Source organism: Urocitellus parryii, chromosome 7 (assembly GCF_045843805.1).
Source record: "Urocitellus parryii isolate mUroPar1 chromosome 7, mUroPar1.hap1, whole genome shotgun sequence".
NCBI lineage: Eukaryota > Metazoa > Chordata > Mammalia > Rodentia > Sciuridae > Urocitellus > Urocitellus parryii.
Genome location: NC_135537.1, coordinates 89,721,269 through 89,865,447, shown reverse-complemented (window position 1 = coordinate 89,865,447; position 144,179 = coordinate 89,721,269). Strand labels below are relative to the sequence as shown.

General features: G+C 40.4%; 1 pseudogene; it reads right to left on the bottom strand.

Annotated features, from left to right (window-relative positions):
- Window positions 1-54,541: 54,541 nt before the first annotated feature.
- On the bottom strand, window positions 54,542-122,310 carry LOC144256029 (catenin delta-2-like; annotated as a pseudogene).
- Window positions 122,311-144,179: the final 21,869 nt, after the last annotated feature.

Below are 144,179 nucleotides of genomic sequence, written 5' to 3'. Positions count from 1 at the left end.
CTTTTCCCCAATGTATAAATGAGCTCCCCTCCTTTCTGGACATTTCTGGACTCTCAGAACTGAACTCAGAAGAGAGGATGGGCAGGGAGAACCTCCATTTTTCAAATCAGAGTAGCACCTCTCTAAAGGGCAAGAGAACTCTCTTATAGAAAGCTCTGCTTCCTGGGAAGAACATGGAGGCTGAGCAGAGACACAGTTCTGGGTAAGCAGAGGGCAGGTATTAAAGCCATTCCTTTTCTATAAATTTCCCAAGCAAAGGAGGAGCAATCCAAAAGGATTGTTTGGTGACTGTTCCTTCTTCTCAGAAGTGCATGGAAACCTCAGGCCAGCGAAAGAAAGTTACTGTCCACTGACCAGGGCTCCTTTTCTTACTGAAAGAAAAACTAGGCTTTAAGCAAGCTAACAAGTTTTCTATGCTATAAGCACAAGTATACAGTTAGATTAATCATAAACTATTAGCCTGTCTAAAGAGTAGACAGGCCAACAAAACTAATTGCTAAAAACATTTACTAGCTGGTAACCTAGGAGAGTTATTTAATCTCTGATTCAACCTCCCCATCTCAAAGTGAAGATGAGTAACACTACCTACTTGGTAAAGCTATTGTGAACCCTAAATGAGTAATTAATTACAAGGAAATGGTGTAAGAGAAGGTCTGGGACAAAGGAAGGATTATAATGGTGACTATAATATAATTAAATAGTTATGGGTAGCCAGGTATGTCATAATCCCAGGGACTCAGGAGGCTGACAGGAGGATCAAAAGTTCAAGGTCAACATGGGCATTTTAGTAAGACCCTGTCTCAAAATAAAATTTAAAAAGGGCTGCAGATAGAACTCAGAGGCAGAATTCTCCTAGATTCAATCCCCTCCACCATGAAACAAAGATACAAAAACACCAGTTTGGGATAGATAGAAACTGACAGAGTAGACCTGAATAAGCTGTACTGAATTTGTCTCTGACTTCTCGTTGTAAACAAAGAGTTCACCTCATACAATAATAAGCCCTCTCATGCTCACACAGCTCCTTCTCTTCAGTGTGAGGGTTTCGAGGATTCTCGGTGGCTTCCTTTCCCCATGAAACCAAGGGCTCCTCAGTGCCTCCTAGCAGTGGTCTGTGCTCATTTGTCCTCCCCATGGTCTCTCCTGCATGTCCCCTTCTGTCCTTGAAACGCATGCACACCCTCTTCCCCCATCCTCCTCTCCTGGTCTCCCTGCTCCAATGTCACAGTTGTGGGGTGCTCTGAAGTCGTCTTTCTGTGGGTATCACTGACCTTTCAAAAGACATGAATATGAAGTAGAGTGTTAAATGGAATTTTTCCTATTGTCAGAGGAGGTCCAAACAGCTAAGAAAAACAATTGTGGGATTATGTACACTAGTCAGCTTTTTACCACAGTAAAAAAAAAGGCTGTCAGGCACAGTGGTGTGATCCTGTGATGCCAGCTACTCAGAAGGCTGAGGCAGGAGGACCAGCAAGTGCAAGGTCAGCCTCAGCAACTTAGTAAGACTCTACCCCAAAATAACATAAAAAGTACTAAGGATGTAACTAAGTGGTAGAGCACTTGTGTAGCAAGTGCAAGGGCTTAGGTTCAATTTGCAGCATCACAAAAATAGAGAGGGTGGTAGGAAGAGGACAAGGAGGTGGGGAAGGAGGAGAAGGAGAAGGAGAAAATACATATTTAAAGACTTATTTTCCTTAAGGTTTTAGAGGTTTCAGTCCATGAATGATTGGCCCAATGCTTGGGCCAATGGAAACACAACATATGATGGTGGGATGCATGGTGGAGAAAAACCACTCACCTCATGGTCATGAAGCCAAACACAGAGGGAGGAAGGGGCTGGAGCCCCACAACCCTTAAAGGGCATACCCCCACATACCCTCCCATAAGTCCCCACCTCTTGAAGGTCTCACCACCTCCCTAGGGCATCACCCTGGAATCAAACCTATTAACACACGGGCCTCGGGGGCAAGACAAACCTAACAACATGCTGAGACAGTGGGCCCAGGGGGCAGGTTACCCACCTTCATGCTGGATGAGTAAAAGCTGAAACTTCACTGGGTTCTTGAAATGGCCCCACTGAGGAGTCATTATTAGATAACTATCTTTCCCTCCCTTCTCGCTGCCCCATCAAACAAGTGGGTGTCTATGGAGCCATCTAGAGAACTTGGCATGGGTCTCCGTGGATTGTAGAGACTGCTCCTTATCCACACTTAAAAAATTCTAACGGCCCACAATGCAATGGAAAAGTCAGTCACAGCAGGGCTGAAAAAGAGTTTACACTGCCTAACAGGAGTCTTGTTCATTTGTTGTAGCCCAGATGGGCACCTGCATAGAAAGTAGCTGTGTGAGTTGACACAAAAAATGTCCTATCCAAAAGGTGTCCTTCAGTGGATGAGCTGAGCCCAGCCCAAAGAGCCTACAGGAAGACCTCTGTACAGAGACCCTGTGTGGGACAAATCACCAGCCATACTGGACACCACATTCCTGGGCCTTGAAAAGTTACCACTGGGCAATCTCCAAGGAATCCACAAAACCACCCCCAGAGGAAAAAAATGACAAAAGAAAGCAATGGTATCTGGATATCAGTCATACCTAGAAGTCACTATGCCAGATTCCAAATTTACTTTGTGCCCCTTGCCTCACTTCTCTTCTACCCAATGAACACTCTTAAACCCTGGCTCCCGCTCCACCTGACTGCACTTCCAGCTTCCACACCTGGGCCCAGTTCTGAGTCAAAGGAGGCAAAGAAGCTTTAAATCGAATGGAAGAGGGAGGCTTTGCCATTACACTGGACTGTATCTGAAAATGGCCAGGGAAGCCCCAGGATCCCTTGAGTTGTGGATGAGGAAGACTTTGACAGAACTTGTTGAAGACAATGGTGTGAAAAATAAAATTATTCTACCTCCACTGGGTCCAGTTCACTGAGTGCAATGGTTATCAATGTGCTTCACTTTAATCTTCCCTTCCCCAGGCCTCATCCCAAATGGCCGCAATCAGTTCTTTCTTCTGTTCTGCCTCCTCTGCCCCCCAGTCTTGCCTCTCGGCCCACTCCATGCCACTTGGCAACAAATAAAGGCTTGGAATATTTAAATATTTTTCTGATGGCCCAAATTAGAAGCACATGGTAAACTGAGTAGAAATGATGAGGGGAGGAAAAGGAAATGAAGAGTGGGTGTTAAATGGGTCCCATTTCTCTGTTATTACCCCTTTTTTTCTAATGTTAAATCTTGCCAAAAATTCATCCATTTACTCAAGAAAATAGTTCACAAGTCCATGGATATGGAATATAAGAGGGAAAGCAGATGGAGGGGGGATTTCAAAGGACATTTGAATGGAGTTAGATAAAAATAAGTTATCAGTTGGCAAAGCCAAAAACACATTTCCGCCAGTCTGAATACATGAAACTTCTGAAACAAAATGTGTTAATCAGGCCAACCAAATTGGTGGAGTTTAATCTGTGGAACAATGATGCATATCATTCCTTTTCATCAACAAACTTTGTCAAATCATACTTATGCCAGTAATAATAATCTACTATGTGAAAACCAGACCCTGCTTCATTCTCCCCTTCCTGAGACAAAGGCAGCTGTATGTCCCAACTGCTCTTGCAAGCAGCCTCAGGCCATGTCACTGTTGTCTTATTATCAGGATCTAAGCAGACAGGGTGTGAGCCTCTCTCAGACCTGTCCCTTGGAGACCCTCTTTATCTCCTTTCTCTTACTTTGGGGACCTGGAGGCCAAATGCTTCAGATGTTGTGAGCATGGGTGGAGAATACCACACAGGTCATCCTCTTTCAATGAATTAAGTCACTTCAATTTCAAGGTGAGTATCTGCTAGCACAGGAACAGCCTAACCTATCCTGACTATTAATCAGCCATTTCATTGTGGTACATTAGAACCTTGGATCATGAAGAATTGCATAAGATCTGAATGGTACCAAGCTCTTAAGATCAATGCCACTTTATCTTGTCTTATGCAAATAATTTTTGCTAACTTACTGTGAACTGTTTAAACTGTTGTGGAGATTTGAGAGACTCAACCACTTATAATAGTTATTAAAAAGATGTCTCTCAACTGTGAAATGGTTCAATACGCAAGAATTAGGACAAAACAAAAGAAATCCCTCAATGACTAAAACTGTGCTCTGAAACAGATTATCCAGGGAGGTTGTGCAATCATGAGTTTGGAAAGGATCTATAATCAAGGCTGATAATCACCCACCCTTGTCTGGATCACAATTTTAGTTGTGATCAAGTGACAGGTCACTTAGTTCTTTGCCTAATCAGGGCTCTTGGGTCTTGGTCAGAATACCCAAAGAGCTTTACTAGGTTTATAAGTCTTTGTTAAAGCTGTGGTTTTCTGTTACAGGAAGAAAATAACGGGGATTCTGGTATGCATTCATCTGTGACAGCTACTTAGTGTACTATGTATGGCAACATTGCCCAAGACATAAGGATACAACAGAGAATAAAGAGACCTCACCTTTCCATTCATAAATTCATGGTCAAGTAGCTTCAGCATTATCCCCACATTTACTTTTTCTGGTAGGCAAGGCCAATATCATATATTGAACATTGCTTCTCAACTTCATGTCAACTGCCAACTGTTACTCTGAATACCAAATGTTACCAAATGTCAATGCACAGACAACTTCCCACTGCCGGTTAGCACAAAACCAAAGTCTTACACAACAGCCCCAAAGAAATCATCTGGATCTTCTTCAAGCCTCTATGTCTCAGTCGTTTCAGAAATTAGTATCTTAAAAGTTAAAAAAGAGAAAAAAGCAAATAAAAAACCAAAACTAATTTAAAAGGGAAAGTAAGGATATCTGAAAATGCCTACAAATATGTGAGCAAGCTTCTAAGATCCAGAGCTTATTTTTAGCAAGATTTTATCAGAAAAGAGACAGGTTCAGGATCATTACTCTTATTGTTAAATAACACCTGTCAAAAGAAGCCTACCCTGGTTCCTGTGGAGGTAGCAGCCAAATCCATTATTGGGTGACCAATCAAATACCAACAGGATGTTCAAACTATTCTGACTCACTAACATACATTCAGACATGTTGATATTCTCTTATCTTCAATTTTAATAAATTTATTGTGAACCTGAATCAACCTTATTTCCTTTGGGGGCTCTATTTCTTAACCTCCACATGATATCTATTCTTAAAAACTCCAAGGGCAATTTGAAAAGTATGGCTCCATCATTTTTCACTCATCCGATTAGCAAATGTTTCAGTTTGACAGTGAAAAATATTGGCAAGAAGGTAGCCTTTCATAAATTGCCACCAGGGGCAAGAACGGATGCATGGCAGGCGGCAGCAGTATTGGCACCTTCTTTTGGAAAGCTGTGAACTAGGTATCTACTATAATATGCCCTATACTTTTGTGGAATGCCTTGACACTTTTTAAAATGAGCCCTACAAAGGCAGGGGTGACAGGTCACTTACTTCACATGCTGCCAAATACAAATAACTAACTATGTAAGTTCAGTCTAAGAAAGCAAGACCTGTTAGAACTTTGCCAGGGCTAATGCCCAGTCACTGGCAGCTTTGAACAGCATGTGACTATTTCCAGCCAGAGTCAAAATCAAAACAGCAAGAATGACACCAGCTGTAACTAATCTCTTTTTAAACCTACAAGTAATAACATTAATATACATATATTTTTTTCTTCTTTTATTTTTTGGGGGTACAGGGATTGAATCCCCCTGGGTCTCTCTACCATTGAGCTAAACACCCAGCTACCCCTCATGTCACTTCCCTTCTAAACAATCTTCTTGAAAGAGCAGCCTATGCGCAGTGTTGCACATTCTCAGCTTCTATTCACTCCTCAGTACAAATAAATTTAATTACAATCTGGCTTCTACCATACCATTCTATTGAAATATTGTTAAAATCCCCTAGCCAAAACAAAGTTGCCTCTAAGAGCTCATCTCATAGCTACTTTGTTGCTTCTGATAACTGACAGCTCTACTCCTTTGGTTTGGCATAGACAAGCTATAGCTCATGTAGAAATGCTAACTAATTTCTTTTTTTATTCAAGGATAGAACCAACTAACTATCTATTCGTGGCTTTGGAAAAATTGTCCCCTCATGATTTTTGGATACGGAATTCTGGTTATTAATGCACCATATCAAATATTATATTTTAGACATAAAATTTGATGTTTCTCAGGCAATCATTTTAATTTTATGTTTCTTACACAATGTTCTCTCTGAGTAATCATGTAGAATCCCATTGTTCTCACCACTACCTGACCACTTCCAAATATATTTATCTAGCTCTGACCTCTTTCCAGAGATTCAGATTCATCTCCCCTAATTCTCTTGAATGTGCCATACCAACATTCCCAAAGGGGAGCTCAGTTTTCTTCCCCAGTGCATAACCTGCTTCTCCAGAACTCACATCTGTATACCAGTCACCCAATGGTCACCTTTAACTCTTTTTTCTCCAGAGTCCAACTCCACATCACCATGGTGCCACTGCTGTTCTGAAACCCTTCATATTTGTTCCCTGGATACTGTATTAGCTTTCAGACCAATATATCTCAGCCTCCATTCCAGGACCTCAAACACCATCATCCATACAGCCCAGAGCTAACTAAAATGCAAATCTGACCCCACCACTCTGAGACCAACCTGCTTGGAGGACAACCCCCCCCAAACTGTCCTGATTTCTGCCACCCTCTGTACCATCAGCTCCTACGATACCTTCCCTTACAAGTTACATTCTCGCATGGCCCAGCCAAGCAAAAATAGAATGCGAGTCATACATATATTTTAAATTTCTACTAAAAATGGGTGAAATTGAATTTTTTTCTTTTTTTGCCATTTATATTACTCATTTTATTTAAGTACATACTTTGTGCATATTGAAATTAATTCTTAATAAATCTTATTAGCCCTAATCTAAAATATTAATTTCACTATTAAATCAATATGAAAATTACAAATGAGATAGCTTACATTCCTTTTTTAAACTAATTTGAAATACGTTGTGTATTTTTATTTTAAAAGTATCAATTTAAACAAGCCCTATTTCAAGTGCTCAACAGGCACTGTGGCTGGTGGCTTCAGGGCTGGCAGTAAGCTCTAACAACAGTGCTAGATGCATCTCCCTGTATACTGTACTCTTTTATGCCTTTGTTCTTTTTTTTCAAACTTGTTCAATTTCATCCTTGGAGATTCAGATTCAGATTCAGCTTAGTCAGTGCTTCTGACCTCCAAGATGTGTCAAGCCCAGAGACTCAATATTCCAACCATGCTTGTGCATACTGCCACCATCTTACCTCCCAGAGCACAAAGAATTTGTCCATCTAGATATATCTCCAATGCTAGAATTCTAATTTATCCAGAACAAAATCACATCAGAATTACTCATATTTGTACCAAAAGCATCTTGCAAACCCCTGTGCACAGCAGCAAATAAACCTTTGCTCAAAAGAATCAGGGTAGCACATGCACCACTGAAATCAGAGTTCTATGTTTAATTTTTGAATTCCTAAGTGAAATTTGATATCCTTAGTTAATCAAAGAATGTAAAGTTCTATATAAACATACACGGTCCTTTTATAGGTTCTGTTTCAAGGCAGAGCCTACATACACATACATTTTGTACCTATGGTTACAGCCTGAGTAAAATAAAGAGATGCAAATTTTGGAGTTATAAGGCATCTTAGACATGATCTAGTTACACACATGAGGAGAAAACAGGGGAAACAGTTTAAGTGATGAATAACTGATTTACAAAATTAGTGAACATGGAATAGCATCATAACGAGGTGCCCAAGTTCCCACAGCTTTCATCACACTGTTCTGTTTCGATGGTTGTGTCAACTATATATGTTAATTAAATAACAAAATGAATCCATTTTAAAATTAGAGAAAACATTTTTTCTTGTTATTTTTGCTGTCAATCCCTTCCAAAATAGCATGGCAGAGAAAGTATTGCCCACAAATATTCCCAGAGCTACACTCTGTGATTCTCCTAGAGTTACATGGGGCCAAATGACTAGTTCTAGCCAATGAAATATATGTGAAAGTGATATGTGTCACTTCTGGGATGAGGCACAAAGCTCATGTGACACTTCCATGCTTCTCCTCTTTGGTCCCAGTACCAGGACTCTGATTTCACTGTCACAGACTACAAGAGACATGCTAAGCTGACTTGCCAAATGGAGGTCTTGTCCCTTGCTTACTTATCTACCATTTACAAGAATAAGACAAACTTTTGTTGTGCTACATATCTGAGATCTTGAAGGTGTTATTTTTTTCCTATTGAAGCAGCTCATGCTTAATTACCCATACTAACATAGACAGCAAACTAAATTATATACATAAGGCTGTGCATCTCCAAATGGAGTACTGTGCCAAATGTAATTATTATGACTCAAGTTATGAAATACAAACCCTCTTTAAAATATTGTCTACACTACTTTTAAGTTAAAATTGCATGCTGACCTATACATTAAATTTAAGCTGTCCCAGGTAAAAAATCTGGTTAAAGACTTAAACTTTAAATGTAGAAAACACGGATAAAATCATATGCTGAGTCAGGTTTTGAAAATTGGTAATACCCCCAGGACATGAATATACCTTGCCACTGTCTCAATGTAGGACTTAAGAGTTTCTTTCCACATGAAGGTCTCACTCTATGAGAAATTCCTATTGACAAGAGCATCAAGGAATTTTAAATAGGCTCCATTTATCATCTATGAGTAGCACTGCTACAGTACCCTATTTCTGAAACTACAAAAGTTTCTGTTATTGTTGTCAGATGTACCTCTGTAAGTTTTGCTAATTACAAATTATTTCCCTACCTATACATACATCACAATACATGTAATATATTAACTAAAAACCATAGATGCCATTTTGGGGAGGATCAAGGATGTACACTTTTAATCCCATGACCAAAGAAACAGAGATGTCACTATAAAATGGCATTGGGACATTTGGAAAGAATTAGAATTGGTGTCAATTTTAGTGAAAATATTCTTCACCAGATAGAGCTGCTCACAGCAACAGGGATTTTGCAAACTGACTGCATGATTACTTTGTGTTTCAGTAAGAATACTTTTAGGCAACTATGGGATGAATTCTCTGAGCCCAAAATGTCCAAAATTAAAATGCACATTGAAAAACTTTCAGCCATTTAGAATAGATTTTTTAATAGATATTTAGACTTTTAAGTGTGGCCAACCCTCCCTAAATAATGGAATAAACTATGCAATTCCTGATTACTATTACAGAATGTGCAAGACAAGGCTCCCCACATTGCTGAGACAATCAAGAATTTTGTTTTTTTAATGTTCCTCTAAAGTACATCTCCTTCCATTAAAAATGTGTACTTGGTTGGAAAGAACTTCACTATAACTTATACAACTCATTTTAACTAGATGACTGGCAGACAGCTTGTGCTTCCTTTAAGGGTTCAAATAATTGTGAATTTGCCGCACACAGAATTGTTTTAAAAAGCACAACATACCTGGGACATCCCATGATTTATTTTATCTTATATTTATTCCTGTCCTGATTTTTACATTAATTTTCTTTATTGAAAATTCCTGCAAGTACTCTCATATTCTGTGTACCACAGAAAAACACTAACAATCAATGAAGGGGATAAAACAACACTTTAAACAAAGTCTAAATATTTTTTTTTCCAAAAAATCTAAAAGGTGTCCCATAAATGATTTTTTTTCAGTATCTCTTAGAATTTGCAATGTGTATAAGCCTTCTGTATGCTGGAAACCTGATAAGACCCTTCCCGGAGGCTAAGTTCTGCCTTAGACAGCAGCAAACCCCAAGGATCTAGTGTTCATTTTTTAAGGCTGGAGGCTGCTAAAGAGACCGGCAAGCAAAACTGCTTAATAAACAGTAGTTACTATAACAATCTCAACCCACTGCCTCCCTAGATACACAGAAGAGATTCTGGAACAAAAGTCCAAGAGGCAAAGCCAGAGTGGAGAGGAGGTGGATGTGGCTAGCACCCACAGTGGAAAAACAGGGCCCCTGGGTAGAATTTCATTTGTATACGAACATACTGCAAGTTTCTACCCCATCTTGCCTCGCTAACTTCAACCTTGGCTGAAGATCACCTCCTGGGGGAGGCCCTCTATGACCTTCTGGATTAGAAGGAATTCCCTCACCAGTGCTTCCTCGAACTTTTTACCACTCTTTTTGTAAAATTCAAGTACTTACTCAACAACATCTCCTCTGTGTCAGGTGCTGTTCCAGGGAAGTAATGTGAACACAACACAAACAAAAGTCAAATCCTTTCCTCAGACGTCTCCAGTCTAAGCTGAGGATCTCACTGTTCACCCAGATGCCCGGAATCTCTCACCCCTCACTTTAAATGAGAATTAAGTCTTACTCATTTTGAACTCAGAATTCCCTAACCAGTGCTTAGTACTGTCTCCCTCCCCATCCAGGAAAATTCCCCAAAACCTCTTATATTCTCCAGTCTCCACCCAGCCTATGTACCTACAACTAGACCTCCAGGAATGAAAATGGTATCATGGTGGCTACTTGTATAAAACCAGCCTATGATCCCTTACCAGCATGTCTAATGATGGCACATGGGCCTATGTTTTCTACCTGGTGCCCATATGTACCCTACACTTCTGTCATACTGAATTATTTGCAGTTCCTCACATAATTCTACTTTTTATGCCCACCACTGATACCTACCATGGTTCCTAACACCTACTATGTGCCTAATACATATGTGTTGCTTTAAAAAATGAACAAATGAAGGTATTTCTTTTTCTATTTTCTATGCCTTCTACTTCAATTTATCGTTAACTACAATTGTCAACGTCCTCATTACATTTGCATCCCAAATGCCTGCCTACCACATTATATGTAACCCAGGAAATACCAAATAATGTTTCAGAATAAATGGATGGACAAATAACTGAAAAACAAATTATCTACCTTACCTGAGGACACAAAAATATAATATAAGTAGGTAGAAAGCAACCATTTGCTTCTTCATGAAGAAGCCCAACAGCATTTTTTTAGTTTTCTTAAGAATATAAACTGCACAGGTACTAAGGGGTAAAAATCAGAATAAATTACCACAGTGAACCATGGAGGGGACATGCCCTTCTTGTTTCATTTTGCTTTTTAATTTGGCTGATATTGATTGAGGTAGCATAAAGCTAGCACCACGTAATAGAAAAAGAATTGTCCTGGGAGTCAGAGGACCCAGAGTACATTCTAGTACTAGTTTTTGCCCTAATTAGCTGTGTGACCCGGATCCAACTGTATCAGAAACCAACATACTTCATGGACCTCCTCCTACTTACATGAGCAATTGAGGACCACCCCCCACCCCTCACCTTGGATTTTTTTTTTTTTGCTTTAGTTGGGTTTCACCTCTTAAAACTCAAAAGAATCCTGACTTACATCCCATTCTTTTGGTCTCAGAGTGCTGACTAACATTCTTATGGTCTCCTATGTGTGCATGATGTGTGGAGAAACCTCAAATGCCGTAGATGTGTATATTTTGATTATAGCAAAGAACTTGGCTGAAGTCTCTATAATACACTCACAAAAGGAAAAGAGCACTGAGTTTTTCACTAAGATGGATCTGAAACCTGTGGAAACTTTATGGAGCTAAAACTTATGTCATCCTATAAGCACCTACCTAAACCTGCCCCTGTTCTATTCAGGTCCCAGCCAGCACTTGGAGAAATAAAGATGTGCTTATCAGACTTCTAGATCTCTAAACAAAAAGATGGGAAAATAGTTAATAGATGCATGAGTGAAGACTTAATGCCCTGACCAAAGAGGATGAGTTTAATAACAAAGACAGACAAAAGGTCCATTTAGAAGCACAGGCCTCAAAAATGATCCTTACCCTATTTCCCCCCGAAATACACTTAAGAAAATTAGGTAGCTCGAGAAATGGCAATCTTTCTGTTTTTATTTTTGGTTTTTATGGCTTATAATGAAGTTTCTTGTCTATGTGTGTATTTTTATTCTGCTTTGTGGGTAGGGTATTATTTCTGAATTGTAACTGTTCCTACAGTTCTTTGGGAAAATTGCCCATTTGTGATTATTAGCTTTTTGACTATTTTGTGTTTAAGAGCCTTGAGGCCTTTAGGCATGTGCACCTGAAAATTAAAATTTATTAACGTTACCATAATGAAATAAAAATGATTTTATGTAACTATGATTTATATTTATTTGGGAAGTTATTTAAATATAGTATACTTTATAGGTAATTTCTCATCAACACACCCTGCTCTCTGCTCATTTTCACCTACAGAGAAATTTCAATATTTCTCAAATCCCTTCTCATGTACAAAATCTTTATCTTGGTGTCTATTATTCCTTCTGCTTATTGCTTCTGTCTCTCTACCTTCCTTCTTATTTGCTGGTTAGACTGAAAGTCTAGTCAATTTGAGACAGGACTACATGTCACTTGCACTGCCTGGCTTCTCATTTGCCTGCTGTGTCCTCAGTGATGGGACCCTCAGTCCCCTCAGTGCCCAGGGAGCAGCTGTGGCTCTGACTCTCATGCCCTCTGTAGCCCTGATGAGTGAGAGGGAGGAGGAGAGCTCATCTTGGATTCTAGCCCCAATGGCGAGCTCCAGCTCTGTGTATCACAAAGCCCTGCAGACAGAGGGGTCACTGGACATGGGCCCAGCCAAATGAAAAGCAGCTCATCTCTCATCTGCCTTTTGTGAGTTGAGCTCCCCAGCAGTGAATCCCCCAAAGGAAAAGAGGGTTGTGGTGGAGCTTAGGGACAATATTTGGAACCCATTCTTCTGTGCAGTGAAACTACACGCTTTGTTTCCTCATTCACACGTTCATTTGCTCAGTCGGGAAACACTGATTAGTGTGGTAGGCCCTCTACTTGGCACAGGGATTATGAAGACAAAGGTTCTGTATGAAGCTCAATGTCCCTTCAGGCATGTAAGAGCATATATGTGTCCATGATGTGCAAGGCCCCTGGACACACTGCATTGGGGCCTTTGGGAGCATAAAGACTAAGAGGAAAGGTAGATCATACTTGGCAAAATGAAGGGGGAGAAATTGCTGCACTCTACACCTGGGACAGAATTTGCTGGAAGGAAGCTGGACAAGATGATGTCCTGCAGGGAGAAGGTAAAGAAACCTAGTGGAGGTCACTCAGTGACCACCACCATCAGCAAAGCCAGAATGATAATGTTTTACTCTATAGAAAGTCACTGGATCACCAAAAACAAAGTATGATTATCACCAGAAAATGTGTCAGATATGAGGCCAAATCTTTCCAAAAGAAAAGGGAGCAGTAGGCACTGCAGCAGTCAAAGACATGACCTTATCCAGCTGGCCTGGTAGCTTGGCTGCTGCCCGGCCACCTCTCTTCCATGTCATTCATTAAGGAAAGAAGATGAGTTCCACTCAAGAAGGAAAGTCCAAACCCATCAAACAATCCCTTAAGCCAACATTACCAGAAAGTCACCTTAATACACCAAAGGATTTCCATTCAGACCAAGACCCACTGAGGAAATTTCCAGATGCTGTTAGTTCTGTTACCAAAGATAAAGAAACCATCTGATATGGAGAGTGGGAAGCAAAAGAACTCTGTACTGATGTTAAAGTCACATGTTCTTTAACTTCAGTATCATTTCTGCATGTATACATCTGAATTACTTATTTCTAATCATCTTCTTTATCTCTGCTAATTAATCAGATTTCTATAACATGATATAGCTTTGCAAGGAGAAAACCCAGAAAACAACAAACCAAGCCAAAGAAAGAAAACCCCAATGCTAGTCTTTTTTCATAAAAATCTTTTGATTATTGCCCCTTCTTCTTGTCATGTGTCTGGATGAAGATCTCTTTAATCTCCAGGCCAACACTAACAGGCCTCACCAAATATAAAGCTGAAATTACACTTACTAACACAGCACAGGGCTCCACATTAAATTAGAAAACAAAATTGGGGGAGACATAATGTATTCTGAGTAAAGGAAAAACAAACCAGAAACCATGTGTATATATAAAAGCATAAAGGGATATACATATGTTAAGTGTTGGGACATACAGATGCTGTGTAGTGGGAGAGCTCCCCAGTAACCTGTTTTTTAAAATGGTTAACACACTCCAGCAGTTACTCACAGAAAGAAACTGCCCACGTTCTGAGCAGACCACAGTCCTGATGTTCTATCTGGCCTCCCACGGCTCTCCCATCCACCCTCAAGCTTGACTTATCCTGACATCCTTTTGTCACTCACTATTTACACCCTGAAAAAGTGATTTGCTCAGAAGAGACTGGGACTTCACGCCTTCCCTAGTAAGGTCCCATTTCCCCTGCACCAGCATCCTCCAAGTCTGTCCCTCATTCTCTGAGCTGCAGGGAGATTGTAAAACCCTGGGCCCATTCTGTTCTACCATGATCAGCTCATTTCCCCATTGTGCTTGTGGGGGGTTCTGGGTGACATTTCGTCAGCTGCATAATATAAGTGAGGAGTCATTTATCAGACAGAGGCCCAGCTGAAGGCCCCAGTCGGGCACTGTGGAGTCCCACACTGGTGACAGCTCAAGCAGCTGGAACTGAGCAATGCCTGATGCTTACCAGCTCCAGAAGAAAGTGGGCATAGTGATTTGGGTTGGGGATAAAATAAAAGTTTGGTTATGCAATTACCAGTCTCTACCTAATGTCCAATTCTATTCCTCAGGGTCAAAGTATTTTTCTATCCCTGCGATCGGGGTTGGCACACCATGCCCATTCCTGTATGTGTCGTCCACAGCTTTCACACACACTGCCATGGCAGAGATGAGTAGCAACAAGGACCAGCTGAAGACTGTCCCACAAAGCTGAAAATATTTATTGTCTGTCCCTTTACAGAAACTGTTAGCTGGCCCCGGCCTTACATTTATCACTGAACAAGTGTCATATCTTTTCCCACAAAGTCACAGATTCTCAATGCCCCTCGTTTCCAATGACAGTACTACTGTAGAAAGTTCTCCACCGCCTTGCAGGGGCACACATCCTGCTCAATCCACCCTGTGTCTGCCTGCCTTCACTTAGAGCCTTCTCAAACTCATGCCTGAGAATTTACATGCTCTCACTAGCAACCAAAGCCAATTTCTTATTTCTAGGGTGCTTCATTCTGACTCTGTCTCTCTCTGCCTTTGGCCCCATCTGGCTGGTGCCCTCACCTCTGCTCACACCTCAAGTTCCCTCCGCTGCTGCCCTGCTTTTCCTGCTCCCCTGCCCTGCCCCAGCCCAGCTGGGCTCCACATCCACAGATCCCCTACATTACTCTCCACATTCTGCCAAGCACTCATCCTACATCAACCATTTCTTACTAGATTATCTGTTCACCTTACAGATTCCAATGGTGACAAAAATAAATTAGGAAGCAATTCTGCTGAGGGGAATTCATTTTCAAGCTGATCCCTTCTTAGATGCAGTATCCAAAACTATATTAGATCTCCACATGTGGACCACCTTCTCTCCAGGCAAAGACTATGTCGCGGTAGACACTGCGTTTTGGCTTTATATCACAGACTCAACAGTGTTCAAGATACTTCACATTTCAAAGAGTTAATTAGTCTCTACTGGAACATGTAATGTATATTACAGTGCCAGGTAATTAGAGAAACTACAAAAGTAACTAATTGTGGGGTATAAACACATACAGTACTTTAGTAAAACCTAATGACTTGTTTAATTTCCAAATCTGTGTATGGAAACCCAGAGATCCTAATCACTTTGGTAGCCAAAGTCACTGCGCTGGGGAAGAAAGATAATTATTCTTTACAGTGGGGCATAGGCTCTGGACCCAGACACCCATCTGGACGGTGAGGTCTTAACAGACTGCACATTTGTAGATGAACTTCTGTACGTGGGACAAAATAACAAAACCTTGCTGTAAAATGCCTAAGAAACTAGGGGTTGGAGAGGAATTCTGCCCCCCTACTTTCCACTTTGCCTTTGCTGTCTCTTTGGTCTTCTCGCCAGGCACCATCATGGTCTGCCAGCCTCCCCCTGCAGTCTGACCTGTCACCCAGGAGGCACTGGCTGCTGTACTGGACCACTGAAAATGAGCCTCAAAAGCTCTTGTTACAGTCTCTACCTCTCCTGAAAGCTTTTATCATTGACAATTAATATCTCTGCCCTCCCCTTTTCTATTAAACCACTGTGAGTCCCAGCCTTCTACCCCAGCCTGTCAATTACTCACATCTGGAAACTTTCACTTTTAAAGCTTTTGCAAGCATGAAGGACTAAAAATTAATAGGTGAAAGGAGATGGAAAAATGCCGCAGTCTGACTGGGCACAAATCAAGAGCCACTGAAGCAGGAACAAACTTTATTTTTTTTTTTACTGCAAGAAAAAACCTCACACACGCTCCTGGGGAAATCCTCCTGAAAGCCACGAGGCTCCTGCAGGAACCCCCAGCCGGAAATATCTCCCCCGGGAAAATCCCTCTTCCTGCACTTCGCCAACCAATGGGAACTCCCGGGGAATCCCGTGAGAACTAAAAATAGCGCGAGAACTCAAAAATAGTGCTAGAACTCAAAAATAGCGGCAGAGGCGGATATTAACGCTTTGCCTGTCAATCAATACTGTTGGCAAAATGCCAGGGGCCATACAGACTTGGCTGTGGCTCTCAGCAGAAAAATAAGCTATCAACTCATTCTCAACCATTATAAGTCAAAAGGCGCTAAATGTCAGACTTTGGAAGAAAAAAAAAAGAGCTTTCATTTTAGGGACAGGCACAACCTATATAGGAATGATTCCTCAAACCCCAAATGGTTTGTGAGCATAAAAAATTAACTTGTGTATCCAAGTCCTGGTAAATGTTAGCCAACAGGAACACATGGAACAATGGGAAAGCTAGTCAGACAAGGCAGAGTTAAGTAACTGCAATTGTCCACTGAGGTGTTAATGTGTTAGGAGCCATCTATTTTATGCTGCCAAATTATGAAACCTCTGTCTTTGAAAGGCTGTGAACACTGTATTCACAGAGAAGGCAGGTGGCAGGAAGGGGTTGGAGAGGTTAGGTGTTCCTGTGAATCAGTTTTTAGAAAGATCTGAAACCCCAGACAGCAGTATGTATGCACTCAAATGTGCAAGACTGGAAAAAAGTCATCCTGTGTTGGAAAATCAAAGCCCTTTACAGTACACACACATATAAGAAAGGGGACAGTCTTTAAATATATAGTTAGCCTTTTAGCCTCTCTCTGTGGAAAACTCTGGATCGCCAAGAACAACATTGAAGATTTATTGTCATAGTCAGATATCCCCTGTAAACTTATTGTTCATGAACTTTCAGAGTGACTTTCCATCTAGCTGTTTTCAGAAATGCCTAAATGATCAACCACTGTAGCACAAGACTTTTCTTGACAATAACCATGTCTGTTAGCTAAATCTGCTTCGTTCTCCCAAAGCAGATCCTTATCAGGCCCAAAGCATCATAAATATTGGTATAAACATTTTAAACACTAGTCTTGAGGAGAGTAATAAACACTGGGAATCCCAGGCAGTGGAGGGAGATGCTAGCAATCAACCAGGGAAGCTTATTTGCTGATCCCAATAAAACATAAAGATAGAAGTAGCAGAACAGAAAACAGAAAACAGCAGTTGTTAAGATTGTTCCCACGCCAGGGCTTGGCTGGACTGTTTGCCCCCAGATCCCCCACATGCTAGCTGTCCATCTGAATGTTGCATGGATTGGACCAACAGCAGGACATTTTCCAAGTTTGAGGGTCTAAAATAAGGTGAGTTTAAGGTTGGACTTGTGGTGGGGTGAACTGCTTTGTGCTGGCCTGTGTTTCCATTTGTAGAAAAAGGTCAAGGAGAATGACTTGTTTCATCTTTTACTTTGCCCCACTGGGAGGAGTCAGTTACTGTATGGGTCCATATTTCTGCATGAGGTGGAAGATGCCCTATTAAAAAAATAATTCAACAGAAAGCCTGTTTTTATCCCCATGCTGTCTACCTTGGACAAATGAGGGACTATGTCTTTTATGCAGAACCATCTTTCCCTTAGGTGGTCAGAAGAGGAGAGGACAGGGTTATGGAAAGTGACAGCAGACCCCTTGGTTGGAGATGTAAATCCACAAGGTCCAATCAGTTTAGGAGAAATAAAATTCACATTCTCTTTCCTTCACTTACTTCCATGGGTCTGTCTTAATAGAAAACACTCCTCTGGTTGTAAAGGACAGCAAGTAGAATCAAATTTTCAATAGAAAAATGTTAAATTATTATAAAGCTGTTTAGGTGACTGGTGGAACTGAAGGGAAACTTCATGAAAAATTCCATCCAGGAAATCAAACACATGTTGCCTCTCACTCCAGAATCCTTTTCTTCTCCCTGCCTGCAGACTGGCTATTTCTGCTTCCAAGTCCAAAGATGAGATACAAATGACATCAACTGCTCTCAGTTATATCTAATTGCTTTAGACACTGAAGAAAAACAGCACTATTTCATGACTTAAATCCAAAACTCCTGGGCAAAAATTATGATTGCCCCAGCCTGGATCAGGGTCCCAATCCTAGAGAGTCAATCAATGGTCTAGGATGGAGTGGAGACAATCAATTAAGGAATGGGGGTCATGATGCAGAGAAATAGTGAAGGTATTACCAGACTTTGAATACAAGCCTGGGATGATGGGAGAGTGAACTCCCAGGGAATGAGTTTCCAGGCTACCAAACTCTCTATGGTCTGATCTCAATGCTTTTAATTGTGACTTATTATGATGCTAAAGACTCACTAAAACTATCAATGAATAAAATACCCACATAATTTATTGTTCAAACTCAGAAAATTTTGAGTGTGAATGTGCTACAAATAACTAACATTATATTACTTTTTAAAATATTTTCTTACCAACTAGCAAACTGGTTCTCCTATCTTGACTCTGAAGAATCATGTTATTCAGAAACTATTTTTTAAAACCCATGCTAAAAAAAGTCTACATAAATTAAAGCAAAATAGAGTTTCTTTGACTACATTAATTTTATAAACATTTAAAAGTAATGTAGAAAATAATTGGTCTTGGCATATACTTATTTATATTGATCAGCTTTATAACTCTGTCTTTAATTTAGTCCCTAGTATTTTGCTAAAAGTATATGTTTATAAAATAATCTTGTTGGTTTTAACTTCTGTCATGACATTGCTTATAATCTTTGTTAAAATTACATTTGGAGCAATTTGAAATTATTGATACTTTTGAAAGGATTTTCTGTTAAGACCACATTATTTTCATTTTTTGAAAACACCTGAGAGTTTGATATGCTGAAGAACAGTCCAGCCATATGGAAAAAATTCATGATTCTATTTTTTACTGAAATGCATAAGTATTTCAGCCCCGATATTTTTTAAAGAAACATCTTTTTTGCTTCCATTCAGAATACAGGTCTTAAACAAATGCTTTAACAAGAATAAGCTCTTTTTTTTAAATTTTTTTTAAATTTTTTTTTAAAGAGAGAGTGAGAGAGGAGAGAGAGGAGAGAGAGAGAGAGAGAATTTTTAATATTTATTTTTTAGTTCTCGGCGGACACAACATCTTTGTTGGTATGTGGTGCTGAGGATCGAACCCGGGCCGCACGCATGCCAGGTGAGCGCGCTACCGCTTGAGCCACATCCCCAGCCCCAAGAATAAGCTCTTCATATAAATTGTCTCTATGATTCTTCTCAATGTCTTACCAAATTTGGATGGTGTAATATATAACTTTCTCAATTTTAATCCACTATGTTTCAGAATAAAATCTATCCAATTAAATAGAGGTGTTACAATTAAAAAAAATCTTTCTATACTGTGGTTATTCTAAAGCAGAATTATGGAATTTTGGAATTAAACTTGGTATACCTATCACTGGATCCTTGTCATGTTATTGGCTGCTTCTGTGATGATATATCACCATTCATTCAGGTTTGAAGCTTTTGTTTTTAATTATTGCAATTCTCTAAAAAGCTATCTTTGCTAAAGTTTTGGGTACATCAGTAATGGAATATGCTGGCTTAAGATCTCCAACTGATTTTTTTGGGGGGAAAAAAGCCAAAATTTACTCATACACTCGATAACATTGCAGGAGAGCTAGAGTGAGATGAAAAGTAGTTTTTCAGTTTGACACATTTCTGAACTTCACTGATGTCAGGCAGCAGGGAAAGCAAGCATGTTCTTGCATACTGAGGCACTTCTCTGTATTCAGCTTCAGCCCTGTCACAACAATTGTGTAATTAAATTACTCTATGTAAATATGTAAATATTTTTCAGTTCTTACAACTAATGATCCTAATTCTAGTGGTACAACATTATAGCTTATTTGATGTAATTATGAGTTATATATATGGTACATGTTACAAAATATATCTTCATAAATTTATTTTATATTAAATTCACATCTTATATAACATTTAATATTTTACTCAACTACTATATTTTTTAAATATTAATTATATGTCTTAATCATAAAAAGTATATCCCACGAGATATTTTTTCTTAATTTAGTAAGAAGTTTGTCTTCAACAAAACATTTGCTTCCACAAAAAAATTTTGTATATTGTTGAAAAACAGTTCAATCATAAATGTTTACCTTTTTTTACTATTTTTACAATCATGGGTACAATAATGTTGATTGTGTTATGTCTGACAGAATGAACTTCCAAAAGTTTTCCTTTGATCCTATGAATTAAATGGAAAAAATGAAAAAATATTAAAATTAATTTAAATATTTTTTTAATTGAAAGCAACTAAGATGATCAGGATAGAAAATTTGTACTATTGCTTAACTGTGTGCATAGTTCTTTTGCTTATGGAGCTGAAATAGGGACTTAGTCTAAAGAGAGAGAAATACTGTATCTGAAAGGAAATGCCCACAAGTCACTGAGATGCAGAAAGCACAACTGTAAATCTTGAGCAACATGCCCTTGGCCGGTGCCCTTGTAAAATGTGGGTAATATGCAAATGCATGGAAAACTGACACAAAATTGTGCAACACCACCCTGGCTCCACCTCTAGTCCAGTCCATAACACAACCCTTCTGTAAACATTGGACCCTTAGCCCAAGTCAAGTGGGCTTCTCACTCTTGAGATGGCCTACAATTTCCCTTCTCCAAAAAGAAAAAGTAAACTTGGAATGCAATTATTTCATCTATATGAAAAGCAATTATTAAAAAACAATACTTAGTTTACAGCACCACAATTCACAATAGCCAAATTATGGAACCAGTACAGATGCTTGTCAATAGTTGAATGGACAGAGAAAACAAGTATACATATACATATAGACAATGGAGTTTTACTCAGCCATAAAGAAGAATGAAATTATGGTATCTGCTGAGAAATAGATGGAACTAGAGAACATCATGCCTAGTGAAATAAGTCAGACTCAGAAAGGTCAAAGTTGAATGTTTTATCTGGTATGTGGAAGTTACAGCAAAATTAGAGGAAAAGTGGGAAGGAGTGAATATCATAAAGATATAGGGAAGATCAGTATAGTAGGAGACTGAGTGGGAGGGAGGGAGGATATGATAGGCGAGAAAACGTGGAATAAATTTAACAAAATCATGCTGTGTGTGCATAAAAATATACCAAAGCAAATTCCACCTTTATGTATACCTATAAAGCAACAATCATAAATAAATAAGTGGATAAATAGATAAATAAATAAATGAAAGGATATCAATGGAGGAAGGAGAATAGAAGAAGAGAGAAGGGGAGAAAAACTGGGGCCACTGGGTGTGAAATGGAGTAAATAAAATTCGGTGCATACATGATTTTGTGAAAACAAACCCCACATACTGTACTAACAAAAGACAAAAATAAAGAGTATTTTATGGGGGAAAACAACACTTAGAAATGTTGCAATATGAAAAAAAAACCTTCATATTTGGGAATGTTGAGATAGGTGCTAATTATTCTTCAACTGATTTATTTTCTTTGGAAACATGGTCAGTGGTACTACTCTGGCGGTTGTGTGAACAGGAAATGTTGAAAGGTTACATATTTAATATCAACTTTCTTAAAATAAACAATAATTCATTTTTCTTTAGAAAGGTACTCTTGGGGAAGGATAATTGATACCAAGAGGGTTTATTAAAAATAAAAAAAAAATTACCCAAAAGTAAAACAAATGAATAGCTTTAGATGTATACCCTACAAAATGTGACAAACCCCCATGGCAAGAGCAGGTCAACTGTGTGTGGAATCTACAGCCTCTCCTGCAGAGCTGCTTGCCCTTTCTCATACGTATTTCAACCTGTTATTTGTTATAATTCTCAGGTTCACAGCCTATTGAAGGCCAGTGGCTAGGATACCCTGGAAGGTCAGGAAGGGCTCATGGCACAGCTGGCTGATGGCTGGAAGGGGTGGCTATATCAAACACTTCTCCCACACCGACTGGATGAAGGATGTTAACTGCCCCAGCTCTGGTGTTCCACCATACTCTGCTTTATTTGGGGGCACCTGCATGCTACCACTCAAGGAGGCAGTGGTTCAACAGCACCCCAAAAGCTTTGGGGATAGAGGAAAGTTATTGCTGTGCAGATTTAGATTTCACTGCACATACATCTGTAGTGAAGGTCTATCAAGCCCACTTGACTTATTTATAATAATGAAATTAGTAACAATGATACTTTACTTTATGGGAGGGGAGGGGAGGGGATATGGGGATAGGAAAGACAGTAGAATGAAACAGACATTTTTACTGTATGTATATATGTGACTGTATGAGCAATATGATTCTGCAACATGTACACTTAGAAAAATGAGAAATTATATTCCATCTATGTATGATATTTCAAAGTGCATAAATGCATTCTACTGCATTAAAACAAATTATAAATAAATAAATATATATGAGAAATCCAAGAAACCAAGGCAGTGCTAACTTTGAAGGAATAAAGTCATTAACTGGGATTTGGCAGTGTGGTCACTCACTCTATCAGTTAATAACACTGCTAGGAGAACATACTGAACATAGTTAAAGATCACCCTGGGCTCACCAGCTACTAGGCATATGCCAAGAGCTTTACAAGCTCTATCTTTTTCAATGCCTCCAGTGAGCACATCTATAAAATAGGTAGGTATTATTTCCTCAGTAGACTTACTTAGTCCTTTGGTGTTCTCCAGTACAAACGTGAGATTCTGAATGCTATTACTCAAACTCCTTAAGGTTTAGCTGGGCGTGGTGGTGCACACCTGTAATTCCAGTGACTCAGAAGGCTGAGGGAGGAGGACCTTGGATACTAGGCCAGCCTCTGCAATTTAGTGAGGACCTAAGGAATTTAACAAGATCCTGTCTCAAATTAAAAAATTTAAAAGGTGATAATTTAAGTTCTTCTTTTCCTATTTTTATGCCTTTAATTTCTTTTGTCTGTCTAATTGCTCTGGCCAGTGTTTCGAGGACTATGTTGAACAGAAGTGGTGAGAGAGGGCATCCCTGTCTTGTACCAGATCTTAGAGGGAATGCCTTCAATTTTTCTCCATTCAGAATGATGCTGGCCTGTGGCTTATCATAGATTGCTTTTACAATGTTGAGGTATGATCCTGTTATCCCTAATTTTTCTAGCGTTTTGAACATAAAGGGATGCTGTACTTTGTCGAATGCTTTTTCTGCATCTATTGAGATGATCATATGGTTCTTATTTTTAAGTCTATTGATGTGGTGAATAACATTTATTGATTTCCGTATATTAAACCAGCCTTGCATCCCAGGGATGAATCCTACTTGATCATGATGTATAATTTTTTTGATATGTATTTGAATCCGATTCGCCAGAATTTTATTGAGGATTTTTGCGTCAAGGTTAATACTTGGGAATCAACCTAACAAAAGAGGTGAAAGATTTATACAAGGAAAATTACAGAACCCTAAAGAAAGATATAGAAGAAGACCTTAGAAGATGGAAAAATATACCCTGCTCATGGATAGGCAGAACCAACATCATCAAGATGGCGATATTACCAAAAGTTCTCTATAAGTTTAATGCAATGCCAATCAAAATCCCAGCAGCATTTCTTGTAGAAATAGATAAAAGAATCATGAAATTCATATGGAATAATAAAAGACCCAGAATAGCAAAAACAATGCTAAGCAGGAAGTGTGAATCAGGCGGTATAGCGATACCAGACTTCAAACTATACTACAGAGCAATAGTAACTAAAACAGCATGGTACTGGTACCAAAACAGGAGGGTGGACCAATGGTACAGAATAGAGGACACAGTAACCAACCCACAAAACTACAACTATCTTATATTTGATAAAGGGTCTAAAAGCATGCAATGGAGGAAGGATAGCATCTTCCACAAATGGTGCTGGGAAAACTGGAAATCCATTTGCATCAAAATGAAGCTGAATCCCTATCTCTCGCCATGCACAAAAGTTAACTCAAAATGGATCAAGGAGCTTGATATTAAACCAGAGACACAGCATCTGATAGAAGAAAAAGTAGGGTATGATCTACATACTGTGGGATCGGGCTCCAAATTCCTCAATAGGACACCCATAGCGCAAAAGTTAACAACTAGAATCAACAAATGGGACTTACTCAAACTAAAAAGTTTTTTCTCAGCAAAAGAAACAATAAGAGAGATAAACAGGGAGCCTACATCCTGGGAACAAATCTTTACTCCACACATTTCAGATAGAGCCCTAATAACCAGAATATACAAAGAACTCAAAAAATTAGACAATAAGATAACAAATAACCCAATCAATAAATGGGCCAAGGACCTGAACAGACACTTCTCAGAGGAGGACATACAATCAATCAATAAGTACATGAAAAAATGCTCACCATCGCTAGTAGTCAGAGAAATGCAAATCAAAACTACCCTAAGATACCATCTCACCCCAGTAAGATTGGCAGCCATTAGAAAGTCAAACAACAATAAGTGCTGGAGAGGATGCGGGGAAAAGGGCACTCTTGTTCATTGCTGGTGGGACTGAAAATTGGTGCAGCCAATTTGGAAAGCAGTATGGAGATTTCTTGGAAAGCTGGGAATGGAACCACCATTTGACCCAGCTATTCCCCTTCTCGGTCTATTCCCCAAAGACCTAATAAGAGCATGCTACAGGGACACTGCTACATCGATGTTCATAGCAGCACAATTCACGATAGCAAGATTGTGGAATCAGCCTAGATGCCCTTCAATAGATGAATGGATAAAAAAATGTGGCATTTATACACAATGGAGTATTACTCTGCATTAAGAAATGACAAAATCATAGAATTTGGAGGGAAATGGATGGCATTAGAGCAGATTATGCTAAGTGAAGCTAGTCAATCTTTAAAAAATAAATACCAAATGACCCCTTTGATATAAGGGGAGTAAACAAGGACAGGGTAGGGACGAAAGTTTGAGAAGAAGATTTACATTAAACAGGGATGAGAGGTGGGAGGGAAAGGGAGTGAGAAGGGAAACCGCATGGAAATGGAAGGCGATCCTCAGGGTTATACAAAATGACATATAAGAGGAAAGGAGGGGTAAGACAAGATAATACAAATCAAAGAAATGATTTACAGTAGAAGGGGTAGAGAGAGAAAAGGGGAGGGGAGGGGAGGGGAGGGGGATAGTAGAGAATAGGACAGACAGCAGAATGCATCAGACACTAGAAAGGCAATTTGTCAATCAATGGAAGGGTAACTGATGTGATACAGCAATCTGTATACGGGGTAAAATTGGGAGTTCATAACCCACTTGAATCAAACTGTGAAATATGATGTATTAAGAACTATGTAATGTTTTGAACGACCAACAATAAAAAAAATAAAGTAAAAAAAAATATATATAAAACTTAAAAAAAAAATTTAAAAGGGCTGGTGGGAATGTAGTTCACTGGTAAAGTGTCTCTGGGTTCAGTCCCTTTACCAAGGGGAAAGACGTCCTTGAGGTTTAAATATTAAAATGCCAAGTACCATATTCATGGGTGTCATATTCAGCCATTGTTCTGGTCTTCCCAGACATCCCAACCCCTTCTTATCATAAGGGCAGCCCAGTTTCTTTGAGCGATCTAACTTTATGTTTGTTAAAAAGCAGGTTCCCTGCTTCCTATTCCCCACTTTCCTCCAAAAGAACAAGGCCAAACCAATCATTTCTCTCTCAGGGATCTGGATCTTGAATGAAATATCACAAAGACAGAAAACATTCAGTTTCAAGTCATTCCTATGGCACCACCTTGAAGTGACTGTCCCAGAAAAACAGAACTATCCTGGTTCTCATTTTTTCTGAGGCCAAATGATTCAACTCCTTCACCAGTTCTCTGAATTACTCAGTATGCTTTTAATCCATTTCCTCCATTTTTAAGTTTTCCACAGCTGGGTTTCCAAGGCTTACAACCAAAGCACCCCGACTCCTTCATAACCCAGGTCTGTCTGGCTCCAGAGTCCATGACCTTAAACATGGCAATCAGGCGTCTTCCTTAGCCATGTTCTGGGTCCAGACAGGCCTCTACCTCACCTAACTCTAATGGAAAAAACACTGGAGGACCAGTGTAGACCACAGGGCAGACCTCTCCTCCACAAACCTCCATCAGAAGCCCCAGTCTTTGTCCCATCCTCCCCTGGTTCATCTGCCTTGACTTCCTTTAGGTTATGCAGGAGAGACACCTTCCTCCTCTTAGTTAGACTACACTTTGCCTCAACAGACTCTCAGGCAGCTATTAGCAGCCTTGAGAAAAGCAGCATTTCTGTGAATAATTTCCCTGTCTCCATGTCAGCCTTTTTCTCAAGATGCTGAAGAAAACGTGGTACCCAAGTTACCAGAATTTCTCATTCTACCACACACACTTTTCCAAGCTAGAGAAAATAAAGTTTCCTGGGGAGAGAAAGAGGGAGAGAACACAAGTGAATAACAGAGAACTGGATCAGATACTATACAAGCTTCTTAAACAATGTCAAGGGGCAAAACTGCTGATGCAAAGAACCAGGTAAAAATTATATCTTCATAAAACAACACATTTGCAAGGATACTGGCCCTAGAACTGCTACATCAGCTTGGTACAACTGGCATTTGCTTCTGCCAACATTCTGGATGCCCCTTATGTTAATTTATGCATAAGGAAGAGAGAAGTTACTGAAAAGGAAGCAATCACACAGGGAAAGTTGAATACCAACACTGAACGAGCAGGAAATGTAGGCCATTGCTATACCCAAAGTTTAAGTAGTTAGTGGCTACTATTTGAGTCAGATTTAGTTTTAAAAAGTAAAAGAACAACATATGATCTCATCAAAGATGTTCTGGCACACAGCACTGGATAAGTGACTTTGTACCAGTTTTCTATTTCTGCATGCAATGACATTAACAAGGCAAAGGGAAGAGAAGTGGGAGAAAATGATCCCACAGCTTAAACTACAGCACACAGTGAGAACTCTGTGGGCAACTTCAGTGAACTCTGAATTTTGCAAATGAATACAAAGAAAAGCAGCAATCATCAGCCATCAAACTATTAACTGACTCATTTCATGGATGAACCTGGTGAGGCCCAGAGAGAATAAATAACTTGTACCAAGGTCACAGACCCACTTAGCAGTAGATCCAAGATTAGAAATCTGACTCATCCTCACCATTCTTCTTTTTTACCATGCTGCAAGAATTGGTGCATGTTCTTGGGCTGAAGGACACTGAAGTGCAGTCTTCATCTCATGAAGTAAAGACATGATGGGACTCCCTATAAAACCACCAAGGACATACCACACTGCTGACTTGCTTCCCTTCTTGCCACTCCCCAAACACTTCACTCTGACAAAAGGTGTTTGTTCAAAGCTCCTGGGTTCCTCGAGGTACCCTTTGGTAGACTGAGGTTAGAGAACTGCCAATGAAAAGTGGGATGCAGCCTTAATGGATGTAAGAGTCCTTCAGTGAGAAACAGGCCCTATTTGTTCAATGGAAAGGCAATGGCCATAGTTTGATTCCCAGCACCTGGTTCATGTAGGTTGCAGGTTCTCTCAATTCCATCTAGAGATGCCTATTCTTACCTCAGCAACCTTGACCTTCTCTTCATGCTGTTATCCTACTGTGAAGAGAGAGGGATTCAATCTGAAAAGTGACTAAATGCTGGTCGTAAAGTGATAGCTGCTTTTTGGAAGTTTGGAGGAGTTAGTCACAGGCAAGATAAAGCCAACTCTACTCTTTGTGAAAACTAAAAATAAAAAATAGATGGTTCTTAAATCTATTTCAACATCTCAGCCAACATCTACTGAGTGCATGGTGCATGTTGTCACTCTGATAGTGTTAGGGACATAGCAAGGAACAGATTTTCTCCCTCAAGCAGTGCAAAATCTAGAGGGAAACCATAAAAGAAAGAAGAGCTACATGCTTTGGGCTTTCTGATAAGTAAAATAAGCTACACCAGTCTTCTCACTGTCAATCAGGTGACGTGGCTGATCTCATTCACCTTGGCATTTCTTTTCTCTCCTGAAGCCCTAGAACAAAGGCTCTAAAAAAATTAAAGTAGCCAAAGACCTGGTGACAAGGACAAGAGGAAAAAAATAAAAAAGCTTGAAAATTCCATCCCCTAAATAAACATATCTTCTAAGATAATCTAGAATTGACTATTTTATCATCAGAGGAAGTAGTGTTTCCAATTTAGAACTCTGAAATATCAAAAAATTAATCATTTTCTATTTTTTTTAAGATTTGTTCTAGATTCCACTTAGTGAACCTATAAGTAGCATCAAATTGCCTAACTCAACAAATATGTAAGTCCTAAATACCCCCAGAGAGACCTCTTGTCCTCCCGAGTACCCAGCCCCAGCAACTAAAGCAGAGCTGTTTGGGCGTTAATATTTATCCTTCTCAAAACTCGCTCTAGAGCTGTATAATTAGCAACAATCACTAAATTATAGCAGTCTGGGAAAAGAGGGCTGAAAATTATTTGTTTATTCACAATGGACGATAATGTAACATTTAATTGCGTTCTGATTCTCCAGCTAATGTTACAATGAAAGGTTAATGAATGACTAATTTAGGTTAGAAGATAATAAATTCAGGGATTATATTTTTAAAATAGACATTGGTGAAAACTCTACCTAATATGAATCTGTGAATGATAAAATGACCCACATTTCTAGCTCTCAACCAGAACAACATTGAGGAAAATATTTAAAATGTTTTAGGGAACTATAAGAAGTCTGAATGATAATACTGGCATTCATTTTCCAAGTAATTCTTTTTTTTTTCTTTTTGCCACAATAATAGCTAATACAGGCTTTTAACTGAAGGCATGAAATGATATTTGGTGAAACATTTTGATTTCTATTATTAATAAAATAAACACACAATGTTCCTTTTACTTGTTTTCCTGACATTTTAACCCATGAGTGGCAGCCATTTCAGACACTGTTCAGCATGTCATCTGTCCCACATTAAACGCTCATGCTCAACAGGTCTGGCTGAAAGACCATTCTTAAAATTGCTCTATCATCAGTGTGCCAGCTGCTTGCCCAGTACCAACGAAGATGTCCTTCTCTAGATGGACCAATTTCTCGGGACTCTGGGAACAAACATAAAATTCAAACCCTTTCTTTCCTTACGTGGGCCCATTCATTTCAAATGACACTATTACTTTTAGATTATACTAATCATTACATTTACTATTTATGTATTACATAATGCCACCATTCTCATACACAGGGATCTTCACAGACAGAATTTCATTTAAGTCTCACTGCCATCTTATAAAGGTTAATCTTAGTCTTATTTCCCATTGAATGTTGTTCAGTCACATGATTAGAGCTTATTCACCCCTTGTTATTGACTAAATTGTGCCCCCTTAAAACTCACATATATTGAAGTTGTAACCCACAATGCTTGAGAATATAACTGTATTTGGAGGCAGGGCCTTAAAGAAGTAATTCTTGAAGTGAGGTCTCTAAGCTGGGCTTGTTAGGATATAGACACACATGGGGAAAGGCCATGTGAGGCCATGTGGAGAAGATGAACATTGAGGAGCCCAGGACAGAGGCATCAGAATAAATCAGCCCTACTGACTCTTTGCTCTTAGACTTCTAATGTCCAAAACTATAAGAAAATAACATTCTGCCACTTAAGGCCCCTCAGTCTGTATATTTGTTATAGCAACCTGAGCAGATTAACACATACATACACCCAATTTCCTGCATGCTCTACCCAGATGCCCAGCTGTTCAGCAGAGCAAATTTCCTCCCTATCTTGCTAATAAATATTCTAAAAGCTGAACATCTCCTAAGGTCTCACATTAAATAACCCTGTGCTCACTTCTCTGATAACATCACTCGAGTTATCACAACAAGGGGAGAATGACCCACTTGAGCAACATGCTCTGCTGCAGAGCGTCTAGAGAAACATGTGATACATTCAAAAACCGAATACTCAACCTTTCGCACACACACCCCCGCCCAAAGAAAAGGGATGAAGGAAAGGAAATATATGGTCTTATGTAGCCAAAGTAAATGGGAAGAAAGTTAGCAGAAGAATTAGCTGGGGAGGGGGAAACAGGAAACTAGTGGAAAAGCAGGTCATAGTAATTTGGTCTGATTTTAATGAGGAAGGTTTTCTGCCCTGTGCTGACAGTGAAGGGCTGGTTGGTACTCAGGCGGGGCCTCACAATGCTGCAATATTTTAATAGGATTGCCAGTCTAGTCCTATTTCTCAGCCCTGCACTCCGGGCAACCAGTCAATTAGGGCTGATCCAGGAGTGGTAATCTATTTACTATTCCTGCTTAGAGCATGAGAATTTAAATAAAAATCTCTCTCAGATTCCAAATTGTTCTATTATGGTCTCTGCTCTTGATTACTTCAACTTGGAAGATAATTAGTGTGGATCAAGTCAGTCACCAGCTGCCTGAACTACCACCCCAGTATTATTGGTTTAATTTTGGATAAAACATAACTGATGATCTTCTGCTCCAAATAGAAGAGCAAATTTGGAGGAGACAACCCGAAGGCTTAAGATTTTATGTTCCATTAGGAACCCTTTGCCCCGAATAACAGGCTTCCTTCCTCTCTGCTTACCTCCCAATTCTATCTTTGCACCTTTTCCTGTTTCTATTAGACTACACCCCAGAATCATCAGCAGAACAGAGGCAGCATTCCCATTTCCAATTCACTTTTAATTATAGAAAACAGTTGGCAAAATACCAAAGCCCCATTTCTTCTGGTTCCACTGGGAGGACAGGGGCTTACCAAGGGGAGAGAATAACAGAAAAACAATAAACTTTGAGATTATGACAAAGCAGGAAGGGAAAGAAAAGATGAAACAAAGGCAGAAAATAATGACAAATTTACATCTTCCAGCTGGTACAGAACCTAGGTTCAAAAGCCAAAAAAAAAAAAATGTGTATTCTAATTTAAGGGAGCTATGAATTTTCACTGGTTTTAACCCAAGCCACACTATTGACCTCTCTAGTTTCTGTAACAGGAAATGGAATTTATTATTTGAGCCAGTAAGAAAAGCAAGTGAGGAGAGGCAGGGGAAACAACAGAGCCCCTGCTGGGACTGGCCTGCACCACCCAGAACTCACAACCTTGCCCAGCTGGGCATTTTGGGAGCATGTTCTCAAGAGAAGAGCAATTACCCTCCTAGATGGGCCAACGTGTGCACTGGTCTGAAAGGGGTCAAAAAGAGATTGATCAGAACTGTAAGGAAAGGTGTAATGGAGTTATTTTCCATTGCTTTTTCCTCATCTAGTTTTAACTGTTTAGACTCTCAGGACAACTTGAACTAGCTCTGGGGTAAGACAGGAGGAAAAAAGGAAAATATGGAAGCCTCTCAGTGTATGCTGTTTGAAATTCACTCACCAAACACGTGAGCCCATGCAGGTGATATGGAAAGGGAGACAGAGGAAAGATAAAGGAGGATAAAATGTCAAAGACAAAACAGAAGGCCTGAGGTAGGAAGGATGGGGGCCGGTGGAGAGCAGAGGATTAGCAGGCGCAGGGCTAAGGATGGAGGTCCCCAACCACCAGGGGAACACCCTCCCCCAAATACGAAGGAAGTCTCCACAGTATACACTAAAGTACTTCACTCGAGTCAGTACAGGCAAGGCACAAAGGGCATGGAACATGCCAAGGACACCTAACTGGTTTGTGAGGCCGCTGAGAAGTGAAGCAGCTGGAACACGTGTCAACACTGACCAGGATGCCAAATGGGCCACTGGGCAACCTCCGCAAGCTTCTTGAACTTTCTGAACGTCATTTGTCAAATTCAGAATGGCTGAGCTGTCTGGGCAAGGATTCTTCTTTCCTCTGGTACCCAAATCAAGGATTTTACTTTGTAAAGCCAAACCCACCTCAATAAGTAATCACTAATTACTTGAGTATGTATCCTAAACTAAACCATCCTCACAAAGCCTACCTGAGACCTCAGAAAAAGAAAAAAGAGAAACAGAAAACAGGAACTAGGAATAAAGAAGCAGAGCAAGGAGTATTAAAATGACCCCAACAGTGGCTGAAGATAAATCTGTTGACAAGAATTCCAATAATACCAACCCTGCCAGGCACTCTGGCCAGTCTCACTGCCATCGAATCACAACACCAGCCACTCCTGTCTTCAAACTGAAATATATGTCACTAACACAAGAGACAAAATAATAGTAAATGACAGTAAAATATTTGTGCAACACTTTGTACTTTAGGAAGTAATTTAACTGTCATAATTTCATCCTTATTACTTCATAAAAATGTTGGAAATGACTTTAAATGTTGTGAGCACCTATTATATGAGAGTACTTATTCTATGTGCTTTCTATGAATTACTTCTTTTAATTCTCAAAATAACTGTATAGATAACTAGGAGACATCAAATGGCCTTTTAAAATCAGGTCCCAAGCAGGTTGGTGGGAATATAAGGTCCTCTATGGAAATCTGGCCTTGTCCCTCATTCCCCTCAAAGGTCAATCTTTCACAAACTTTGATCTAGTCACAAAACAAATGTGCTCTTTCAACATCTGGTCAGACCCTTTTTTCACTTAAGATAGTATTTTCAAAATGTTCTCTACAAATGCTGTGCTAAGAGACATGCGACATCCTTTCAAAAATATAAAATTCCAACTGTAGTGAGGGGAAACAAATGAGAATTAAAAGGAACATCCAAAGCTAAATAACCAGAGAGCAACAGACAACAGTCACCACTTATCCATGGCAGATACCTTCCAAGACCCCCACTGGATGTGTGAACCTCAGGGAGTACCAAACTCCAGAACATGGTGCAATTTAATGCATAGATGAAGCACAGTAAGAGATTCTCAACAATAATAATACAATAGAATGATCACAACAATGCACTATAATAGAGATTTCATCACATCACTCAGAAAAGGCACAGATTAAAACTCAATAACTATTTGGACCTCAATTGACTGAAGGTAACTGGAAGTGCAAAGCAGAACCACAGAATATGGGGGAAAGGACTGTAGTAAAAGAGGTGGCTCATTTTTAAACAAGAATTACACAGAATCCAGGCCCACAGAAGAAAAGTCCAAAAAGAAATTTGAAAACGCCTTTGAGAACCACTGAGTCCATATTACAGGAAGATGAGAAGCAGGCATTGGCATCACAGCATGGAGGCACACTTTTAAAACTGAAACCCTTAAAACACGAGCAGCTCGACAGGAGCAGGATCTACTAAGTCCAGTGCAGTACCACCTGGCTGTGGTCACTAAGGAAATGACATAAGCAAAAGGTCGCAGGGGAAAAGAACAAATTGGTTGAGCAATACTGAATTTATCAAGTTAAAGTATCTTTTTAGGCAACATTAATATGAACACCAGTTACATAACAAAGATATTGACATAATCAAATTATATAGTGACAAATGCATTTCATAATCACCACAAAAGAAGCAAATGCACTAATAAAGTTAACACAAATAGCTTGGGAAAATGTTGACCTGCAGAGAGCAGTCATAAAAATAAAATAGGACAATATTAGATATAGTTCTGTCTCTCCACAATCTGTGAGGTTTTGACTCCAGCAGCACCCTGTCTTCCACAAAATGAATGAAAAAATATACAAAAACTTGCTGTACTTTATAGTCTAAAAGATTCCTCTGTGTCCTGCCTCATCCTACACTCTCTGAAACATCCTTTCCTTGTCCTGACCATCTGATAAACAGCTACAAGATCTTCGAAATGCTGCCCAGTGTTACTCTTCCAGGAAGCCTCTACTAGCAGTCCCAGGGAGGACCCAACCTGGTGCCCCAGAAGCCAGCTCTGTGCTTTGCAGGAACAGTTCCTGCTGTGTCCAGCACAGCCACATGGGCATCACCAGCTCTGTGGCTGGTGGTCTAACTGGGACCTCCTAGTCCGTAAGGTCCTTGGTATACTCATTCTCCACATCCCCTGCATAATACTACAGCCAGAACATGGTTATAGATATATACTTGTTGAGTACAAAATACACTAAAATTCATAGAAAACATGCAAAATTCCACCAACATTTGCAAGTCTACATCAATGTTTAACACAAAGCAGATACTCAATATTTGCTAGTATGATTACAAATTCATAGTCTATAAAAGTAAGCTGCAAGGAAATAGCTATTTTAACAAAACCAGCAGTAAAGAGTAACATATACTTTTTTGGGAGTCTTTTAAAACTCATCACTGGAGTCAGGACAGTGAAGATATACACTATCATACTAAATTTTTTTTTTAAATCCTGAGAGGATAAATATTCTACTAATCTGAGTATCACTTGTGATTTGCACTTATTTGTGTAACGCCGTAAGAATAATATTAGCCTTGTGGCATCTGGTAAGTAAAAAAGCAGTGACTGTTAAAGAGACTGGTGAAAAAGACAATACGATTATGATAGAGACAAAAATTAGGAATGACTGTAAAATATAGAACACGTTTGAAACAGATGTTGCATATGTGTATAGAATGAAGCAGATACTAGGAGGAAAAGTTCTAAGGGTAGAGAAGGACTCAGGCAACAAGGAAAGTACTGTAAGCACACAACTCTCAGTAATTGGCAAGAGACAAGGAGTCATGACTAATGAATGATATGGAAAAGCTTTGAGAAATGGCTAGAAAACTAACATCAATGGTGCATAATTATTAACTCTATGTCACTTAAGGAAAAGGTAGAGAGATTGAGCACTTAGGTCTAAGGACAATCAAAACTGCTAAAAATATCATTGCCAAGCTTATTTAATTCTGCATAGCAACAACTATGAAGGCCATGTCTGGTAAGGATGGGCTCCTATGAATGATGTAACATATTTCAGTGAAAATAAAGTAAAAAACATTACCGAATGGTTTTAATGAGCAAAAGATTTTAACAGAGACTTGCCAAAAGAAGACATACAAATGATCATTAAAAGCATGAACAAGTTCAATATCTCTAGCCATCAGAGAAATACAAACTTAAAATACAGTGAGATACTATTACACCCCTTTAGAATCACTAAACTTAAAATAACTAATGATATCAAATGTTGTCAAGAATGACCAAAAAAGTGGAACTCACTGTATAACTTGTTGATTGATGTTAAATAAATTATCCCCCGAACTTAGAAAAAATCCCAGAAAACAGGGATTACTTGAGAATATCTTTATAGGCTGGTTACTACCACCATTTTAATCATTGGTGAAAATAAAAAATTATGCAATCATTTTGAAAAATAATATAACATAACATTTAATAAAATTAAACACACAGTCCTATGTTAGTTCAATTCTTTTGCTAATAATATTGGTTTATTTATAAAGAAAGGAGATTCATTTTGGCCTACAGTTCTGGTTCAAAGCCGAGGGCCATAGCTGGTAATGGCCTTCTTCCTGGCAGAACACTAAGATGGCACTAGGCACTGTATGGTGAGAAGCTGAGTGTGTGTGTGTGTGTGTGTGTGTGTGTGTGTGCCTGCATGAGTGTACTCCTCTGGCTTCCCTCTCCCTCTTCTCACATAACCACCAGCATTCAATCCTCCCAAAGTCACCACATGTTAACACCATTATCTGATTAGGTTTCTACCCTATCAATAGCTTACAATGGGACTTAAATTTCAATACAAGTTTTGAAGGGGACAAACCAGAGCAAGCCCTAAATGATCCTTCACTCCCACTCCTAAGTAGTTATACCAGAGGAAAAAAAAATCCTCACAAAGATGTGTATGAATATTCATAGCAGCATTATACATAAAAGCCCCGAAGGGGAGTAATCCAAATGTCCACCAGCAGAGGAATGAGTAAACAAATCATGATACATTCATACTACCATACTATAATGTCACTATATCATACTATAATACTCAGCTATTATAAAAATGTTAATATGCATTAAATTGGTGAATCTCACAAATATTTTGTAAGTGAAAGAAAGGAAACAAGTCTTTATACTTCATGAGTCCATTTACATGAAATTCTAGAAAAAGCAAATTGTAATGATAGGAAACAACAGGATGACTGAGGCTGAGGTGGGGAAGGGAGACGGTTCAAGGGCTACCAGGAAGCTTCTTAGGGTGAGAGAACTTTCTATATCTTGACTGTTGTGGCTATGTGACTATAGTGTATGCTAGCAAAATTCATCACACTTCATATTTGCAGTGGAATTTTATTTTATATAAATAATACTTTAATAAAAAATTATATTATGTGCATAACATTACCATATGCTTCTCAACTCCAAGTATTAAGAAAATCTATTAAAATGTATAAAACTTTTATAATCTATTTACTCAAATATAAGCTCACTGATAGATAAAACGCAAAAGATTTCTGTATAACAGCAGTGAATAATCAAGACAATCAAATGTCAAAGAGACTAATGACCAGAAGATCCATCTAGAGACTAATACACCTGCACAGGAAGAACGATAAAACCCTGAACTAGAAGTAATGGCTCTGTGAATGGAGAAAAGGGAGTAGATGAAGCCAATTTATACAGGTTGAACTGATTAGATTTGTCAACCGATTGGAGATGAATGAGAATCAAAGAGAAATTCAAATATCATGATACCATCGAAACATCAAATGTCACCTTCCCAGTAAGGCATCTGCTGATTACTGAATTTAAAACTGAAACATCCCCAGTCACTCCTTCCACACTCAGAACTTCCTATCCTCTTTCCCTGCTTCATTTTTCACTATATCATTTATGATCTTATGACACTAGATAATATAAATTAATCATTTACTTTGTTAATTGTTTGACCCCACGAGACTATGAGTTCCTGAAAGATATAGTTTGTTCTCTTTTACTCATTACTGAATTCCCAGTGCCTCAAGAAGTTCCGGGCACATAAGAAGAGCTCAATAAATATTTACTTAGTGAATCAAATGATAGCAAGTTGTAAGATCAGGAAAAACTATGTGTGCATATGTGTGTGCATGAGAGAGAGAGAGAGAGAGAGAGAGAGAGAGAGAGAGAGAGAGAGAGAGAGAGAAACAGAGACAGATAGTTAGTTTAGGAAGAAATGCTAGGTTCAGATTCAGATATACATACTGTGAAGTATTTAGCAGCTAAAGAAGGGCCAGAGGCTACAATAGAAGAAATGCAAATCAAAACTACTCTAAGATTTCATCTCACTCCTATCAGAATGGCAGCTATCAAAAACACAAACAACAATAAGTGTTGGTGAGGATGTGGGGGAAAAGGCACACTCATACTGCAAATTGGTGTAACCAATATGGAAAGCATTATGAAGAATCCTTGGAAAACTGGGAATGGGAACCACCATTTGACTCAGCTCTCCCACTTCTTTGGTCTATATCCAAAAGACTTAAAAACAGCATACTACAGGGACACAGCCACATCAATGTTTACAGCAGCACAATTCACAATAGCTAAACTATAAAACCAATCTAGATACCCTTCAGTAGATTAATAGTTAAAGAAAATGTGGTATATATACACAATGGAATATTATTCAGCATTAAAAGAGAATGAAATCATGGCATTTGCAGGTAAATCGATGAAGATGGAGAATATAATGCTAAGTGAAATTAGCTAATCCCCAAAAAACCAAATGCTGAATGATTTCTCTGATTTAAGAATGCTGATCCATAATATGCTGTGGTGTGTGGGGGGGGCGGTGATGGGAGGATTAAATGAATTCTAGATAGGGCAAAGGGGAGGGAGGGAAAGGAAGGGGACATGGGGGTAGGAAACATGGTGGAATGTGATGGTCATCATTACCCTAAGTACTCGTAAGAAGACATGAAGGATGTGACTCTACTTTGTGTATAACCAGAGCTATGAAAAATTGTTCTCTTTATGTGTAACATGAATTGTAATGCATTCTGTTGTCATACATAACAAATCAAAATTTTCAAAAAAAAAAAAAAAGAAGGAGGCGTTGGTGATGTTCCTAAGGATAATGACTGAAATTCTGCAAAGACACGAGATCTCCAAGAGGTACGTCAAATTCAACAAATCCACAACTAAATTCTTACGCTCTATTAAACGTGTTCTTTTAACAAAGGGATCTGTGGCAAACGAACAAAACTCTCCCCTTTCTTCAGTGCTGTACTTCACTCAATAGGCCATTAAGAACATGTTAGGATGATGACTTTGTGTACTGTCAAATATCATTACAGAGCAAATAATTCTGTCCACACAATCCAATGTAAGTCCCCAAGGTTAGGAACATGCAGGCAGTTCCACAGCACACACCAACCCTACTAAATAAACCCTCAAGCCTGAGAGTAATCACAGAAATACCTATGGGAGCAATGACAAAGTTCTGCAAAAGAACAGAACAGAACGGCAGGCTGACCAAAGACAGCCTTCAGGACATTCTCACAAATGCACATCTGCACTTTCTTCCTTGAAGGTTGAGTATTTTGATCACTGTTGTTCAAGGGAGGGCTGGAAAAAGACTCAGAGGGACAGAGGTCAAAAAAGGGTCAGGATATAATGCAAAAGTAAAAGATTTAGCTCTAGGAAAATACATTTGACTGAGGCATAGCTGACCACAACCCACACTTTGTGCTAAAGAATAAAATCCCTAAAGAAACCACCCCTAAATGAAGGGTACTTCTTCAAGGAGAGAATGGTCCCCAGAACAGGCACCGCCTCAGAGGCGAGCTCCCATGCCCCTGAGAGTGTGGAACAACATGGAGTTCAGATTGCTCATTTGATATTTATGGAGTCTGACCACCCTGCATGTTCCCTGAGGAAACTCAACTGCTGTAAACAGGTAATGGTGCTGAGGGGAGGTGGATGATTCCGGGATTTAAAAAAAAAAATCATGGCATGTCAATAACTGAGGGGACTTTGGAGATTTCTAGTCAAAGCCCTTGTTTCCCAGCAGAGACTCAGAGAGCACATGCTCTATCAGCAGTAAGTGAGTGGCACAGACAGGAAAAGCGCCCCACATACATGGGCAAGACCACAGGATCTGCCATCAGACCCTCTGAGTGGAATCCAGCTCTGCCACTGACTGAGTCAAACATGTGACTTTGGGCAAGTTACCTTCCAAGCCTCTGCTACCTCATCAGTAAAATGGGAACAGCAGCAATAGTACCAATGTACATATAAGGCTGTGCGAAGTTTTAAGGGAGATCATGGAAGTGTGGTTTTCACCTTGGTTCCTGGGTCATGGTTGCTCAGGAATTACAGTTCAGTTGTTATTACCACTCTGGTTCTGTTTTTGCCATGGTTACTTGAGACTGGTTCTTACCAATATTGTTCGAGGAGGAGGAGTCACTAAATTCCTGGGCTGAGCTCACCTTATGAGCCTGCCAATCTAGAAAGCTTGTTCCAAAAGTTTCAGTCACTACAGAGGTGCCCACGTACCAGAGGCCATTCATCACCTCTCAGCTGCTGACACTTGGTACTCCATGGATGCTCACAAGGCACCAGTGGGGGCCCCTTGGCCACTGCTAGCTCACAACAACAAGAATCCAGCCGTGTGATGAACCCACAGGCCCAGGAACCTCTCAGAGGGGAAATAACAAAACACCTGTATATGCAAACTAAAAAACAAACAAAAGGCGTTTTCTGTAGATGCAGTGTTATTTCTGCTGAGTTCTGTCTTCATAAATACACCTCACATTGTACTTTCCTTGAAATAACTACCAATACTCTGGAACACAAGAAGCCTAATCACATTCATTTTCATCAACAACGGGGTCCTTCGAGAATTCTAAAGGTATGATGTATACACCATGAAAAAAAAAAACCTGACTTGAGAGTAAAAATCATGAAATTCAATGGTAAAAGTTCATTTAGGATTCCTAATAATATTGTCATCATCAACTGTTATCATTAGCATTTAAAAACCATTATCTGTTTCTAACAAGGGTGGAGGTAGATCACTTGCCTAGAAAGCTCCTGGTGGCCTGCTCATACATTCACATGATGCAAACAGAGTTGACAGCTAGCCACAGAGGAATGGGGGAAAGCAATACCGAGCTTAAGAGGCCACGGCCCCACACGTTAGCCAACTGACATCACATTTGCCTCATTACATATAAAATAAGTCTGGTTGCTCAGCATCAAAGAAGAAACCAATCAATACAATGCTGGCTGTGAATCCTTCGTAAGCAAAAGTAAAACAATATTTGACTCTAAAATTCTGATTGCAGTGTGTTCTCCCTTGTGGGATAACCTTTATCTCTAGTCTAACACTAAGCTGAACTAATATTTATCATGGATTTTACATGGAATTACCATGGGGTGAGAACTCACCTGAATAGAAGGTTAAGATGAAAACAAGTTGTAGCAATGACAGACAACAACAATGTTCCCATTCCGAGTCAGATCAAAGGTCAGGGCTTATAGGAATACTTCTCTTTCACTGGTTAGTGACTAAAAACCAAAGCCAGGATGTAATCTCTTACTTCACAAATGTCCAATTGAAAAGCATGATGATCTCTTTATCCAAATGTAACATTTTAAGTTAAGCTTTACTAGAATTAACGGTAACAGAAATCCGTCTGCTTCTATAATATTAATAGCTAACATTTACTGAGTGTAAATGGCTCTATATTAAGTAATTTATACTCATTAAATCCTGACCACATCCTTGAGAGAGGTAATGTAATAATTTCCATTTTACAGTTCAGGGAACAAAGCCTCAGAAAAAAATAAATAATCAGTCTAAATTCACCATGTTACTTAGTGGGAGAAAGTAAAGATTCCACCCAACTCCAGAGCAGGGCTTTCCAGTAGAACTTTGTGTTCTGGAAAGGCTCTGAATCTGTGCTATCCAATTCAGTGTCTGTCAGCCATATATGGCCACTGGGCATTCAAAGTGTGGCTAATATGACTATGGAACTGAATTTCATGTCTATTTAATTCTAATTAAAATGTACACAGCCACATATGGGTAATGGCCATGATGCTGGACCTGGACGGAGCACTGCAGAGCAGCTGTTGGCAAACTATGGTCTCAAGGTCAAAATACTGCTTTTGCATGGTTGTGAGCTGAAAATATGTGCATATACTTACACACACATGCACATATGCATACACTTGTACACATACATACATGTATGTATATTATCCACATATTTTTATATACTTTATTTTTATTTATTATCCAGTAGTGAATTGAACCTGCAGCTTCACACACGCAAGGCAAGTCCACTACCACCAAGCTGCAACTCCAGCTTCTAATTTCTTTATTTTTTAAAAGAGAGGAAGAAAAAAAAAAAACAGATGCTCCAGCAGCACCAACAGCAGAAAGGAGAGAGCTTACAAAGATAAACATGTTTACTATTAGGCCCTGCTGAGCCTCGCCCAAGAGCTATGGTATAATCACTGCTTCCAGGAAAATAAATTCAAATTCTGTCCCCTTTTCAATCTTAACAATATGAGTATGACAAGAATGTGGTAACATGAGCCTCTCCCTAGTTTCTATTAAAATGTTTAAGTGATTTAAGCCTAAGCAAAGGCAAAAATATGCTGACCAAGATATGCCCTAATTAAATTCTGTATGGTCAGCACCGAAATAACACTTCACATTTATGAATTGCTTTTGCATTCATTATCTCATGTTTTATTTCAAACAACCTCATGTGCTGTGTATACAAATTTCTCTGTGAAATGAGTGTATACAAATGAGTATACACTCATTTCACAGAGAAAAAACATGAGACACAGTGCTCAAGGCTATATTGACAGATTGGCACCTCCAACTTCACTGATGCACTCATGAAATGAGATTTCTGCAGAAACTGAAGGGCATGGTGCAAACCGCAGGGTCACATGAGGACCCAGTAAGTTCAAATGACTTAAGCACAAACAGCAAAGGCCACGGGTTTTCTCCCTGTCTCCATCAAGTAAGCATGCAGAGGGAGAGGTGGGCAGAGCTCCTCCAGGGCTACTTCCAGTTTCAGAACACTGGTCAACTCTCAGGCTAAGGTGACTTTTCACAGGGGTTCTTCAAAACCAAAAGGAACATAGTTCCCAGGAGTCCATACCCCTCATTATGTTAGCAACTGAGATCCTTTGGAAACTCACTGTAGCCTTCAGAACAGCTGGCAAGTCTTCTAACACACTCCTGTCATTTGCAACTTCCAGCTGCCAGCTGATGATTGGCTCACATTGGCCCCAGCAAACTTCTAGCTGCCAACTGATTGGTTCCTCTGTAGTGATGCTCATTGGGCTGTTTCCCCACCCTTTCAGACCACGGAGCTGCTCATTGGGGGACTTTTTTTGGCTCCACCCACACGACTCAGCCAATCGGCCTCAAGAGCAGGAGGAGTGGGGGAGGTTGAGAGGCTTGTGGGAAGACGGTGGTGGCAGTTGGGCTATGAAGGTTTTTCCTGAGGAACTGTGTGGTTTGGTGTGTGTGGTTCTAAAAATAAAGTTTGTTTCTTTTGACAAGTGGCTCCTGAATTGTGCCCAGCCAGACTGCGGCAGAAAGCTGGTCCACAATCAGAAGTTTAATCCTGTTCAGATATAAATATATAATGTGGGAGATCATGCTTTCCTTTTAACTTCTTAAGGGGAATACACCAATGTCACCTAATCATTACCAAATTACAATTTATTATGAATTAATTTACAGTATAAATTCAACTGTCATGATTAGTATTTGAACACTGTTTTCTCTACATTCCCCTTTGCCTGTAACTTTTACTTGGAATTTTAAAGTTCCAAATCCTATTTCTTATCTGGAATATTCTGGCCTTGGTGAACTGCATTGAATCAGTTCCAATTGTACATTACTATATAAACCATGCCAGCTTAGACGTGTTTGTGTAGATCTATCTTCTATCTAGTCAGCTCCTGGTTGTCTTTCTCTTAATACTTTCCTGGGCTGACCATCCCCTTTCTCCATCTCCATCTCCTAGGCCCACTTTCTCGAGCCAATTTTATAGCATGTTCTAAATCTCCCCAGTACAAGCTCTAAGGACTTGATATTTAAAAAAAAAAAAAACAGTAGTGAATTAGTTTGAGTTGCTCTAAAAGCAGAGCTTGAAACAAGGACTGTCGCAGATGGGCCTTTTGGGGAGTTAACCCCAGGAGAAGGGAGTAAAGGGGCAGGGAGAGTGACAGAATAAGGCAGCAGCAAAGGTGAGCCTGTGTGACTCCTTCTACCACAGCTGTGGCCGAAAATAGAGCAGAGTTGAGAGGCGGAAACCCAGGTGTCCAAGGCAAATTTCTCTACGAATGAGAATACCATGCATGATTTTCATGACCAATTTCTTCAAAGTGCCATCTTTGGACTGCCCTAGCTAACCTGAGGACTCTGCCTGAATGACCCCTTCTTGAATCTTTCCCATTGTACAACCCCATGGAGCTGGGCGTTCTCTCTCCTTTCCTCTGCACCTTGGAATTCATCAATTTGTCACAGACACATTTGTGTACTATTCTGTCTCCACTGGACACTAAACCCTCTGGGGGTAAGGACTGTCACTCCAGAACCCTTACCCCCACCACACACACACACACACACACACTCACACCAGGCACACACACACACACACACACACACACACACCAGGCACACTGCCTGGCACAGCCGAAGCTCAATGTTTGTTCATCAGTGGAGGCAGAAAAGAAGAACCTGAGCATCCCTAGACATGGACTAAGCGAGGATTCCTATCTCTGTCCTTATCTATGTAAGATGTATCATAGGCTAAGGGGCCCAGACGCAATGACATGAGATAGGCATTAGCAGAATTCTGCCTGCCTCATCTTACTACAGTCAATCCAGCAAGGATCCTGGTCAATACAGTCATATTCCATCAAATCTGAAATGTCACTGGTTATAAGATGTTGCACTATTTTAATTATCTTTAGGAAAAAAAAAAAACAATTCTATCCCAAATCCTGGAAGATGATATAATTGTTAAGACAAATATTGATATCAGAAATAAAAAAAAAATGGGGGGGGGAGGCTACCTGTACTTCCTAGAATTTTTGAAATGTAATATTTCCCACTTGCTTTTACAAAAAGACTTAGTGTAGTAATCCAATGAGGCAAGCATTATGACTCACTTTCCCAACAAGAAACTGAGGTTCAGAAGGAAGCTAGTCCGTGTGTCCCTGGCTTTCCTCCCTCCCACTTCATGAGGCTCAGTCACCACTGACAAGACCTCCACTCAAGAATGCATCTGTAATCCCAGCAGCTCGGGAGACTGAGACAGGAGGATGGTGAGTTCAAAGCCAGCCTCAGCAATAGCAAGGGGCTAAGCAACTCAGTGAGACCCTGTCTCTAAATAAAATACAAGAGCTAGAGATGTGGCTCAGTGGTTGAGTGCCCCTGAGTTCAATTTCTGGTACACCCAGCCTCCCCCCAAAAAAAACAACAAACAAAGAAAGCATCTGATAATTCTTTCATGGTGTAAAGGACCTTCCAAAGGCAGTCTTCCAGGGATACCCACTGACGGTCACAGAGGCATGAAGGCCATCACCAGGGCTAGAACTCCAAGGAGGAAAACAAAGGAACCATGGAGCAGACCAGGAGTGTGCATCTGGAAGCACAGGAGTCTTTCTAACTCATCCTACAATTCCAGCCCTGCCTAAACTTCCCTGTCAGAATGTGGACTGACAGACACCCCAAATTCCCCAGGAAAAATGCTTTGATAAGCTCAAATGACCATGAGAAATTTAAAAGGAAGTTCTTATGATGAGACCATGAATGGCAAAAACAAACAACCAACAATACTGGTTCTGGAAGATGGGGTCTGGTGATACGAAATCACATCGTATTTATTTGTTTGTGTGATTTTATTCTTGACGAGTCAACTAAAGGAGTTCAAATTGTGGACTGTTGGTAACGAATGGCTGGAGATAGCTTTCCCCCGTCCCAAAACAGGAATACTGGATTCAGGGGCACCCAAAGCAGAGGAAAAAGAAACTATAAGGTAGCACAACTTGTTCTGTGTCCAACCGACAGCTTGCAATATGGCCCATGCCTTTCAGTCCCCTCTCACATCAGCAGGGCAGCCTTGACTAGCTCACAGGGATGGCAGTCGCTAAAAGCTTCACAGGACTCCAGCACCCCCCCTCCCCTCCCGCCCTGCCTCTTTGCACATCAGCCTGGCACCGTGTCCAAGCTTCCATGTGGTGTGCCTGGGAGGAACACACAGAGGGCTCCCCTGGGCTCTGGAGGCAGGTGGTACCGGTTCTGAACCGAGACGAAAAGATGCTGGTGCCAGAATATTTCTCTTTTCAGGGGGAAGAGATGGGGAATTGAAAAGGAGGTGTAAGACGCACAAAAAGGACTGGCTGCCTTTTCCTGCTGCCAGTAAACTCCGTCCTGCAGGCTAACTGCAGAGAAATTTTTTAAAGAGTGTTTTCATTTTTCATTTTGCAAAAAAGGATTCGACTAGCACACACACACAAACGTATGCTTGTACACAAAGAGCCAGACAGTACCGTTCTCATTTTCAGAGTCTTCCATTGATCCTATAGAATCCATTTTACAGAAAGAAGCATTAAACACTTTAAATTCACCAAGCATTTAACACAGGATGAGGGATAAAGATTTTAGTCAACTCAGAAAGAAGATGCTCATTTGCCGGCTTTAAGTAGTAGAGATAACAGAAGTGGGGCCTGGAGTGACAGAGGGAGGAGGGAGATAACAAAAAGCAGGACTTGCTCCAGATCTTTAACAATTTCCAAAAATGTTTTTTAAAATGGAATTTCCATTTCAAAGAATTTATCCATAAATGAGATATCTCAACTTACAAATTAGAATATTTTCACTTAACTCATTAAAATAGGTGTGCCATTTGTTAATCTCTGGATTTTAGTATGTCTCAGGTAAGGAACTGAAAAAGCAACATTCAAGACAATGATCCAAATGCGGTCTGCTTTGTGTTATTACTTTTCTTGAACTGCATATGTAATTCTAATAATATTACCTACATTTTTCAATGGCCTTATCATAAGTTAACTCAAATTGAATTTGTGACAAATTACATCCTCCATTTCTCCCCACCCCGGAGTTGTGCAATTAATTTTTTAAACCTAATTTGAAGATTTTATATTTAACTTTACTATTCTTCACTGAGTTATTTCTGGTGCATCATTTTTGAGTATCAAGATTTTCTTGACATAGATCAAGACACTAATCATATTAGCTATCCCTCCCAGGCTAGGATCAACTGTCAATTTGATAAACATATCTTCATCAAAGTCATTGATACAAATCATGAACAAGACAAGTCTGAGGACAGGGCTCTGCATCATTCTGCTAGAAATACTCCTTCAGGTTAATATTAAGTCAATAATCTGCACTTTGGGAAGATCTGTTGAAATGAAGACAAATGTAACTAAATGTCTTACTCTTCTACCCAGCCCATGTTTCTCCATGTTGCTTGCAAAGGCCTCTGGGGAGATTTTATCCGATGCCTTGTGAATGTCCACACATACAATGTACTATCTTTTGTTAGATAAATTAAGGCACTGAGCTGAGCTCACCTGTAGAGGGGAGAAGGTAGTTTTCAGCCACGTCTTGAGAACACTATGGCTATGACAAGCCATATGCTCCACCAGCATGTCCCAGTCCCAAGAAATACAGACATCCCCCACCAATGGGGACATGTTCCAGGACCCCCATGGATGCCTCTAACTGTGGACAGTACAGAATCCTATGCTGTTTTTTTTTTCCTGTACATACACACCTATGATAAAGTCTAATTTTAAAATTAGGCACAGTAAGAGATGAACAATAATAGTTAAAAAGAACAATTATAACAAAGTAATAAAGTTATGTGAATGTGACATCTTTCTCTTGTATTGTACTCTCACTGTCCTGATGACTGATCTAAAGTGACAATGCCTATTTGGCAAGATCACTACTAAGTGACTTAACAGGCTAGTAGCATACACACTGAGGACAAGCTGAGCAAAGGGAGGATTCATATCTCAGGTGGGACAAGGCAGGACTTCTAGAGATCTCATCATGCTACTGAGGGTGGCATACAACTTAAATTCATAATGTGTTTATACTGGAATTTTCAATAAATATTTTCACAACACATTGACCATAAGTAGCTGAAAGTGTGGAAAACAAAACTGAAGCAAAGGAAGACTACAGCAGTTCACACCCACCTTTCCTTCTTACCAGAAATTCATGTTCTCTATATCAGGGAATGAGAATCACATGGCTCATATGATCTGTGTACCAGAGGTTTACATGTTAGTGAGTTAGAAACCTGAGATTTTATCTTTAGAAATAAACCAAATATAAAACCTGCAACTAAAGAATCTTCCTCAAGCAGTGAAAGCCTAATATCTGAGCCCTTGCCAATGTCTTCTTCCCTGTGGGCTTAAGACACTTTGCTAGAAAGAAGGGGAAGTGGACTGACACTCAGAGGCAGGTACCTAGATTTTTCGGGAAGTGCTCTGTGTCCCCATGAACATCATGTGTCTTCAGGGATATCAATCAACTTATCTGTAAAAGGAGGAAGTTGTCATGGGAGGGCCCGGTGACAGGCCCTCATGAAGTCGACATAAACCACTACTTGTCCTTCCTCAGCCTAGTCCCTTCTTTAGGTTTTAGGTGAAACCTAACCTGCAAGAACAAGGAAATTTCAATAAAGTATGAGAACATGCATGTGTGTGTGTGCTCACATCAGTGTATGTCCTATGTCAGTGTCTGTGTACCTACTACATGGGGAGGTGGAAGATCCAGACACAGATGTGAGAGAATGACTTTTTTTTTTTTGGTACCAGGGATTGAACTCATGGGCATTCAGCCACTGAGCCACATCCCCAGCCCTATTTTGTATTTTATCTGGAGATAGGTTCTCACTGGGTTGCTTAGTACCTCACTTTTGATGAGGCTGGCTTTGAACTCACAATCCTTCTACCTCAGCTTCTGAGCCTCTGGGATTACAGGCGTGTGCCACTGTGCCTGGCTGGGTGAATGTGACTTTTGATCCCTGACTCTTCCAACTGCCCTGCCCTTTGCACGCTCATAAGGAGGAGAGCACTTCACTAGAATGAGATGGCTAGCTGATATCATCTCCCTGTGACTGGTAAATGCAGATGTGGCTGTACAGGTTTTTGTTTAACTGCCTTAAAGTTGTAACTTAACCTTAAAAATTAAGGTGAAATGTATCCAATAGTATGGTTCAGAACACAGTGATTCTTAAAAACCATTCTGCAATTGTAAGTATATAATACTACCTGAACTGGGTCATGGGTCACTGCACAGGGGTTTGGCAATTGTTTTTATATGCATAGATTTGAGCTCTACTAGTTTTTCTATAAGCTATAACCTATAACTTTATAGATATATTATGCATAAGTTGAAGCTAGCACTCAGAAAGTGATAGAACTGAAAAAAAATAAACAACTACATATTAGAAATGGCTTTCTCTTGCTGGGAGACAAGACCAGATGACTATCTGGAGACTCTCCTACTTCTGGGTTTTGAAGGAAAGACTGCTTCTGGGCCACACAGAGGAAAGTCAAGCTCAATTCCTAGTCCAGCCTCCTTAAACATCTTCTAGGTCATGCTACCTTGTTTATGGTGGTATTTCCTGAAATAGGATAAAACAGATTTTACGAAGAATGAGTAGAACATAACTACACCAACAAGAAAGAGCAAATAAATCCAACACATTTTGTAGACAACAGGCTAAATGGTGTAGCCCCAGCAAGGAATGCCAAACAAAGGAACCACAAATAAAGACCTGCATCCAGAGGACCAAACATGCCCCAGATGAGCAGACCCTAAACCTGGGTATGATCAACTCGGGACTGAGTACACAGTGCTGCACATCCAGGAAGCAGATGCACAGTTTCAGTATAATGGAGTTCACATGACAAATAATTTAAGTGATTTTATATATTAAAATAAACATGAACATATGATGGAGTCAACAATTTGCATATTTTATAGTCAAGAAAAAATAGAAATCTTCTAAAAATACTTGCAATTGCACCAAGAATTTAGGGCTCTGTGTTACTCACCCTTGAGGCTTAACACCCTCTCCTTACCTCAGAAGGAGAAGAGGGACAAATCTGGGAAGCAAATCATATCTTCCAAAAGGAGCAAGCCACCATTGGGTCACTGTACATGATATGGCCCAAGATAGCTCCAATTTGGAGGAAGCTAGAGAAACTACCCTGGGTGAACTACTTTGCCACCATATCCAACCATTTTAATGATGGTGTTGCAACTTGCAAGTTGAGAGTGTTCAGCCCACTTAAAGGAGCCACAGTGCTTTAAACACTCTTATCTTGCCATGGGTCATTTATCCTACTTTTACTGGTAGCACAAACTGGGATGAACAGATAGGTAGCTCGAGCCAGAGGCTGGGAAATAGGAGGCTCATATTCTACTCATGTTTCTGCCATAAGTTATTCAGGATATCTAACTTTTGTGCTTCTTTCATGAAATGGAAATGATATTTGCTGTTTGTTCCCAAAGTTGGCTATTGGACTTGGATCATATCATGAGAAAATAATCTATAAAACACCACATAAGAGATGTTATCATCATCTAGAGATTCACTACTACCAATGAACACACAGGTCAGTAAATGGCCCCAGATCAGGCTAAGGAGATTATCTGAAGCCACCATTGCAGCCACATCAATCTTTGCCCCCAGCTGATTTTTCTTTCTCTCTTAGTTAATCCTTACTCTGTTCCTACTTTTAAAATTAAAATCATCACCTTTGTTCCCTGTCCGTTCCTGGTTGTTCCTATATTATCTCCTTTATTCTTGTTTCTGTTACCTGAAATGCTCCTATTCTTGCTCGATGAAAGTCTATCCTTTCTTCAAATTCTAGCCAAATGCTGTCTCCCCTGTCTTTCTTCTCAGATCACCACACTGTGGAGTATGGCATTTTATGTTCTTGAACTCCATTGTGATTAGCACCTTGAGCAGGGCACTGGGACAGTGGTTCTCCACTGGGGCTGACCTGCCCCCCTGGGGAGCACTTGGTATTCTTTGTGAACTGAAGGTCTTGGTCCTTCACTTTGTAAGGTCACTAATAATCTAGCACATTATGATTCTCCTTGCTCTTTGATTCTACTGGTGACCAAACAATATGGCGCTTCAAGGTGAGGCATGATGTGCACAAGGTTCTCTTTCCCACAGAGCCCTCACCAAGGTGCACCCTCATGAAGATTCGGATCTGAGATGCACCATGGGTTAGAGATTATCTCTAGGAGCTAAAGGAGACCTTGGAAACCCACAAGTCCACTTCTTATTCAGTTCGTATACCAGTTCATGTGTGTGAAACTCTTGGGCAAACTAAATTCAAATTTTCAGATTTTTAAAGGCAATCAGTCATTCTCCCATACATTCCATAACACCCCAACACCCCAGCAGAGTCTGGGCAGCACCGGGTGCTCATGCACACAGTTGTGTGACAAATATCTGAGCAGCCACATAAAGCATGATAAACAAAGACCACAGAGGGCTTGCAGCCAGCACAGAGCGGGTTTTGCCACCAAGCCAGTTGTGAAATGTTATTTGGGATACTTGAGAGAGCAAGGTTACAAGCTGATGATCAGATGGTCATTAGTTTGGTCTTGATTAGCTGGTTGCTTGACCTGCATTTAAGCCCTGCTGTCCTTACCACACTGGGAAAGAAAATGTCTCAGGTTGGGCCTGGGAGAGCATGTTTCCCCAGAGAACTCAGCCAGGTATCCGCGGGATCCGGTCTGGGAAATGCAGTTTTAAAACACCATGTGCCCCCGTTGCTTAGCTTTTCTCCTCTCTGTGTCATACAGATGTTCCATCATTAGGTCAGCTGGTGAGATGAGGTGCCCATAACCCACTGGGATTGGCTTTCTCCTGCTATCTGAGCTGAGCTGAGCTGATCATCCTGAGTTTTCATATTTGGCTGGTGAGAGACCATGGCAGTCTGGAGCAACACTTTTGCAAACAGATATTTTTCAGGCAGTACTTAATGTTACTTCCCCACACCAATGTGGGGGTCTTCAGATCTTATGGCCCAGGGGCACAGCTTCTAGGAAGAAGGGGGATGACACTAAGGAAGAGTTCAACTGGAGAAATCAGACAGACCAAACACATCGAGTATTTTGGTGGTTATTGGTATGTATTTAATTTTTATCTGTTATTCAGTTTAAATGCTGATTTTATCTTGTTATTATTTCTTTAAGAGCAGCTTTCCATAATGTGAGTCTTATCAAGATGAACAGGTCATCACTGGCTAACCTTCATCTAGGTCAATGCCAGTAAGATATGACCTCTGTGTCACCCTAATTCTTAGAAAATTGATATTTTATTGTTTAACCCATAACTGTTATCGAGGACTAAAATATTAGTGCATGGTATTGCAGCTGAATTGGTATTAAAAGATCTATTTGTAAGTGTTAATTCTATTTATAATGGTGTAGTCTAAGTGTTCCTTTATCAGACTGTGGTGATTAGCTTTTCCTATGTTCATGTCTGGGCTTACATCCTGTTAAGTGCATTGGGTGTATTTAGTATCTACCATAAGGAGCTGAATAGAAAAAGAAGTTTTGCTAGCTGAAAAATGCTGTTCCCATCTCAAAAGGATGACCCAGGATCTGGAAATTCTGTAGACCTAAGAAGCAGCCACCTGGGGGAGGTGTCTTACTTGCTCATCAGCACAGTGAAAGCCAACCAAAGGTTTTTTGCTACTTGAGGCTTTTAATCAATACATATCTTATATTTCACTAACTGATCAACCTTATTTACCAAGGGAGACTGTGGGGCTTCAGGTCATTTTACTGTTCAGATAAGATCCATCTATCTAGTTCGTCATTTATCCATCATCTCCCTACTTCCCTTCCTCTTTCCCTCCCTCCCTTCCTTTCTGTCCATTTATCAGCCATCTTCTGTCTTCTGCCTACCTATCATCTATCTCTGTGTATTTATGAAAAGGAAAAAAAAGAATTGGCTTGAGTAACTACGCACACTTCAATTTCCTTCTCCTCCTTACAGCTGTGATCCCAGAGGTTCCTGGATGAATCAGATCACCACAGTCTTGTACCATATGCCCTCAAAGAAATACAGACAGCAAAGGCATCTTTGGTCTTCAAGAATTGCTAATGTGGGCCATCCACTGAGACCCAAAGTCATTTAAAAAATTGCAAGTTCCTGCTAGGAGGAGGACTGTGTTAGCACATCATTAGTTTTCCCTGCACAACTCTCAGCAAGAACTGCATCCTACTGTTTGCTTTTAAAAGGTTCAACCAGCTATTGGTTATGGATAAGTAACATCTATACCACACTCTGCCTTGATGAACTTGCATTTCACTCTACAACTCAGATGAAGGTCAAGCTCTGTCTTTAATGCTACATATTTCTCTCTCTCTAGAAGGAGGGGTGGGAGCATTTCTTTGAGGAAACCCAGAATCCTGGAGTCCTACAGTAAACAAAGCTACAAGGTTTAACGCCTATGTAATTTTTAGGAAATTCATATGTAATTTTGTGTCTACTGCTCTATTCTGGAAGGTAAAATTTCCAAAAAGAGGCACAAATGAAGTACATTTGGATTACTGTTAAATTTGGATCAAGAACCATGACTTCAGACTTTGAGCTGAATTAATCTATGTGGCGTGAAGGGCAGTCAGTTTTAAAGGAAGATGGCAGCTAATTTCTTTTGTTATTTATTTTTTTAATTTTTTCCAAGAACAGTTAACATTTACTAGGCACCTATTGGCCTCAGTCACTTGCACCTAAAGAGTGAAGCTCATTCACCCACAGCCCGTGTTCTTTGAAATGGTTAGCCTTATTTCTTAGCTCTGTTAACCACTAGTCTAACATTAGCTTCAAGTTCAATTTTAATAGTCTACCCCATAATTGACTACTGCTCCCTGCCATGAACAAAATGTTTAGGGGGGAATAAGGTGAGCAGTTTACATTTTCTGTGGACACTTCAAGTAATTGGCCCCAAAGTGAAATTATCAATTGGCCATGGTTTGTAGTGTTCTGAGGGCGTAAAACATGGAAGGAAATTGACCTGTAGAAAGAGTTGGTATCCAAGAATGTGTGAACATGTGAAAATCCTATAACTTCACTTCAACTGGACTAATATCCTGAGTCACTAGATGGTCACAAGAATAGATACAGTACGAAAGGAACAAACCGATGTACATTGATACTAAAAACCAAAAACAAAGTCTGCACAAATGAACAGCAAATAAAATTGCTTCTATCTAAATAAGATCTTACACAGGTAATTTTTTCCCTACGTACATGGACATACACACACCCACAATGCACAGACGCAAAACAAGGATGCATATTTTTGTAAGCTAGGTCCTTGGAAATAGACATTCTTAGCAAATATGGATGACAGATCAATTGTAATTTATTTTCTTTTAACACTGTATCATCATAAAGAAAACTGGTATAAATGAAAAAAATCTATTTCAAATATCTACATCTAAAATTTTAGGCAGTGGAAAAGCACTTCGTTGACAAGGAGAGTGGAATGATGGATGTTAATCGCCAGAAACTGCTAAATGCATCGTTAGTTGCCACAAACAAATTCACATATCAGAACGAACAATACTGCTAAATATTCCTTTTTTTCCATTTTTTTTGTTAAAACATACTGGGAGAAAGAAAAGAAAAACTGGAAATCCATACATCTTTCAAAAGTTTGAAATTGAAGCAATATTTAGAACCATAGATGAAGAAACACAGTGGCATTGGTCTAATATACACAATGCGCTCTTCTTCTTTAATCTGTAATGTACATCAAATACTTTCAACAATGCATTAACAAAAGGCAAGAAACATCTTGCTATACAGAGGAACCCCAATGCAACTTGAAGCCTAGAGTCACAATGGATAAAGAGAGTGAACAAAGTGTGAGAAGCCGTCCCCCACCCATAAGTGTGTAAACTCTGCTGTGTCTTGAGCTTAACTAACCTCCACACCCTGCCACGGGCCCTCTCCTCTCTCCTTCCTCTGCCGCCTTCCATATAAACTACTCTTTAAACCCTACAGCTCAGACTAGAATGGTGTCACCTGTTGTTGTGTTTAGGATCTACTGATTGCTGAGTTAACGTCTGATTTGTTTAGCTTTCTAAAATAGCTCTTAATATTCCCTTACTGGTTATCACAGCCTTCCTATGGAACATGCTTGAACAAACTAAATTTGCAGGGGGGTGAGGGAGGTAGAAATTTCTCGTGGTGTCTGCATGCACATGCACTGCTCCAGGTGCCTGGCTGGCTCATACCCAGGAGTCGGGCGAGGCCTGGTCGTGGCTAGTTTCATAGTTCAGTTCGCTATAGGGATGGGCTGCCGATGTAGTTGCCCGTGGACTTGAGGCCCAGGTGCATGGTGTACTCGCTGGCCGGAGGGCGGTGGTGGACCTGGTCCTCAAAGAAGGACTCATCATAATTCCTCGTGGAGTTCTGAAATGGCTGGTAGGCCTTGTAATCCTTTCTGCTGGGCTCTGGGGGACCGTTGTGCTGAACCCTGTGAGGGCAGAGGGAAGAGCCAGGTTGGGTTAACTCATGTCCGCCAGCTCCCTCCCACCAGGCCACTCCATCCGGCCTCAGAGAAAAGCTGGGCATTCACCCGTGAGCATTCTCCCAAGGCTGCTACCTTTGCTTTTATTTTTAAGAAAAAAAATAAATTGATCATAATTATGGGTGAGCTGGGATAATTTGTACATATACATAACGTGTCAGAATCAAATCAGTGCAATGAGTCTTTCTGTCTCCTCCAACATTTATCCTTTATCTGTGCTGGGAACCTTTGAACTGCCCTCTTTATAAAATATATGGAATGTGCTGTGTCCTGTGGTCACCCTGCGGTGTAGCAGAACACCATGGTATTCCTCCCCTGTAACTGGATTCTGGAGCACGTTATCCACCTCCCTCCCACACCTCCTCCCTCTCTCTTCCTAGTCTCTAGGGACCACTGTTCTACTCTCTGCATCCACTCTTCCAGGCATGAGTGAGAACATGGGGCACTCGCCCTTCTGTGTTGGCTTCTTTGACCCAACACAGAATCATCCCATTCCACCCCTGCTGCTGCAGATGACAGGATATGGTTCTCTGTGTGGCTGAATAATATGCTACTATGTACATATAACACAGTTTAAGAACGGATTCTTGGGTCCACACATTATCCTTCTGTGTACTCCTCTCTTTCTCTCATTATTATTGTGGCAAAGTTGACATAACATAAAACTGGACCTTGTGAACAGGCTGGAGTGCCCTGCTTAGGGCCTATGCACATTCCTGGTGTTGTGCAGCCACCCCTCCATCCCCTCCCCCAACTTCTGCTCCACCCCACACAGGTTCCCTGGCACTCACTAAGCACAACCCCACCTCCTGCCCCACCCCTGGCACACACATTCTTGTCTCTCTCTCTCTCTCTCTCTCTCTCTCTCTCTCTCTCTCTGAATTCCCTGCTCCAGAGCTTAGGTCAATGGAGCTACACAGGATCAGTTGTTGTGTGTCCAGCCTGTTCACGCAGCATAATGTGTTCATGGTTCATTCATGATGTAACATGTGCCAGGATGTCGCTGCTTTGTATGTTGAAAGAGATTCCCTTATAGGGACAACCCATGTTTGGCTCATCTTTCCTCCATCCATGGACACTGGGGCTCTTCCCGCCTTCTGGCTCTTGGGAGTTAGGCTGCGAGGATCATGGTGCACCAGGGTCTATGGGTCCCTACTTCTGGTTCTCCTGGGTCAGTACCCGGCAGTGGACTAAAAGGGTAATTCTTTCAAGGAAGCATCACACTGTCTGCCATAGTGGCCACACTATTTAACTAGGTAACCTTTTAAAATTAAAGTGGTGTAGATCAGAAGCTAGAGAACACATGGACTTTACTTTTATCTTTTCTACATTTTCTGGTATCACACTCAGGTACTGCAATCTCCGGGAGACGTGAAGATGTACAAGGTCTAATGGCCACTCAGGAATTTTCCCTCCAGTGTAGAGAACCATCATCAAAATGCTTCTGATTCCTGTGTGCACATAGGGGACTGAGGTTTCCCTGTGGTTGGGCCACTCCCTCACACCTTCCTAAGTGACCAGGGACCACAGCCTTGGATGCAAACTCCAAATATTCTGCACTCTGAGGGACAAAATGTTCCCTAACTTGGTGCTATCAAGAACTGGTGGGCTCAAATATGCCATGTGATAAAGCCTTTGATTGGCAGGGAGGTGTCTTCAGAATTGTATGGTTCCCCCTAAGCCACCTCAATACCCCCCTAGGCTTTGCCCCCTGCACATTCCTGTTTGATGTATGGCCTAGGAACATTCAGGGATTACAGGAGCCTAGGAGATACATGAAAGTCAAGAGTCAGTTCCTCTGCTTGGCTGTAGGGAGAGTGAGACCAAGTATGTTCATGGGCTGCTAATATATTTACTACCTGGGGACAGAACTAGCCTTTTCCCTTCTGACTGGCTCTGGGGTTCCTCTCCAAGTCCCTGCCCCTGAAGTGAGCAGAACCTCTCAAGGTGTGGGGTAAGGGAGACCCTCATAGCTAGTGTATAATGCAGGGATGCACCAGCTCTGCTATTGCAGTCACGGGGGAGGAGGTCTGGTTTCAATTAAAACACTCTTAAAAATACAGTTAGATCAATTTCCAGCATTCAGTAATTTCCTATTAATTTAACTAAGGTTCAGCATAGAAATACCCTCTAGAAATTGGTCTCAGTTAGTAAATAATGATTTGCAATTAGCACGCTGCATATGAATGAATGTCTCTAATGGCCCACACACATTTCTTCTCTCAAGGAAGTGAAACTCCCTCTTTTATATGTAATTGATTTATGTTAGTTGTCTACCTGCTTTTCTAAGAAGCAGTGAGCTTCATGACAGAAGTGCTCAGAACGTCCACATGTCTAGTTTGTGGTGGCGGAATGCATGAGGTTTCCGTTCTGAGAAAATCCAAAAGTCCATAGAGCACAAACTGTTGTTAGCCCAAGAGCCCAGAGAGGAGAGGGGCATTTGGAAATAATCTGCAACACCTGCTCTGACTACACAGACTGTTGCATAGGCACAGGTGACCTGGGCTACTCCACCAAGAGCTGTGTGCAGCTGTCTGAGTACCGAGCACAGCAAGGCTTACAGGTGGGAGGTTAGAAAACTCACACAGAAGGACACCAGAATTTACTGCTTCTATTCAGTAGGTATCATCTTCCACATTTAACAAATTCTGTTTTGTTTACTCTTCAAAGGGAAATAAATGTATATGTATATGTCTACCTATATTGATATCATCCATCCATCTATCCATCCATTCATCCATCTCTAATTATAGGAGAGGAAACTGAAGTTTAGAACCATTAAGCAACTTCTCTAAGACCCCATGGTGAGTGAGGCTGTGGAGCTGGAATTTGAACATATGCCTGGTCACTCCAAGGACTATGCTCTCTTTGTGCCAATAGAGTTTCCACAAAGTCAAGGTGGCCAAACCTTGGAGGGATGTCCTCACTGAGCTGACTCCAGACTTTGTGATAAGCAAGGAGGTCAGTGGACAAAGGCCAAGGAGAGGTGTGATTTGTGCTGGTCATGGCCTCCTGAGGGCACTGCTGGAGACAGGGGGGACCTCAGCAGAAGTCACTAATGAGGCTGCATCTGCTGCTTAGTCATTTCCAGGGTCAACATGTTGTCATGTTCTCTGGTTGGGGCACATTTTAGAATTGGGTATAACTTATTATCTGAAGCACTTACCTTCTTCAGTTCACCTGTATTATTCATAAAGTCCCACATCAACCCCTTCTAAGGCTGTGCTGAGTACATAGGTCAACAAACTACTTAGGATGGGTGGTGGGTGGCACTGATGTCTTTTGAGGGACTGAATTGTTCCCTGGCCTGGTGGTAGGGATGTTGGCTGATGAAACACATAATAGTGGAGAAATGTTGGCTGAATTTTACAATTTTCCCTAAGGGAATAAATATCTGAAAATATTAAAAATTTGGCAGATGAAATGCTCTCAAATATAAGCCCACCCCAGAAAAGAGCTAAAAAATATGTGCATTAAAAATATCGTGCAGTTTGCATAAACCGGATTCTATGAAGGAAGGAGAACGACCCTATGTAGTGGTGGGAATTTCTAAATGTGGGTGTCTGCTGTGGTGCAGAGAAGCCTGGCTCACCCAAGGATCTGAGGCTGTATGGCTTGCCCTCAGGACACATCCTCTCCAGGAAGGGGAGGTGTGGCCAGCTCATGGGGCTGGGGGGGGCCATGCTCTTTGCACTTGTGCTGTGACTCCTGTTCTTTTAAGGCCATCTTCGCTCCATTTTCCCCTCACTAGTAGAATGTCTAATACAAATTATGGAGCTTGGTTCCAAAGCCCTCCCAACTCTGCTAGCACTAGAAGAGAAGACTTCTTCATGGTTGCTCCTAACCACCTTGTCCAGTGTTCTGGTTTGGATGTGCTCTGTCCCACCAAGGGTCACATGCTGGAAGCTCAGTCATCAGTGGGGTACTGTTGAGTTGGTGAAACCTCAAGAGGTGGGGCCTAGTGAGACACAAGTGGATCATGGAGGAGATTAATGCTGGTTTTCCAGACTAAATTTGTGTGGTTAAGAATGGGGCTTTATAAAGTGAAGCCACCCCATGGGCTGGGCCTCATTTGAATGCAGTCATTTTCCCTTTCTGCTTCTCTGCCAGGTTGTAATGCAACTGAGGGGATCTCACCAGAGGCTCGAACAGATGGGGCCTCCTGCTCTTGGACTTTCAACTTCCCAAACTGGGATTTAAATAGACCTCTTTTTTTTATACACGACTCAGACTCAGGTATTTTGTTATAACTACGGAAAATAGACTCATACAGCCATCAAACTTGATTGATTTTGAACACAAGGGAAATATCTGCCCATAAAAGATCTTCAAACTTTTCCATACTGGAAGAGTCAGATTGTTAACAAAGGAGGCCTCGTGGTAATCTCAGTGGTTTGCAAAGTGAGGTCCCAGCAGCATCAGCATCACTCCCTGGGAGCTTGTTCAAAGGGCAAATTATCGGGCCTACTCCAAACCTATTGAATTAGAAACTCTGGGGTTGGGACTCAGCAATCAGTTTTAATATCCCTTAGGGGAATTCTGACTCATGCCCAAATTTGAGAACCAAATTGGCATAGAAGAGGGAAAAATGGAACGAGGCAGAAAAACCAGGTTGAATCTTTGCCTCTTCACAGCTGAGTGACTGAAGTCAAAACTTATCCTCCTTGAATATCAATTTCCTCATCTCCCAGGGCACTAATACCTGACATTAGGACTGATAACACACACACACACACACACACACACACACACACACACACACAAACTAACTCAAGATTCTGGTTTTGTTATAAGCAAAACACAAATCCCTTTGCTTCTAGTTTACAACAAAAGGCCCATTGCAGGCCACATACATAAAGTTAAATAAGGTACTTCTCTTTATAAGCATGGGACAGACTGGTAGAAACTCAACAAGACTTTCAGAGAATAAAAGTGGTTAACTCTTACAATGGTGCCTGTGACCCACTGAGCCCAGACATAAAACCTCAGGGTCACCAACTTTATTCTACAGGATTAGTTGTTTCTTCTAAGAGTCCTTAAGCTCTGAGCTCACTATGTAAATGGGTTCTAGTAGTCACAGGGAAGAGCAGAGCTGGCTCCTTCCTCCTGGGTCATGGGAAGCCTGGGTCACAGGGGATGCCCTGTCCCCCATCAGACGTGGCCATGCCTCCAGAGCTGCTGCCCTGTTCTCAGCCCTCCAGAGTCCTTGGCCTCCTCTTGGAGGTCATCTCCTCTAGAAGGTTGGCTACTTTCAGCCTCCACTGTGAGGGTCCCGAGGCCCCACAGGTGGCTGAGACACATAGAAGTTTAGAGGGCTCAGCCGAGGGGAGCTAACCCTCAACAAACTCCAGAACATTCCTCCCTGTCAAACTGTTCAGGCAAAAAGTGTCCAGGAAAGCTCCTAAAATGAAGGCCTTCCATTTGGAAATGGCTGCTCCTACCCACATGAGAATCCAAATCATGGGTCCTGTCTACAAGGGCATCTCCGGAACCACCCCACTGGAGGAGAATCAAAACACCTCCTCTTCTGAATGGTGGGAGGGGTGAACTTTACTAAGTCCTCAAGAGGAAAAAAGCTCCACATAAAGATAGATTCGCTCCGGTAATGGAGTCCACATAAGTATGACATTTTATCCTGTTTTCCAGGCTATCTTGAGTGTGATAATGATTTTTTAGGGGGAAAGAGCTCTCTGGTGGATATTTTTAAAATGCTGCTTCGTATTAGAATTTGATGGACAGCCCAACTGCCCCCTCCCTTTGCTGCCCTGCTCACAAATAACAAGGGCACTGAGCTATGACCACCGGACTCAGCTCTGGGAGGGCTCCCCCTGTGGTCAGGAGCTGTGGTGCTCAGGTTCCTCCCAGGTGGGGGAAGGGGGTTCAACAGCATTCACCAGAACCTCTGTGGCCTGCAGGCTTCACTCTGAGATGGATGTCTGGGCAGTGCTGAGGAGAGGCTACACAGGACTGGCTCCCTCCACTGCAGGACGCCATCTTAGCCCATCAATTCTAATTGGCATAAGGGCCCAGAATATTCTTAAGAATGTGTCCCTTAGGACAGTTATGGCTTGTCTCTACCTCTAGATAGCAGCCAGTCTTTGGAACCCTCTGTAGTTACATCATGAGGCACCAAGGACTCCTGGGCCACACCAGGGTGCTTTTTCATTGCCAAGAGTGCGGGATTCCATGGAAGGCTGGTGTGGAATTCACTGATTCTGCTGACGAGTTTCTCTGTACCCTGGGAACTAATGACTAATATTACACTCTTGAATGCAAAATCAGTGTCCTAGAGCCTCCTGACAGGTCTCCCTAAGAGCTTGAGACAGTCTGCTCACTGTGCTGACAGAATTTTGCAGTATTTTCTATAAGAAAAGTGGTTGCTTTCCATAGAAGGAGGTGACATTCCCAATACATTTCATTTCTGTTTTCCTTTATGGTTAGGCAGGTACGTTGGCATGTGTGCAACTGTGAGCCACACTGGTGAACTTGTCTAGTGCTCATGACCAGATTTATTTATTTGTTGGCTTCTTTGCTTTTAGTAAAGTCCAGAACTTAAGGCAGGCCAATTAGCAATGTTTCAGGAGGAAGCAGGGCCATTGCATTCACCAATGGGTCACGCTCATCACCAGATGTCTTCCAGAATAATTGCAGTTGGATGGAAAATTGAGGGTGAGAGGCTAACTCCTCTACTGATGGTCATATCTCCTGATGATGTCTGATTACAGGAAAAAATGACTTAAGGTCAAGGAGACAGCCTGTTGTCCTTCTCTCCCACCCAAATGGTTCTGCTCAGGACATCTGCACCTGCTTGAAGGGGTAGATGCTACCCTGCAGTGTGCTGTGATACTGTTCCAAACCTATACGTTTCCCTTCCATGCTTCCTTTATCTGGTTACTGGCACATGACTTTCAGGTTTCTCTTCTTAACTCAACTTTCTCGAAGTGTGGCAGGAACATAAGACATGAGCAGAAATGGTTCCTGTTGACAGTTCTTAAGAGCAGCCAGGTATGAGGGGTCGGTCTTGCTGTTATGCCCACCAAGAGAGGGAGAGAGAGTTTGTCAATCAAATATGAGGCACAAGCTTTGCCCCTTTGTTTTGATAGTTCCTGCAGAACCCCAGAAAAAATGAATGTTTTAATGAATGTTTGCTAAAAAAAAAAAACCTACAGATTCATATTAGTTCAGGGTCTATAGACCTCCTAAAACAAGGAATGTTCACAAAATCACTGGGGCATCTTATTAGAATGCAGCTCTCCTGCAGAAGAGCTGGAATGGGTTAGGGCACCAGAAAAGACACTTCCATATCTCTTAAAACCTGCCAGAATTGTAGGAAAAGAAGAAAAAGAGGCCACCTCTGCACTGCAAGGTTAGGTGGAAGAGTCCCCAGTCACAGGGCTTCCTTATCCTCATGGGAGGCTGAACCTAGAAGCTTTCAAGGGTTGGAGAGGGTGCCTTGTGTCAGTCTAAAGCTCCCCCCTGATTTCTGATTTTCTATCATTCTGACTGGCCAGTGTAAGGATTTGCAATTGTCCTCGGATTTGCAATTGTCCTCAGGGTGGAGAGGCCACTTTGGTGGGCAGCATTTTTTGCCAATGTCTCCAGAATATCCTTTGAGAAATATGATCACCTCATCAGGGAGAGGGCTGGGGATGGTAAGGAAAGAGTCATGTGCAGAAGTCAGGAGAACTGGGTAGGTGAGGGCATAGAATTGTTGTTCCATCCTTCATTCTCCAAACAAAATCAATATGCAGAAATGAAAAGTTTCAAAACCTTGCACTTTGGGTAAAAGAACAACAAACCCATGCCACTTATATTATTAAACAAGGTGTTCATATTTTACCTTGTATATTTCCATCTAATCTTTGGCATTCCTTCAAACAACTGAAAAGTGGAATAACATAAAATACTTTCACAAATAAATGTGTGAATTAAGCTCAAAATTTAAGCAAGAGGAATGTGACAAAATTAGCAAATTAAATGTAATGACTTACAAGTTAAAATTTGGTGTAAGAATTTATCAATGACTTTTAGGTAATAATAAAAAGCCAACTGGACACAGAATAGTTATGAGACCCTCAAGATACATCTCATGCCAAAGGAAGAAATACTACATCCTGTGTCCTCTACTGTTGTCCCAATTACAATAAAGAAAATGCAACTCAAACTAAGTTTCAAAAACTGTGCATGGAAAATCCTGATGTGTGCAGTCTTGACAGTCTTCCTTACACTTGTTCCTCTCTGAAGGCAGGTTCCTTATAGGCATTTGTGCATGGGAACCTGTTAGAGAATTTGCTCTGAATATGTGTTTACATTACACAAAGGCATTTCATATTCCTAGTCAAAGTTGGGGCAGTTCCCCTCCGGGTGCATCTCAGCTGAGGGACTGGGGTGAGAGCCTTTGCTCAGGGGAAACCAAGGCCTGGTATGGCTCTGGGCAGCCTCTTACCTGAGTGGTAGTTGGGAGACACGCGCACACAGAGGAGATGGAGGGTGTGCGGGAGGAGGAGTAGGGCCTTTGTCAATCCCTCTCGATGGTTGAAGATGATGCTACAAAGTGATATTGTGAACATCCATCCTGCAAGAGACAGCGTGCTCCTATTAAACAGGAAGGCAGAGTGATCCTTCACCTCCTGATATTTGAAAGTTCTAAGCATTTGAATTTGCAAAACATTTCTACAGCATGTCAAAAGAGATTACAGAGCTCCTAGCCATCATCAAGGTTAAAAGAGGGAATATAAATTAAGACACACCCCTTCTCCTCCAGGCAGCCTGGCTGGGAGCCCCGCTTTTAGTGCCTGCTTTCCTTCCCAGATGTGGAAATGGTCTCTTTGCAAATTTGCTTTGGTTACAGGTTTTTATTAAATGCAAATATGATGCTCAGAATGTCAGATGAACCTGAAAATGTCTATCCTTTGTTTACCTGTCTCTGGCCATGCCTGCCTCCTCTCCCACTGTCTCCAAATCTTCCCAAAGTGATTACTCTTGTTCTCAGGACCGATTTGTGAGCAATCAGGATGCTGGAATGGCATCCTCCCTTCCCACTTACCTTCTTTACCCTGTTTTCAACCCTTTTCCCTGCCATCCATACCCAACCCCGCCTGTCTCAAGGTCTTAGCAGCTGCTGCTAAGTATCCACACTAGACTGCAGTGTTCCCTGGTGCCCCAGAAGTTACATTTGAAAATTTGGAGCATATTCCAAATGTATCATACCAAGCCTCCATTAGCCTTTTAATACCTAGTTCATATATGAAAAGCATGCATATGATTAAAAAATATAAATACATTCTGGATCATTTGGGAAAGGGAAGGAAGGAAGGAAGGAAGGAAGGAAGGAAGGAAGGAAGGAAGGAAGGACAGCTGGTGATTCCATCTTTTCCATCCCAAATAGCTCTTGTTAATGGGACACAGTATTTCCTTCCAGTCTTTCTTCTTAAAACTCAACTATATATCTATCAAAGTAAAGTGTCCAATGGTATTAATGTTGTAACAAAGAAGAGCAAGACTCTATCCTGCTCCCAATTCTTGCTTCACAGAGACAACTGTTTCCAACTTTTTCAGCTTTTCATTTTGGATAATATTTAGACATTTAAGGGAATTCAATGCTTTTTAGAGAATCATTGAAAATATCAATATATGAAAATTAATAAAAACACCACTCATACTCATTTTGCTATTGCGTCTCTTCATTTATCAAACTTTTGTTATTAATGTTTATTTGAATGGTGGGATGAAGTTCAGATTAGAAGTATATTATTTTAAAAGATACCATTTTATACTTACGATGGTGCAAGATCCTCTTATCGATCCCAAGAGCTGGATGTTATTATTCTCCCCAGTTTACAGAGGAGGAACTTGAGCCTTACAATGTCAAGATAGCTCCCAAAGTGAAAATGTAAGCAAGTTAAACATTAATATTAAAATGTGACATACTTACAAGTACTCAGAAGGGAAGGAGGGCGAAGAGAGAGAGTGTGGTGGGTCATGCTGGTGTGGCTATTAATTGGCCTATGGTCAAGGAAGCATTTTGGAGAATGACAAGGAGTCTGACATGGAGGACAGAGGTGGGGCCTCCAAGTCACAGGATGAACAGAGGTGAAGGTGCTGGGTGGGAACTGGTCTGACCCACGTGAGAACAAACGAAAGGCTCCTGTGAATGAGCAGAGTGAGCAAGGGGACCAGGACAGCAAGAAGCCTTCTGTGCTGAGGACAGTTTACAAAGAATAGAATAGAGGCTGCAACTGCACCAAGAGAGAGGGAGAGGCCACAGTGACTCAGATAGGGTGCACATGGGGAGAAAGGGAAGATTTGCATCTATGCTGCAGGGTTTTCCAATGAGTGTGGGACAGAGAAATCAAGTCTTACCCAAATGATTCTGGTGTGAACCAGAATGGCAGGAGCCACTGACTAAGGGAGAAACAGGGAGAGAAGTAGAAGGGGAAACCAGGACCACCTTGGCACAGGTTAGGTCAGAGATGGAACAGAGGCTAGAGAATCAATCTGAACCTGTGAACCCAGAGCAATGTCAGGGTTAGAGAGAAATTCTGGAGTTGAGCATGTAGATGTTATTCAGAGCAAGAGAATGGGTGGAACCATATATCTGAATGGAAACACAGGAAAGCTGAAGACAGAAGCCAGGTGGGCCCTGGGGCACTCCAGAATTTAGAGGGTGCAAAGAGTCAGGGGTGTTTCTCAGGGCACTGAGTAGGAACAGGGTGGGATGGGGGGAAAAAAAGTGGGTGTGATGTCAGCAAGACTAGGGTATCAGATGCATAAGGAGGAGGAGAAGGCCAATCAAAGAAGAAGGACCAGGCATGTCCACTGGTCCTGAAAAGATGGAAGTCATCATGACTGGAACAAAAGTACTTGATTCTGCCAGACTGTCTCACTCAAGAAGGCTCAAAAAATACTAGGGAACTAATGAAGGAGAGACAGGGAATCCAGACAGCCTGTGGCACAATTCTACCATAAAAGAGCAGCAGAGGAATGGGGCTTGAAGAGAGAAGGATCAAGAGGTGTTTTAATAGATCCTTGGGAAGATTTTGCAGCATTTTGTATGCTGATAGAATGACTCAACATCAAGGAGGGAAAAACTGGTGATGTAGGAGAGAAAGGAGAAGATCACAGGAGGAAATAGGCTGATGGGATTCAGTGAGCAAAGGAGTCACTGGCTATGGAAACAGGAGGGGGAGAAGAAGGGTGTGGAAAAGTTTGGGAGGTGAGGGGGGAGGAAGTTGGCTACGGCCAGGTGCTGGGCAGCCAGGGTGGGCAGAGGGATTGCGGGGACACTACTTGAGGTGTGTAGCAATGAACAGACAATGAGGTGACCAGTCAGCATGGTCCTTTGCTTTTCCCTAGCCACATCCAGCTGGGGCAGGTGAGCAAAGTTGGATGGAGGTTTTCAGTCATGCAACTTGGAGAGGAACAAGGACAAGAGAAAATCATGAAACTAAGCCAGGTGGAGAGGAAAATAAAGATGTGAGGGAGGGGATGGAGAGTGGAGATTAGCTAATGGACTGGAGATCCCATAAGGATCAGAGTCTGTGGGAGTGGGGGTGCTTCCCAGATGCTGGGAGTTCCTAAAAGGGAAGAAAAGGCCAAGTTCTCAAAGGAGCAATGAGGAGAAGGAGGGCACTAACCCCACCTCCAGGGCCAGTGACATGGGGTGAGGGAGTCGAGGAAAGAGGAAGCAGCTACCTCCTAAGAGGGTGGGTGAAGTCCCCAGGGTCTCCAAGGGTCAGAGCAAGAAGAAGAAAGAGAAGCCAGGAAATGGACATAGAGGGGCTGCTACCAGCACACCAGGGGTTAAAGATGAAGGTGTAGGACAAAGACAGACTCTGGAGGCATCCCGAGGTTGATGGATGTCCCAGAAGGCTCAGAAAATTGGCGGCAGTTGAATTAGTGAATGAAGAATGTAAGGTGTAAATGTGTCCTCAGGGAATGGTGGGATCATGTCATGGTAAGGGTTAGGGACCGTGAAAGGAGGAGAGAATGTGTCCACTGGAAACCTATGGGTTTTTCTTAGATCCTCTGGAGGGTGGTGTCCATGACAGGAAGGGACATGTTTACTGAAACATGTGCAGGGTGGAAAATATTTTGAAAGTCTATGTACCCATTACTCATATATGAGAATGATTTTAAAAAATTGTTTATATAAGATAATCTTTTATTTTGAAGGGAGTGCTTGGTTGACAGCCGAAAACAAATCCTAAATATGACCCAATGAAGACAGCTTGTTTTATGTTGGTCTCATTTGGAATTTAGAAGGTACACCTGGGGTTCTAAGTCATGGCTTAGGACAAAGCTTCAGTCAAATCTGAAGCAGTTTAGATTTCATGGGGCTTAGGGTACACTGCTCCCCTCTAAGTTCTTCTATGTCAGGAAAATGGCCATACAAAACTGCTTATGAAGGAACCATTAAGGACACACATACACACACACACACACACACACACACACACACACACACACCCCTTTCAAATCCTTCATAATGTCCAATCCTGAAAATGCTCATGCATGACAGAGATGTGACCGGGCAGGTAACTTGTCTCTGGATGATGGGATTAGCAGGCACCTGAGGGTGGTTAGAGAGGAGGTGGTAAGAGGCAGGGAGGAGAATTCCACTCTGAGCCAGACCCCTCTCACACGGCGATGCAAGTGGGCACAGAAATTCCTAGTGGAGGTGGGGAGAAGGGAGCTTAAGGAGCAGGGCTGTGGAAACCCAGTTAAGGATGTTGATTCGGGCAATTCCTGAGCCACTGCAGGGGAGCCCCAGGAGGAGCAGGAAGAAGAGGGGCTCCCTCTTCCCTCTTAGTTCAAGATGCAGTAGACATTTCAATGGCTAAACTGTCGGATTTCAACTTTGCTGCATTCATCCATGCCTGGAAGGGACTCCAAAATGTCCCTGAAGCCAGCGTTAACACTGGATGCCAGACCAGGGGACAGCTGGCCTAGGATACAGAATAGTCAATGCTCATTAAAAAGAGTTATGATGAAGAGTCAGTTACTGTGAGGATGAATTTCATAGCTCTACACACCTTTTATTGTATGAAATTTTGCATAGGTCAATTAAAAAACAATGTTTGGCTTTCTAAATAAGAAAGAAAATGAAGAGATAGTTTCTTTGGGAAAGTTGTTGTTAATTTAATCTTCTTTCCATACCACTAAACACTTACATATTTGTGATCAGCTAGGTACCAATCATTTCCTTCCCACTCTCATTCAGAAAGGCTCAAAGTGATTCATGTAAACATGTGCCGCTTGGACAGGTATCTTCAATCATTGTTTGCCTCCTTAATCATGATTTTCTTGTTAAAATTTTAACTCACTGTCAGCCAGAGAACTTCTTGGAGCTCTAGTACATTGGGTGCTTGGCCTTAGATCCCCCTTGCACCATCTCTCTGGCTTGCAGGGGTTAGATAAGAAAGCTCAAAGAAGAAAACCAGAGAATTCAGAATAGGCACAGTAACCAGGGAAGGGCTGTTAATCCTCAATATTGAGGATAAGGAAATTTTCCAACATTGATGGCTCAGCAGAATGGTTCAGAAGTTGTGTCCTCCAGCTCAAGACCCAGCTAAGCTGTCAAAAATGTGATATAATATCTGCACCTCAAATTGGTTTTTATTTTTAACACATTAAACTTAAAACTGGAGGTTGTTAAATGGTTCCAAGTAGATAGAGATGGAAATCTAAAGAAGAGTTCAAAGTCATTGAACTTTTAAATTGCCACCAGGAATCACCTGATTTTCTTTATCATACCCTTTTACTGTCCTTCCACCAGTTTCAGCTTCTGTGTCAAAGTTTCTGACGTGTTTCATTATGAAATTTATCATTCCCCAAAGCTGGGGTCTACCCCACTGGCATTTTCAAGGGTGTGGAGTGCCCGAATGTCAAGTTCATGCACACTCCACAGCCTCAAAACCATTGGGTGTTCACAGTGGGTCTAGGCAGCCGTTACTGTATTCGATTTCACAGAACTTGAATATGTTTAGGTCCCTAAACTTATAATACTCTCCATATTATATTTATTGAGCACCCAGTAAACATTTCAAGCAAAATGTTATTACTGGAGAGATTTCTTCCATTTATAGAGTGTGGACAAAGGGTCTAAGTGGCTTTCAGACTGTTGAGGATAACACATTAGCCCACAGCTTCTTACTCTGGAAATTCTGCGTGACATTCAATTCAACTGTGCAAGGGATGAGCTAGAGCAGTCTGTCAAGGCTCAGAACTATTATCAGGAATATGCTTCCCCTACTCAGGTTGTTACCCTGGGGGCCCTGGTAACAGGGCCCTGTAGCTGATGAGGTGGGATTAGACATCTACAAGGGGTCAGCCCAGTCCTCTCAGTATATATATATATATATATATATATATATATATATATATATATATATATATTAAACACAGCTTCAGTTCCTTACCGGATCTTGAAAATAATTTTGATGCATTATTATATCTGCACATCTGGCCCCAGATTGGTGCTGATTCCAAATATATCTCTCAGGGCAGCCTCTCAGCTCCTCCATCTCCATTGCTTCTTGCATCCTGCAGCTGAGAAAACACTAGTTCTTGCCCACAGCCTCACAGACAGTTCTCTAATCTCAAACCCCTTAGGAGCACCAGGAGAAAAGGATGAGAAGGGAGGGCATATCACATTTCCTGTTAGATGTGCTCCAGTTTCTTTCAAGACTGGGTACAGCCACTCACAACTACCAGAATGTGCCCACTAACCTGAAGGTGCTGCTTACTGAATGTGTCACATTAACATTACTGGGAGGGAAAAAGGATGACAGTCACATTCCTGTCAATAACATGATCTTGTTGATAGAGCATGTCACCAAGAGGGATGGGGTGGGGAGAATGTAGGGGAGACAGGATGTGAAGCACCTATGTGGGATTAGGTACACAGTCCCACTTGGCCCTAGGGAGCAGAGAACATACTGTTACTACCAACAGCCAGAACTCACTCTGAGAACAGAATTGTCAGGGGTATCATCAACATTAACTTCCCTGATTGTCCACCAGGCCACCTTTCACCCCAGCCCAAGGGGTCTCTAAAGTGTGTCTTCTTCCAGAAGGTGAAGTCATAGGGCATCAAATAAGTAACTCAAAACCCCTTTCCTGCCAATTTTCATCTCACTAGTGAGGATTTGGTATATAATCCCTTTTCTCTCTGCCTGATTGCCAAATCCTCTAAACCTACATTCTAGCAGCCCTTGAAATATTTGCTCTTCTTTGTAAACTCTTTGTTGTGTGGATGGAGCCAATTTCTTTCCCTGGGGCCTCTTCTCCTCCTCCATCTGGTCCTTCTCCATCCTTTCTCACTCATCTGCCCATGAGTGAGTTCTGGCTGTTTGACTTCAAAACATAGAAGTCAGATTTAGCCAATCTTTCCTTGTAATCAAGAACATCTCTGACTCAGACACAAGTTTTTGTAAAAAGTGAACCATGACCGTGGACAACAGTTTTTTATTTCTACTGGGGGCATGAGGTGGACTCTGGCTCAGAGACTAGGACACCTGTGGCTGGTGTGCAGTCACTGGCCTTTTCTTCCCTGGTTTGTAAATAGCTCTGGAACTTCCTCAATCTGGTAAGATTTATTTGGCCTCAAAACAAGGATTTCTCAGTGGGCATACAGAAACTATTTGATGCTGAAGTAACGAATACAAGTTTTTCCCCTTAGGTGTCCTTGAAGGCTCTACAGCCCATAAAGCTTGTCAATTCTAATTTTCTTTGAGTGACTTGAGACACAAAGAAAAGTATGGTGAAAATCCTTTGGGCTTTTAGCAACCCAAGACCATCTACTAGTTCGCCTCATTGCTTATTCTTGTCACTTATACTCACACACAAGATTTCTTCTTCAGGGACCTGTTGCTCAAATGAAAGTTAAAACATAAATTGTTGCTATCCCTCTGCAAGAGGCAACCAGCTAAGACATTAGTCTCACATGTGAAAAACTTGATTTTTCAAAATGGTGCTCATTTCGAGTCATTTTTATCTGTACATACCTATTAATGTAATCACATTAAGCAGAGAAAGAAAATATTCCAAATTAGTGGTAGTTATACATTGTCCTTATTTCAATAAAAGGTCATTAAATAGAAAAAAAATGGAAGCAGAATACTCCCATGCATAGTCCCAGTAATTGAAGACCCAGGAAATTTTGCATATCAGTGAAACCTTCCGCTTCTCTTGGCTTTAATAAAATAAGCTTCCATCTATTTTTAAGGTAAACTGTTTGTTAAAGATTCATTTAAGCTAATTCCATCAACAATTCAAAAACTCATTAAAGTTAAATATTTAAACTAAATTTTAAGTGCCAAAAGTGAGTATTTGCAGTTTAATGCAGTACTAAATATCACCTGACATGACAGTACCTTTTAGTAGCTAGTTTCAGCTCTGCTGTTTCTAATGAAATTTAATTAAATTGATTTGGATACTTAAAGGTTCAGTATATATGACGATCTCCTGTAGTGACATCTTTTCAAAAAGACTCTGTAAATTCATTTTGTGAATTCAATTTAATTCAGTTGGCCTAATCTTAAAGAACCCACTTTACCAAGAAGATTTGACAGGTTGGAAAGAAATGTATATAATTTAGTTGAAGAAAGTAATATCATTGTTAACTGCCCCAAATTAATCATTTATACCAATAGGATGGGGGAGAGGAGAGCTTGGGAAGTTGAAACAAGACCAAATTAGTCCTTTTGACTTCCCTGCTGTCATTTTTGAGACTTTAACCCAAAGATGTGACATGGAAGGTCTTTAACTCTATCCTCTGTGTTCCAATCAATACTGCAAAGTTGAACTTGGGATGCAACTGAACGAAGTCCTGCCTTCAGGTTCACAAATCCAAATGTCTGGCTTTTAGCACTTTGATCACTTTGACATTGGAAATAATCGGGTATTTTCCATATATGCTCATGAGAGGTTGAGACCTGGGTCCCAAATCTGAGGTCTCTGCAGAATGCCCCACAGTGGACAGGGAAGGAGTCACTGAATGCACCCCTGCCATGCCTAAGCTCCCAGGTAGCTACAATGGAGGTTTATTTAATCAGCACACAGAACCACCTAACAGTTGGCTTCTGATGAAATTTAATTAAATTGAGGTGTGAATAGAGAAAGAGACAGGCATAGATCCTGATGAGAAATGGGGGAGGAATGAGTATCTAAAAATGGCCATAGCAATAGCTTCTTGCAAAAATGACCCATGGAAGAAAAGTCTAGTCTTGGTAACAACAATGCCATGCATGGCATAAAAATACATCTCTATTTTAGAATAGAGCCTGGTAAAAATAAGCCTATAGTAAAACAATCAAGAAATAATGATTGAAAAGAATTGTCTTTATGAAATTGGGGAAAGGCAAGCCAATATGGATGTGTTCACTTTGGGAAACTAGAAGAGAGTCAAAGACATAGTAGGTATTCAACAGATATGTGTTGAATGAGTGTAGAAATGGTCATTTGCTACTAGGACAGGGAGGATGACTAAGAGGAATCATGTGATATTACACAAGGAGCTTAAGAAAAGGGGGTACTATAGTTTAGAATGGCATAGAATAAAACCAGTTGATGCATTTCATTATTTGATGCTATGTATGTCATGGTAAATCTGTCATCTGGTTAAATCAGGCAATTAGCATAAGTGACTCTCAGAGGATGTGTGAGAACTGTGGGTTCGTTAGGGTTTTTACCACCAGACACTTGGCCAACCTGTCAAGGGCACCGTGTGCTAAGACGGGGAGAGTAGAAAAAAAGAAAAATTCAACATATTTCCACATCTTATGACCTCGATTCTTCCTCTGACATTACTGATGCTCTTTGCATTGTGCAAGATTATTTTTTAATAATCTGGAAACTTACAGGTCTTCTTTTTTGCCCACTGCACTGGCCTCCTGCATAGGACTAAGGAGTCATATAAATGGCTGGTTTTCAAAGTTGAAGTCAACTGGTAACTGCTGTAGAATCCTTTGCAATGAGAGGTAAGCATAATGGGATCTTCCAAAAATGTGCTTTGATAAAAACTGGGCACGGAGAGTCAAGGAGTTTGGTGTTGATATGTACAGAACATGCACATTATGGGTATAAACATGTCAGTAACCTTTTAAAAAAATCTCCACCTTGTAATAGAAACACTAAGTTTTGGTTAGGTTTCCAGGTAGAGAGATCTGCCCACATGATTTAGAGCTGGTGGCATGTCTCCAAAAGGAGGCACATGTTCTGGTTCATTTCCAGTTGTCTCTTATGTGGACAGACTGAGGGTCAACGTGAACACTGAAGATGAGGTTGACACTCTAGAGGTGAAGACAGCGGGTGAGGATAAGGCAAACCCTGACTCCAAGAGGTGTTATTTCACGGTTTGACTATTACATTCAGACTTTCATGTGAGAGGGTATGGGGCTGAGTAATGGGCCCCAAAGATGTCCTTTTCCTAATTCCAGAACCTGTGAATAGACTACCTTAAATGGCAAAAAGGACTCTGAAGGTATGATTAAGATCTCAAAGGACAAGGTCAATCTGAGGATGCCAGGGCCACTGCAACCACCACGTCCTTCCTCATGAGAGATTCAGGAGGTGAGAGCTGGGGAAGGCAATATGGTGCTCAATGGAAGCAGAGAGAGGGACTCAAAGATGCTTTGTTGCTGACGTTGAAGATGGAGGATGAGGCCACCACCCCAGGCATGCAGGCCACCTCCAGGAACTGGAGGACATAAGGAAGGTGACTCTCTGGAGAATGTAAAGAGGGAGTGCATCCCTGCCAACACTTTGATTTCAGCCCAGCGAACCTATTTTGGATTTCTGGCTTCTAGAACTGCAAGATCACTTATGTTTGGTATTTTTAACTTTTTTGGTGGTAATTTATTAGTGTTGCAGTAGGAAGTAAATCCAGAGGGTGATCCATTTCAAACTCCCTTTGAGTCATGTTTGTTCAACATAATGACTTAGCATTATAAAAACTTGTAGATAATTACAGACCTGACAGGGTACTGTGGCCTGTGTTAATATGATTTTCCACACTGTCTCCATGGCCCCCCATTCTCTAATTACAGTTCTAGAGCATTTGTTCAGAACTGCAACAGTGGCAGACCAAATAGGCTTCTACAGTATTAGCATGTGACCCACTTTCATATGGTCTAAGATTAGGAGAGGAATTTTCTAGAGGGTGGAGGAGAGTCACTTCATGAAGGTGGCCAGTGGCTGAGTATTCCTCACACACCATTTCCTAAAATCCAGGGGATAAACTTCTTAAAGAGCTTGACCATGGGCTCCCTGGAGTTTGGGTGTTGCCAGAGCTGGTGTCTTGAGTAACATTGGCAGGATGATTTGGGGTCAGAGGCAAATTGACCATGTAGCACAAGAAGCTTAAATTTTAGGTCCTCCCACTGCATGGGCTCCTTCGGAGGATGGTACATAATTTTATAATCATAAAGTTACTCTTCTTTTTAAACAGGACTTCCAAAACTATGTTATCTATAGGAACGCAGAATTTGTATCTAACCAGTCTATATACAGTAAAGAAGCAGAAGCCTGAGGCTGATGCATAATTCTGAGCAGTTGGAGGAGGCTGGGCCCAGGCGAGGCAGCAGACAGAAGGCTCTCAGCAGCAGGTGGCACTTCTCCATAAACCAACCACTGCCCTCATGAGAGAAGGAGCTAGCCGGTGGACATCTCCCATAGCCCAAGTGCACCAAAGCAGGATATAACTGCATTGGTCAGGTTGGATCTCCTCACTGTGGCTTCCTTTCCCACTTGGTCTAACCTCATTGTTGGCACTGGGAAGGGTAAAGACACAGCTTGTCTTTTGTGAGAGAGGGAGGGAGAAAAGGAGGGTGTGGGGAGCATGAGCACACTCAGCCAAGTTGAGGTTCTCATAGATGACACCCCCAAATCTACTGGGATCCACTGAAGATGGAGTGGGTAAGGTTGATGTGATCACCCAAAGTAAGCCACAAGAATGCACGTACACTGTACGTTTACGTTAAACTTCCTGAGTTTTCTAGTTACTGATGCAATTTTTTTTTTCTGTCTTTTGTCTGTAGGGTATTTTTGTCATGAGTGATGCTCTGTAATAAAGTGGTATTATAGGGGAAATGTTTAATTTGGGCACTGCTATGTGGATTTCCCTGACTTGGGGACCTGTCCTAGCAATAGCTATAACTTAGTCACTTCTCATTTAGCAACTGCCATGTGCATTAATTTCCACTTTTGCACAACTGATTTTTGCTTCTGTTCCCATTTGTGCCTTTGTTTTTGGACAGATATCATATGATGAGTGCCTGAGAATTCTCTCTGAAAGGTCAGGGGACCTCATGAAGAAAGACCTTCATTTTCAATAGAAACATCAACAAGTAAACGCCCAGATTTATGGAGTAGAAAGTACCATGGGTGAGTTTAACTTCAGCCTTTTCATTTTCTACTCTAACTTCATATCAAGCAGTTTGGAAAAGAAAACACTAGAGGAACTACAATTGTGAACTTTGAGGGATCCAGCCTTGGGGTTGTTTTAGAATCTAGCTAGAAGTCCTTGTGTTTTTCCAGTCATCTCTTGGTGAGGAATTTTCCAGCACTGCTGAAACATTAATAAATTCCTGGTGAATGGGTTCCCTGATAAAATGATGGCTCTGCATTTAGTGGTTTAATTTACTTCTACAGAGGACTTAGTGCTTTTCCATGACTATCTGAGATACCCAGAGAATAAAATCTATTAATTCTCAAAATGGTACATACCAAAGGAAGTATTAAAGTATATCTCACCCTTCTTACTGCAAAGCTTAAGGATCACAATTTAGAATTTTAACTTTGTTGTGTTTTTTCCTTGATGATATTTCAAAATAGATTTCTGATTTTCATCACAAACTAGGATTGTTCTTCAAATGCCCAGCAGACCAGGCTGATGAAGGGATGTCAGACATGAGCCATTAACTTCAATTTGCAAGGACAGGACTCTTGGCTCATTTATGTGCAGTGGTCAGCCTTGAACAGGCAGAGGAGGCCACACAAGGGCTGGGTTCACTCTCCCACCTGCTGTGGTGTGGACGCTGGAGGAGACCTGTAGGCATTCCCTTACCTATCCATAATTACTTATTGATTTCTTGTTTTGTCAGTGCAATGGTGGTAAAAGCCAATGAAATGAATACCAGCGAAGGAAGAAAAGAGAGTCCTGTGTGAGACAGGCTGTGAAGGGCATGGATTTCACTTATATCAAAGCTCATTATTCACTGGCTGAATGGAATGTGCAATCCGAGAGTCTGTATTCCCTGACAATAAAGGTAAGGGCATCTAAATATTAGCTTTATGTTTTGTTTCTCACATCAAAATGGCAATAGCAAATACAATATTGCTATTCAGAGAAACATGACCTTACCCAGTTTCCAGGACAGGCAGCTTGGCATTTCGGGAGAAAGCAACTCATTGTGCACAATGCTGACATTTCACTGGGGAAGGGGCATGATCCTAAAATCCTCACGCCTGGAATAATCTGATTTCTAACCCCAGTGATTGTCAACAAGAGTTTGATTCTGATTTTGATTGATCTTGGATTTGATCTCTGCATTTATGTGCTAAGGGTTTTAATTCTTACAGAGAGGCTGAGTAGATGTTGTTCTCTTTGAAGCACTTTGAGTTTCTTGGAACACATGAGTCTCAATAACAGAAGGCTAAATGGTGGAAAAAAATCATCTGTCACTTGGCAACAGGGACTGGCCTGTCTCTTCCATGATAACACAATAGTTTGTTTCAAAGGCTTAAACATGTTTCTAGGAAGCATTTCATGGAGAAGCAAGGGATTGGAAGAACAGAGGTGATGTCTCCACATACTGCTTGCCCTCTCAGCACCCAATGCTCACAGGCATTTTTACTCTGGTGTCGGGCTGACTGATACTACTTCCAGTTGATCTCAGATGTACCAGTATATGTTTTGGAAGGCAGAACAGAGTTCATTGTACCTGAAGCTCCATGACTGCCCTGTAAATCAGTTACCCTGAGGCGGGTCCCCATGGAATCACACAAGAGGGCACAGATGGCTTGGGTAGGTAGGGCTACTGGAGCTTCCCAAAACTATGGCTGAGTGGCCCCAGCTAAGTCCCACTGAGACTCCAAGACCAGTTAGTGAATGTTGTGGCTTGAGGAGAGCAAAACACTGCTGTGTGGAGCTGAAATCTGACCAGTTTAGGGAGGAATCACACACCAAAAAGATGTCATGGAAAGTGACAAGTGGCTGGCAAATTAGGCTAGAGCCTCCCCACCACCAGGCAGGAATGATTCACTGGTGAAACATTCACGTACACTGGTTGTCATTCTTCAGTTATTTTGCTTCAACGTGACAGTGAATACGAGTTCTTATTTGCATTTTTAATAATCAAACAATAGCATAGTTCTATTTTACCAAAATAGAAGGAAGACTTTGATCCAAAACATAAAATCTATATGCTAAATCTTTTTCAAATATCTGTCCAGATTTAACAGAAGCTCAGAATTTTAGGCCAGTGAAAAATACTCTGTATGATGCTATCATGAGAGATACCTGCCATTATATATCTGTTCAAAATCAGAGAATACCAGAGAATACACAATAACAAGGGTGAATCCTAATGCAGTCTATGAATTTTATGTGACTATGATTTGTTAGTACAAGTGCACTGACTATAACAATTGCCATTCTGGTGGGGGATGCATATGTAGTGCAAGGGGTATATGAGAAATCTCTACACCTTCTTCTTAATTTTGCCTAAATTTAAAATTGCTTTAAATAAAGAATTCAAAAAATGTATTTAAGAGAAAATAGTAAACTTCGTGAAAGAACAACAACAAAATCTGAGACCAAGTGCTAAATATGCTTACATTTTTAAGAGTCTGCTACATAAATAATACTTTGAAAGTAAAGAGGGCCATGTAAAATATAAAACCAAAGTCTGTCACTGAATTTGTATTCTGGAAGGCTAAATAAATTGATTATAGTCCTACAGCCTCATGAGGACCAACAAAACAGAGATCCATATTGGCTGGGGGTGAGACAAATGTCAAGTTTCTACGCCATTAAACTGTGAGTTGTATCTTTTTATATTCTGGTATCCAAGAGTGGAGTTTTGAATTTTGGGAAACAGAATAATCGAAGTAGTTGAGATAAACTATGAACTATAGTTTTAAATAAGTCAAAAACATCTGTTTTTGCTTAAGACATAATTATGCTTACTTTCATTTATTTCATTTTCTGCATTTCTATTTTCTAGCACATATGAATAAAATCTCTTTCAGGCAGTACTTCTTAATTTTGCCTGGTATCTATTTTTGATATTCCTTAATTCAACACTGTTAACTAGGAATGAATACTAATTGTCCCAGAGCTGGGCACAAACACCATTGCAATTTCCATGGAGAAATCACTTGCAACATAAGTTCAGTGTGTGAATTCTTCCACATAAATATTTGAACCCAAAATGAAATTATTTTATAATAAAAATACAAATACAGCTTAGGCTGTAACATTTTAGCTGTAGGTTCAAAGTATTCCTAATACTTGAAAGTTATTCTTTCAAAGTATGAATTTAATTAATTTTATTCATTCAAACTAATCTGCTGTGTAATTATTTCAGATTAGTAAGGAGTGACCTTACTTCAGAGCTAAGGAGAGGTCAGAAACATTATTTTCAAGGAAGGTGGTACAAAAAATGTAGGGAGAATGAGGATTTAGATGGGCTAATTGGAAGGAATATGGACTTGGAAAGGCTTTGGAGGATGGTGGAGATGGAGAGTGATCTGCAAACCCGCTCAGCTGTAGTGGTGGTAAGAGCTGGCAGGAAGCAGGGAAGAGATACAGAGAGAAGCCACGGCCACTCTTGAAATGACTCAGGGGCTTTGCTGACATATTTTGACTCTGTCCTGAGGACCGCAGTGGCCACAGAATGGTGTGGCTGCAAGGAGACATGAATTCAGATTTGCTCTTTAGAAAATTCACACTGACTGCCCTTTGGAGAATTTGCTGGTGAGGAGTAAGACTGAAATAAGAAGCTTTGTTGGGAGACTGGAACCAAAATCCAGAGATAGGAGACAACTGTTCATGAGAGGGCAGAAGCAGATATCTGGGGTTTGCTGGTGGATTGGATGCTGATCTGGGACGAGAGAAGAGAATCAGGGAGATACAGTTTAGCTGTGCTGCTCTTCAACTGGGGTTGGGAGGCAAGAAGGGGAGCTGACTCCAGGAGAAGCAGGCCTGTCTGGGATCTGATTCAGGGAGATTCTGCAGATGCTGCATATGAGCACGTTTTCTAGCAGGGGGCTAGAGATTCAGAAAGCAACTTGGGCTAGATAAATAGACTGGAGAGGACACAACATTTAGTTGATAATTGAATCAATGAGAAAAGTTATGATAACCCAGGAAGAAGTTGTGCATGATATGAGAAAATTCCAAGCATCAGGTCCTTGAGGATGTCAAAATTCAAGAAATGAACAGGGAGGAGCCCATAAAGGGTGGCGAAGGTGGGATGGGGATCCTGAGGCCTTATGGGAAATAGATTGTCCTAGTACTTATGAGAAGACTGTTTTTGTGAATGACACTATTTTGCCACAATGTGTTCAAACTAGAAGCACAAAGGATCACAGCAGAGGCTCTGACTAAGGAAACTGGTTGGCTTGCAGTTGTGAATTATTTAACCCTAGACCTCACCATGATCCCCAATCTAACATGAGTCTTCAGCATACTTGATCTTCCCCTCTACCCCCATACTAATTCATCACTAATGTGGAATGGAAGCATACCAAATACTTCTGGAACAACTTATGCTGTCATGTTATAAAACCCTGTTTGTGGTTTGTTTTACCTAAACCTCACCATGCAAAGTTTTCCCTGTTGGGACTCTGGTCAATATGGATGGCCAACGGAGATGCTTAGGAGACAGATTGTGGGAAGAGGGCACCGTTCCAGTGTCTAAGGACAGGAGGAGACTGTAGAAGAACCAAAGGGGAAATAAGCCATAAAAATGTTTGTGGAAATGAATAGTGATGGTGACAATGACAAAATAAAATCCTCAGCTTCAAAACTCCAGGATGGGAGGGACAACATTTGTCAGCAAAATGGCATGAACAAGTGTTTTGGATCATCAGCAGCAATGTCCATGGGCACATGAGTTCCCAGTGTACAGGGCCCTTTGGTGACTACTGTTACTGCACCTGAGATAATCAGCAACCCAGCAAGGAAGGTGCTACACTTTTCCTCCATATGTGAGGACACTGAGATTGGGGCTAGGTTGAGGATACATGCTTGGTCTCTGTGGAAGCTGGAGAGGTTTTAGATGCAGGGATTGAGGAATGCTAATATCTCTGATTCTTAAAGCAGAAGGAAGGCAGTGAGTTGTGGAGGTCCAGGCCTCCAAACTTCCAGGACCCTGAGGGCATGTCCAGTCACCTAGAGAGAAGATTCTGCTTGTAGAACTGCCATAGGGCATTTGAAGAAGTCATTTAGTTTTCTGGAGAGTGTCAGCATCGTCTGGGAAGGAATGGCCTGGTAGAGATGGAGGTCAGCTTCAAAACCATGAAGGCCAACACAGAGAAGAAAAATGAGACTTGCTTAGTATGGCTTTAGAGGAAAAATCTGCAGATAAAGAGATCAGTGCTTAAAGTAAGCAAGAAGTTCTGGCTCTCATGGTCACCCTCAAATGAAATAACATGTCTCATTAGGTCATACTGGCAATTGGCATTAAAGATATTTGAACAAACAAAATGACTGCTGGAGCCAAGATGGCCTTCCTTCTCCTGTCATGGCTGCCCACGTCTCCTGCCACACTGTACAGCTGGATGTGGCTACAGAGCTGAGATCTAGCCCCAGGGGCAAGAGCAGGAGTTTGGCAGTTTCTCCACTGCTTGCCCACCTTTCTCCCTCTCCTGCCCAGACAGGCAAGGACCACTTGTTGGCCCCAGGCCACTGTCTGACCAGGCGAAGTTCTGTGAGAGTTCCATGAAAGATGTCTGTTTAGATGGAGCTTCTGAAGTTCTGAGTCACTCTGTTAGAATGACATAGGTTCCAACAAATTGAATTATTTCTTGATGATCTGACAGATTATTGCAGTATTTACACAAGGCCAGGTACCAGTGGTTTCCCCAACTCTATATTCTTTCTCCCACTAGTCCAGTCATTCCAACAGTCCCCAACCATGGTCAAATGTAAGCACCTCATGTTGTCAGTGACATTCTAAGGTTCTGGAAAACCAAGCTCTTATGAATTCCTGCTCGTCTTTGCTCCCACCTGCAGTCAGTTCCTGGGGCTAACAGCCACCAAGATAACACAGGTGGCAAAGACGTTTTCCTGATTTATTTGTGGCTAGCAAAACTTAAAGACTTCAAAAATGTGACATAGTATTTATCTTGCATGTCATAAGGTTCTTGCAATGGTGTATTTTCCCTGTGGGGAACAAACCCAAAAGGCCAGGTATTACTCAGGTAGAGGGACAGAGAATACAAATGTGTTTGGGCTCCAAACATAGGAATTAGCAACACTCAGCCTGAAGGATATTCCAGGCCAATAGTCCTCTAAGAGGTAAATAATAAAGTAGACAAGATAGAACTAAAAGTCCCTGGCCTCTGTGCCTGGGTTTAAGGGAAGATGTCAGTGACAGATGGGTCTGAGTTCTGTCCCCGACACACTTGGCTGTCATTCCAATTTCCATCTCCTGTCATAGTTTTCCTCTGGCCATGACTCTCTTACCTCTCACCTCCTAATTATGCATACTGTAAACATTCTTCAAGACTTTGCTCTATAATTTTCCTTCCCTTAATTCATGCTTTAAAGCCTGAAATATATAATTCAGGATCTAACAAAATTTCCAGTAATTGTTCCATCTTTCATTTTTACTCACAGTGGCTACATCCATATCTTAAGTTTCCTTTGGAAGTCTTCCTTTGCTCAGCCCATAAGAAGTGTTTAATAAATAAATCTGAAGTGTGGGTAGTTAAAATATATGAATCTGACCTTTTTCTGATTATATGGAAATTGTCAATGAAGAACAAGAGAGATCACTTCCCTGATGATTAAAACAATCCATGAGGATAAATGAGCTTTGTTTTCTCACCCAAAGACATTTCAAATGGAGAGATTTTTGAATTTTGAGCTTTGCTATTAACAGCATCTATGACATTGAGCACCAAGGTCCTTATTTCATTTCACAACTTCATAATTTGAAAGTGATTAACAACAGCTTTTTCTCAGCATCTTTAAATCATGGCTCAGCTAAAAATATTATCATTTATTTCTCTAGCCCATCTTTCTTGAATTTTCCCACATGAAGCACATTTTAAACTTTCTTTAGCTCTTGAATTTAAGGTCCATTAAATTCCTGTCAACACATTCTTATTTTCAAAGAAATAGAAAGACAATTACACTTTTTAAACTGTACTACCAACAAAGAAAAAATTAAGGTGAAAAACTCATACTACTATTTAACAAATAGTGTATAGCATCTTTAAAAGCTGTTCCCCTTCAGTGCACAAAAGCATGAGCAGGTGCATTTCAGCACAGAGGATCCCAGGGAAAGTGATTTATTTGAGGCAGTAATATTTCTTTGAGCTTCTGGAACCACTGACTCAGAACCACCAGCCTCGTTCTAATTTATAACATGTTCTTCATGTCTGGCTGCCTGGTTAGCCCAAGGACTCCTACCTGGGAAAGACGTCTGTCTCCTGGAGGAGCCCAAGGAGAAACTCAGAAGGGATGCTGGGACCTGAATTTTAAGCAAAAGAGAACAGAATCCAAAACATTTGCTCCTCCTAACATGCAAAATATTAAGAAAATGATTCAATTAATCTTCAACACTCAACAATTAATTTTGTTATCTGTGATTTAACTTTGACACACCACCTCTTGGGGAATAGGAAAACTTTGAAAGAAAAATAAATAAGCTAAACTTTATCAATTTAAAGTGCAAAGTAATGGATACTTAAGGGAAGTAGGAAGGCCCTGAGGAAATCTAGAAATAGACTATAACTTATTAGAGCTAGTTATTAAATATTTACTTTTCCCCATTGGTTTAGAAAAAGACAAAATTCTTTACAGGCAAGATGGGTCTCACTCCCCACAAGAGACCCTTACTGATTCCCCACATCCCAGCCCAAGGAGCTGGTTTCATGGCAAGGCTGTTGGGCGCAAAGGAGGTAGTGATATCTTTGGCTCTCTCCCCTCTCCACACTGCCAAACAGGTGCTTTGGGCAGTAGCCATGGAAGCCCCTGTGCCCTGCCCCAGCCCCATATGATCCAGGCACTGCTTTCTTCCTGTATATCCATGTTCTCTACTCCCATTCACTAGCTCAAATTTTAACTACCCACATTTGCTTGGCAAAACAACAACTTATGGGAGATATTGTTAAAGTATTCTCCCTACTAAAAAAGAAAGAATGAAAAAGTATCCTCTATATAGAAGCATTTGGAAATGAGGTATAGAACCAAAATCTCTAGATGTGGCATTTTTGTCTATTCAGGTTTAATTTCGAATCATTTTGTGGGTAAAGAATTCTTCAGAGGCACGATATGAATTCTTACTACCTTGCACAGGTGTACAGACCAAGTGCCCCAAGGGCCAAGCCCCTCTGAGTTCTCCGGTGGACACTGGGACCATTGTCTCCTTCCCTCTGGGTACTAAAGTGGTGAGGTTCTTTGGGCCAGGGGGAGGGGCCACACTGCTGGGACTGAGTTCACATCCATGTTCCTTGGCTGTGACACTTGACTGCCTGAATTGCTTTTTGTAATTTTTTCTGCCTTCTTTCCAAAATTGCTTGTTGAAACTTGTCAATAATTCCCCTCCCCCTCAAAAAAATCCTTGAGTTCATTATATTTTAGTCTACTGCAGACTGCAAAAGTGTAGGAAGATAGGTCTATTTTCTTCATTATGTAAGGTGATTTAGCATAATTAAAAATATTACATATTTCAAAATAGGTGGAAGAGAGAATCTTGAGTTTTCTCACCATAAAGTAATTATAAATATTTCAGATGATGGATAAGCTAATATCCTGAATTGATTATTACATTATGTATACATGTATTGCAACATCATATTGTACTCAACAAATACATATAATTACTATGCATTAATTAAACATCTTTTAAAAAATCACAATCACTTAGGGAAACAAACAAACAAAAAACAACTTTGGATAAGACTCTTTGAGTGTGGCTCTGTCCACTCCCAAAGGTTCATGGATCTTGGTGAGTATTGAGGGGACACATATTGGTCCTGTTTTTGCAACTTCATTGATGATCTTGTTTCAGTAGAATTTTGGCTATTGAGGCTGTTGGCCTAGTGCTGTCCATATCTGAGGTGCCTTTTGTTATGGCCAAATATTTATCCAAATCCAAAGCCTGTGTGAAGCTCCTGAGTCAAGTAGGTAAAGCAAACCTTACCTTTTTGTACAGACTTCTCAGATCTCAGAACTGCCACATGCTGTTTAGGACCTGAGATGCAGCCTTGACCACTTTTGGAGAGTGTCTGATAAAGGAAAGACAGGAAATGCAATCAGAGTGGTAACTGGGCTTGCACTGACCCTGACATGTCAGGAAAGGTCAAAATAGACGTCCTCCCAGCTTTGCTGACTATTTTCTTCTCTGCCTGGGGATTGCAAAGGATTTTTGTACCAGTCCTCATCCGTGGTCTCATCACACATCCACTAAGATGATGGGTAGGAAGAAATTACAATTTGGCAAAGAGTTTTTAAAAATGCAAACACAGGAACAGTGACATGTAGTCAGAATGCAGACTTAGTGTTTGACTACAAAATGGAATAGAAAGAAAAGAAACAGTGATCAGAAAGGACAAGCTTCAGGAGTTTTGATGGCAGTTTTGTGGAACACCTGGTAATAAGAGAACAGTGTCCCACTGGGGCATGAGAGCGTACCAGCGTTGACTACACACTTGCTGTGGCCATCCACAAAAGATTGGCAGTGAATGCTGAAGTGGGCACACTCTGACATGGGTGTAGAGGAATACATTTGTCTAAGAATCTATAAAGCCTTACCTGCACTTCAAGTTCTGGCCTCTGGACCATAGTGCAGAGGGAGAAACCAAGGTCACAGAAATGTTTAGACAGGAAGTTGATAACTGCTGTTCAAAGTCATGCCTTTGAAATACCTATGACAATATAACTAGATATTTTGATTTAGGTTCAGGGCCAATCTGAATCTCAAAATACAAACTAGATTAATAAATTCCTGTCAATTTAATTCAATTGAATTCTTGGAAGTCACTTTGACCTGTGGTCATGGAAGCTACTCAGGAATTAATCTAAGTTAATCCACTCAGGAATTCTGTATACTAACAGGCTGGTTTTACAAGCAGAGAAATATTTTAGTGACTAACATTAACAGAGTCAGTTCACTTTTTCTGTAGAGGGTCAGATGGTAAATATTCTATGATCTTGGTCACAATTACTTAACAGTAACTGGAACATGAAGAGTCATATTTAAACAAATGGGTATAGCTGTGTTCTAATGAATGTGATTTATCAAAAATAAGTAGTTGGTAGGATGTGGCCCATGGTCCATAATCAGCGGACCCCTGCCTCATGTGGATGCTGACTCCTGGGTGTTCAGCAAGATATTACTATTCATGAAGACTCCAATGTGATAACTACTCCTGAAGGTGACTGGTTGCAGTGGCTAGCAATAATATCTGAATTAAAAACAAAGATGCCTTTGAAATAAAATGGTATTTGAAACAAAGTAGGAAGATGGTAGATGGGCCAGAATGAGTTTTCAGTTGACAGCTGAAGTAAATAGATGTTCTGAGGATATGCATTTTCCAGTGAAATTATGGGATGCCAATATATGGTGAAGCAAGTGGCTGCTATTTTTCTAGGTCTTCTCGTTTGTCATTTAGACAACCTAGTTTGAGGATTCTTCATCCATTCACTGAAGGGCAAGTATAACAGCCATTGCTATGATTACTGAGATGAAATTCAACTTTGGCCACATTAGTTACATCAAGGAATTAAAGAGAACAAATATAGAGTTTCTATAAATTCCAATTTTTAACATTTCTTTTCCTGAAATGAATTGTTGCTAAATTATTTCAAAATTTATCATAGTATTGTGCTCCAAATGTAATTTTAAATTCCTTTGACTTAAAGACAGAATTTTAGACCTTTTTTGGACACAGATAAAGGTACCTACCATTCTTATATAATCAATGTTGAACAAAAATTAGATGCTATGTTTTGTTGCATTTTGTCACTGTTGGCCAAGTATTTGTCTGTGATGATACTCAAGCAACCTAAGAGGAAACCATATTAAAATTTAGGTAGTAATAGTGTAGTTGAAACATTCAATAAAACATTTCTCTGACACAGTGTAATTCTTATGTTCCACTTCTTTCCTAGTTATAAAATAGAAAGAGACTATGATGTGTAACAAATAGCAGTTTTTAACTTCTTAAATAAAATGCCAATAGATCATAGTGTTATAATAATATGTGAAGGTCAAAGAAACATTGCCTTCTTTTAAGACTTTAATTTTGATTCATCCACTAGACTGGTATCATATAAACTTCTACTTGAAAAACAATGAGTATTGATTGAAGGACTTGAACATTGAGTGCTTTTAATGTGACAAGTGATTATAACCCAAGACACAATACAGAGTTCTTTTCTGACAAGTAACAGTTGAGACTGCTAATAGCTTTTCTGTCTTATGACAAAAGACAGGGACACATTCAATGCTATTTCCTATACAACTGTTAAAAGTGGAAAAATATTATTTTTGAAATAGACATGATAGAATGCCCATGATGGGTGTTTAAAATGATGTGAAAAGAACATTATCAAGACTTCAAAATGGTGAGTATGAGACTCCTACCAGAGTTAATAACAATTACACAATGTCCGGTCTTCACCAGAGCTGTCAAATCAGGGGTGGCTGAAGATGCCAGCTGGTGTGGCTTTTGGCGTGACTGTTCTGACCAGTCATACCAGCAGCAGGATCCCAGTCCCATTGGTTGTGCTCCCAAGATGCAGTGAGTGTTGTGCTTCTAACACATGGTAATGGCCAACTCACCAGCCTGGTTAATATCACTGCATATTTAGGCTTGCATATATTTAGAAATAAAACAGATCTATACATAAAATGGAGGATCATAGCTAGGCATGCTTTTAATGCCAGTGACTTCTAATGTTATTTCAAATAAAAATCAGATATAAACTAAAATTATTTTTGGAAGTAATTTTTTAAATAATAATTTAGGGTGGACTTATTTGCAAGTATTTTATTAATTACCTAGTATGGATTGATACTCCTACAATTCCCAGTTATGAAGTAATTCCCAATTCCAAAAAAAAATCTATTGTCAATAAAGAGTTTCTCTTTTATTAAAATATCATTAGAAGGTGATGGGAATCTCAATATCTCCTGTCATGATAGAATTTAGTGAGTTTCATGCTGCAATATGGAGCAATCAATTAATCAATATATATATTTAAAAATTTGTCAGTATCGAAAAATGGATGAGCTTTCCTAAGCTGGAGAAATACAATTGAAAAGGTACATAATTCATTCCAGTTCAACACTTCTTATGCAACTCAAGAACTCAGGTTGTTGACATTGAAAAGAAGATCAAGGAACAATAAGACAGAACAAGTGCCATGGAGAAAATTTTAGTCAAATTAAAGGACATTTGTGAGATCATCTCAAGTGAAAATGCCTTCCCATTAATAATAATCAAGTTAGGACCAGATATAACAGGTCCATTTTTTTTTGTATTGGCAGCAAGTATACATACTGTATCACAGATAGTTTCTTCAAATGATTTTTAGTAATTTTGATTAACAGTTGTCTCTGACCATAGAACTGAGTCAACCATCTTTTCTCTATAAGGTTCCAATAGTGAGGCACACTGCCATAGAGAAGCTCACGGGAAGGAATGGAGTATCATTCCTAACTCCCTAGTCTTAAAATTCAGAGAAAGTACTTCAATCTTTAAATGCCTCATGGACATAGACAAAATTTTAGAGTGTTTCTGTGCACTCCAACTAGAGATCCCAAGCACCTACTGAAACTATGCCAAGAAAAGCACAAACCTGCAGTGTATGCATAACATTATGAGATTTATCTATCTATCTATCTACCTACCTAGCTACTTACATACATACCTACAGGTTATCTTGTTGTCCCTTGCATGGTTGCAAGTCTAGGTATTGATGGATCCATGTCCTTTGACTCTGTGCCCTTCATTGCTGCATAACAAATCATCATGCAGTATAGATGGGGAGCGTGTCATACAGTATCTCTGTCTATCCATCCAACCATATATAGTTATAACTCAAGCCAACAATCTGCACCATTATTGCATGAGTCCTGTGGGCCTTCTCTATCTGATACAGGAAAGTAATCAAATTCTAATGCCGAATTGTTGATTGAACCTATTTCCAAATAGGTTCTCAAGGTGCTTAAAACAGAAACACTGAAATCTCTGAAACACATTAGTAGCATCTTGAATTAAGTTAGATAATGAGATAGCATTTCCAGAAAGTCTCCAAGTGTATTTCTCAAAGTTTCTAATAAAGAAAGAAACATTATTTAGCATTTAGATGTAAAGGAATGAAAAGTCTAAAAGCAGACAGACCCCTAATAACAAAAGGTTCACCCTATTAATCTTCTTTGATTACACTGAGGGACTTCCAGGAAGCAAACTTTAATTAAGGTTGGTGCAGGTTTCTGTAAAAATTGACAGCTCTCTCTAATATACTAGCACCCAGGCTGGTGGAGATATTTTTTAGTTGTGTACACTAAGATACCCTTGGCTCTTCAATCACACAGGGAAACATTCCCATTTGTGGCAGTGCAGCTGCTTGACACCCCGTCTTATCTCTTTTTATTCCATTTGTCTGAAAGCTCTCCCTTTTACCTGCCATTTCCTCAGGCTAGGAAATTTCTTCTCATCCTTTTGGGCTTGATTATCAGTAATTTCTGAAAGAATATTATACAGCTTCCTCCTTGGCTTTAGATTGCAAAGTATGGGCATAACGACTTGTTAAATTAAGTGGTTTGTCCCAAGACACAGCTTGTAAGGCAAGGTGGTGGGATAGGACTGAGTTTACCCTGACTGCCTTTCACGGTCTTCTTCCTGGTCAGTGCTGCATGATGAGCTGCTATGCAGAGCTGAAGGGGTACAGGTCCGTCAATACCTGGACTCACAACCACACAAGGACAGTAACAAGAAGAGTCTTCATGCCTCAAGGTTAAGCGAGTGTCTCTTGCAACACACTAGCATGAGTGTTGGAATGTCAAGAATGTCAATTCTACCTTTCCAATTTCATGGCCATCGCCAACTCACAAGTTATTTATCAAATCAAAATTAACAGTGAGATCAGCTTTCATGGTGAGGAAGGAAAACTGGAAACCATCTGCCATTTTCCTTTTCTTGACTATGAGAGAAAAATGGTTTTGAGTGACATTCAATAGTGCTATCCATCGGCACACTTAGAACCAACTCTGCCCCTGTGGAGGTGGGACGACACCAGCCAACGTACTCGTCTCCTTTGCTCTTGGAGTTGCCGACCAGTTTCTTGATGCCTCCTGCATTCCACAAGGCCTTGGCATTCTCCATGTTCTTGGTGATCACCTCGTGCAGGGTGCAGCAGACGGCAGTCACCGTATCGTTGGACATGGCCTTGCTCGATGTGTTGTTGCTGTTGTTCCCTCCGGGAAACCTGTGGACCAGGTCTCGCATGGCGTATTTGCCTTTGGAAAAGGAAACAGAGGGAATAGTTGAGGAGAGGGTAAGCAGACAAAGAAAGTTCAGGAAAAAATAGAACAGAGGCTGGTTGATGCAGTAGTGTCACTTTCCCACCTCTGAGTGTTGACTATAGGGTGATTTCAAACATACACATAGAGAACACAATGGTCCTCCCTCAGAACCCATGGAGCATTGGTTCTAGAAGTCTCCTGTTCCACCCCATGGTTACCAGAGTCTGGATATTCATATCTCTTATATAAAATGACACATCACATTTTTCTTTTTATTTTTAGTCATCTTTAGATTCTTTTAGCTTAACAAAATGTAAATCCTATGTAAATAGTTGCTACACTGTATAGTTTAGGGAATAATGGCAAGAAAAACGTCTATAAATATTCAGTACAGGTACGATTTTTTTTTTTTATCTTGATCTGCAGGTAGTTGAATCCAAGCATGAGGAATGCATGGATGCAGAAAGCCGACTCAATCTCCTCATGGTGAGCGCCTGGAATTTGCTCCTAGATACATCAAGGATGAATCATGGGTCACTTCATTTAAGCTTAGGTTTGTTTTTTTCCATTTATAAACGAGAATGACAATGATACCTGATTTACAAGATATTTTAAAAATTAAAGGAGTAAATGTAGGGAGTGCATTTGACACAGTGATTAATGAGGATGCAGAACTCACTAGACATTAGCCATCACTAGGTTCCTACCTGATGTATTCACAAAAGTCAAGAAAATGTGTGATTCTAAGAACCCCCAAAATGCCTTGCCAGGACCAATCTTGGGACCTATACTACTGAACAGGAGTCACGCCACACATGTCTAGAAAACATGATCATGCAAGTGAGTTCTGACTCCTTTATAGCACAGAGAAGTTGCTTAGTGCTATCTAACTAGGTACCTGGTCCATCAGGGTAACCTTGCATCTCTAGGATTTGCCTAATGGGATTTTATTGTATGGGTCACCCAATGTTTACTAATGTGGCATGTTTATATTTGCATAAGAAATGAAATCTCACTCTGCTTACTTAATTCACTTTATCATTATTAATGTGGTTACTCCTGATGATAAGGGTACTTACAATGACATGATTATAGAGCCATTTTAGTTTAATAGCAGTTTAGGCAAGACAATTCATTTATCTCACCTGCAGCTTCCAATTCTGTTTTTCAAAATTTATTTATGGAAGTGAGTAAATGAGTGCCTGCAGCAAAGTTGGCTGTTCTTAAATTTGGGGGGGGGGAAATTGGCAAGTGTCCAGAGTTATATTCCTGACTTATTCCCTATCCCCCAGTAGACATGTTTGGCTAGCTCCTCAAAATGATGTGGACATTTTACCTCCAGCATATACTGTAAATGATTCTTGCATTTGCTGCTAAATTCTCTAAAGCACAGAGCCTGGGGCCAGAAAATAGAACCCCTAGGGAATATGCAATATCTTAATTCCAGGCAGTAATAAATAAAACACAGGCCCTTGTAATTTTGGTATCTGCTTTTATCCTGTGTTCTAGTGGCTTATTTTAGTGTGGACAGAAAATGCTGATGTTTACTGAAATAGAAAAGTGTCTTCATCTACTTGGTGATGGCAGAGGAAGCATCTGACAAAACTGGTTTCCTGAAAACCCCTGCAATATGGCATATTTCTTCTCTAATGACAGCACTCACAGTAGTTTGGAGAAGATATCTGTACATGTAAAGTCCTCTGAGCAACTTGCTCTCTGTCATTGGATCAGACTGAACGTGGTCTAAGAGTTTACTTCTGTAGCACTCAGCATGCGGGACCTTCTCTCAGCCCATTCATCCCATAAACCATGAGAAGATACATTTGAGAACCACAAAAGTGAGAAGATGAATGTTCATTTTCTCTCTCTCTCTCTCTCTCTCTCTCTCTCTCTCTCTCTCTCTCTCTCTCTCTCTCTCTCTCTCTCTCCTCTCTCGAGAAAGGGCAGCAGAATTTAAAACTATTCCAATCCCTGTGCCTATGATGCCATTCACACTCAAGGCAACACGGAAGACTGGCTTTGTAACCTTGGACGCTGTCAATGTTGAAAGCAGAAATGAGGACAGGAAAAGGTTTGGCTGCAGTGTTTCTTAGTTTGGTTGCTACTGTCACCTCCAAATGAGCTCTGATACACCTGAATGTGCAGTTCTATCAGGGCTTCCCAGACCCTGAGCCCTGGAGGAGACACAGTTGGCCCTGTCATATTCAGGTGGCAGGAACCCTTCTGAGCAGCCTATTCCTTCACCTCAGGGTGCAGTGCAAACACTGTCATTTTCCATGTGACCCACAATGTGACAAAGATAAGGAGCCACTCTAATTTAAGCCACCACAAGTTGACAATCCTGGGAAATGCACCAGAATTGTTGGATTTCTAATATTTCTGATAAAATTCACTGATGTTTTACTAGGTGATTGGGGATTTTTAATGTAGTCTGCTTATCCAGAGAGATATCTTCTAGTCTACACTTTTTATCATCTGAGAGAAAAATTATTCCATGAGGAAGAAATTTGTTAATTATATTAAGGGTGCACCTTATTTATTATTATTTTTTAACCTTTGTGTATGTGCTCAAAAATACTATCTTCTCACATTAGAATTTGAATCCCACATTTACATGGAATTTGGGTAGCCAGGAAAGTTTCTAAAGCTCTTTTTAGTGTTTAAAAACTTTGAGGCTAATTGAGGGGGTGGGAAGGAAAAATGGAACATAGAATGCTTATGGCCACAAGTGACCTTGGGTGGCAAGCTCATAACATCAGTTCAAGGAAGAAAGGCACTAGGGTGGACTGGAGTTGTTAGGGCAGGCCAGACATGAGAGGTGGACATTTAGGACAGCTCTGAACGTCAGGGGCCAACCAGTCACTATTTAACAAAGAGAATTCTGGGGCATGAAGAAGAAAGTTCTCAGCAGTCAGATGGAAGGTGGGAGAAGCATGTGACCTTATCCCTGATGATAAAGCTGTCTGAACTGCAAAAATTATTAGCACTATAACTCAAAGAGGTTTATCCCTGTAACTGTCCCAGGCCCCTTGTTTCTTTTTTCCATAGGTTTCAAAACACTGGAAAAAGCTAAAAAAAAACTTTCCTACTTTATCAAATAAGAATAAAGGTCCCCTTTCCTCCAACTCTCATGCAGGCTTTTGGGTCCTTGAGGCCTGAAATTTCTTCAGAGGTGGACGGAGTTAACTTCCTTTCATAATAAAGAAAGTGGGCCACACCTTAATTTTCACAGTTTATCATCATCAAGATGTCAAGTTGTTGATTTCTTTGTCTCCTTTCTTTTCTTTTCTTTCTTTCTGTTTGTTGGGGGGGTGGATATTGGGGACTGAACACAGGGGTAATTTTCCACTGAGCCACATACCCAGCTCTTTAATGAATATTTTAGAGATAGGGTCTCGTTGAGTTGCTAAGAGCTTTGCCTCACTATGTTGCTGAGGCTGGCTTTGAACTTGAAATCCTCCTGCCTCAGCCTCCTGAGTTTCTGGGATTATAGGCAGGTGTTACTGAACCCAAAAGTTTCTCTTTAGAGAGAGAAATGATAAAGGCTAGGTTCTGCTATGGCTAAGGATGGAGTGGCTGGGACAACAGGTGGTGACTGTCTCTCTAGGGATCTTGAGGGGGAACAGGTTAGAGGTTCTGCAGGGGCCCAGGGACATAAAAGGCATCTGCAGCTCAGCAGTGGCTCCATGGGGCCTGGGGCACTCTGTGGATGCAAAACAGGACATGGAGCACAGGGATCACCCTGGAGGAGAGGTGGGCATGAGGCATAGGAGGTGATAACCCAGGCACCAGCAATCAGGTGGTGGATGCACCACTCCCACTTCTTTTGGATTTTCTCTGATTTAAAAATTAGAAAATGATACAGACTGCAGTCTCACAATGGTTCACACTGAGAGGCCACATGACAGTCAGTACAAGACTTTGGTCTCCAAATGATATGGATGTGTGACTACTAAGAGGTGGCTATGGGATGTTGGAGAAGAGAAGCACACCATGATGGAGAGTCCATGGGCTTGGAGTCCAATGCAGAATTGAGGTAATGGAAAAAGGATGACTCAAGGTTTTCAGCTTGCCAGTGAAGTGGGAAGTGAAAACCAAAGAGAACTTTAAAGCTCAATAATAATGGGCAAGTGAACTTAATTTTACTTTTTCACTCAAAGGAAAATGTGCAAAATTAGTTGTGCTAGTTTTGAACATGAATTGTTCCCATCAGAACTCATGTTGAGACTTGGTCACAGTCTTGGTAGGCGATGAGACCCATGGAAGGCACTGAGGTCACTAAATCCATTCTCATGAAGGATTAATGTCATCTCTTGGGACTGAATGAGTTCTCGCTCTTGAAGGGTTGGATTAGTTTCTGAAAGAGTGACTTGTTACAAAGGGAGGCTGTCCCTTGAGAGTTTTACCCCTGCAGGAGCCAGCATGCCCTTCCCCTTCCACCATTATTTGCAATAGCCCAAGTGCCTTACCAGATGTGGATGCCCAGTGTTGGATTTTCCAGCCTCCAGAATAGAGAGCCAAAATGTATCCTCTACCCTTATACATGACTCAGTCTCAGGTGTTCTGCCATAGAGTAAATTTCAAGACACATTATACTAGAAAATCAGCCAAGACACATTATACTAGATACATGAGAGAACTGTCAGCCAAATCCTATCAGAAGACAAGCAGGTTATCATGTTCAAAGGAGACAGAGGTTTGTGAGGCACAGAGGACACCCTGTCCTGCCTCTATTTGGAGAAAACATGCTTCCAATGATCCACTAGTAAGAGCCACACTGTAAGAGAGAAAAGCTCTTCACTTGCTTGGATCAAAACAAAACAAAGACTGACACCACCATCACCACCAGACAAGTCAGTCCATCTTCCCAGAGTTCCCAGTACAAATGAACCCTCAGGCTGTTTCCTCTGCAGTGCTTGGTCTCTAGTGGAGAGGACCTTATCTATGAATTTGGTGGTACAAATATGAGATACCTACTGGAGATATCGTTAACTGTGTGGAATTATAATCTGTGGTTCCATCAGTGACAGACCTGTAAGCACAGCCTTGTAACTTGCTATATTTCTTCCAAATCCATGAGTTTAGTATTCAGCAAAACCATTTTGTAAATTCAGACTCTTTTCACAGATTACAAATAAAAATTATTTTCTCTTTATCATGCTTCTTGCTAGTAGTTTTCTGGTTAGAGCTCTGGGCACCCCAAGGTAGCCAGTGGACTCACTCGGGTGACCTAACAAACCATGCTGCCCACAGATAGTGCTCTCTGAGGTGTGGCTAGGTGTGCAGACTGCAGGGGGCTTTCATGATGGGGGACAGAGCTTTGTCTTCTGACTGCTTCTGCTTCTGTGTTGTGTTTGCTTGTGAATCTATTTCTATTTCTGAACTAAGCCTATTTCTGGTATTGATGTGCATGCTACCATTCAGCTTCCCCCACTGGAAGCAGGGATTTTGAGTGGTTTTATGGTCTAATCACCCATGCTTTATAAGTTGTCAGACAACAGAAAAGTCCCCTAAGTTCCTTCGTACACTGATTATGTATTTCTTTTGATTGTTGACACAGTTCTCTGTTAGCTGATCTTTCTTGTGCACTATACCAAACTTAAATGTCTCAAATTGACTGGGAAAATATATTTTCTTAAAGAAAGATTAGGCAGAATAGACAGAAACCCAGGATCAGGAACCCACAACTTCTTTGTCTTTGAAATCTTGGTGCTTCTTTGGCCTTTCTGTTTCTGGAGCTGCTAAGAGTGACCTGTGAGTTTTTGCTGAGACATTCTGAAGTTGTTTTTTTTTTTAATTTAACTCTTTTTTTGATGGTGATTAAAAAACACATAACATAAAATGTACCACATCATCAATTTTTAAGCAATATTAATTAAGTACCTTCATATCATCGTACAATCATCACCACCATCCATATCCAGAACCTTTTCCTCTTGCAAAACTGAAACTTTATGTATTAAACACTAATTTCCCCTCTCCCCTCTTCTCTGCACCTGGAACCACTATTCTACTCTATGTGTCTATAAAGTTGACTACTCTAGATGCCTCATGGAGTGAAATCATAGACTGTTTGTCTTTTTGTGGGTCGTTTATTTCACTGAGCACTGAGTCCTGAAGGATTATCCATATGTAGTTTGTCAGAATTTACTTTCTTCCTCATGCATTTCACTTACCTGTTCATCTATTGATGGACAGTTGAATTTCTATTGTCAATAATGTTGCTATAATATGGTGCATAAATACCCTATTGTCAATCTATTTGTCTTTGGATCTAAAGTTAGTCTCTTACAGTTAACAGGTTCTTGGATCATGGTTTTGTGTGCAAATGATTGATTCCTGTCGTTGGAGTGTCTAATCCAGTTACATTTAAAGTCACTGCCAATTAGGAAGGACTTATCTCCTGCCATTTTGCTGTTCTCTAAATCCCTTATTTCCTGCATTATTGTCTCTTTGGTGTGTAGTTGATATTTTTGTCGTGAAATTCTCTTCTCCTTTTCCTTTGTGCAGGTTCATTGCTTTCTTTGTGGTTGTCATGGGAATTACATCCAACATCCTAAAGCTATAACACTCTATTTTGAATTTGTGTCAGGTTAACTTCAATAACATACAAAACCTGATTGTTTATGGTGACACACTATCCCTTTCAGTTTCTGATGTCACAAAATTATACCTTTGAACATTACATGTCAAAAACATAAACTGATAATGGCTTTTTAAAATATATTAGCCTCTTAACGTATATAGAAAACAAAATGTGTAGCTATGAACCAAAGTTACCACAAAATAGCTTGTAGACTAATATGTGTTTTCTTCCTTATGCTTATTAGTCTCTTCAATCATGTAGAAAATAAAAAAGTAGAGCTATAAACTATTGTTACAATAATATTGGCTTTCATAATTGCCCATCTTTACCTTTATGGAGGTCTTTCACTCCTCTTGGGATCTGAATTACTGCCTGGTGTTCTCTTATTTCAACCTGAAGGACTCCCTTTGGGGTTTCTAACAGAACAGGTCTAGTGCTCATGATCATTCTCAGTTTTGCTTGTCTGGGAATATCTTAATTTTACCATTACTTCTAAGGAACATTTTTCTGAACACAGGATTCTGGGTTGATAAGGTCTTTTTGTTTTTCCTTTGAGCATGTGAATATGTCAGTCTTCTGACCTCTGTAGCTTGTAATGATAAATATGCTGTTAATCTTCCCGAAGATCTCTTGTATGAGATGAGTTATTTCTCTTGCTGCTTTCAAGATTCTCCGTCTTCCCACAATTTGATTATGATGGGTTTTGCAAAATACCTTATTTTATTTGGATTTCATTGAACTTCTTAGATGTTTATATTTATGCCTTTCATCAAATTTGGTAAGTTTTCAGCCCTTATTTCCTCTAACATTCTCTCTACCCTTTTCTCTCCCTCTTTCTGGGTTCTCAGTGTGACCTTGAGTCCTCTTGATGGACCCCCAGATCCCTTAGAATTGGCTTCTTTCCGGAATCTTCTTCCTTTCTATTCTTCAGACTCAATCATGTCAGTGGTCTGACCTTCATATTTACTGATACTCTCTTCTGTCTGCTCAAATTTGCCTTTGAACTTTTTAGTTTTTTCTTTAATTTTTTTCATTTCAGTTATTGTACTTCTCATTTTGGTTTCGTTTTTCAATTTTGTATCTTTTTTATATTTCTATTTTGTGCGCTCATAATTTTCTTGACCTTTTTTGAGTCTTCTTCCATTTTTTGAGCACCTTTGAGATAAGTGTTTTAAAGCCTCTGTTTAGTAGATCAACCATCTAGCTTTTCTCAAGGAGATTTTCTGTTGGTTATTTTTTTTTCCTTTAAATTGTCCATGTTTCCCTATTTCTTTGTAACCCTTGATGATAATGATGATGATGATGATGATGATGATGATGATGATGATGATGAATTTATTATAGAAAATTGAACCTAATAATGTTGTTACTCTGGAAATCGTATCCTTACCCTTTCCCCAGATTTAATACACTTTTGTTTTTGTTTTAATTATTGTAGGCACTCTCTGAACTATGGAGTAACCTGAGGTATAAACTTAAGCTTTCACAGACATTTCTGAGCCTGCATCTTTCCCTGGGCATGCACACTGACTTTCTAATTTCTGTAGCTGCTTTTAAACATCCTAGTTTTTAATGACTAGCTCCTAAGAGAAGAAAAACAGAAAAAAAAAGTGAAAGCCCTTGAAATATCAGCTAAAGTGGGGCTTGCACCATGGTATGTGTGCACCTATAGAACAGTGCTGCCCTTTTGCCGGCATCTCTGTGATCAGAAGCAGATATCAGTAGAAAGCACGGATCTCCAATATTTGGTGGACAGGGTCCCTTGTGCCAATCCTGGCTTCTGGAAGTTGCATGTAAGCAGCTCTAGCTGCCTGTCATAGGGTTGAGGGCCAAAGGATAAGAGATGTGTAGCTACTGCTGGGGTAAAAGCAAATATGGACCAAAATCAACCACAACTTACTACATAAGCCTTTCCCTGGAAGTCACAAGTTTTCAATAGACTCCTGAGTTTCTGAATAGTTACATCAGCCAGATGCTGTCGGGGTCACAGTGATGGTGCTTCCTCCTCCTATATCACTCCCCAATCCTGTCTCTACTCTGAGTTTACTTTTTCCCAATGAATAAAGAAATCAAAGTGAAGGGTTGATAGCTATGTGATTGGGTATCTGTACATAAGTGTGAGTAGATTTTCTCTCCCCTTTGCAGTGGAAGGTTATTGTCTTTGGCAATGTTTTGTGGATAGATAGCTGCAGCTCTACCTAAAGCAAGTGGGCAGTTCTATCTCTCCTTTCTCTTTTGGGGAATGTCTGGAGCTCAATTTGTCATAAAAACTAGTCATTTATGCCCTATAAGAATATTTAACCTATCCAGATAATCTGTTGTCAAACAGGAGATAACATAAGCAAAATGTTTGTTTCAAAACTGATTTACGTGCTTATAGACCAAGTTAGTGAAGCACATAAGATGGTATTGTTAGTTATTGAAAAAAGAAAACTGAATGCTTATTGACATCTGATAAATTCATTCTGATTGGTCTGAAGATTTCTGACCTCTGGAATTATCTGAAAGGATCTGCTTGCAGGAAATATTCCTTTTCTACCAAAAATAGATGGAATATTACTGAGTGAAAACAAAACAATATATGCTGTTTAATGATGCAGATAAATCAATTTTATAGTAGCTCAATTCACAATAGCTAAGCTATGGAACCAATCTAGGTGTCCTTCAACAGATGAACAGACAAAGAAAATGTGGTATGTATACCCAATGGAATATTACTCAACCATAAAAATAATGAAATTATAGTATTTTCCTGTAAATGGATAGAACTGGAGATTATCATGCTAAGTGAAATTAGCCAATCCCATAAAACCAAAGGCCAGCCGGGTATGGTGGTACACATCTATAATCCCAGCAGTTTTGGAGGCTGAAACTGGAGGATCACGAATTCAAAGCCAACCTGAGCAACACAGCCAGGCTCTAAGCAACACAGCAAGACCCTGTCTCTAAATAAAGTAAAAAAAAAAAAGGCAGGGGATGTTGCTCAGTGGTTAAGTGCTTCTGGGTTCAAACCCTGGGACCCTCCTTCCACCACTCCCTCCTTGAAAAAAACCCCAAAATTAAAACAAAATTAAAAACAACAAAGATTGAATGTTCTCTCTGATATGCAGATGGGGTGGGAAATAAAAATAGAAGTACTTTGGACTAGACAAAGGGAATGAAGGAAAGGGAGGGGGATGGAAATAGGAAAGACAGTAGAATGAACTGGGCATAACTTTCCTGTGTTCATACATAAATACACAACCAGTGTAACTCCACATCATGTACAACCTCAAGAATGGGAAGTTATACTCCATGTATGAATGTCAAAATACACTCTACTGTCATGTATAACTGAAAAGAACAAATATAAAAATGTTAAAAAGAACAATACAGGTACCATGTAAACAAATCACAACATCACTGTGCTAAGGAAAAAGGCCAATTTGGACACAGTGTATACTGTGAGATTGCACTGTGTCTACAATTTCCTGTGACCCTATAGTTATTTCACAATAATAAAAAAACTAGCATAGTCCCATAGAAATGCAGGTAAAAGTAAGGGCAGTAAAAATATTTGTAAAATAATAATAAGGTGTTGGTAAATCTTAGAGTGGACCCCCTGGGCCCACACTGGGCTGGACAAGCATGGTGAAAGTTGCAGCTATTTAATAGGGAGAAACACAGTTATAAGTTTCCCTGGATTCTCCAGCTTGCCTAAGGATCTTGTGGGATTTTATTTTCTATGTGCATATAAACATATTGTGGGTCAAGAGATTGGCGTACTTTTTATATACTCTGGGTGAACTTATTAAATGGAAATCCTTGGTTTCAATGGATTAGGAAAACAATTGATTCTTTATATGTAAAATTATAATCAGAGAATTAAAAATGTTCCAATGAAGACATACTCTAAGAATGATTTCAGCTGTTTGTCCTTTATGAAAAACAATTGTCTCATGAAATCTTTTCGTAAAGGGAAATGCAAAGTCGGTTAGTGATGAAATAAACTAATGGCCTTGGTTTCTAGGTTAAAAAACTATGCAGCAAAGGAATACAAGTGCACGTCACATCAGCAAAGGCAAGAAAAAAATAGTACCAAGACTCTTCAAAGACCCTAAAGTACATCTGAAGAGGTTTCAATATTTGGTACTTAAAAGAAAGAGATATGTTATATTTTTACATAAAGCAAACCCCTTGCAAACATTAGATTTTTGGTAATTTGAAGGTAAAAGAGAGATGTGTCCCCTCCCTGAGTTTATTGTGTAATAAATTTTTCTTTATTTGTATTTTTATTTTTTCCACATTTTTTATTGGGGCATTTAATGTCATAAATCTTTTGTTATCATGATGTATTTTATACAAGATAAGGTTTATTTCCTCATTTTTGAATTAATATAAGTCAACTAAATTATCAATTCTGTTTTTATTTCAGACAAGCCCACATTATTTATTTAAAATGATAAAAGTACACAGGTGTTCAAGTACACTGAATTTTATAACTGCTGTTTTATAAAAGGTTTGCTCTTCTTAACCTTATATAGTTCTGAAAATTCTACTGAGTTATTGCAGTTAACTTTCTCGATAGAAATTCAAATGTCCTCTTTTTTTTTCTAAAAGGCTGGTCACTCAACACAGTTGCACAGGCACACGTAGACATTCTCCAAAGGCTTGCAGGTGGGTCGCAGGCTTGACCTCATTAGTGTGTGCATCTGTGTTGCTGCTTGGGCAGACAACAGGGCTCTCTGGGAGGACAAGGGAGGAGCAACACTGGTGGGGCCCCAGATCTCACACAACTACCTCTGAGTCTGCTCTATGTCTGAAGAAACAACTTGGGTGCATTGTTTAAAAGTTACAAGTAGAGGAACAGCCTGTCCTGTGTGAATTAGTTTTCTATTGCCACCATAACAAATCACCACATGCTTCTTAGTTTACAACTACACAGATTTACTATTTTTCAGTTCCATAGACTAAAGTTACAACATGGGCTTCACTGGGATAAGATCAAGGAGTGGGCAGGGCTGCTGTGTGCCTGGCACTTTAGTGACAGTCTGCTCTTGGCCTTTTCTGGGCTCTGGAGAGCACTGCATTCCTTGCAGGTAGCCTTCATCCTCTGTCTTTGAAACTAGCCATGATGTAGATTGAATCCCCCTCACATCACATTTTTCTGACCCTCTTGTTTGCCCCCTTCACCCTCTTCCACTTTTAAGAACACCTAGGATCATGTTGAGTGCACTGGCGTGATCCAGGGCCTCCTCCCTATTTTAAGATTAACTGATTAGCACCTCAGCTCTCCTTTGCAGCGCAAGGCTACAGGATCCCAGGTGTGGGAGATAGGCTAGAGATCTTGGGGCTGCAGTCTGCCTGCCTTGCTATGCCAGGTACGACAGTCAACAGTCGTAATGTGAGTGTGTCTGTGAGTAATGGGCTGTGTTTTTATTTACAAGGTAGAAAGCCTCAGGTAAAAATGTCTAGCTGTGTGTTAATGTGAAAGAAAATAATACAAGACATTTGCAGGGGGGCCAATAAGCTATAGAAAGCTTGAGAAGAAGTGGACCTTATTTCCCTAGTTTCTAATACCTGTGCATAATGAATTTGAATAAAACAATTGAAACATGTTAAAATCTTCATTGAGTTTTCCTAATGTTGATGAGTTTACTTATAAAGTAAGAAAAGACTAGTGAATTCTTGATTGCAAATAAATAAAAATATCTTCACTACTCTGTAAACATCTTTCCTTAAACATAGGTTTTCATGGTTGATAATGAACTATAATCTGTCCTTCCTCCAACCAGAATATAATTGAGTAAGTATGTAACTGTGACGGTGCTAGAGACATCATATTTAAAGGTAAATATAACTTGACATGACAAGTCCATTAAGAATGAGTATATCTCATACATAAAATTGGTGTGCAAGGTGTCCTCCTAGGACCCTGTCTTGGTTCATGTTGTGTGGCTTGGGGAGTCCCAGCCCTACAGGTAGTATGGCCAGGAGCACTGACATCTGGGAGTTCCAACAGCTGAGACAATCTCCATGTCATAGGTAATGCAGGTGAAGCCTGTAAGATCTGAATCTTGCAACAGAGATTTCTGGGTTATTGTTCTCAGTAGTTGAATTGAAAGGGAACTGAATATTTCTGCCATATAAAATGCCACAAAGCAAAAGTTAAATCTTAAGATTTAGTGTCATATCACTTTCATTTTGATAACCATGCATACAGGTCTTTGTGAAATAAATCAACACTGCTTTCCATCCCTAAGGCAACTGGTCAGATAAGACAAACCATTACATTAATAATGAAATTACATAAATAAGAAAACTGCTAAACAGACATCTATGGTTCAATCTGAATTTTAGGGGCAGAACATCGGCATTAGGAGGAAAACTGACCCCAAGCTCTGTCCCTATCATGATGGTGTTCACAGAGTGTGGGCTGATTATGAAAACAGAACAAAATGGCACAGATAAGCTCAAGGAAACTAAGCCAAAAAAATCAAAAGAAATACACTCTGTTTTTCTAGCTCTAGTCCCAAACTTTAGATCTCTGAAGCACTTTCTTTCAGTTCCTGATTCCTAATCAATTTGATCTCTGACCCTGGCAATACTAGTTCGTGACTATTATCGTTTAGATAGGAAGGGTCCTCAAACCTCATGTGTGAGACAAGGCCAGAAAGTTCCCAGGTGAAATGACTGGGTTAGGAGAGTTGTAACCCCACCGATCAGGATTAATTGGGTGATAGCTACATGCAGGTGAGCTGTGGCTGAAGGAGGAGAGTCACTGGGGTCATGCCTTTGGGGTTCACAATTTATCCCTGGTGATCAGAGCTCCTCTCTGCTTCCTGGTTGCCATGTTCTGAGCTGCTTTCTTCTCCAGCCCTTCCACCATGATTTTCTGCTTCACTTGGACCCAGAGCCAAGGAGTCAGTCCACCATGGACTGAAACCATGAGTAAAAATAAACTTTTCCTCCTGTTAGGTTATTTGGTCACATAAATGAAAAGGATGATTGTAATAGCAGTGAGTGGTGAGCCTGTGAAAGAAGGTTTGTTTGCTCACCAGGACCCAATTAAAAGTAATTTTATAAATGGAATTATGTGCTTTTTTTATTCTAAACTTGGAAGTTTAGTTCTTAAATCCTTCTCCCTGCAATAACTTGTAAGTGAAAACCCCTTTCTCTTCTCCACGTTTTGTCTTCCCTTTCACACACTGAATACGGCAGTGGCGATACAGGACTCTCTGGTCTAATCATGTCAGTCCCTTTCCCTGGAACTGGAACCTGCTCATCTCCACATCTGTCCCTTTGCTTCTGCTGGATTAGAATAAATATTTCATGAGATGCATTGTTTTTTAAATGAACCTTTTTATGTATCTGCCCATCGTTTTAATTGATTTGAGATTTATTCAGAGAGAGAAGGCAGAACAGGAAGGGATCAGTGAGAACCAGGGACTCCAATGGATACTATAGGCAGAGGTTGACACAAATTTTAGAAGATATGCTAAAGTTCCTTATGTTTTTTTTCCCCTAATAACTATGATTTTTAAAAGACTAGTACTGACTTCTAACACATATAAAAACATATTTCACATGCCCAAATTAGTAAGTAGTTGGCCTGAGAAAATAAGTCAAAGAATAATTCAGCCCTCTGAATAGAAATAATATTGAACAAGGCAGCATCTTATAGGTTTATGGTATATGTATGCAGTTCTTTCAAGAGTTATTACCACCCCCCCAAATAATCTATTTCATCTAGTTGAAGACAAAAGGAATTGTGTTTGAGGGCACCTTGAGGTCTCATCCAGAGGAATTCACTGAATTAGATTCTGAGATCTTCTCGCACTGTTGAAGTGTCAAGAGCTGTAAGGAACACAAGAAGGCAGCTAATATATGCATAATTAACTCACGTAAGAATGATTCTAAAAATAAAAATGGCAGTTAATTAACAAGAAGTTCACTGGAGCACCTCTTTGATCTAAAAATAAGTTGATTTTTTAGAAATTTTGAAAATGAAGCAAGCAACTGAGATGACACATTTTAACAGGATTTCAATAATTTGATTAGATATTAAGCACAATAGCCCCCAAATTATCTTAATTAATTGCTTAAGTTTTGCAGAAAGAAAATAAAGATGAAAAGTTTAACTTATCTGATTCTAGCTTCAGGGGAGAAATCTAGAAAGGGCTTTTTATTTTAGAGCAAGATTGCTATCTATCAAAGAACCAAGCACTCTTCAAGGGTAAAAGTTTCAGAAGACAACATTCTAACAGTCTGCCTGAGACAGACTGAGATCAGCATTTCCATAAAAAAAGTTTGTTTGCAGGAACAGAATCTGAAATCCATCCCTTGACCTGAGCACACTGGGATGATAGCATGGTTACTGTGAATTAGCTAACGATGGGTTACAAAAACACACTCCCTGTTCTTGGTTTCTCCAATTGATTTCCACCTCTGCCAAAGTAAAAATCAGCCTCAATTAAGTATATCCAGAGAAGGAATGATTTCTCAGTTTTCTTTCTGTTCGACTTCTCACAGGTTACCTTACATGGTGGCTTAACTTTTGTTAAGAAGAGTCACATCTGTTCTCTTTAGTTTTACACCTCCATGAGGTATAAAAGGGGCAGGTGAAATTTCCAATTTATACAGTAGACAAATACAGTCTGTAGAGTTTGAATGACATGTGCTGGTTTGCAGTTTTCTTCTGAGCTTTGGTACCTGTAGATCCAAAGCTCCCAAGTTCCCCTTTCAAACCTACTCCCTCACTCCTTCTCTGAGCTCTTTCACGGGTACTTTTCTATCTGTGCGACACTTCTATCTTTCCTTTATTCAGTCAGTCATCCTACAAACATCCACTGTAAGTTGCATCCTGTTAGTTGGTGTATCTGATGTACCTTCCCAGCAATGTTATCAATTGAGGACAGGATGATATCTAGCAACCTAATGTCTACTGATAAATTATTAAACAATTGAGTGGGGCCCTCAGGCCACACATCTAAGATGCAGTAGTGCTTTGACTCTTGTGAATTGTGTTCACATTTATCCTGCTATTCTTGCCACTTGCCTCTGTGACAGCTCTGGGGAGAAGTTCTACAAGATGGGGAGTGCTAAAAAGGGGTTTTATTGCTGACATAAGTATTGGAAATGCTGCACTTGATATTCAAGTCACTAACATAAAATGCAATAGCAAATGTATTTCCAGTTAGTGAAGTAAAGGCTCCATTCAGTTTAACATAGCATAGTTAGCCTGATTAACAGAGTTTAGCTTAGGTTTCCCCAAACTTATCTGAAGAGAGAACTTTTCAAGACGGCACCCATTCCCTTCCCAGAGAATTGGGATGCTGAGAGACTCACTCTGAGTCATTTTCTCTGATCCTGAGATTCTTGTCACTAAACCGACTATTATGCTTACCCCTTAGCACCCCACACATCTTTACTACCAAAGAAATCATAATTTCATGGAAAATTGAGTTAATATTGATAAAAACCAGAACTGAGAAAATAGCTTTATTATGAAAAAGCGATAGTCAGAGAAAATAGACACCTGCATATCTGAAGCTCTACTGAGGGGAGCAGCTCATGCTGTGTACACAGGTCTCTCAAATGCACATGTCATGTTATCATCCAATATATGCAACCTCCCTCTGATTTCCCACGTGTGCTGGCTCACAGATATAAGGAGGACATCTCATTTGTTTAAAAATTTCATCTTACTCCAATGGGAGTTAATTCTCAGGACAGCTTTCTAAATGAAGGAAGTTCACTGTTTGAAATTCACTTAATTTCGTTACCCAAGCTGATTTTGGTCCTGGTACCTAAGAGCAAGTCAATTTTTGGTTTCCAATAAACAATTTCAATTCTTCTTTTAACTACTGAACTGAGCAGTGAGTCTTCTAGGGTTCTGGGTGACTGCTTCCCCAGGGTGTGATTTTGTTTATATAAACCTTCATGTGGAGACAGGTAAACTGAGGAGGCAGCCAGCCCAATGCAGCTTGAGCTGAACTGTTCTCACTTTCTAATTCCAAAACACATAATGGGGCCCCAAATTATAGGTCAGGGACTTGAGTTTGCACAAAATCTTACAATATCCTTGTCTCCCTATTCTTCAGAGATACTCTCCTGTCCTGGATACAAGGGAATTTATAGTAGTCCTTTCCAACAAAAGTAACACTCTCTTTTCTTTTAAAAATATGTTCCCAGCATTTGTCCTCACTTGAAGATTTTTTTCCAATGGTATTAGTTTATAAAATTTGATGCCTATGTCAAAACTTATTGTTTAATTTCTGCTCATGGGCTTATTAATTTTTTGCAGGATAAAGAGATTTGGTACCTTTTATATTTTTTTGTATTTTTATAGTACATAGAATTTCTAATTCAAGAGAAAGAACATGAGAAATCAAAGATATTGAGAAATTATTCTAATAAAATTTGGCTTGTGTTTTAGATATTTCCCCAAATTCCCAAGATACTGAAAACACTGCTCCTATAAATTATAAAAATACCCTGAGCTCTGTAATATGTCCCACTTCTCTGTTACCATAGTGGACATTGTGAATGGAGGGAACTGTTCTTATTATTAGTATACCTAGAGCTCCAGCATGAATACTGTAGGTTTCCACTGAGTGTATAGAACTAAAATTTATGAGATTGATATTTAATTACTTTTAAACTTTGGTGAGTGAGTTTGTGCTATGCCACAAAATTCAATATTATAACTATATGAACTATTCAGCAATAAGTAGTAGAAAACAATTAGATATGAAGATAAAGAATAAAGGGGGTCAAGTGGATACAAAAGTAAATTTAAAACTTAGCTTACAAACCAAAAATAAACCAATGGTCATTTACCCTAATCCCTCCCAATCAAAATGGCTAGATATTAGATCTGAGCCCAGCTGATCACCCACTTATTACAAGCAATATTTAATCCTGAAAAATACTAGGAACAGAAAGGAAATTGAATAGTCCTGTGACAATTTTTTATTGTGATGGGATTTTGCAAAGAAAAATGATACTACGAATGAAAAAAGAGTACATGGGAGACTCTAAACAGAAGAAAACTTGAGACATAGAATTTTGTAGGTCAATTACCCCAAATCCAGGAAGGTGATTGGCATTTGAGTTTTCTTATCTAAACAGACTCAGTTTTTGTTGTTGTTTTTGGTGCTGGAGACTGAACTCAGGGGCACTCAACCACTAAGCCATATCACTAGCTCTATTTTGTATTTTATTTAGAGGCAGGGTCTCACTGAGTTGTTTAGTGCCTTGCTATTGCTGAGGCTGGCTTTGAACTCATGATCCTCCTACCTCAGCCTCCTGAGCTGCTGATATTACAGGTGTGTGCTCACTAGGGAGCCCAGGCAGTAGGAAGTGGCTGTCATTCACAGTTATCTCCTTGAATCTGCTAGCAGAGGGGTAGCATCCTGGATATCTGCTCTCACTGTTGCAATGAAGTATTGCGCCACAAGGTCCTGGGTTGGAATGGCTTCCTAATAGTGTCCCTTTCTACAGTGTAGACACCACGCATGCACTGCACACTCTCCTCTGACACTTCTCAAGCCCCATTTGGCATGCTCAGATTGATGGCAGTGATATTCCTGGTAATCTTGAAGGATCATAGGAGAGCCTACACTTTGGTCTACAAATAGTATGGTTATTACTATGTGATGGATATGCCAGGCACTACCAAACCAAAACCAAACCATGCAAGCCCAAACCACTCACAAAACTAAAGCAAGGAGCAGTCTTCATGTTAGGGAGAATCCTTCAACATACACTTCCTAATCCAGTATGAGCAGCACCGACTACTTCACTCTCAAAGTCATTAAAAGCTTCAAGGCATGTGCACAAGAGTATCAGTTATTTGGTTATTTGAAAGTCTGAAGTTTCAATGATGGCTGTTTGACTTGATATAATTCCATTAGCTAGACCCAGTTCACACAGCAAATGCTTTCCTCCTAGAGATAAACTGCTGAGGTCAAGTACAGGTTTGAGTGCCTGAATGTAGGTGTAGGAGCCGAGGTGAGCAGATATGAGACAAATACTGACACTCCTTAATAAACTGTACCTCGGGAAAAGTGGCAGCATCAGCAGGGCATATAGCAGAGCTGGAGGGGAATGTGGGCTTCAATGTGGTCCCTGCAAAGGACAATTCCTTCATTCCTTCTGCATTGTTTTTCTGTAATTAACAAACGACCGTGAACTTTAAAAAATCAGCAATGTATTTTCTCATAGTTCAGAGGCCAGAGGTATAAAGTCCAGGTGTTGGCAGGGTTGAGCTCCTACCGGAGGCTCTGGAAGAGAACCCTTCCTTGTCCCCAGCTAGATTCTGGCATTCTTGGGTTGGGGCTGTATGACATCGTTCACTGTGTCTGTCTCAACATTGTCTTCTCCTTTGTGTCTACATTGTCTCTTCTTATGTCTCTTACAAGGTCATTTGTCTTAAGATTTGGAGCCATCTGGGTAACTCAGGATGCTCTCAAGACTCTTAGTTGCATATGCAAATAAGGTCATGTTCACAGATTCTGGGGATTTGGATGTGGACACCTCTTGTGGAGGCCACCATGCAACTTACCATGCATTTCTTCCATAATCTCCCCCCCCCCCTCATTTTTCTTAGAGTATCCCTATACTTCTCTCCTTCTCTTCCTCTATGTAGTTGGAGGTTCCAAACCTCCATCCCCAGAGTTTAAAACAGAAATATGAAGTGGCTGACCTCATGCTACAAGGAAGGATGGAGAGTCTGTCTGCTGAGCAGTTGGTAGGGCCAGCAGGTGAGGATGGCGTGAGAACAGGCATGATACTGGCAATGAGGTGATTTGTGCCCCCCAAATCATATTTTGAAATTTTAACCTCAATATATGATCTTATCTAGCAAGAGGATAATTGCAACTATAGTTACTTAAGATGGGGTCATCCTGGAGTGCAGGGATTGGGGGTTCCCAATCCTATATGACTTTCGTATAAAAGAGGAAATTTAGATTGAGATAGATGCGTACAGGGAGAAACCTGGGATGGTTCTACAAGCCAAGCAAGGCCAAAGATTGCTAGCAAACCAATGGAAGGCAGGGAGCAAGGTTTGGAATACATCTCCTTTCTCAGCCCTCAAAAAGAATCAACCTTGTTGACACTGATTTCTAACCTCCCGAACTGTGAGACCATAAATACCCATTTTTATTCCACTTGACTAGTGGTACTTTTCTATGAAAGCTCTAGCAAACTCTATTCACTGCTAGACATTTGGGTTTAGGCACATGTTTAAAAAAGATACCCTGAAGAGGAAACTACAAATAACAATTACTTATACTTTGTTTGATTTGACCAATATTCACATATCCTCAGTTGTATGCATTTCCATGTAATACATCATTCCATGTTTAGCATTCTGAAATCTTCTTGAATGACATACTCATTCACTAGGTCTCCAATATCGAAGAATGGTATAGATGACAAAATAACCAAAAGCAAGTGAATCTATTACTTCAGTATCACTGATGATGTTTTAGCCTATTATAATAGGCTGCTGACATCACTGGAAGTGGATTCTACTTTGTCCTACTTTATTGCAAAGAAAACATGACTGATTTCTCTAGGAAGTCCTCAACAACATAAAGCCCACACATTTTCATGAGGATAATCACCAACATTACTGGGAATGGAAAATACTTTATAATTCTGTTGTAAGGGACTCCTCTCAGTCCCCCACGGATTTCAGAAGGGTTAATTAGATAGATTTCATTACTGCAAATACCTCTGTAAAGCTAAGATTTCTCAGGGAAATGCATGTGTGCACAGGGTCTTTATCTTATAAAGGAAAGATTATTCATAGCAGTGAGAGAAAACTGCCAGTGCCCACCTCCAACTGTCCAGGAATACGATGTCATAGGAGGGCCTGAGCCTTCAGTTTTAAAGGAATACAGGGATGAAATCATGTCACATGCAGTCCCACCAATAGCAATGCAAAAATGCTGGGATGTGAGTTTATAACACAGGCAGAGAATTATCCACTTAGAGGTTTGTTATCTGATGAGGGACAGAACATGTGTGTGCTGTTTAGCATACGGAGAATGTGGCATGTGCTCTCTGCATACACATACATGCATGCATATACACTTACTTGTTCATTGAAAGGTCAATAAAAATGTAGATAAATACATTTAACCACCTGATATTGTGGAATAGGTCCAGAGATGTCTTAATAAATACAAATCCCTTATGTATTAGTCCTATCAGAATAAAATTGAAAGCACAAGGCCATGTGCTTCATTCTGCTGACCATATCAGTGGTCCCTTACTTTCCAGATAAACTCCAGTGAGACCCCTGTGGTTGGGACCTCTCTTCTCCTTCCAGGGGGCCCTACCTTTAAACTTGTGAGCTGGGTGCTCAGGCTTAACTCCTGTTGTTCTTGCTTCCTGTATAGTTAACACCTTTGCTTGGTCACCCTAACTTCTCCAGGCTCAGTTTAGGGATCCTACCATTTAGGAAGATTTTTCCTGAATTCTCCTCATTGCAAGGCTGCTTCAGCAGCCCTTCCTCCACTCCAGATCCAAGCGTCTCTAGCCTAGTGCAAGGGATCCTTCAGCTTCATGATCTGAGTTAATGGATATAGGTATCACTCAAGCCCTGGCACTGGAACTGACCGCAAAAGGTCCCCAGGCACTTCCCCAAACAGCACACCAACTAGTCTCTGCATCTACTTAGCCATGAAGCCAGCAAGCAACCAACCAGAACTCCACCCAGACCAGACCACAGCCAACACCACGCAGGCCTCCTAGGAGAGCTTCCAAGTTGGAAACATAAGCTATTCCCAAAGTGATGGCAGATGCCTCAGATTTACATGATCATGAATATTTGTTGAACCTATATTTAATATTATGTTGTTTTACTTTTCCCATAAAAATCTTGTATGCATATACTTGTGCTAATACATTTAGTTGCCTGGGAAACTAGGCAGTGAGAGAAACATTTCTGAGAGAGACTGCACAGAAATGTTTCTGGAATATTCTGTCACGGTGAAATCTGCAGTGAGAGAAACATTTCTGAGAGAGACTGCACAGAAATGTTTCTGAAATATTCTGTCATGGTGAAATCTGCTCAATGAGTGTACAACATGCACACCTGAGCTGCAGGAGCACCCCAGCCCACACTGCTCTCATGGTACTGTGTGATAGGTGATGACAGGTGGAATACCTGTGACTTGAGTTCCAACTTGCAGGGGGTCACACGAGTGCTGTTTCCAGCTAATGTCATCTGGCTGGATTGCACTCTGGATTTTAGTGGATTTCCTAGTTGTGATTTTCAGATGTAAGTGGACATGATTATGTCTGCTTTAAAAGATAGGAAGGGATACTGCTCTTGGGAAGAGATGGAATTTTCCAGGTCTCCAAGGCTTCCTGGGAGATCCAGAGCAGGGTCTTCAACCTTGGAACTACTGCCATCTGGGGCTACATCACCCTCTCCTCCTAGGGGCTGTTGTGTTGTGCACTGTAGGATGGTTAGCAGCCTCCCTGGCCTCTACCCACTAGGTGGCAGTAGCAACCCTCTCATCTTCAACAGCTGGGCCAACAAAAAATGTTCCCAGACACTATTAAATATCTTCTGGGGGACAGATCTGTCCCCTGTTGAGAGTGGTGCTTCAGAGATTCACAGGTGAATCCAGGTATCTGCGGGGAATGCGGGAAGCAAGTCATGTTCTGAAAGTCATGGGTGGATGTTTCAGGGAGCCAAAGGGAGGATCCTCTGTGTCTCCTGATGTCTATTCTCCACTTCTCACATTGCCTCAATAACTTTATAAGCCCTGGGAACTTCATGCCTCATGGGCTTTTGGAGGCTTCTGTGTGATTAGAAGGGCAGACAAGAGATGTGACTTGGTGTAACTGACAAAAATACAAACTGCTTATCAAATTCCTCTCCTGCTCGTCTGCAGAGTGCAATGGTGGGAACACATGCAGAAAAAAATAAATGTCTAAACATGCACCAGCAAAGACGGTATGCTGACTCTGAGCCTGGGAATGGAAATGTGAGACTCGTCAAGTGTGTTGTGATAACTCCCCAGGGGCAAGAAAATTGCATCCTTCTCATGGAGACTGGAGGAGTCTGGAGTTGTCCACTCCTGAACCATATCCACTGTCTCCCCTGCATTATATCTACCTTCCTATCCCTATCTATAAGGCCTCCTGAATTTCCCCGAGATCTAGAATTCTATCCATTTTCCACACATCCAACCATGTCCCTCCTTGCATGGTAAGTCTTCCATAAATAACTAGGTTCCTCACCCCTTATGTAAAAGTAACATTAAAGTGCACCATTTGTATCTCTTAGTAGCCATTTCATTTGAATAGGAAATCTGCAAGGCTCAAGCAGTCCCACAGTCCCAGAGCACATTCTGTTTCCCTCACATTGTTGAAGACTACTATTAAGGTATCATAGACTATTTCCAGTGCCAGGCTCCCAGTAGAGCACAAGTGTTCAGTGAGGGTCCAGCAAGTTAAGGTCAGTTCCACTTCTTAAATATGGTCTTAACAGGTTGCTTTTAAAAATGATATAGACTCTAGGATTCTGTATGTATTTTTTAGCCTATGGAATTTCAATTGGATGCTCTTTCTTCTTCCTTCATTCCTTACCAACCCATGATGTCTTTCCTTCCTCTTTTAAGCCATGTTCCATCTCTTCCCAGGTCTCCTGCTCCATAAACTGGGGACTAGGAGATCATGAACACTTTCATGCAAAAAAAACATACTCAGAAGTATCCACCAAGTCAGGTCTCAATATAAAACAGACACCAGGAGATGCCAAGTTCAGCCAGACATTTCCCACAGTTAATTTTGCTACTAACAAAATCTCCTCAATGCTTCCTTCCTTTGTGATTCATGTCTTAGTCCCACAGACTGGGATACTCCATGCAATACCAAAGGGGGAAAAACTTGTAGAACATAATTTATTCCTGATTTACCTGGCTATGCTTATGTTTATTACAATCTAAATTAAAACTATTATGAAACAAAATGTATTTTAGAATCAGCTCTGCTCCATTATAATGCTCACACATATCTCCACCAAAAGACTGAATATACAAATAGACAACAGCCAGACTTTGCAGAAAAAAATAGAATTTTGACTCACAACCTGCAGCCACCTAACCAAGCAACAACCTAGGAACCAGCCTGCTGAAGGCCACTCTTGCATGGATGGAATGCTATTTCTAGTGACAAATCAGAACTCTTAATAATTGGCTCAAAATGGCCAAGACTCAGTTAATAACTTACAGCCTCCTTAATTTTTTTCCCTGATTCCTATGTAGGACTGACCAGGGAAAGGCAGATACATCCTCCTATTCACACACCTGTTTTGGGTGTGTCTGCCTCCAGCTTCTTTCCATCATCAGGCTCCAACAGGCTATATCTGAAAATTCCCTTTTTTGCCCTATAATATTTACTACTTCTCTCCCTTAGAGTCTGGTAGAACCTAAATGATAGGTGCTGACTCGATTGCTACAATAAGACCAGAATAGCTCACCTTTGCTGGTCTCCTTAGGGTGGTGTTTATTTCCACAGCACTCACCCTATAAGCAAGAGGATATGTACATTCTTAAGTCAACTGCTCTGCTCAACTGGTGGCTTTACTTCTCAAGCAACCCAAAGAGGCTCTTTTTTCAAAATATTGCCATCTTCAGGATGGGGCACATCTGTCCATGGCCAGTCTGCCAATGGCCACCCATGTAAAATAGAACACACAGAGAAATACCAGGGCTATTTGAAATTGCTGAGAATTTGGGATGGCAGACAGGCTATTAGCTATGGGGAATTTGGCCAGGGCAAGAAGCATGTGAAAAAAATGGAGACAGGACATTGCTCTCTGGTTAATTTTCCTAATCTTGTTAGGAATTTGTAATGAACTAACATGAACCTTAGTTTTCATTGACAAGAACTGTAAGCCAGCGTTCAATCTCATGCATTTGAACTTTTCTTGATCATATCTACACTTCTTAGAGGAGAACAGAAAAATACAAACCTTAGGTACTAATCGATAAGTTTGCATTGTTAGATAGTAAGTAGTCATGAGCAGTAGAATGGAAAGCTTAAAGGCTTACTGGAAGTTAAAGGTTTCTTTGAGTTACTACCAAGGCAGATGAGCAAATAACTTGTAGCAGAAAAACACCAGTGCACAGACCTTGAGAATAAAGAAACAAAAGTAAAAGGTGCTAAATGGGGGAATACATCATGAAGGAAGGACTAAGGGACTAATTCTTGACTAGCCCATAAAGATCAAGATATAACTGGGAGTTATGGCTTCCAGTTTCTTTGCTGGTCTCCTTCGATCTCAGAAGGGGGCTTCTTCAGTGGTGCAGGTACAGGAAAGTAACTTGCTACCAGTCGCTGACCTCAGTGCCCACATTTACATAGGACTTACTTGTAGATGAAGCCCCCTGAGTAGGATAGCCACCATGACAGTTCCAGAGAGGGCCAACTAGGTTTGAAAACTCACCACCCAGAGAGAAGGAGGGGGATGAACACCTGAATGATGAGACTGAAGACAGTGGACGCCAGTTCTCAAGGCAAGCATCAAATATAAATAAATTTGGAGACAGCACTGTTTCCTTTGTCTTTCCCTCCACAGAGATGGCCCTGCTATCCCTTGAGAGTGCTCTCTGCTCAGCCTTACTCTGCATTCACCCCTTTCTTGCTCCGTTTCCATTTTGTCTTGACTTAAAATAAAATTCTCTTGCATGACTTTTGGTGTCTGACTTTAAATTTTCTTTTTTCAGAACATGAGACCTGAGGTTGGGAGCTTCAGCACCCCACTCTCCTGTGACAGTATAATATATGGCAATGTTCTAATAATTGGGAAATCAAAATTGCAAAGGAGTTTTTTTCTAAATAAGAGTGGGGTCATTTTCCCCTACTTTTTCAGCATTAGATTTTTTTTTGGTAGTGAGAGAATCTATGATGCTTGTTCTTTATGAACTTAAATCATGAATATCCACTGCTTATCCACTCAATACAACACTTACACATTGCCACGCTAACATTTTGTTGGCTTTGGATTTATTCAAAAGTTAAGTATGAGTGATATGATCAGACCTGTGTCCAAATCAACTGGGCTTAAGCATAAAAATAGTGTGATTCGGAAATCCTTAATTGTTGTTGTTTCCTGGTGACCTAAAGCTATTCATTGAGTAAGCACTGTGTTTGCCTCAGTGACCATCCACAGGCACTTACAGCACGTACCACAGTCCCAGCATCTGTGAACACCTAGTGTGCTTCCAAATGGGACAGAGCTCAGGCTCCAGCTGAATGACCCCCTGTCTTAGAGATCTCCTCTCCTCTCACATCATGTTGGGAGGGAATAATTAAGTGGGAGTCCAGAGGTGAAGACACTGGGACACTGGGGTACAATTCATTGTTAAAGTTAAGTGAAAATGAATTTCAGATTATTGATTGCTTTGTGTTACTGTGATTTTATTTCCTTCCCAGCTTCCTGTCCTTCATGACACAGAGAATTTTCGAGTGAAGAACCCTATGGCTCCACATACATGCTGCCCTATATGCACAGCTTGGACAATGAATTTACATGCACATCTGCTTCATGAATTTCACTTAATCATCATGATTAGCATCATTATCTCTTTCATGAGGTTGTTGACCAGGCAGAGAACTTGATAATTCAATGCGGAAACTTGTGAAAAAACCCACCAACCTTTCAATGGAAACTATCAACATACGTGCATACACCTGGAGACTCTGGACACCTGCTTCCACCAATCCTCAACTGGGCAAGCACCACGCTGAAAGCCCTGCTTTGTAAACCAGGCTTCAGACTCCCCATGAGACCTCCCCCAACCATAATGAGGTATGCCTCCTGCTCCCTTAAGTGGTGTTTCCCTCAACATGGCATGGAATAAGTTCAGCTTTGTTTTAGCAAAGAGTTGTGCTGATGATATTTAGGAAGCAAGTCTTGGGTACCACTGAGGACTTTTTTCCACTAGAATTCAAGCAGATGTGAGCATGTGAGGCAGCTAGACTTCGTGCTGGCCCTTTCTTCATTATGCTGTAAAATTATTGTATAGCATCATGTAAACTTTGGATATTTTTATTATCAAGACATTAGTTCTGGCCTATTCTTATAATACTTGATTATAAGTTGATTTCTTTGTCTCTATTAGAATGCACAAAACTCAAATTGGGCAGTAGCTAGTTCAATCTTAGAGTTCACCAGACTCCCTTACAGATATGACCTAATGTCAATAATTTAAGTTTCAAAGAGGAATTAGAATAGACAAAGGGTGACAGCCATAGCTTGGTGTACACTCTCTCACAAGCCACACTAATCTCAGATGACTAACCAATTCAGTCTTATTTGAAGCTTAATCTAAAGGTGCTTTTCTCTTCTATTATTTTTCCTACTAGGCTTTGATGTGTTTATAAATGGAGGCAAGCTTACCAGAGAAGTTTCAGAGGAAATAAAAAAAGGCTTAAATCATTCATGAGTCAAACAGACAAATTTCAACCTCTGTAGGAAAAGGCTGAGCTCTTTGGTATAAGGCCAAAGCAATTCGATACCAAGGAAAGGAACTCAACTTAATCAGATAATGCACTCATGTCCTCCTCAAGAATCCTTTCTCCAAGGATTTGCCTGGGAATAGGCTTTTATCTGAGGCTCTGCCTGGCTCCCTGGAGACTCCCAGAGACAGTGCTCTTCTGGTGGCCACATCTGGATAGAAGAGTGTTGTTCATGGAATGTCAAAGAGAAGTTACCACTGCCTCCAACCCTATGGAGGGCATGTGTATTCTGGGTCACAAGATGTGCTTGATCTCCTTTGTGTTCATGTGTTTGAATTTGTTTAAAGCAGGCTTATTTGGGTAGTTAAAACCCAATGTTCTTGTTAAGGAATAACAAGCTATCTCTCCTTTTATCCAACTTTGCAGATGTGTAGGATAACACAGTTGAAGGTCTTGAGATCTCAGGTCCTGTCACTGCAGAGTGCTCTCCACTGCCCACACTTGGCTTCAGAGACCCACCGTGCATCCCTGGGCTACTTGGAAGAACAGAGATGTGATGCTCAAATACAAAATCTGGGCAGGAGGAGTAAGTTTCTTTCTTTCTTTTCTTTTTCTTTTCTTTTTTTTTTTTGAGAGAGAGAGAGAGAGAGAGAGAGAGAGAGAGAGAGAGAGAGAGAATTTTAATACTTATTTTTTAGTTTTTGGCGAACACAATATCTTTGTTTTGTATGTGGTGCTGAGGATTGTACCCGGGCCGCACGCATGCCAGGCGAGCATGCTACCACTTGAGCCACATCCCCAGCCCAGGAGTAAGTTTCTTTTGGGCAAACATTAAGCAGCTGCATAAGAAAGATTTGTGCCTACAATAAAATGAAAATAAAAACATGCTTTGGGAAAAAAAAAAAAACCTTCATCAGAACAGGCTAAAGATAACTAAATACAGCAAACAGTTTAATCTCTTGCTCACAGAGCAGAGGTGTGAAGGAGCCTTTGCCTCGCAGGCCCCTGCACCTAGAGAAGCCCAGGAAAGCACCTGGGCAAGCCAGGGATGAGAGCTGCTGGTGCTGGGGCTGTTGCAGACAGGCATCAGGGCTGGATGGCATCCAAGATGCCACCTCCCAAGCACTGGCCTAAGAACTCTATGTCTTCATTTACCTCTTACCACAGGCTTTGGGGGTTAATGGTACTACACTGCATCTTCAACAAAGGCACAGAGAAAATGAATCACTCACTTGCCCAAGTGATTCAAGCTAGAGAACGTGCAATGCCCACTGCTCAGAAATAAAAGAAATAAAACGAGTGGGAGTGCCTCCTCAGTGACCCCAATCATCCCTGCAAACCCCAGCTGGGATCTGGACCCCCAGGACCACTATCCCACCCCCACCATACAGCTAGTTCTAACACTTACCTCCCATCTCCACACACCCCAGTTTCTCCTTGAAGATCAGGCATGTTTATTGCCTACCCCTGGTGGACATTCTAGACTCTTTTTTCTATGAAAGTTGAAGACTTAGGATAGAGTAAGTTTAACACTCTCTAGATGGTTCAGCGGCTTTTCGGGAGCATGATATAATTTTTTACACTATAGTAATATTGTCCCAAGAGCTCTGGTCCCACACCAGGTGGCCCTAGACTGTTCTATGCTTGTATTTGTGTGGAGCCATTACATTTCCACCCTCTCATGGCAATTGAGCAATTCTGCTTTGTTACACCTAATGTGTGCTTCTAATGTTTGGCCTTACACAGGAAGCCTTGGAGGGACTTCTCAGAGCAAGCCTTGGTCACAGCTGAGCCATGCTGAAGGTGCTGATTTCCACCTTGGAGTCTGCAAGACCTAGTTCATTTCTTTATACCACAGACTGGACTGACAAATGGAAAAGTGAAAAGGTCTGAGAAGTCAGGGTTAAGAACATAGGAACTAGAGGCAAGACGACCTAGACACAGCCTCTGGGATCTCGAATGGACCAACCAGAATGGCATGAAGAGGAAACCTAGAAGAAGCCTTTCTGAGCCTCCCTTTTGGGTCTCAGGAAGAGCTCTCTGAGAATAAAGGTGCAATAACCCACGCTGGGGAACTTCCCATCCAAAAGGAGACTGGCCCTTAGCACTGGGGTGAGAAACTGCATAAACAACCTTTATCAGAAGCTTCTGGACCTCTGTTTAGTTTCTCTCACATCTTCTTTAGTCTCCCTAGAAATCCTATCCATGCCTCATCCCAATTAAGCTGGTGTGTAAACCATTTCCCCCACTGTTTAGTTACTCCTGACTGAGCTTTCTTGTGTATATGTGACTAAACTTGAATTTTCTCCTGTTAATCTGACTATGGACCTGAGTTGGTAGAGGAAAGTTCTACTCCCTCCAGTCTGGAGTCAAGAGGTGGCATTCCAAGGCACAAGCTATTCAAGGGAGCTATCAGTGAGCTACCCTAGAGAGAGGCAGTGCCTAGCAGTACTGTGCTAAGTGGTCCTTGGCTTTAGGGACAGAAGACACAAGTGGGGAGGAGTCAGAGATAGACAGTGACAAGCCTCCACCTTAGATTGCTATGTATGCACTGGAACCACAGCAGGAACCCACAGGCAGACACCCTGCCAGGACCTGGCACTGCCTGGTGTGTTGAGGACAGGGAGGTCCACCTGCAACACCAACCCGGGTTTTGGCTGGCTTCCTGTCTGCAAAAGAAGTCAGCTCCTATGGTCACAGACTATTGTGGGATCTCAGACACACTTGCTCATGAACAGAGGGTTCCAGTTGGTCCTTGGTATAACTGCAACATGCTGGGGCCCTGAATCACAGAGGTGGGGTGTGGGTGTCTCCCATCATCCAGACTTTGCTAAGTACCTACTTGAATCAAACTAGACCTTCAAACAATGGCTTTCACTTCTGAGAGTAAACCCATGCACTTCAATACTATTCATGAATCTCCTTTCAAATTGAGGATCAAAATAAATGCCTGGCATTGAATCAGCACCTAGCATGATTTCTTGAATATAGTAATCACTCAGTTAATGCTCATGACTGAATAAACTTAGATTACTACCCAAGAAATGCTGAAAAATGAGATGCAGAATAAATTTAAATGAATCTGGGAAATTTTTCTCCCTGTGTTTCCTGTGTAATGGAACTTGACACTACTCATCTAACTTATTTAAAAACAATGATGTAGTTGCTGCTCTAAATTGCTTATGTATTTTAAATCTACAGGCTCATTGCACAGTCTTGATGACACTTGATTTGAGCTTTATTTTTTTAAGGATCTAAAAACCTTTTCAAGTGAAAATTTAGAGCTAAGAAAGCAGTGCCAATGGCAGTACCACATAAGAGGAGGGGCCTGGAGAGGGCTAACACTTTACAAGGCAGGAACCTGGTCCCCAGCTCAGACCATATACCAGAGTTATCTGGGAGACTTCTACAGACAGATGCTCGGGGCCCTTGCCAGATGGAAAGATTCAGGAGGCCTGAGTCAGGTCAGGGAGGGTGTCTTCCTATATATTTCTGAAGCTGATTCCTGGTGGAGTAGTTTTCACTGAATCCCAGTGTGTGGAACCTGCTGGAGCCATACCTCTGAGACATCTGTTTGTCTATAACTATGGCTGCCCTTGGTCTGCACTATGGAAAACCACGTCCATTTGCCAACACCCCTCCTCCAGCACACATCTCTAAGAATATGATGACTGCACTAAGACTGACATCCTGGGCTCTTAAAACAGCCTCAAAAGCACAGTAACTAGGAAACAAGAGGAAACAGGAAGTTTGAAGGGGGGGTCTATTGTTATATTGATTTGTTTAATGGTGTAGGCATAGATAGATCATCAATACCACAGAACTGGGTCTCATCTCTGAGGGAACAAACAGAAAAGATGTTGGGAATTTGAAGACAGAGCAACGATGGTTTTCCATTCTGAAGGAATCACATATATCTCTAAAAATACCTTGGGACAAAAATCATGTTGCTTGAAAAACTCTTGTAGCACACAAAGATATATGGAAATTAGGGGAAGAAAATCACTCACCCATAGCCAAATAAAATCCAATAATGGGGGTAAAAGTGTCCAATTTAAAGGACAAATATTACTGAACTCACCCACTCCCATCTCATAGTAATCTGTTGAGCCTTACATAGGGTTGAAAAAAAGAGGAAATAAAATACTCCCCCCCCCCGGAAAGTAAGGTGAACTTGGCTATAAGGTGTCTCCAATGGTCCTCTATCAATTAGATTTATGTGTCCTAGAAGCATTTGCCTCACCACAGGCTGTTCTCACTTCTAAATGTTTGACAGAGTCTCCTGACAAGACCTGCACACAGCTGAAAATTGGGAGATGAATTCATAACCCAGGCATTTGTATGGCAGGTGTGGAAGGGAGGCTACTGCTCTGCTGCATGTATGAAGGTATGAGCAAAGAAGCAGTTCTATCTATTTCCATGTTAATAAATTCCACAGATAAATAACTCAGCACTTCGTATACGGGTCCCTATAATAATTTCTGCCACACAGAAAACTGAACAGAGCCGAATGACTAGGTATGCTGTCCTGTTCACAGGGATCCATCAAGTCCCTGTAGCAATAGATTGACGGATGACTACACACACACAAATATTACTTGCCAGATGGGAATTTCAGTAGTAACATGTGACTATCCAAAATAATAACACTAAGAAAATAAAATAAATAATACCCAAGGAAGTCTAGACCAGGGTATGAAAATGCAGACTTCTCATCAGTTTTAAATGACTGACCCTCTCCAACCTTGCCACACTTTTTTCTGCGTATGGCTAACAGCCATGACAATTTAGTTATTCTGCAGGCACAGGTTTAAGTGCCACACTTAGGCAAGTAGGAAGACCATCAAAACACTTCACAATACAACCTGTGGGTCATGCAAAATTACGTGAACATATGTGGTCTCAGATTATCCAGAAAGAAACAACATTATCTTTTGTTTTCTTTATTCACAAGTAAAAATGAAGAAGAAAATTATGTAAGAAACCTGTCTTTGGTTAATGAGCCACAAAAGGCTTGTATACCAGCAGCTAGGCTTTTTATTTAAAGATGATTAGGCTTCCTTATATCTGTTTGTGTACTCAGAAAATGAACATAATTGGACCGTGACTTTAACTATCTTTTCCCCCTTTAATTTCACTAATAACCCACAGAGGGGTATCTCAGTCTTGAGCTCCAAACTAATATTTCCTGATTCCTGTTTGGCCTCTGCTTTTTCCTAACACACATTCTACACCTTCATTCCCCAATCAAACTCTAGTTCCTACCAGTCCCTCCCTGCCTCTGTTCTCTTTCTATTTATAGCACTTTATTCCCCATCCATCCGCAAATCCCACTGGTTCCACATTTGAAATTCTTTTCCCGATACCCCAACTGCAACCCTGGTCCAGGATGGTACACTCTCCTTCCAGACTCCTGGAATCCACCCCTCTTAGGTCTCCCTCCTTCCCTGAAGTCTAGTGTGCAAAGGACTAGCAGACAGGACTGTAATGTAAATCCAATCATGCTCTTTCCAGCTAAAACCCTTGCAGGAAAATCCAAATCCGTCCCCTACCCTCGGGCTTACAGGCACCCCTCACCCATCCTCAGCATCTTCAGCCTTCCCACTCACTTACTGGCTGTAATAACATTGACTCTGTCCCTGTTTTCGCCACACACCGAGCTCTCTGTTACACCAGGGTTTTCACTCTTGCTGCTCCTTGTACCCAGAAAATTGTCTTTGATGCCTTTCCGAAACTCCTGTCCATCACTCATGAAGTACCTCCTTACAGAATTCTTTCCTGACTGCTACATTCAAAATTTCCCTTATCTTGTTACTCTGTAATCCCCTATCATATTTTATTCATATCTAAAGTAGAAAGTAAAGATTGTTTGCTTGCTCAGTGTCTGTTTTCACCATCAGACCACAGTCTCCATAAAGCAGAAGAAACTTTGATGCTGATGCTCTATTGTGTTTGGAACACAGTAGGCACTCAATAAATACTGAATGAATGAGTAAATTGAATGAATAAATGAGGATACAAATTAATTTCACAGGTTGGAAGTCGATAGACAAGGAGAAAATGATAAACCCTTGAAATACCCAACTATTTTTTTATTACAGAATCTCAGTAACTAAATTAAATAATCACTTTAAACTTTTGTGGTATGAGAACTGAATTGTGACACTTGTAGTCTGAAAGCAGGACTTCTTTATATTTAATTGATCCCTAGGAAGTTTTAAATACTGCACTTATTGTTCCAATAATGATCCTCTATACGTAGATAATAAATTATTATCTAGCATAAAATTCGTCCTGTAGTCTTAATTAGCTTTAAATGTGACCCTTAAATCTCACCTGGTGCTTCCCACCATGCAGATGGCTGCTGTTCTTTGTGGTAAGCTCCCTCTGGGGATCTGCAGCTCAGCACTGGCATATGCAGAAATAGCTTGTAAAAAACAAAGCTCATTCAGGTGAGAAGCACATTTTCGCACCATTAACTTTTGATTCTGTGCAGAAAAAACCTCAAGGTCATGGCTATAGTGCTGTCAAGGTCAGACTATCCTGAGGTACTGGTCTCCAGAAGGACCCTGTGTGGCCTGGAGCTTGACAAGGGAATGTTTGGTGTGGGGGTTCAGAGAAGCCTCTCTAGATCCTTGACTTCCCTGCACACTGTTACAATAAGATATACCTACTTGAGAACATGAGGCCTGCCCTCTCACAATGTACCTTTTCCCATTTCACAGAGCCCGGTCGTATCCCTCCCTGCTCTGAAAGGGCACATGTTCTGTGAGACAAAACCCAGGTACTGCACATGGCTGTGACTAAGTCACAAGGAAAAGGAAACGACTCTGATGATGGACGATCCATCGCTTTTCCCAGAAGGTGAGTTTCTAATTCATTACCTTCAACAAGTTTGAAAGGGGGCAAAATCAGGTTGTCCATTAATAGAGAATTAAAAATCACTTCTGATGATGGACCCCAATGAGATTTTTGAAATCACATATATACGACGTTCAAAGAATCAAATGGCATTGCTATATGGAAAGGCCTTTGCTTAGGTTTGTAAATAAGTTTCTCAGTATTTAAGTCTGTAAAACTAAAGCAAAACAAAAATAAGAACAGAATGATACTGAACCCTGTTTTTTTTTCAAACACTAAGTAATGTTCCTTTGGATACATAAATTGAGGGGTGAAGCTCTTTGATCTAAAAAATGTATTTCCAGTGAAATTCTACTCTTAAAAATTTTAATAATATTTGTGATACGTATGGTTTTTGGTCAATTTCATTCTGCTAACACCTACAGTAATAACTTAATTCATAAAAGTTTTAATTGAAAATCTGTTACCATTAGAAGTATTAAAAATTAAAATTTAACTTGCATATATTTTGCTTCAAGAGACAATGATAAATCAGAGACCTTAAAGCATAAGAGACATTAATCAGGGTAAAATTTGGAGGAATGTGGGAGAATCCTATGTTCAAGGAGCAAAATAAACAATGTTGAATTTCTAACATTAATGAAGAATTTACTCACATATTATTAAAGAGGATGACAGTGGATATAAAACCACTGTAATATTCAGATTTCTTAGACATATTTTAAAAGGATATATGTCAGTTTTATTTTAGAATACATCACAGGAATTATATTTGTGGTACATTTAAATATTTTTAAATATGATGTTGTAAAGGAGTAGCAAATATCTATACAACAGTCTTAGAAAGTTAGCAAGCAAAAAATAAACTGTGGCTTCCAGCCTTTAATCATTCTGTCAATGATTTATAATTGTTGATGCTGTCAATAAACAGACACAGACCCCTTGCAGCCTGGATGGTCAGGCTAGCCTTGGCCATCATTGGGGATCCTGGACAAGACCACAAAACCTTTCAAGGAGAATATCAGGAACAGACACCAGACCCAGGAGAGGCCAGTGACAGAAAGAAAAAATGTCTTTAGAACTTCAGGCCACTTGGTGGGGCAGGGCTTGGGATGAACAGATATGTGTCCTCCCCAAGACATTTATAGCAGGATCTATTCTTTTCCATCCCATTCCCCTTCCTTTCTCTAAGTTAAGATCCCAGCTCCTTTCAGCCCTGTTATGGGGCTATTCTTAGGTACTTAGTTGATCCCACTTTTTACTGTGTTTAAAACAAGGAATCTCATGTGCCTTTGAATTTATAAAGAAACAAGCAGAGAGGAGAATCTAGTCACTGCATATCTGAGCAGAGACAAGGTAAAATATGTAGATAGGAAAGCCCTGGACCTGGGGACTCCAGAACAAAACAGAGATGGGTTCTTAGCAGCTGCGGGTGGGAAGTGAGTCTGAGAGGCAGGTGGAGGGGGGAGAAGAGACAGAGGTCACCAGAGATGTGCCTCCCTCCAGGCAGGTACACCCACATCCCATCCCCTTCCTGACCCCAGCCTTCCTCCTCTTGGATTCCCTAAGTCAGTTCTGGGAGTGGTCCTCTCTTCTCCTTGCTGACACAGCCAGAGCTGACCTATGGCTGTCTGCTGTCTGATCACTTCCCCAAGCCTAGGTCTCCCCAGCTCTGTCAGCTCCATAATCTAAAAACTACCCCACTCTGTCTTACCAAAGCCAAACAGAAATGCAGCATTCATTCCTGAAAATTCAGCATAATTCTTATAGGAAAGTAATGAACCTAGGAAATGGCAAAAATCTGGACGTGTTTCAATCACACTCTTCCTACTTAGATGGATGTGGTCTAGGGAGTAATTTGTGTTTTCTGTGTTCCTTTTGGGCAGGTCCCTGAGTTGGCTGCTTGGTTTCCCAGAGTAGCTAAGGGTCTGTCAATTTTATTTATTTTTTTCAAAGAATCAACTTTTTGTTTTGTCAATTTTAAAAATTGTTTCTTCTGTTTCAATTTCATTGATTTCAGCTCTAATTTTAATTATTTCTTGTCTTCTTTTGTTTTTGCTGTTGATTTGTTCTTCGTTTTCTAGGGCTTTGAGTTTTATAATGTGAAGTCATTTATTTGTTGATTTTTTTTTCCTTTTAAGGAATGAACTGCATGCAATGAACTTTCCTCTTAGTACTGCCTTCATAGTGTCCCAGAGATTTCCATATGTTGTGTATATGTTCTCATTTACCTTTAAGAATTTTTTAATCTCCTCCTTGATGTCTTCTGCAACCCATTGTTCATTCAGTAGTATATTGTCTTCAGGTGTTGGAGTAATTTTTATTTTTATTCTGTCATTGATTTCCAATTTCATTAAATTATGATCTGATAAAATGCAGGGTAGTATCTCTACTTTTTGGTATTTTGCTAAGAGTTGATTTATGTCATATTACATGGTTTATTTTAGAGAAGGATGCATATGCTGCTGAGAAGAAAGTGTATCCACTTGATACAGGTTGAAATATTCTATATATGTCAGTTAAGTCTAAGTTATTGATTGTATTATTGAGTTTTAGAGTTTCTTTATTCAACTTTTGTTTGGAAGATCTGCACTGCAATTGTGGCTATTACTGACTCTTGTCTGCAAAATGTCCCTCCCACTCTAACACCTCCAAATCCTCCACTGTGTCCTATTCCTGCCTGGATGCCATATTGGGGGTGATGGGGTGGTCTTTGACGCCAGCTTGGAAACTGAGAAGCTAGCACTGCCTTAAACCAAAGTGGGAAGAAGACTAAGCCTGACTCACTCTGTCTCTTCCAATTTGTGCTTAATTACCATGGAGGAAATCATGTTTACACACATGAGTCACTTATCCGTTTAAGATGGGCTTTGTTGCAAATTGTACTTAATTACTGAATGTTTAGTATCCATTATTACTCAGAGATTGTTACTATCCAATCTATAGTAACACTGTCACATGCTTGAAGTTTGAAATGTGGATCCCAGAGGAGCTTCTCTAATCTGTTATTCAAATGTTTTTAACTAATTCTAGTCCCTTACCTAATGGAAAGTAGCTGAGTAATTTCTCAATTTTCCCTCTGAAGAGTCTTTAGAAATGATACTTCTTCATTCCACAAACATCCTTGCCAATCCCCATCAGCAAATTTCTCTTTCATCTTCTACTTCTTCTCCTCTAGCCTAGGCCAATAGCAGGAATCAATAGGAAGGAACCTGATTTCAGCATTATTTGGGGGGGGGGGGGCGTAAGTGAGCTGTCCCAGAAGGTGACACATAATGATGGGTAATATCAGGCTCACTGCACAGTGGGATGACTTCTTGGGTCTCCTCGTTGTTTGTTATTTCTTAGTTCAGTAGAAAAAAGCAAGGCCAAATATTGACCTTCAAGGACACCAACTATCTTCTCTCCTGTATTACATCTGAGGCAGCCTCTTCACTAAAGTCCAGAGGTATCTGCATGCCACGCCTGTGTTAGGAGATGGGAAGGGAACTAGATACTAGATGGAGATGCTTCTAAAACATCCTGTCTTAAAGACTCAGAAGCAACTCAAAACACATACTGCCTTGCCTCCATAAACCAAGAGCACAGTTCAAACTCATCCAGGCATAAGGCACAAGGTAGAAGCAAAAAGGAGAGAGGGAGAGGGGGAGGGGGGTGAAGGAGGAACAGGAGGAGAAGAGGAGGGAAAGGAGGGGGAGGAGGGGAGATGGAGGAGAATAGTCGGCCATATTTTCAGGTTCCAAATCTATGAATTCAGTAACTAATTTAAAAAATGTCTTTAAAAATTGCATCTGTACTGAATATGCAAGGCTTTCTTTTTCTTGTCATTACTTGCAATGCAATAGAGTAGAACAACTATTTACATAGCATATTAGGTATTGGAAGTAATCTAAAGAGGGTCTGAAGTGTAGAAGAGGATGTGCATGGTTTATATGAGAATACTATGCTGCTTTATACAAAGGACTTGAGCATCCATGGGTTTTGGTTTTTGAGCAGAGAGGTCCTAGAACCAATTCCCTGTAGATGTTGGGGACAACTGTTTTTCAGAAGTGATAGGAAGATTTAATTCATGGAAAGTAGCTCATGGAAATGTAATGCTAATACCACAGCACTTTAGGGGAATGGTTGGAGGCAGGGTTGTATCTCAAAGTATAAATATGCATATATCTTTCCTTTCTCCTTCCCTCCCTCCCTCTATCCCTCCCTCCTTCCTTCCTTTCCACTGACACATCTTAACCACAGACATATCTCCAGCCCATTTTAGGTTTTATTTGGAGATAGGGCCTTGCTAAATTGCTGAGGCTGTCATTGAACCCCTCATCCTTCCACCTCAGCCTCCTGAGCCACTGGGATTACAGGCCTGTGACATGGCCCAGCTATTTTCTTCTCCTTTGCTCATTTACTGGGACATGAAGGGCATTCTTTCCATACTCAACCACATTTAAGCAGAGACACTCAAAGAAGCCATGAAAAAAAGTGTGAGGAGGAATATCTGGGTGTAGAGTGAAAAATGAGGGGTTCTGGTTGCAGAAATGAGCTGACTGGAGCTGAAAGGAAGGCACTAGCCCGGAAGGCTAACCATGCTGGTCACCTGCATGACTCCTGGGCTGGACAGCAACTTGGACACCTCATATCTTCACCCACGGGGGGGAGGGCCTGAAGCATTCCCCACAGCCTTCCCAGCCTGAGGTTGCCGTTGGTGGCTACTCACATTTAATGTTTTTGATGAGCTCATTAAGCCTGTACTCTTAATTAAATTGGTCTTTCAACATAAGGGGCCTCATTAAGTGGAAATATAAAGTTAGAATCCTCCTTAAACTGAAGAGGCTTGTGATATCTTCATCCAAGGGTGTGTTGTAAAACTTGTTCTAAAACATGGGAGTAGTTGTCTTGAAATTCCTATTATATATACACAGCAATTTAAACTTTGTTCTAACTATAGGTATTAATACCAATAGTGGTAATGCTGGCTGAAATTGGCTACTCAATTAGAATTAATTATTCATTACATGCAGTAAGATAAGGAGGAAATTTGGATCAGAATATTGCTGGAGAAAATTTTTTTATCTTTTTACTGATCAAAGAAATGAAATGTCTCAGAGAAAAATACATGTTTTAAGCTTTCACCATTAAAAACAATTCAAAATTGGAAGAAGACAATTTTTCAGAAAATGAGCAGGCATTTTCTATCTATAATGGTTTTCACAGACTCTAAATCAGTAGTTATCAACTGAGATATTTTTGAATTCCTGAGTAGGCATTAAGATAAGAGCTAGTGTATTTTGGTGTCCCTGGAGATGTGAGTCCAATGTACATCAAAGTTAAGAAGTGTCTTTTTCAAAAAAGTACGTCGAAGTACTAATTGCAAAATAAAAAAATAAAAAACCTTTGGTTTGCAAAATAAAAAAAATAGGCACTGAATTCTGTTTTTTAGAGATGTGGTGGTGGTGGTGTGTTCAAAATATGGAAGGAAGAAGGTGAAGGTAGATAGGTCTCGATTGCAAAAGAAGCTGTGCTAGATGTTATAGCTGCAATCTGATTTAAAATGATAATAAAAATCTACACATGACAAGAAAATCTTGGTTTGTGAGGCCATAACATTAAGACGTCAACGCACTACACATTGGAATGACACTTCAAAAGTATTCATTCACATTTTGGAAATCTTCAAGCTACTATATCCAATTGTTTTAATATTCTGCCACAAACAAAACCATTGTAATATAAATGAGAAAAAGGTAACTGATGTCCATGTCATCTATGAAAAACATGTATCAGTTTGCTTCTGCATAATGCCATTATCTTTTTCTGATGCTCATAAACCAAGTAATGAGTGTTTTAAACTTTAAAAAGTGTTTAGGGCCATTATGAAGATCTAGTTTGCTAGTCAATTTGTTACAGAAAAAAAAAGAGTGTGCATGCTCTTCCCATAAAGGAAAGTTATTGTTTCAGACAATGAGGTCTATAAAAAGATGTCTTCATGCAATATTCTGGTGTTTTACCTTCACATTTCTGTTTTTGTTGGGCCATAAAAAGTTAAGGACACTAAAGAAATACCACAAAATTTTGACAATTGCTATAAAAACACAATCTTAGACTCTAGATTTCAGACAGCAATACTATCTGTGTGAAAGTCAATTCTATTGTGTATCCTGTCAATATTTTAATTATTCAAGAACTGTCTTTTGAAAGTAAGGGTTTCCCTGCTTGGTTTCTGAACACTTAATTGTCAATTTTCTTGAAGTAATTTGTTAGTGTTTGGTTCAATGAAATTTTTCCCAATCTTGTCCAAGAATTGTCCACCTCCCTTCCCACATTGTAAATTAATAAATTATGTAATAGATGTTGATAATGTGATTGAATTATATATGTACCTGTGTATTTGTATTTTAATAAAAAAAAGACCCTACATAAGTATATATTTATTTACAACTGCACACAATGTTCCTTAATGTCAACTCACCCCGCTTGAGGACTAACTCACTTGTCTAGAATTATTCCGGGGGCAGAGCTTAGAATAAGACTGGCATTCTAAATTTTTTTCTGTCTTCTAAAATTTATTAGTGGCAATTTAACATGTTCTTGATGACAGAAGTCAGCACTTTGACTACCAGTTATTAGAACAACCTCTGGGAGTGTTTCTTTCTTGCATCTGCATGTTTACTTTTCCTAACTCTTCTTTTTTTCTCTCTTTGCCATCAGAGTATCCTCCCTGACTTTTTACTGTGCATCTGAATTTTCTAGTTCATGTCTATAGTGCAGACTGAGAATTCCTGTGGTATATTTGTTAAACTTTGTCTAAAATACATAACAACTTCTATGTCCTTGAATTCAGTTTTGCCTTCTTAATAGTATTTACTCTATAAAAATTTACCAAATAAATGTCCCCTGGATGTGTGTGGTCAGTAGTCACACTGGAGCAATTGTGCTACACTAATACATAGGCTTATATTCTGGAAATAGCAAGATGCTCTTTCCAGAATACACGGAGAATGATTGTCACACATCTTTCATAATTGGTATTATATAATCCAAAGTAGGAGATAATTGGAGAATATAGAAATAGAGATCATTTTTCAAATCTGCCATTTTCTTACCCCTAACACCTAACTACCCACACCTGTCAGCAGTTCTCATGCTGGCCTGGTTGCCCCTGAGATACAAGTATGGTATAGTTCCACACTGCAGGAACTGCAGAGCAGGGCCACACTTCTAAACCTGCAGCTTGCCAGCACAGCTGAGCCCAGATTCTGCAAAAACAACTCTACCAACTTTATTCTGAATAAAAAGTGTATTTGTATATGAATCAAAAGACCAAGTAATTGGTCTTAAATGTGACCATCTGAGGATGGCTTGGTCCTTAATATGTTACTAAATTCTTACTGATAGATAGATGTTTATGAATAGATATAATCTAAAAGAAAGACATGTGGACAGGTACTGCTTGGGTTAAATGTTGAGAATAATTGTTACACACCTTTCATAATTGGCATTATATAATCTAAAATTGGGACATCTTTGCTCAGCCAAGCAGTGGGGTACAGAGACAAGTGGAAGTTAGTGTTGGCCTTTCAGGGGCTCACAGACCAGATTCTCTTCTAGAGTCAGTCTTAGCAGCTTAGCAAGGACTTGTGGTATGAAGGGATAAATGATCCATGACACTGCTCTTGACCTTCGCTGTCAGATGCAACATGGCTCTTGGTATTCAACACATCTTTTTTCTCTTGCTGATTCTAAGATTTTCCTTTTATTACCAGTTCTGAGCAACTGAATTATAATGTACTTTGGTACAGTTTCTTCATGTTTCTTGTTTTCTGGGTTCCTTGACCTACTTGAATCTGTAAATTTCTGGTTTTCTTAAAATGTGGAAGAATTTCAACCATTATTTCCTTAAATATATTCTTTTCTTCTCTTCCTTCCCTTGTGGGAGGGTTCACTGCATTTCTCAAGACTACTCGATTCTCAAGATGCACTCTGCATTCTTCTTTTCTTTTGGATAATCTCCCTTATTGTCTTCAAGTTCATAGATTTTTTTTGTCTTTTTTTATTGGTTGTTCAAAACATTACAAAGCTCTTGACATATCATATTTCATACATTAGATTCAAGTGGGTTATGAACTCCCATTTTTACCCCAAATACACATTACAGAATCACATTGGTTACACACCCATATTTTTACATAATGCCATATTAGTAACTGTTGTATTCCATTTAAATGCAACAAAATGCCATAGTTTAAGACATGATATTTTTAACTCTAGAAGTTTGATTTGGGTCTTTTACATATTCCTGCCAGATCCTCTTAAAGTTTTGAAAATAAAGAATCTGAGTTTAAAAGTCAAAGTCTTATATTCAAAATCTTCAAGTGCCCAAAGATATTTCATAATTTTTAAATTATCATAATAAGGAACTATATCTTTATCAGGGAACAAGATAGTTGGTTAAATACAGAGCTTAGATATCACATTAGATTTGTCACCATCTGGATATCCAGGTCTTTGTACCTCAGATTAGTCTCAGCTCACAGTCCCCTTCCTTTCCATGCCTGTTGAGATAGTGCCATAAGGCATGAGTGCTGGTGGGGTCTCTTGGCCACAAATGTGACAATCCTTGGGCCATGCCATCTTGTTCCCATCTTTGCATCCAGATGGTGATGCATCTGCATGGTAAAGTACTTGGCAGCTATGGTCTTCTCTATTTGAAGATGACACACGTGAGATCCATGAGAGGTGTAATCTGCCCAAGATCACCACCCTCTGAAAAGGCAGGTCCTGGGTTTGAACTGTGGTTTGAATAAAAAATTACTGGACCATGTTAAGCTTACAGGGACATGAGATGTGAGGGCCACTTCAAAGAAGTGATTTCCATTAATGACCTTCCTAGTCCTATAAGGCCACACTCTGGCCTTCTGACTAGTGGGACTCTGCTTTTGAAAGTTGTCTGCACCTATCTCTGGTTGAAAGTAGGAGACATCTTACAGCCTGGCCTGACCTGAATTCTGTAGGTAGAAACACCAGGGATGTTTTACAGGCAGGGAGGGAAAGGAACAATCATGTTCATTTTTCAGGCTCTCAAGGAAGGGTGAGCCTGTCCACACAGCAGCAAGCAGCTCCCCAGGCACACTCAGGGACCAGGCCCATGAGCTGTGATGTCACAGCTGGAAGGAAGAGCTAGGGCTGGGGTAATGGAAACAAGGATGAGAGAGAGAGAGAGAGAGAGAGAGAGAGAGAGAGAGAGAGAGAGAGAAGTGACAAAAAGGCTGACATTGGACCATATGAGCACAAGGAAATGTGCAGTCACATGATAATCTGAGGCCAAGACAAGTGACATCTATGCCTCTGAGCTTCTGAAAATTCTGAAGCTATGTGTCAATGTTAACATCACTTTGAAGAGAATGAATGTCAAAGAAAAGAGTGGTTTATGAACATCCCAATCCTGACTTTGATATTAAATGGATGGAACATGATGGCAAAATCAAAAAATTTTTTTTGATGTTTTTTCTCTTGGCGTTTCCCCATACATTCTATCTTCATTTCTCTAAGAGTGGTCACACATTTTTATATTTTAACGCAACAAGGCAAATTGGTGCTTGTAACTATGATGACCACAGTCAAGAATTTTTTTCCCCTGGTGAATCTTTTCCTACCAAAAATTGGGTCTTGAGAATTTTCTGTGAAAATCAAGCAGGAATAGTGTCAGTTTATAAGGACTTGGAGAAAGGAACCTCTTAATCTCGTCAAAATCATACATTTAAAAAAATATTTTTGCCAAACGGAATTACCAATCTGTTCTCCTCTGTAAGCTCATGATTTAAAAATGCAAGGAGTCTTTTGGGGGGCTGGGATCCAGTACAACATCTAGAATACTCATATGGGTGTTTGCAGATTAGCTCCCTTAACAGCCAATGATGGTGCTTTGAAAACGTACACATGTCACAATTGTCCCTGAAAGTCAAGCAGCTCAGCTCTCCCCATAGAATCGCAAGAATTTCACAGCCTTTTCAATGATCATATTATTCACCAGTGGTCTTCAAAGACCTCTGAAACCTTAAGAAGAATTTCTTTTTTAAAGTTTTTTTTTCAACTTTCTAAGCCCAACAACTCAATATAATTTTTTTTTTCCTAAACCTCTTTGTTCAAATTGCACCTCTTGGAACTACACTTGCATTATTTTCTCAAGACTTGCTGCAACTCCAGATTCTTTTGTATTGTAATGAAGCTGGATATATGACCACAGTGTCCAGGGCAATCTGGACTGTGACCTCAGCGTCCAGGGAAGGACATGGATGTGAGACCCCAGTGTGGGGAGAAATAGGGAAATCCTCAGTGGCAGGGTTTTGGCCAGCAGCAGAATGAACAGTTCCTTCCCACTACTCCCTTTCCTGGGGTGAGGGTGGCTTGGGGTAAGGGCTTCACCTCCCAGGGGCCCTGGGGATGTGGTGGAGGCTGTTCCGATACCCTGGAATGAGGAGGGGTAGCTAACTACTGGCCTTTACTTGACTGTAGGGGACCCACTTACAGTTTCACAAGGTGAAAAGCATTTTGTTTGAAGAGGTCTCCCTCTCCAGCCACAAAGGGCTTTGAATAGTCCCTACAGCAAAACTTCTGATGCCATTCTGTTGGATGGGCTGTGAATTCTGACTCACACTAGCAAATTCAAGATGCAAAACCAAACCTTCTCCAAACGTGCAATAAAGCACTCATTGGATTTTGTGCCTCCCTTCATACAGCACGTCTATTCCAGGCATCTCTGCCACCCACATGGCAGCCAGCCTGGCCCCACAAGGACCTCAGTGCATGTGGGAATCAACACATTGTAGGCTCAGCCCCAGGGTCCACCTCCACTCTAGGAGCTGTCACACCTTGCTTGGCTTTTTTTCTTATTTTGAAATTTCTCATCTTGGTTCAGCTGCAAAACATGGGGATAGTTATTTAACTTTCAACGTTTCAGATGTGAAATTCCCACAGGAAAACTGTGCAGGCGCTTCACTGATTTTACCACACCGTGGAAATGCAAACCGGGTGTCTGGACATACAGAAACAAAATTCACGTTGCAAGGAGGGAGGGAATGAGTGCATGCAACTGTGAGTGTCCAGCATCACCTGGTCCTGGGATTTCTTTTTCTTCTTTATCTTGCCCCAGCATCCAGAGCTCTCCGCGTCCTTGCCGATGGCCTTGCCACAGAGCAGTCCATCCAGCTCATCTGTGCCCATGTGCTGTCCCTGAGACATTTCTGCTGCCAGCCTGTAGGAGAGGTTCCTTAAGATGCACACACAGTTTTGAATAGTCTGGGAAAACAGATAAGAAAGAAAGAGAGAAGGGAAAACAGAAGAGGAATGAACAAGAACTAACCAGCACTCTGCCCTCTACCCTGGAGAGGCAACGAGTCCCAGGCACACACTTCTCTCCTACTCCCAGGCCTCCCCTGACCCCAGTGGAAAGAATTCAGAGAAGCCTAGAAAGATCATGATACCCTCTCTCCCCACACAGAAGCTATGCATCAATAATAGTCGCTTCTAAGCAACTGTTACTGTTGATTGAGAGTTCACTGGAGAGAGAGGAGGAATTTATAACCACCAGCTCTCCCCAATGCCTCTACTCCCAGACTAGTCCTGCCTGGGATTCAGAATCCCAGTCATGAAGAGCATAGGCCCTGGCCTGTGGTCAGCCATGGTGGGTGACCCTAACCTGCACCATCTACACTTCTGGGTGTAAGAGGAGCAACATACACAAACCAGGGCTGTCCCATGCACATCAGGGGCTATGGCCACTGGGAGGCATATCTGTTCTCATTCAACTGATTCTTTCAAGAGGACCAACATTCCTATTTCCTAGCAAAGGGGTTCAACAGCAGTTAAGAGCACATGTGGAGCTGGACACCTGTAGAGCTCTGGATCTCCACTATTAGCTGTTTGATTTTGGGTGATATAATCATGGTATCTGGACTCATTGCCCCCCTCTGTACAATGACCACAATAGGACCTCATCAGTAGATTGTTGTGTGGGCCAGGGGAGCTAATGCATGTGTGTGCAATGGTCAGAATAACGCTCCCAAGTGTCCACATGGGCATATTCAAGCATTATTTCTTGTGGTATGAGATGACAGGGTCATGTGATAAGCAAAAAAATGGATTCATCATCAGGAGTCATGGAAAAAGAAGATTAATTCAAATAACTGGATTAGATCCTACTAAATAGAAAATAGTTTTGTTTTCAAATTCCAAGTAAGGGGGATGTAATCTTGAAATTCCACCAGAAAATCTCTCCAATTATTAAAATACAATTCTTTGTGTATATTTTCATTCTGAATCAAAAAGAAGTTTTAAATTTTTCTACCTAAAAATGTCTGGAGATTCAGAAAGATTGAGACATCTGTAGGTTTGGCATTCAAAGCAGAAATGGAATCTATTTTGATTCTCAAAATCATAGCTATGCCTCCCTTTCAACCCATAATTATATGATCAAAATATTTGAAGATCAAAATCCTTTTTCCTGATCTAACATATTTTCATAAATACAGAATATTAATGTATGGGTCTAGGTGTCAGTTTTTAAAGCAATAACCACACACTCTCCAATAACACACTTGGACATGAAAATACACTTTCTAAGAGAATAGTTGCAGCTCAGAATGTGGCATGTGCTCACAATGAAAGTTCCATGTTGACCAGTCACCATGGTAATGTGGGATGCATATCTTACCTTCCATTTCCACTCAGTTGATCTAGCGAGTGAGTTGGTATCAGAGTTGGAGAAGAGTAGGGAGGTTTTGAGTTCCTGGTCGGCCATGGGAAATCTAAACTGCTGTGGGGAAGGTATTTTGTCAGTGATATTTTTAAGTCTGTTTCTTCAAAGGGCAGTTAATGTTTACTGAATATATTTTTCTCTTGATGTTTTTCATCTCTGACCCTGAATGTTCTCTCCTAAGATTTAAGTATTTGATAATATTGTTTTATCACTCAATTCATATATTTGCTTGTACTATTGACCTGGTTATTGAAAATGCTTTTCTAAATTTAGAAAAATGAACAATTCCTAATGCTAATATCATGTGTGCTCTTAAAATGAATGAATAAATAGGGGGAGGACATCTACCTTGCTTTCATGAGGTGAAGAAATAAAGTGAGAGAGAGTATATGGATGCTAAGTAAGGCAATATATATCCCATGAAAGGGCAATTAGGGGCCATACTCAATTGAATGTATATGAAGATCTAAACATAATATTAGAGAAGTTTAAATTAAGACATTTGTAGAAAGGAAAGAGGAGTGAGATTTCAGGGAAAGTTTCCAAGTGGTTGATGATACAGGATCCCTGATGTTCGGGGGCTACTGGGAAGGAGGCAGAAAGGACAGTGCTGTGAGGTCAAAGGAGGGTCATCGATAATGGAGGAAATGAGGGTCTCAGGGATTTTCAAGGAGGATCCATTGGTGGAGGTTCACAGGTTGTAGTTACTGGTGGATCCATGTAGGCAGATAAGTATGGCCTCTGGCCCTGCAGGATCTATGAAGAGGTGTGGAAGACCAGGAGATGGAATATGCCAGATCAGAGCTGGTGAATCTACAGCAACCACGTTTTCAACCAGGCCTTGTCTGGATGCTCAGGTGATAGCCAGAATATTAGTCTGCAGACATGGGAGCAGGCCAGATTTTGAAATGGAAACACCAAAGCATCATTCCAGGGTATCTGTTTTCTCACATTAATTCACATTAACAAGCCATACAGGTGAGAAAAGCACAAGGAATCTTCATTCTTGGCACATCCATCAAGTGGCAGTTGGTTTAGAATGTCCTAAGTTCTCAAACAGTTTGTGAGCCCTACAGAGCCCTGATGATTTGGGTCATCAACTACTCATCAGGATGGCTCACTGAGAGGCAGCTGGCAGTGAGAAGACCCTGGGGGAGGGTGGCTACAAGTGTGGACTCTACTCTTGACCTTCAGATAGGCTTCATTTGCATGAAATCATCATTTTTTAAGTCAGTAATTTTGATGAAGAGGCAGAAGCCTGGGTTATGACTGGAACTTTTCTCTTAGTATAATTCAACCTTCTGCTACTGAATCCTCATACTAAAGAGGCTTCAGGGGAGGAGTATTTGAGAAAGACTGAGAAGAGTTCTGGCTTCCTGGTTCTAGGGAATCCACTAGAGGACTCAAGTGCTCAGGAATCTCTGGTCCCATGTAAATAGCTACATTCCTGTCCCACATCCACCGCTCATCACTGTTGTGAATCTAGGCAGGTCACATAAAATCTCCAAATTACAAACACCTAAACTCAAAATTGTGGTGGACAGACTCTGTTTCACCCATCCCTTCAGGCTGACATGTAGTCCCAGGAGTTCATAGATATTCTCCATGAGCTTTACAGAATGAGGAATAGATTTTCTTCACCCATTGCTCTGGAGGATGACCTCAGTTTGACACCTCTCTGTTCAAACACTGTCAATGATTGAACTTTTTTTCCCACACATTTAATGAAGTGTCCTATTTAATGACAGGACACATTAGCACCCATATGAAGCACCAGTCCTCTTAAGGATGCATGGATGTAATCATTGTCAGTGTTATACCATTACATGGATCAGATGCACACTTTTTGCAAACAATTGAGAGACAGAAGGGTTTATTTAACTGTACAGGTATGTAATTTTTGAGGTAGGATTTGAACAAAAGCCACATAACCACAGCCTCTGCTGATGGTCACTGTTTCCTCTGCCTTTCTATGATTCCACCTTAGTAATTGTGTTTGTGAATACAATATTTTGTTGGGTTTTAGACCCCACACATTGCAATTTCATCCTAAAGCCCAATCTGTCATAGGTGCTTTGCTGCCCCAATGGTGAAAAATGAGCTCAGTAGTGTGAAATCTAAGAACATTCACATCCCTCCTTGAAATTTTATTAAACATAGATTTTGTTATATTTTAAAATTTGTATTAGTTATTTATGCACATTTATTTATTTATTTATTTATTTATTTAAATGTGGTGCTGACAATCACACTCTGTGCCTCACACATGCTAGGCAAGCACTCTCCAAATGAACTACAACCCCAGACCCAGATTTTGTGATATTTAACTCTGTTCACAGACTGCAAAAATACATCAGAATTTTTTTCTAATATTCCATTGTAACATTGTCTCCCCTACTGTACTAACTAATATTCTACTCTCACTTTCTATGCCATCAATTTTCCAGTCTCCATGAAAGAGTGATATTTTGCAGCATTTGTCCTTCTGTGCCTGACCTATTTCAGTTAATGTAATTATCAACTTTGTTGATGAAAATGACAGAGTTCTTCTCACTGGGAAAAAAATACAAGAAATATTTAAGATGCTGGGCATGCTCTTTGTGTATAATATATACTTGAATTCGAAGCTCAAATTATACCCCCAGATATTTACAATTATCACTTAAAAATTAAAACTGTTTCAATCATTATTTGAATAATTGATGACCCATTGCTTTTCTTGCTAGTACGTTGTCAACAGCTAACTCTGTTTTATCCCATTTCCCAGGCTCTTGCCTCCCACGTGAGCACTGGAAAACATCAAAGCACACAGAAGGGATCCACAGGCCTTGGTCCAGAGGGGTCCACCTGTTGCCCCCAAACATCCTTGTGCCCAAGGAAAAGTCCAAAAAAGGTACCTTGGAAATCCTGTCATTTTGTCCACTCTGCAATAATGAGTCTAGTTTATATAGAATTCCATTTTTTTAGTTTGATGTGTACAAAATGATGTGCTTTGAGTCATTCAGCAGTGCTGCAGGTCCAGAAGTAAAGATCTAGTTACCTTTTAATTTTGTGCACTTGATTCATTCAACTGTTGATGGACACTTGGATTGATCTTAAATGTATTTATGGTGAATGCTACAAACATTGAAGTGATTGTATCACTATATTATGCTGGCTTGCAGTTCTAGAGAATAAGCAAAGAGGAATGTAATAGCTGAGCCTTGTGTGTTTCATTCTTGGATTTTTCATGAATCCCCACATTGGTTTCCAGAGTTGTCCTAATAATTTACAGTCTACCAGCATTGTGTCAGTGTACACTATTTCTCCTATTCTTGCCAGTATTTCTATGGGTATCCAGTTTTCCCAACACCATTTGTTTAAAACATGATGTCCTCTCTAACATATATTTTGGTGCCCTTGTCTCAGGGATCAGGTGGCTGTAAGTATCAGGTGGGTTGTCTCTGTGTGGTATATTCTATTTGGATCTTCATATCTATTTTCAGTTCAATACCATACTGTTTTTGCTACTCATCTCTATAGTATAATTTAAAATTGGGTATTGTGATGGCTTTCACAATAATTTTTCTTGCTCAGATATGCTTTGGCAAATTGTTGTTGTTGTAGTTGTTGTTGTTATCCCAAGTGAATTTCCGGGTTGGTTTTTCAATACTGTAAGGAACATTATTGGTAGTTTGAAGGGGATTGTATTGAATTCATTGAATCTGTATATTGCTCTTGATAGTATGGCCACTTTGACAATATTAATTCTGGCTATCCAAGAACACAGAAGTTCTTTGCACCTTCTAAGATCAACTTCCATTTTTTTCAGTGTTCTATAGTTTTCATTGTAGACATCTTACACCCTCTTGGGTATATTCATTCTCAGAGGCTTTTTCAGATTATTGTAAAAGGGATAGTTTTTGGAATTCTATATCAGTGCCATCAATGTTGTAATATAGTATTGCTATTGATTTATGAGTGCTGATCTTCCGTCCTGATACATTGCTAAATTCACTAAGTCTAGAATTCTTCTGGTGAAAATTCTTGGCACCATCAACTTGGCTGTGTCAAGAAGGCTCCTGCTTTGCTCTCTGGGGATAGTGGGAATCACAGAGCTTCCTTCTTGCACCAGTGTACAGTGCAGAGAAGTCTCTTCTTCAGCCAAGTGAATGCTGCCTCTCTGACCTCAGGATTTTTAACTAAATCTGTCTATTTTGTTTCTGTGTATGTTCCCTCCCTATGTGATCTAGCAGTGCCATTATTCCTGCTGCTGTAGCAGGTGCTGCTTCTGCCACCACCAGCTTAGATCCCAAGTACTTTTTTTTTTTTTGGTCTTTATTTAATGTACCCAAGTTTCTGATTCTCTAAGACTCCTTGAGTGTCCACTATTGAGTTTTAGTGAAACCCCTCTTTTGCCTACCTGAGGGGAAGGACTATTCGCACTGTTTACATCACAGGTTGTGGAGCTGCAAGAAATAAAGGTTCTCTCTACCTTAAATTTGTTTCCATTTTGCAATGCATTATTTTTTTACTTAATTTTCTGACTTAATATGCCTCTATGATTTTTCTCCATTCACTATTAAGTTTTAATGAGTTCCTTTAGTTTCCTCCTCACTGAGAAGCAGTCTTCTTGCCTTCTAAGTCTGGGTGCATCCTTCCTCCAATCTGCCAATTTCCCTTTTCCTGACAGCAAATTTGCACAATATCTTAAGACACCAAGGAATGTTTAAGGCCAAAATATACTCTTATCTTGATGAATAACTCAGGTGAACTTGAAAACAAATTTTATTCTCTCGCGGTTTTATGAAGTACTTGTACAAATGCCAATTAGATAAATGTGAATGATAATGGTGTTGGTAAATTCCTAGGATTTCCAAATCTAAGTACCAGCATTCTTGGGTTGAAGTAACGCAACTATACTATCTTAGAGCTCTATTCCCTAGAAATCCCACATTGACCTATTAGCAGAAACATGCTACTTCTGAAAACTTTAGGGAAGAATTTTTCCTGCCCATTCTTAACTTCTACTGGTTTGGTGGCCATCATTGTTCTGCTTGGTTTTCAACTGCAGCACTTTACTCTCTGCTTCCATCATCACATGGCATTAGTCCCTCATGAATGTGCCCCATCTTTTTATGAGAACAGATGCCCTATTTGGGGAATGGGTCCACCCTGTTCAAGGAGGATACTTTTAATTGCTAAGATCACAATGACTCTCTTTTCAAACCCAGTAAAATTTGGAGGTACTGGAGTCAGGACTTAAACATGTATTGGGGTGGAAGTAATATGACCCACTCTTGATTGATTCAAGAGTATACTTTCTCTTTTCTTCCTGATGGATCTGTAAAGTGTTATGAAGGAATGCTGAAACTACTAGTGTATCCATAGAATATTTCATTTCTCATTGTAGTTCCTTCCATTTATTCTGTATTTTAAATTTTTGTTTCCTGGTATTCTCCTTCTCTTGCCATTCAGAAACAATCATATTCCAGCAGCAATGGAGCCTGTGTGTGTTAAACAACCATCTCCATACACTCTAGATCCATGTCAACAGTAAGGAAGCCTCTGGAGTAATTCAACATCAAACCAATGTACTGACAATGACCCTGTATTTCCCTAGATTGCAATCAGGCCATCATGCAAGTAGCATCAATGGATTTGGGAGGAGACCAAATAAATTATATTTCTGAGGTAATGTGACCCTTCTTTGTCTAAGATATAAGTGTTGTTCTGTTCCTTTTACTTCAAATTCATGCATGAAAATATGACAGTGTTCATTATTGGTGACTCATATGTGGTGGAATTACAACTACACATCTGTTCCCTGTGAGAATGATTCAAGATGACATTCACATATGAGAACAACCATTGTCAAATGATTGTAGTGAGCATTTTCCTCAGTGGCAGTTTTCCTTGGTAGAAAATGAATTTTGTGCATGTCATCAAATTGTACCTGAGAAATCCCTAATGCAAAGCTCAAGTCTATTCACAAGTTCCCTCTCTGCCTTACTTTGTGATCTGTGCCCCAACTGCTATTTCCCATCTAGTTATTTAATGTCACCACAGCCAACAGTAGACTTGGGCAAATGATCTCCTGCTCACACTGTCTTCCTTTCTGTAACTACAGGTAGCCTCTGCAGCAAATGAGAAATGTAAGTATTCTGAACTCTCTAACATGCTGAGGAAAACCTCTATACTTAGATAGATCAGACATTCCTTCCTGTTTCTATGTAAACATTTATTTTGGATTTAGATTTCTTTTGGAAATGAGGATTGGGATGTGCTGACAAAGCGAAAAACCAGTGAAGGATTATGGCCATCTACCATGATCCTGAAACAGCTATCTTTTTGGTAGTGTGCATTTAAGAGAATGAAGGTGGGGAGGCATCTCTGAGCATGTCCTTGTGTAATAATTGTGTATGCATTTGTGAAACTGTGGGAGCTTCCTCAGAAATTCTGTTCTAACATGCCCAGTACAAAATTCAATTTTTTAAAAATAAAAACCCACACTAATGCATGATTTTTATGATACAATTCCTTCACATTTCATGACACCCAGATATTAAATTTTGGTTACTAGGCCTACTCTGTAGATAGAGATGATGCTGAGTCAAAAGATCCAGATTCTTGAGTATGCAAGTTATAGAAGATATAAGAATTCAGAAAATTGTTCTGATGGTAATGCTTTGGAAAGGGAAATGTATTCATCATTTAGTGATATATCACACTCCAGGTTATTCCAATATATTAGTGTACTCATAACTCCTACAGAGATGTGAAATATTTTCCATACTTTTAAAGTGGACTCAGTGGTCATCTCTAGAAAGATATACACCTAGGGGTACAAAATTTCAAAAGTACATATCACATGTGGTTCTAGTCTAGCTGGAAAACCAAAGGCTCTGATTCTCATTCATTCTTGTTCTTTTTTTGCTGTGTATTTTCATTGCTGACAATATCAAGAAATGCCCTGAAAAATTCACAAGCAATAAGTTGTATAATAATAGTCATTCTGCATCCTCCTAGTTCCCCCAAATGGCATGGTGGAGTTCATTTCTGGAGAAGGCATGGGTCAGGAGTCCCCATCAAAAGCCATGGTAAGTTTGCTTATCTTCCTCTGAAATCCAAGTGTTGCTTTTTAGTTTCTCTTTCCCTTGTAATATGATTTGATTTCTTGGAGATGATATAAACAATTTTCTGAGTGTGCAGATTTTCATGGGGGTGTCTATGGCCAACTGAGACCACACTGAAGGCAACATTAATGAGAAAGAATATCAGCCACACACTGTATGATAACAAGCTCTGTGTCTGGCTGTGGTTTTCCCTCCTGGCCATTGAATTCCTTATTTATCACCTAATCTAGGCCTGTAACACAAATTCCCCTATAGAACCTTGTGTCATTTGGTGAGTGCACATTTGCTTTGTCCTTGCCTTTGAGTTCCCTTGACTTGACCACTTTCTCATTGGATTTTCTAATGTCACCAATTAAAAATAAAAAGACTTGTACACACAGGACAGAGCATGGCTTGACATTCATAGTGACTCCTTTTCTGTATTCACAGGAGGATTCAAGAGGAGCCATAAGTGGTATGTATCCTGGCCTCACTCTCTTCCTGATGCAAAATGTAAATGATGCCAAGGGTCAGACAGTCTTCCTTCCTTTTGAATGCAGAGTCTAAGTAATTCCACTACCTCCTTGAGAATGAGAAGTGAGGAGATTGTGGTCCAAATTGATTTTAAAAAAACACACAAACACACAGACACCCCCCCCACAAAAAACATAAAAAACTATGGCCATTCTCCATATTTCCTAATAGCACCTGTGTGAGTTGAATGTTGTGGTTAGTTCCATGAGAGATTTGTATGTGTTGCTCTGTGTACATCCATGTCACTTGATTCTGAGTGTGCCTGTGCATTTGTTTTTGCACATTTGTGTGTTTCTCTAGATATATACACACCAAGATGCCAAAGTCCACATGTTTAAACAAAAAATGCCATGTCCATTAGATCATGATTTTGCATATGAGTAA